This window comes from Tympanuchus pallidicinctus, unplaced genomic scaffold, assembly GCF_026119805.1.
Source record: "Tympanuchus pallidicinctus isolate F22 unplaced genomic scaffold, pur_lepc_1.0 scaffold11, whole genome shotgun sequence".
NCBI classification, from domain to species: Eukaryota; Metazoa; Chordata; class Aves; order Galliformes; family Phasianidae; genus Tympanuchus; species Tympanuchus pallidicinctus.
This window is the reverse complement of record NW_026294627.1, coordinates 11022223-11166401: the sequence shown is the minus strand read 5'-3', so window position 1 is coordinate 11166401 and position 144179 is coordinate 11022223. Positions and strand designations below refer to the sequence as shown.

Genomic DNA, 144179 nt, shown 5'->3' with positions numbered 1-144179 from the left:
GACATTTGTCAAGAATATTCTTCCTTTACTGCACTGAGTCTAAGCTGCAATTTCAGTCTAAAAAATGACTGTGTGAAAATGCTACTCGTATTTTGTGATATTTTCCTTATAAGGTGGTGAATGAAATTAAATCCACCTGGCAACCAGTCACAAGTGGTGCTCTCCAGGGGTCGGTATTGGGGCCCATCCTGTTTAATATCTTTATTGGTGCTTTAGATTAGGGAATTTAGTGCACCCTCAGTAAGTACGCAGACAACATCAAGTTGGGAGGAAGTGTCAATCTACCAGGGGGTAGAATGACCAGGGGGCAGGAAGTGTGATCTGGATGGACTGCATCAGTGGGCTGAGGCCAATGGGATGAAGTTCAGTGTGACCAGGGCTGAGGCCAATGGGATGAAGTTCAGTGTGACCAGGTGACGGATTCTGCACCTTGGCCACAACAACCCCAGGCAATCCTACAGGCTTGGAGCAGAGTGGCTGGAAAGCTGTTTGGAGGAAAACGATCTGAGGGTGTTAGCCGACAGCTGCCTGAACCAGAAGTGATCAAGAAGGCCAGTGGTATTCTGGCTTGTATCAGAAATAGTGCTGCCAGCAGAAGCAGTTAAGTGACATTGGTGGTAGGTAGATAGTTGGACTGGATGATCTCAGAATTTTTTTCCAACATGGATGACTCTATGATTCTGTATTTGTATTTCTAAAGACATGGATCAGGTACAGCCACAACGATGACTGGTGATGTGGAAAAAATAGGTTCTTAATTCACTGAGTTGCTTTTCTGCCATCCACCCCATGTTGAAAACTGCACTGGAGAGTCTGATGTAGAATTAAAAATAAAAGAGAAAGCAAAACAAAATAATAAGAGCATGTTACACTTTGCACTACAAAGATAATGTTTTTTAAAGAGCCATTCTCTTTTGAATTGGGCAGTCTTAAATGTAATAGCCTGAAAAGCCCTAATCTAACTGTGAATTCCTTACTGACATTTTAAGAAGGTAATTGGAAAGTAGTTTGATTTTTTAAAATTTAATTTGCTACATTCTCTAATTCCTGTTTCAATAAGATTTTGTCCAATGAAAAGTCAGGAAATAGGCCAGAAAAATCTGTGAACTTCATGAAAAGAGTAGAAGTGCTTTTTTTTTCTTACTAGCTCATGTATCACCTCCTCTGGAATGCCTTCTGCTGAAACTCTGGAAGTCTGTGACAGACCTGTAAGATCTATAGTGAGTACATTTCATTGTTGTTTAGAGTCATTAGGTTCATATTACAAATTTGACTATAAATTATCAGCCTTTTTCTTCTTTTCTATATTTTCCATTTTCAGCATTCATATAATTATAAAACGATCTTTAGGCTGAGTAAAGTTTTCTTCAGGAGCAACAGGGTTCTGGAGGGAGCTCATTAACTCCCAAGCAGATCAGGGCTAGCTCTGTCAAAAGACAAGAGGAGAAAACAGGTCAGTTACAGTCAGCTAATGTTTAGTAGGATAATGCTTTTCTAGATTTGAGGAACAGGAAGAATTATAACAGCTACTCTAAGCAAACAGTCAAACATGTGACACAGTATGTTGACCAATATAGGCATTGTCTTCTCCTTCTGCATCACTGGGCTTACAGTTAGCAATCATGGGATAAGCTGGCAAAGAAAAATATTTCTGACCTTAGGAGTTGTGTCATCAAATCCTGGAATGGGGGCAATACTTCCCCTAGAAGATATCTAAATAACACTGATTTTGAGTGCCAAAAACATGTTTATATCTAAATTAAAAGCTGGATTTTATTTCTTCATCTTCCAAGATATAAATTATATTAGAAATGTTACTTTGTAATAATATTAATCTCCTTCCAAGGCATAAATAATAAACATAACAAAATAAACTCATCGAATTTCATGTTTTATATATGAAAAAACTTGACAAAGCGGAAAAAAAATATTCTGACAAGAGCAGTCTTCAATTGAGTGTGCAAACGAACATTTACTCTTGTGTTACAGTATGAACATGTATGATGGGCATCACTGGTGTTTAGACAGTTAAGTCTGGGCAAAGTTTAGGAGTCTCTTTGTCATGCGGTGGGAAAAGCTTTCAGTGTAGTTACAACCAGCTCACGCAGCATGTTATATACATTTCAGGCCATCTTGGCAAATCTCCATTTATAAAATAAAAACTAAAATAGCATTCACGAGCTCCAAATTCCTTTACTTCCTATTGGGACGGAAGAATTCCCTGTGGGAATACAGTCTCATATAAGTGCAGTCAGCAAAATATTTTGCTGGACATGTTGAACATTGTTTCTCAGTGTTGAGAGGAAAGTTTTACTTCCAGGAAAGTAAGGAACTCAGCTTTCATGGGAACAAAATGAACATCCTAAAAAGTCTCTGGTGTAAAGAAACTGCATCTTCTGGATGATCAAGTAAAAGACCTGTTCTGCTTTTGGGTGTCGTCAAAGAATCTGAAACAATATAGATGTCAGAGTACGTTTCATTTGCCTAAACATCTGTGACAACTGCAATATCTTGTAGCTTGCCATTGCCATTCACTGGTGAGGCACGGTCTGTTATCAAATATGTTTTTCATCAAATATATCATCCTCATGAAGATGTCTCAGTGTATAGAAAACTGCTACTTGAGTTTGGGCAGCTGAATTGAATCATAGAATCATAGATTCATAAATGGCCTGGGTTGAAAAGGACCACAATGATTATTGAGTTTCAACCCCCCTGCTATGCACAGGGTTGCCAACCACTAGCTGCTGATAACTTAGTTATGAGTACTTTTGCTTCTCTACAGGAAATGCTTTGACTGATATGTTCTAGAATTGCATTTCTTCTGTCATGGTTATAAAGACTGGAGACCCTCCTTCACAGCAAGATTGGATTACACAATCAGATCTCTCTCTTACTTGTAAAATTCCATCTGAATTCCTCTGTTGCAGAGGAATTCACCTTTCTTAATTCTTATATTCATGATATGGATATTATAGAGGAACATTTTACCCAATTCTTAATACTCTCAGCTTGGAAGTATATGATTTTCCCACACTGGTATCCCGGACCTTTTATCTATTAACAACGTCATCCAATTCTTCTCAGGAAATCTAATTGTCACAGTTTTTATAAGAGAAAAATATTATTTTAAAATATTTTTTAATATTATATCAAGGCCATTCTTTGGGGTCTTACTTCATCAGCAGCAACTCCAACTGCTGTCTTTTGGTCTTCTATCTCTTCAGTAATAACAGAAAATGTCTTCTTTCCCCATTTTTCCCCCTGTTTACCTTCTATCAAATACCCCTCTGAAGTTCTGTGTAAATCAAAACCACAATGTTTCTTTATCTCTAGAAACATTTATCTAAACAAATATTGTGAGATTATTCCAGTTATGCTCTTCTAATAATATTATAATGTGCATGTACTAAATTTTACCATTTGGTAGCAATGCTTTATTTTAGGGTTTTTCCTTCCTGTCTCCACAAGTATTTCACAGAGCTATGTTACAGTAACAGTTCTTTTCCTACACTTTTCCCATTTTTCTCACATGTAGTCCAGACTGGATCTAGCTTTTAAATAGAACTGATTTCATTCTGCCCTTCTTGCTGATAGCTTGATTCATTTTGATACAACCATCCTGGTAGTTACAAAATCTCAGGGCAATTTCTCTATAGCAGGCTTACATCTCACATTCCAGGTAGGTCTCATAGCTCTTGAAATTGTTTCTTTGGTGATTTGAAGAGCCAAGGATGGTGTTTACTTTGTCTATGTCTAAGATGACACAGACAGATGACCAAGTGATTATTTTTAAACTAAATTTGTAAAGCAGAGCTATATACCTCTGGCTTAATACACTCGTTGACTTTAATGAGTATCTGTTAATATCAACAAGAAAAAAATTTATCTTCTACTTGTAGGTATTGAAACTGAAATGTATCTGCCCTTATTTTCATTCCAAGAGAACCTTTGCTGTTATCTTTCCGTCAAGCCAAGTAATTTCACATGCTTAATTAAAAGTAACATTCAGTTTCATAGTATTTAGACATTCTACAGTTGAGGGATGAACTGACAAACTTATTTTGTGTTAAAGATAATAAGAACTGTTCCGTTGGTTGTATAACTGAGTATGACATATCGAGGATGCCTAAATGAAAATGCTCACAAAATTAAAAAGATTTTTTCATGTGGATATGCTCTAGGATAGCAAGATGGCAACTTTCTAAAATATAAGAATATGTGCACCTGAGGGAAAACTTGGCTGAGTAGAAATGCACAGTTAGTCATAAAGAACTTTGGAAACAATTTATGAGAAATGTAAAGAACACCTCTCTCAATCTCATGCCAATAGATGACTAGTGTGTCAAAAAAATGGTGCAAAGAAATAAAGCAATAATGCTGAAATGGAAAGTGTATTTGTCCGACTAACCTTATTTCTGGCTGAGGAGTTCACAAATGCTGCCATTCTCAGCAGACAACATGTCAGAGGGTCTTTTTGATATCAAGGTGTTGGCTGAACTTGCAGAGAAAATAGACAAAATAAACAGTAGGTAATGACCAAGACTAGTTGCTATGTGTCCAAGAGATCTAGAAGAGTGTTAAAATGAAATATGAGGAATATTAACTATTAACTGCTAGGGTAAAGCAGTTTTGGTCTCATAACTCTAGAAAGTGGCTGATGATTCATAGCTGTCAATGGTTTACGTTTAAGAACACCCAAGGAAGCAATAAATAAAGAGCAGAATTAATGGACAAAAAATAGTAGAGTACGCTTTGGAAGAGGGAAATCAAAATTTGTAAGGAGACATAAGGACTCAGTTTTCTCTCAGACTTGTTTGGAGATAGGGACAAGAGAGGTTTATTTGACATTGTTTATTCCAAAAGGCAGTCAACAACAACACTCTCCAAAGGTTCTTCAAGATGACAGTTTTCTACAGGAAGAAAAGAGATGGGAGACACCATTCACATAGCATATGATGGATTCAAAGATTAAAATGCAGGATACAAAGAGAATCAGAAGTGCTTTCATTGAGCATGGAGATCTGCATCTATTAATAAATTATATGGAGAAGGAGGTTTAAGCTGAACAAGTCTGTTAGTTATACTCACTGAGTAAGAGAAAGAAAAGTGAGGACCAAGAGTGGAAGAACTTTGTAGTGGGAATTCTCAGAAGATATACAGGCATATGAAATTCAGTGCATATGAAGACAAAGTGATAAACATGAATGGAAATCGTCCTAACTTCACACCTGCAGTTCCAGATACTGAGTTAAATATTCTCACTCAAGAGTGAGGTTTTAAAATATGTACTCCCACAAAAACATAATTTCATAGCTCAACAATCAGTTATGCTGCAGCAGTAGCCAGAGCTTTTTGTTCTTACATGAAAGCAATATTTGAAAATGTAGTTTTCTTTGTTCTATTTTTTTTTCCTGTAGGCCTAACTTCATAACTGAAAAGTTTGTTTGTTTGTTTGTTTGTTTGTTACATTAGTCTGCCTTCTACAGCTTGTAGAATTTGACACATTTCACTCTATTTATTCTGGTTTGTCAGTATTTTTCTTGAACAGCATCTTGTAAACAATCTACAATGCAGACTTTTATAGATATTAGTAAAAATTTTGTTCATTAATGTATCCTGAGATCCATTACATGAAAAATACACTACTCATATTACAACCAAACTGAATTATTCTAGCCAGCAACTACTCTTGAGGTTTTTTGAAAAAAATATTTATTAATGCTGAACATGAAAACATGGTTTCTCACTAGAAGAGTTTAGACAGTAGATTATACCTAACTATACTCTCAATTGGCAAAACAACTAACCTGCTTTGATGTGATGGCTTCTTGCATGCATTTAGACTAAGAAAACAGCCTGCTTGTTTTCATATTCACAGCTATGATTCTTGACAAGTACTCTTTTCTGGTGGTGAAATGTTTATAACCAGTTCATGAACAGGAGAACTGTATAAATAAACCCTACCTGCGCTGCAAGGACATCTGTGGCAAATCACTTTGAACTGTGACATGATTTCCTTCACTTTACAATTTCATCGTTATTTTAATACTTTTGTTAAAAAGCACATTCAAACATATTTACAAGTGACAACTTTGCAGTTTCTTTTTGAAGGAGTCTTCCACTATTGAGTCATCTTTTGAGAAATCATTTCCAAACATATTAAGGACAAGAAGATAACTTGGAGTAGTCAGCATGGGTTTATGAAGGGGACATCATATTTTTTAACATAAGTCTTCTTTGATGATTATCTTGGTTACATGAGGTTTATGCACTCTTGATGTTTTCTGATGTATAAAAATGGGAAGGAGTAACTGACAAACTAGATGGGTGTGCTGGCAACCAGAGGGACCTTAAAAGCTTGAAAAAATGGGCCAACAGGAATCTCAGGAAGTTCAGCAAAGGGAAAGGCCAAGTTCTTCCTCAGGGAAGGAATGACCTCAGGAATAACCAGGACAAGCTAGGATCAACTGGCTGTAGTACTTTTCAGGAAGGACATGTGCATATCGGTGGGCGAAAAGTTGACCATGAGCCAGCAGTGTGTCCTTACTGCAAAGAAGGCCAGCATCCTCTCGGGCTGCATCAGGCAGAGCATTACCAGCAGACTGAGGGAGGTGATCTTCCTTCCCTTCTGCTCAGCCCTGGTGAGACTTGTCAGAGTTGCTGTGCTCAGTGTTGGGCTGCCCAGCACAAGACAGGCATGGACATACTGGAGTAAGCTCAGAGAAATGACAAGAAGATGATGAAGAGACTGGAGCATCTAATATGTAAGGAAAGGAGGAGAGGACTGCAGCAGAAAGCTCAGGAGTTTTGTATTGGTGTTTTTTGTTTGTTTGTTTGTTTGTTAATGGTTGATGTGGTCAAGCAATGAAACAAGTTGCCCACAGTGGCTGTGAAGTCTCCATCCTTGGAGACCTTCAAAGCTCAACTGGAGACAACACTGGGAAGCTTGCTGTAACTGACCTTTAGCTGAGCATAGGATGATGCCACATCTAGAGAAGTTTTCCAACCTCAGTCTGTGATTGTGAGATATTACAGTGGTGTGAAGTTTTGCAGTACAAGAGGAAGCACTTCAAAGAACTGCTAACGTACTGAATTTTTTAATGCTTAATCTAGTAAAGCCAGTCCATATACTTTAGCATCAAGTAATAAATGTACATTTAGAAAAGATGAAAATAAAGGATAAATATTTTGTTAACAAGTAGTAATTGCATTATGTTTTAATGTTTGCATGTTTCACATTTACCGGAATATTCATTACACACTCAAAAATTCCTTGCTGTCAACTTATATTGTTATATTGGAATTAGCTGAAATTCTAACTCAGATACCAAAGCACCTACTCTGAGAACAGAGCCCTTTTATTCTTTCATCAGCCTTTGATGAAGGGTGAAACACGTGAAATAGTTGTAGGCATGGGAGAAAAGGAAATAATACTTTTCTCAGTGTTTTGAGCCTAATCACCAGAGTCAGAAATGTTCAATTCTACGCTACCCAGATTGTTTGTAGTACAATATTTCTGGTTACCAATTTAGTAAGATTATATTCGTCCCATGATAGCCATTTCCATATGTTGAAATATTATTCCATCTGTATGATTTTAATATTTATGCACTTAAAAAGTAGTACATGATGTTAAAAAAATATTGAGAAATGTATCTAAGCTATCTAAGGTTTTCCACATTTCCATTATATTTTCAAGTATGTTATCTGATCTTGTATACTTATAAGAGTACACCAGTCTCTGGTGTAAGACCATCACTGTCTTTTCTTTTTTCTTTCTCTTGCACTTTTTATGGTGCAGATAATTACTATAACATCAATAGGAAGTTGATTGACTGAGCTTCCAGCATAATTGGTACAATTAGATAGTGGCTAATCTTCCTGAAGTAGTTAAAAGTCTCTAAGGAAAAGAACTTGTATAGAAAACCACAGCAAAGGAGCAGATAGTGACTGTGTCCAACAAAGTATGTAATTTGGATTCCAAGGTAAAGCACCAAGAATACGTGAAAGTTAAGACTGTATTTTCATTTACACAGGCTCGGGGTATGTAAAATCTTCAAGAAAGGTGTCTCTTGGGTGATCCATCCCTATTAATACTCAAATAAAAGAATTATTTGAACTCTTGTCATTGTTGAACTTTGCACTGTGATGCACCTTGGAGTAACAATTCCAGGCACGTGCTCTTGCTGGGTGTACCCAGCTGGAAAGCAGCTCTGAAGAAAGGGATCTGGGCGTTCTGATGGGCATCCACTTAAATGAGTCAGCAATGTGCTTGTGTCACAAGGAAGTCTGATGGTATTCTCGGTTGCATCCACAAGAAGGCTGATGATATTCTTGGCTGAATCAGGTAAAATATTGGTCAAGAGAGGACACCCTTCCCCTCTACTAAGTATTGGTGAGGCTGCATGTGGGGTGTTGGGTCCAGCACTGGCCCACCAGTACAAGAGAAACGTGGACATCTACTTGGACACTGTCTCACATGACATCCTGGTCGCCAAATTGGAGAAAAAAGAATTTGAGGGATGGACCATTCACTGGGTAAGGAATTGGCTGGATGGTTGCATCTCAGAGAGTTGTGGTCAATGGCTCAGTGTCCAAGTGGAGACTGGTGATGAGTGGCATTCCTCAGGGACCAGTGTTGGGTCTGGTGATGTTTAATATTTTTGTGGGTGACATGGACAGTGAGATCAAGTGCACTCTCAGTAAATTTGCAGATACACCAAGCTGATTAGTACAGTTGACACTTTAGAGGGAAGGGATGCTATTCAGAGAGACTTGAACAGGCTTGAGAGGTGGGCCCATGCCAACCTCGTGAAGTTCAACAAGGCCAAGAGCAAGGTCCTGCACCTGAGCTGGGGCTATCCCCAGCAAGATACAGATTGGTCAGCGAATGGCTTGAGAGCAGCTCTGAAGTGAAGGATTTGGGGATGTCAGTTAATGAAAGACACAGTGTGAGCTGGCAATGTGTGCTTGCAGCCCAGAAGGCCAACTGTATCCTGGATTGCATCAAGAGAAGTGTGACCAGCAGGCTGAAGGAGGTGATTCTTCCCCTCTGCTCTCATGAGACTCCATCTGGAGTACTGTGTCCAGTTCTGGGGCCCCCAACACAAGAAGGACGTGGAGTTGTTGGAGTAGGTCCAAAGTAGGTCCAAAGAAGATGATCAGGGGGCTGGAGCACCTCCCCTGTGACATCAGGCTGAGAGAGCAGGGACCCTTCAGTTTGGGGAAGAGAAGGCTCCAAGGGGACCTTATAGCAGCCTTCCAGTACCTGAAAGGAGCCTACAGGACAGCTGGGGAGGGACTTTTTATAAGGGCAGGTAGGGATGGGACAAGGGGAAATGGCTTTAAACTGGAAGAAGGTAGATTTAGACTAGATGTTAACAAGAAATTATTTACTGTGAAGATGGTGAGACACTGGAAAATGTTGCCCAGAGAAGTTGTGTATGCCCCCTCCCTGGAAGTATTCGAGGCCAGGCTGGATCTGGCTGTGAGGAACCTGATCTAGAGAGAGGTGTCCCTGCCTATAGCAGGGAGTTTGGATGTGATGTTGGTGATATTAAAGGTCCCTTCCAACCCAAACCATTCTATGATTCTATGACATACTGGAAAGAGTACACTAAGGAGCCACCAAGATACTGATGGGACTGGGGCACCTCTCCTACAAGGAGAAGCTGAGGGAGCTGGAAGTGCTCAGAGAAGAGGAGATTCAGGGGAATTTTCTCAAGTCCATGAGTAATTGAAGGGAAGATGCAATGAGGATATAGTCAGGCTCTTGTCAGTGATTCCCAGTGCCAGGACAAGAGGCAATAGGAGCAAATTGGAAATGAGGTTCTCAACACCAGGAGCACCTCTGTGCTGTGCACAGGCTCGCACAGGCTGCCCAGAGGCTGTGGGGTTTCCTCCTTGGAGACCTTCCAAAGGCACTTGGACGTGATCCTGGGCATCCTGCTTGGGTGTCCCTGCTGGAGCAGTGGTTGGTCCAGATGGACTCAGAGGTCCTTGTCAGCCACTGCAATGCTGTGATGCTGTGATATTTAATCTGACAATATTTAAAAAGCTTTAGATAAGATCTGATATTTTCAAGATAAAGAAAATGGCAGCCTATCCTGCAATTATCTTTTACTCAAAAGAACAATTTGTAACCTGAGAGATTATAGTATTATCCATTTTCAAGTAATGTAAATTGATGCATAACTCAAACGTAAAAGCACTATGATAAAAACAATTGAGGTTGCTAAGAGACAAATACACCATGAAACGGAAATCACTACTTTCATTTGTCTGTTTAGTCAAGCAATAAACTCGTGTGTGTTTTTGTATCGCTGTCTCACATACACATACCAAACTCAGATTACACCCCGAGAACTTACTGTTCAAGTGTGTTTATTCATAACAATAGCATTCCTTCGTATAACCATTTCACAGCTTGAAAAGAGGCGAAGGTTTTAATCATGGGAATTCATATTCATCATAGACCTCCAGAATACTTGCAATTATGCACTGAAATGACCGACACTTTAACTTTGGAGAGAAAGTTAATGGCTCTTTGTGCCTTAAGCCTGGGGCATAATTGTCAGTCATACAATACTTTTTTTTTTTCCCAAACAAGGAAAATTTTGCTTTTACTCTTGTAATGGTGCTATGGCAGTAAACCATATTTAGAAGACTAATAGAAACTAAGAATGAGTATAAGCAATTGAAGGATGAAACAATCTAACAGAAGTTATGGCTTCACATGCGTAATTAAAAATATTAAGTATCTAGGAGAAGAAAAGTGCCAAAGTATTCGCTCATTTATCTTCACTAAGTCAAATGAGCTGAAGCTCAGCATGCCTTTGCTCTCTTTTGAAGGCCCAAATCCTCATAGTCCCTGAGCACTTCACAGTGATTAGCGCTCTGATTCTCACCATGATGCTCTATCCCATGAGATGGGAAAATGCGAGGACTTTCATTCTTAACTGATGGGGACCTGAAGCTGGTGCAATCTAACACCCAGGTGCTTCCCTGCTGTACTGAAATCCCCCACACCTCTCTGTATGTTCTCATAAAGCGTCTGGAAAGAAGTAATGCCTCCAGCAGAGAGCAGCCTGAGCACGGAGCACTGATTGGGAGCCCACCCAGGGTCACCCAGGGAAGTGCTGAAAGTAGGATATAATCTTCATGTCACTGCTTCCCAGTGCTGAGTTGCTTCATGCAGTGTGGCAGATGAGTACTTCCTACCACTTTAGATACTCATCTCTGAACTTGCTTACATTCTTCTTTCTCTCTAAAGCAGAGCAAAACTGCTTCTTTGAACACTGAGTCTCCTGGATTGTGCCACTGTTCCTATGCAACATCTTAGCATTTATTCAGAATATGGCATCCTCATCTTTAATTCCCTCTTTTAACCAAGTAAATTCAGGTTTATTTTGTCCTTGCAAGCATCTTAATTTTATTTTGTTCTCAGGTTATGATGCTCACTGCTTCTCCAGGTCTGTGCTTGCTGGGCAGCAACAATTCCCACTTCAAGGTGGGTTTGGTTCTCTTTTCCACCCCACACAGTGGGGCACAAGGAATTGAGCTGCAGCTACTTTGTGGCTCTGTTCCTACATAATTAAATGGCAGAAAGAACAGGCCCTATAATTCCATAAACTGTAATTCACCCACACAGTTTCCCACCTTTGCTTTATCGCTAATTGCAGTCCTCCATGCACAATTATAGGCCATGATATTTTATCAAGGCAGCACAATTTTCCATGCGCAACGATCCACGTGCAACTGAGAACTGTAGTTCTGAGCACCTTTGTGGGGTGTTGCTCCATTAACAATATGGCATGCAACCTAACATTATGGAGTGCAGAAAAACTGAATAGGAAATTATTTTAAATCGTTAACTCGGATGCCTGTGCTGGGACCCTGGAGTCTCTTTGTAGGAATTGTGGCCAGTAGAGAAAAAAAGAGCAGCTACATTAGGAGCCCCCTCCACTGCTTTCAAAGCACACAGACTCCTGCCTAGGCACAAAGTTAAATGCCTGAAGTAAGGAGATTGAACATTGCTGTTTTCATTGGGTTTAGCAGAAATGACAAAAAGGCCAAATGATTACATGCTGATGCCCTAGCAACCTTTCGATGCAGTGTTTTTGTTGTAATGGCAGAGAATTTTGTCCCGTAAGATTATTCTCACTGTTTGCCAAGAGAAAGGTTGGAAGAAGATGAGTGTTAATATCCTGTGATAATAAAATCTTTAGGGTTTTATGTTGGATTACTACTCAGGTAGAAAAAGATTGCACAGAAGGCCTCAAGCTAAATGTTTTTAACTATTCATTTTGCCAGTGCAAATTTATCCCTTCATGAAGAGAGTATCCCAAGATCCAACCACACACTAAATGTGTATTTCTTGCCCTCAAGATGTGGCCTTGAAGCAGCAGCTTTGCTGCCTTTTAAGACAGAGTGCATGTTTCTGCGGTATTCAATAACTACTTATTCCCTTTATAAGGCAGAGTGCTAAACTTCTGCTCTCAGTATCATTCTCTGAATTTTAAATGCTTCAGTTTCCTTCTTTTGCAATGGCTGTAGACAAAGGAGTGCACAAGTAACTTCTAAATTTTGAAGTTCATAAAATCATGGAATCGTTAAGTTTGGAAAGACCAATAAAGCCATCCAGTCAAACCATCAACCCATGCCTGTGACCACTCCAGACTGTTCTACTCTGTGTCATATCTACCTTTTTCTTGAAAACCTCCAGGGATGGTGACTCCACCACCTCCTCCCCGAGCACCTTGTTCCAATACCTCACCACTCTTTCAAAGAAGATTTTTTATCTTCTTTGATAATATCCAAATATCCAACTTGCCCCCCCCTTTCTCTCTGCCCCCTCAGTACAACTTAATGTCATTATCTCTTGTCCTATCACTGTTACTTGGGAGGAGAGGTCGACTCCCACCTCACCACAACCTCCTTTCAGGGACTTGTAGAGAGTGATAAGTTCCTCCTTGAGTACCCTCTTCTCCAGACTGAACTGAATGTGAAACTGCATAGCTCTTTACCAAGGGTTTGGAATTTTTTTTTTGAAAGTTAGTTTATAATCATACTATATGGGAACTTGAGCTAATGCTGGATGTGTCTGTGAGATATTGAAAGCTGTTTGTCCATCCTGGAAGGGTACACTGGATTAAGCTCAGTGATTTCTTTTGGGAACAGAAATGGTTCAGATTAGCTCAACTGATGTGTAAATGATTTTCCTTTGTGAAGTAAGTGTCCCTGCTTGAGCAGGGGATTGGAGTAGATGACCTCCAGAGATCTTTCAACTGCAGCCATTCTTTGATTTTGTGTAGTTCAGATGGTACTTGTGATACTCATTCATGGTGTTCTCTTAAACCTGCACCCTTGTCTGCTGAATATAATAGGTTAGCTTCTCTCATGGAGATCAAATGCAGGCAGTAGTTAATAAGGATGGTTACTCTTCTTCACTTAGTGATTTTGTTATTTCTGTTTTGTTTCAGTTTGGCTTGGTTATGTTCAGTATAACTTCATTCCAATAGAATTGCCACTTAATGTTTTATTTAACTCATATTTGGATAATGCAAGCAAGTTCTGGCTGAGAAGAACCACATTGACATTCAGAATACAGGTGGCATCTGCATACAGCTCTTGAATGCTGAACAACAGAGTCATGTAGATATGCCATTTTTGTGTTGTAGGATGTGGTGACAAAACCCTCTGCAATACCCATAAATGTGAGCTCAAGATACTTATTTGCAAACTGCAAAAGCGACACGTATTGGTTTGCAGCAAAAAACACAGAAGTCTCTCTCAAGAAATCCCAGCTTTAATAAAGACATTTAGTTTTTAAAGTTAATTCTTTTGTGAAATGGAAGAGAAAAAATGACTGTTGATACAAATTTACATATGTAAAAGATATCTAAATTAGAAAATGCTTTCAATCTCAAAAAGTACTCAGGGAATTGTATCTAGCACTGTAAATCAGACAACGGAAAGGATGGAATGTAACTCTTCTACAACAAATTGCCAAAAATGCGAACCATTCTTTGTCAACTGGAATCTTTAAATCATCTTTAAATCTATTTGAAGACATACTTAATTTAAGCATGAAATGCTAAGGGTGGTGTGAGAATCATGGAGTGAAAGGCTGTGCCATGATTTATGCAGAAGATCGAACTAAATTTCCGTAGGATATGGCATTAACAATAACGATTTTGAAGTTGATGAAAAGTGAACAGCTCTAGTAGTTGACTTTAATGTTTTCTGTAGAAAATAAGGTCTTGGAAGGTTATATTATTGATGCACAAATCTTTGTAGGCAATTTTTTGCAAACATAAAAATGTGATGTACAATACATTACAGCTCATTTCTTATTTAAACAAGCATCTTAATTTCTGGTCTGTAGTAAAAATAAATATTTCCATTCTCATCAAAACCAAAATTTGCTATATTGCATTTTAGGCAGCTTAATTATTTTTGAGAAGAGGAATAAAGCAAAGAAATTACAGCTAAATCTAGATCTCTATATGAAAAACAATGTTTTGAATCTACTGACAGACTTTAAAAGATCTGACAACATTGGAAAATTTTTTTGTTTGTTTCTTCTTAGTGCTACTGTAAGGTTAGTAATGATCAGTATAATGGAATGAGTATGTTATTAGTGTAATATTAAACTGCTGTTTTGCAATTCAGGACTTCACCATTCATTCAAATGTAAAACAGCAACATTTAGCCAGCATAGTCAATATTGAAGAAAAGTATGATTTTTTGACCTATTACCAAACTATCATTAATGCATTCTGAGGTTGAAGTCGGAGTCAATTTATGGAGAGTTACATTGACTTTTCACCTGAGAATCATCTCAATAATTCTAGGTTTTCTTGCCATGTACTTGCTTTTCTTGGTAATTTTTCTTACTGCTAGACATTAATAGAACACAGGTATGTGTCCCCTAACAGAGAGCCAAGTGCAAAGTAACAACTGGGAGGCAAAAGGGCAAGCATGGCTCAGGAACACTGCAGGAAAGGAATGGAGGTGGGCATCAAGACAAGGGCATGTGGAGGCTTAACCCCTCCACAGAAATAAAAAAAAATAAAAATAAGAGGGAAGAGGAAGAAATGCAGGTACTTTTCAAGTGAGCCTAAGAATTAACTAGATCATCCCCATCCCTGGAGGTGTTTGTTCAAGATCACCTTGGATGGGGCCTTAGGCAGCCTGATCTCACAGGTGACAACTGGATGATATGTTTAGGTTTCTTTTTTTTAGAACCTGAGCCATTCTATGACTTTTTTTTCCTTTTTAAAGAAAATTCCTGAAAACAATAAAAATAACTAAAAATCTTTAGTAATTGTTTGAAAGGGAAATTAGGCTCTGTTGCATGATTTAGACTGTGATAGAAATCTAGACTTTATACTGTAGATAAACATTGGATTATTGACTCTTATGGACCTGTAACACTCATGTGTCTTGTCCTTCGTAGTGAGTTAACCTCATTTTTGTTCACATGTCTATGGCTCTCTCATCACTCCCCCCCTCAGCAGGATTATTTCTTACTTCAAGATAGGCACAGATTTGTAATAATTGCTCAGTTCCTCTAAACAATAATAATAACATGGCTTCTAATTCTTCTGAAGATCTTTATGGCCAACGAGCAGAGTTTCCAAGTATGCTTTGGTACTGGGGACAGTGTTGTACAGTGCTGGCTTTTCCCCAGAGAGGTTAATTTTCACTTTTCAAATGTTATTTCCATCTTGGCACTTCTGATTTTCACTGTTTTTAAGGAAAATTCTGTTCCTACAAATGGATGAGAACACAAAATCTTAATTGTATCATTACCTACCAGATCTACAAGGTCCACTGGAAGATATTGTCCTGCTCAGGCCTGAAGAAGTTAATTTCTTTGCATTTCATTAGCTCTTTTCCAAAATATTTTAATGAAATAATTCTATCAGAAAAGCCAGGGGCTCAAAGTGGGCACTCTCAGCTCTCTGAGCTCCCAGACCATCATCAGTCATTGTCCTGTGTGAGGTGTGATATGGCCGTATGTCTGGGGAATAGAATGACTATTCTGCATAAACTGAATATGAGTTAAGCATCTTTGAAAGAAAAAAAAACATTTACAGTTAATATAAAATTACAATTTTCAGAGCTTTTAAAATGCTAAATATTACCATTTTGGATCAAATTTTTTTCAGCTGCTCTATTTTGTCTTTGCTCATGAACTGATTTAGAGGTATTATGCATACGGCTGTACATTTTAAGTTACTTGTATATTTAACAGCACACATACCATCATGGATGATAAAGACTTCTGTCCCTAGTACTTTCTAAATATGGTTTCATATTGTGTTCATTAAATCCAAGCCAAGAAAAATAATCTTTCACTTATCTTCCATGACCAACACTTCAATTTATATAGAGTCTTAGAATCACCAAGGTTGGAAAAGATCTCCTAAGTCATCCAGTCCAATTGTGCGTCTACCACCAACATTTCCCACAAAATCATATTCCTCAGAATAACATTTAAATATTCCTTGAACGCCTCCTAGGACAGTGACTCCACCACCTCCTGGACAGCCCATTCCAACACCTAACTTCTCTATTGGAGAAGCTTTTCTGAAATCCTGGCAGTTGCTTTTGTTTTCCTTTACAGACAAAAACCTTTTTGAAGGGCTCCATTTCTTTTGCGCGTATTATGGCTGGCTCATTTCTACCCATGAGATGCATTTCAAACTGTCAGATGAAAAAGCATGATGTAGTAGAAATAAATTCAAATGTAATGGTGGTTCTGTCAGCTTGTGAAACATCTTCATTTGGAAATGTTTATAAGAGAAGGAAATATTGTGTTTGAATTTTCTAAAATGCCACATGATTAACTGATACAAAGTGTAGTCTGCTCCTCTTCCAAGGCATCATACAACCATAGAAAGAAGGAGAGGTCTGCCAGAGACATTCCTGCTTAATCATGGGTAAATCACAGCTCTTTGTTTTCTCCATTCTTGGTTATAGACTGGGATAATCTGGACTTGATGAACATTTACCATGCTTAGAAATATTTCCTTCTAATCCTTTCTTAAAAGTGGATATAGAATAAAGATCAAATAAAGCCAGATAATTACCTTACGTTATATTTTCATGTACTGCCAAACTTTTCAAAAACAAGCAAAAAAGAAACCATAAGCTTTTCCAAGATCTATTATTCTTTTTTAGAAATAACTCCGGTGTTGAACGTAAGAAAATTACTATAACTTTACCACAAAACATCAAAATCAAGTTTGGGTTAATTTTGTATCTGAAATGCTTTATAATGATCTATAAGTCTCACCTAATTTTTCAAGAAGCTTTACTTGTGTAAAATAATATAAATAACTGACAAATTGAGAAGATCAAACTTCTGGATCCTTTTTTTTTCTTTTTTCTTTCCCCAGTAAAATGTTTCAACAGCACAAAAAGTGTTCATCCTTCTAGCAGAACAATAAACATTTCAGGCCAGAAGCAGATCTGCAAAAACTGAAATAGAAATTATTCAAAAGTACTGAATGCTTCATCAAGTTAGAAAAATGAGCAGAGAGAAAGAAAAATGTACTAAATCAGACTTCTATGAAATATTGTCATCAGAAAAGTAAATTGTTGCATAAAATCAATGGAAAGAAATGCATTCTTATCACTAGTGTTTGAGCTGATTTTCTTATATAGAGGCATCATCCCCAGGTCTGCAAGCTAAAAAAAAATGGAGCTGAGTTTCTGCATTGGCCAAGTCATGAAGCTGTCTTCCCTCTTCCATAAAGACCATGCACAGTTGTGACCAGTGTAGTCCTTTCTGCCAGCGATGGAGCAGATGATAAGGAAGCATTAAGGTATATCACCCTAAAGGACAAATAAATATGTTTGGAAGTGGGATTTCACTTCTAAGAAGTAATTTCCATGCAAAGGAGGATATACAGATACACACCAATATCTGTGTGCGTCCCAAGTTCTGATGGTGACACCTTTCCAAACCCATAACATGAGGGGGCTTTGGGAAACCTGGTCTGGTGGAAGGTGTTCTGGTCCATGGCAGGGGCGTTGGAACCAAATGGTCTTAAAGTATTTTCCAACCCAAACCATTTCATTACTCCATAATGGCTGTCAAGACAGGAAACAGTTGCTGTTGGGTTGGGATCTTTTCATCCAAGCTAAGCTACCTGTTCTGTGCAAGTTATCTAGCCTCTATTTGGAGTAAGTCTTAGAGATACGTACTGCCAAGGGTACATCAAACTTGTCTACAGTCTACAAAAAAACAGCCTAGTAGCTTATGGTGGATACATGACATATATAAATATTTCATTACAAAATCATTTACATTCTATTACAATAATTTATATTAATTTTTTGTCCACCTGGGTATTATTCTAGAACAAAAAGGATTATAATGGATTTATTTCCTCCTGACGTAAAAAGTTTGCCAGAAAATCAATAAGCAGGCATTGTTTCAGGTATTTTCTAGCATCACCTACCAGCCTTTATGTGGGGCAGATGCTGGGCAGCTCCCCTGCAGCTTTCTGCTGCCAAAACCTTGCTACAGAACACCAATACAAAATGCAGAAATATCTGAACAGAGCAGGCAGATAACTCATGCAAAGACCAACAATGAACTCACCATTTTAATCAACATAATGGAGAAGTCCACATAGCATTATATCAACAAATATTTTTATGAATGTTATTACTGCTATGATCAGTACGACAGCTGATAATTAATATGACTATTAAGACTACTTACAATAAATGTATTGATTACAGTTTTTAAGAGTTTGAATTCCAGATAGAATCAGTCCCTACAGCCCAGAAATCACTGAATTTCTAGAAATGCATAGAAGATGGAGTTTCATTTAAATTAATGCCGGATGGTTTCCCTTTCCCCACTAGGGGCTTTGGTGATACTGTTCAACTGCACCAAGCCCCGCATGAGTGAGGAACAAGTTTCTCTTTATTAGCTGATCCAACCCTAGCTGAACCTTTTGGCATTTTGAATGTTGGTGTCTTACTGGAAATCTTTCAGAAGAACCCAAAAAATACATTACAAATAAGGAAATAGCTCCTCTCTGTTTTTCCTGTGACCCCAGTAGGGAAGTAGGAATGATGAATTCTCTCAAGGCTCATTGCAGATTAGTGATTTTGGAACATCCAGAGCCCTAGACCTGTGGTGGATTTGTATATATCTAGCAAGGTCAAAATGAAGCAAAGAGCAAAGAGCAACATGCTGGCTTATTCTCTGCTCCCTCTGCTTCAGATAATATTAATACTGTGAATTGCTTCACAGCAATCTGGGTATGGAATAAAGTGGAATGCGAACCTCTGAATCAGCTTTAGGACTTGACTATCTCAGCTGGATTAATTCTGAAGCTTTCATTTCAATAGGACATATATGGCCCTAAAATGGTCAGTCTCATTCTTCATGACCAGATTTATACTATTCCTCAGCGCTAAGCAGATGAAGAGATGCTGATGAATTGATTAGCAAACGAATTAATTTTGAATGACTTCGACTTCATCGTTTTGTTTCAAGAAAGTTTTTTGTTTTGAGTCTGAAAACAGATAGAATTTAATTACAAACCAGAGTAGATCTCCTGAATTGTACTGCGATAATTTTAAATAATTGTTCTCATCTAGATGATTTAAAGCAGATTGCCTGTCTGAAGGATTTAAATGCGTGTATGCAGACTACACTGTATTACACTAGGAGAGTGCTTGTGTGTAAGAACTTCCTTGGGTCCTAAATGATTGTAAAGGGGCAATTCTATATATATTTTTCAATTTTTTTTATTATTGTAATTAAGAATACATACTTTTTCTGTATGTACATAACATATCTATGTTTTTCATGGATTTCTTCTCTTTCTGATTTAGGGAAAATAGATTGGAAATTGACTGAATGCGTTTCTTATTTTAATTGGCATTGTTATATATGTGATTACAAGTATGTACTGTATATATGTGATTACAAGTATGCACTATTTGGAAACTTTCTGTGAGCATTGATTACTACACTGAAAAAGAAGCAGCTCTCAATGCCCTTCCACCCCACTATTTGTGCAAACTTCAGAGGGAGAGTGGAGGTGTATTCACATAAAAATAGCTGAGTATGGGCACAGAAATGATGTTGACACTTACAGAAACTCCAGATAACATCAATAAGGACTGAAAAATATAAAAGTCAAAAGGCTATTAAATAGGCATGAAGCGTAAGTTATCTCAAGACATGAAATCCAGATCTACATAGAATTAATAATAGCCTTAGAAAGTTATGCACGTTCACAATATGGCATGAATGTGTTGCCCTTGCATGTTTTCATTCATGTTCATTAAAAGTACATTTTGATTGTATATTTGGTTATCCTCACTCATCTGGCTAACGACTTTGGTGATGTATTTAGGATGTAAATGCTCTTTGCAGTCACTTTCACACTATTTTATGCTAGTGGAGTGGTGTGAAGGGCTCTTCATTTGAGAACTGCATATTTGTTAATATCTTGTTATGAATTAATCAAAAAGGATATTATCATGGGGGTGATGTTAATGTTTCTGAAAGGCCAGCAGGAAGGTACCTATGTATGGTTGGGGACTGCTGCCTCTGAGAGGCTTTTCCATCAAAGGCTCTTACGTTACAGGGAAGATTTTAATATTGCATAGACAAAATGGTAAGCTGTGAAATGGAAGGAACTGGGAAAGAGAAAGCATTCAAACAGAGCAAATGTATTTGTCTGAGCAACAAAGACAACCTGGAGACTTGATGCAGGCAGAATGCTTCTCCTCATTTTGCTCCTTTATTGCTATTGAAATTTAGCAAATCTAAATTCTCCATGTCTTCATTTATCCATAACTCATGTCTGTCTCCCTAAATTGCTTTGGAGATTCATTAATTGATGTTCACGTAGTGATTAAAGTATTTCATTGAAGTAATTTGTGTGCACTGTCTTGGACAATGTACAAACTGAGGGAGGAAGTTCGGTGATACTGCATTTTGCCAGATATCTCAACAAAGGGGGTGTGACAGTGGGCAGTTCTGTTATTCGGATTCTGTAAGAATGGAGCTGTGAAGTACAAACACAAGGGTACAAAATCAAGCAAGTAATTGTATGCAATAGAAGTTAAGTGTAATAGAATGCTGTTTTCCCCAGATTAGTCATTTAACACAGATGGTTTAATAATTTGGATTTAACAATATAAAACCACTCACAACAAAACTGAGTTTGTGTTGCCCAAGAAATACTAAGTTTGACCAGCCTGCTCTTATGATGCCTTAGTGGCAATTAAGAATAAAGGCTTTAATGTGACAGCTTGAACGTGTGTATGTAAACTGATCCAGCAGTAAGGCAGTGCCATGAAATGCTGGAACAGAATCATAAAACACTGAACAAGGAGCGCATAATAACTGCTTGATATTGTGATGAGATGAGATAGCTTCACAAATAGACTGTAACGATGAGCTGTTACTAAAGGATGATTAATCAGGAAGCTACATCCTCTTGTTTAAATACCACATAACATGTACTCATTTAATTGGAATTATATAGGTTCACAGTCTACTGTATATCTGAAGGAAATTCTGATTGCCTGATGAAAAATGAGTCAATATGTGTGGTAACTAGTACAATACCACGAAACACCAACATTTCTAGCATTCATCACAACTTCAGAACTGAGGCTTCTGCTTAAATGATACAATGAAGTAGCTAACAGTATTTAAAATTATTAAGGAATTTTACTCAGATAACTTTAGGTTCCTTTTTTTCTTTGGAAAAAACCCCTCACAACAGTTATCTTCTCCAGCTTGTGTTCTTGGCATGACTGAGAGTGTTATCTGTGTTGTACCAAGGGGGAATTTAAGCCACAGAGAAACAAATTGATTTAACATCACACAGCAGTTAATGACAGATTCAGGAATATCTCTCAAGTCAGGTCCTGATGGGTCCGGAGCCAGTGTTCAGCCCAGTAGCTGTTTTTCATCTGGTATCAAACTTCTCTTGTGAAGCCCAAATAAATGGGCTCTGAGGCACTGGAAATGAGGACAGGAATTGCTTCTGTAACTCTCCTGAATGAAGATCTTGTAATCCTTCTGTGGCTGTGGTGGTAAATGAAATCCTGTGCATCCCATGAAATAGAAGGATAAATGTGATAGCATGAGATCTACAGGCAGATCCCTTTGTACTGAGCCAATTACTGTACTTATACCTAAATCTTAATGTCGTAGAGAAGACCATTTTTGGATTCAGCCTGTCACTATCCTGTCATGGCTTGTCATTCCCAAGATGAGTGCATTACTTGCAGTCACAAGGCAAGAAGGTGTTGTTGTTCAGATGAATCATACAAAACCCAACACCACCACCAACATAGCTTGGGGAGCTGCCATACACCTGTTCAGCTCACCCTTTTCCTCATGAAGAACTGCTACAAGAGAATTTCCAGGTAGAAGTTTCAATTCAAAATTGAAATCTAGAAAATTCAATTCAAAATTTGATTTAAGGTAAAGTTTTCAAAAGCAGAAAGTTTCAAAAGGCACAGTTTCAGAAGCCAAGCAGCAAGACAAATTGAGTAAGCAGCCTGTTATTGGTAGCTGAATTGACTAGCTTACAGCTAATGCCTGCAGTCCTTCATTACTGTCACTGAGGAGATATCTGATCTGTAGATGTTCCTTAGAAAAGCACATGCCTTCATGCATTTGTCTGTACACTGGAGCTTATCCCACCTTCAATTTGAGTTATGCTCAACAGTGCACACAGCACGTTTGAAATTGCGTCTTGAATCTATGAGTCAGTTCATCATTTCTGAAAATCTGACCAAGGTCTACTTATCTGTTAGGAAGTCAGGATGCTAAGGGGAACTCCTGATGTGTGCCATCCAACACCATGAATTTCATATTGATTTTTATCACAAGGGACAAACTTTTCATTGACACAGAGCCTAGCAATGCATGAAATCTAAAATTGAAATGAGAAATGTAAATGAGGAGCAACAGGAGAAAACAGAAGGAATTGTAGCTAGAGTGGCTATAGGATCAGATTTAAAATACAGAGAAAACAAATCTGAAATATGACAACGGAACAGCTTGATAAAATGCATCTATACTGCAGCTGAGTTATGGGATCATATCAACTCATCTAGATTTAATCATGCTAACATAAGAGATGATGATAATGACAAAACAAGATAATGAGTTTTCTGATAGATATCACCAGAATATAGATGATGGCTACATTGCCCATAAGAGGCAGGACAGAGTGTACCTCCTTTGGTAAATGAGAAAGGGAAACTGCCTACAACAGGTATGGAAAAGGCTGAGATAATAAATGACTTTTTTTGCCACTGTCTTCACTAGCAGCCAGGATTCTTGTATTTCTCACATCCCTGAAGCTTGCATTCCTGGGCCACTAGGTGGGAACTGGGGGAGTAAATCCCCACCCCCCAATGTAAGGGCAGAGCAAGTCCGAGACTGCCTCGTGAGACTGAATATATACAAATCTATGGGGCTGGATGACATGGATCTCAGAGTCCTAAAGGAGCTGGCTGATGGGGTTGCTGAGTCACTCTCCATCATATCAGAAAAGTCATGGTTGTTGGGCAAAGTCCCCAGGGACTGGAATAAAGACAATGTCACTCTCATTTACGAGAAAGGAAGGAAAGAGGAACTAGGGAACTACAGGTCAGTGAGCTTCTCCTCTGTGCTTGGGGAGATCATGGAACAGATCCTCCTAGAAGACATGTTAAGAAATATGAGGGATGAGCAGGTGATCTGCAACAGCCAGTATGGCTTTGCCAAGGGAATGTTGTGCCTGACCAATCTGGTGGCCTTCTATGATGGAGTGATGATATTGGTAGACAAAGGGAAGGTGACTGATGCCATCTACCTGGACTTCTGCTAGACCTTTGACATGGTCCCCCACTACACCCTTATCTCTAAATTGGAGAGATACAGATTTTAGGGTGGACTATTTGGTAGATAAAGGAATTGGTTGGAAGGCCATAGGCAGAGGATTCTGTTGAATGGCCCTATGTCCAGGTGCAGGCCAGTGATGAGTAGTGTCTCCTAGGGGTCTGTCTTGGGACCTGTGTTCTTCAACATCTTCATCAATGACTGATGATGGGCTCGAGTGCCTCAGCAAGTTTGCTGATGACAGCAAGCTGAGTGGTGCACTTTAGAAAAAACAAATGCCATCCAGAAGGATCTCAACAAACTCAATAGGCAGGCTTGTGTGAACCTCATCAATATAGCAGTATGCAAGGTTTTGCACTTGGGTCAGAGTAATCACAGATAAGGATTCTCAAAGAGAAGAACTCTTTGAGAGCGGCTTTCTGGGGAAGAACTCAGGGGTCCTGGTGGACAAAAAATTGTACATGAGCCAGCAGTGTGCTCTTGCAGCTCAGAAGGCCAATGGTATCCTGGGCTCCATCAGAAGAGAGGTGGCCAGTGTCATGGTTTTACGATTTTTGTTATTGGTATTCCACATCATAACATCATGCAGTGCACTGGGAGTTAAAGAGTTAGTGCTCTAGATCTGTTGAAAGATTTTAAGCTAAAGAAGGGGAGGTTTAGATTGGATATCGGGGAAATTATGCACAGCAAGCGTGGTGAAGTGCTGGAACAGGCTGCCCAGAGAGGTTGTGGATGCCCCGTCCCTGGAGGTGTTCAAGACCAGGTTTGATGGGGCCCTGGGCAGCCTGGTCTAGTATTAAATGTGGAGGTTGATGGCTCTGCCTGTGGCAGTGGAGTTAAAACCTGATGATCCTTGGAGTCTATTCCAGCCCAAGCCATTCTATTAATCTGTGATTCTATGACATATGCTTTCATCCAAAGCCTATTCTAAAGCTTGAGTTGTTGCCTGGGCATTAAATCCCCATGATGTTTCCCCTAGTCACTGTGTAGATGGCTTTGAAAATCCATCTGGATGTACTGATACAAGATGCTCTCATCTTTTGTTTCTCTTTGGTCTCCAATTAGTAAACTTGTCATCTATTAGCTAAATGAACATCAATAGACATAGATATTTCTTGTATCTAATAACTGTAACGTGGGTAACAGATGGAATAATAATTATTTCCTTCGTATTGGGAAATGGCTAAGAAAAGAAAAAGATCAGTAAGTAAACAAGTCCTGGTAATGTGCAAGAATGAATAAGTACAACTGGAGCATCTTACATGCTGGACATCTGTCTGTGAAGATATTTTCTTAAAAAAAAAAAATCCACACAACACATTAATTATTCTCCATCTTTCCCTTATGAACTTCCTGCTGCACCTGCCTCTTGATGTTACAATTTTGGCATCTGGAGTTTACTCAGCTACATTTGATTCTTTAAAAAAGAAAACAAAACAACACCCAAACCTCATTTTACTGCAACAGTGTGGGCATATTGTGATTATGATTCAGTATTATAAAAATTTGTTACATAAGTTTGGAATATTTGTACAGTTTTCAAATTCCGTTTTTATTTTATGAGCCACTGTTCATATCCTTTTCCATCCAAAGGGTAGATCGGAAGTAGTTTTCTGCATCCAAAATCCAATCAGTGGATTTTCAAATCTTGTTTTCTTAAAAAAAAAAAATTTAATTTTTTTCGACAAAAAAAGTGAATGGAAGCAATCTTACACTATTTCTCACAACCCTTATTTCAAAGCGGAACTTGCGTTTGAGTCTCGCATACAAATTCATGTTTTTCACCCATTTGTTTTCTCCTGTTTTTGAGAAGTCAAGAAAGCTAATTTAGATCTGATTGGTAAAATCCTTTCTTTTTTACCAGAAAAACTTCCCAATCAACTGCACAACTAATTTTTAGCATTACATCTTGTGATCTCGGAGACAGCAAAATACAGAATGGAATGTGGTATGCACAGGCATGGTAGTGAGCAGTGCAAACCTACAGGAAATTGAAACTGGAAATACAATATGTTTCTAAATGAAGATCAAGAGTGTTGACAAGCACTTCTATGGTGGAACAGTGCCATGTGCTGAATCACCTAGAGAGGACTTTGATTACCTGACAAACCTAATCAATTTTAAGATATGAAAAAATCTCAATGAAAAAACTCCCTCAGCCTGTCCTCATAGGGGAGGTGCTCCAGCCCCCGATCATCTTAGTCGCCCTCCTCTGGACCCTTTCCAAGATCTCAATGTCTTTCTTGTACTGAGGGCTCCACACCTGGACACAGTACTCCAGATGGGGCCTCACAAGAGCCGAGTAGAGAGGGACAATCACCTCCCTCGCCCTGCTGACCACCCCTCTCCTGATGGAGCCCAGGATCCCATTTGCCTTTCGAGCTGCCAGAGCGCACTGCTGGAGTACTGCAGTAGTAAATTGTATTTACTACTGACAAACTGCAAAGATTTTCTAAATCTATTATGACTGAATGTCAGAAAACAACTTTAAAACTTTTGAGTTCTACAGGTGGAAATCCAGCTTTCCTAATTTCAATCCTAAAACCTGTCGTAACAGCAATGTAGGTCTTCTCAGTTACAAGCTGCTTTGAATAAATATTCTCACTTTGAACAGCAGCCTTTATAAGTGAGTGGAAATTAGTGCTTACTTTAGCCTACTTAAGGAAAAGAAAAAAAATAAAGAAAAAAATATGACCCTTTTCAGGAGTACTGTAGAAAGGGCTCAGAAAGGCTATTCTGTTGTAAAAGCAATGGATAAGAATTGAGTGGCACAGAGAACTTCCCACAGAAATTCTGCCTTCAGAATGGAGGACACTTTCCTTCTACTTCATTTTACTTCTTATAACTGGAATGCATTCCTACTCAGTTTGAAATCAAAATTAATTTTAACACTAAAAACTGAAAATTAATTTTTACATTAATCCATATGGACACAAATCTATACGGATTCATATTTTGATGTCTTTTTCTATCTTTGCAAGTCAGAGCATGAGAACCTTTTCTCAGTGAGAACTCACAATCCCAAGAGATAATAAGTGAAGAAAACAAACAGATTTTGTAAGATTCAAGACTCTTAATAGCAAGTTTTAGTATGCAACACTTTGCTCAGAGAGTTCTATCTGAGTATTTCATAAATCAATTAAGCTACCACAACGTATTGTCTCTTGTGAAAACAAACTGCTAAAGCAATCTGTTTCCTGAAAAATCCTCTCAGAAATATCACTGTGGTGTTGGCAACCCCAGAGCTTTTAGCAATCTTCATTGTTTCACTCAAAAACTGGGGTGGACAGAACCTACATCCAAACCCAAGGATTCGTCCTCACAGATTTCTCCTTCCCAACTCATGCGTCTTCCAATGGAAGAATAGACACTGAAATTAATGTATAGATATTTATCTACCATTTGTAGTCCAAAAAAGAAGCTGCAGAATTTCGGATATCCCTAGGTACAAATCTCATGCCATTAGGTACTCGGGAATATCCTGACTGAGTTTATGACTGATGTTTCTGAAAGCATCAATTGGACATTTATGATAGTACAGAAGACTACAAGCATTGCAAGCACAGATAATTAAACAATTTTCAATTTTCAATTTCAATTTTTTCAATTAAATTCCAATTTTCCAAGTAGTTTTCAACAATTCCCAGTAAGCAAGACCAAAACAATAACATTGAATCCCATTGGGCTGGATCGACACTGTGGGAGAGGCTTTGTTATTATTATGAAATATTAATAATGGAGGCATGCTGATCTAGCTGATTGAGTCAGCTGAGATTTGTTTAAAGCTTTCATCCCAATCCTGTCCATATGCAAGATAAACTCTTGGTTCTGTTGTTCAATGATCGCACAATTCCCACAGATTCCAGGGTGATCAGAATTCCTCCAGCATTCCAGCAGACTGCCTTCAGAAGCTGACAAATGTTCATCTGTTTCTTTATTGAAACTTTCCAAGTTAACAAGTTAGTCCCTGTCAAAAGATAAAAATGTTCAATCAGTTAATTGACTGAAAAAAATCACGTTTATTGGTTTATTTGAAGTAATTTACTTTGAGAGCATTTAAGGTACTTCATTCTGATTTTAAGCATACAAATATTACTAAAATTGCTAAATTACAAAAAGTGATATAAAATAATTACAAAAGAAAAATAAAAATCCAACCTAAATAAATCAGTGGCATACATTCTGAAATGATCAAGAATGTTTGTTTTTCAACTGGGAAGTTAATTGCTTTCCAGGAAAAGAAAATACCTTTAAGTTGAGCATTTTAGTGCCACTGGATCAGATTAAAATCATCAGGAAAACATTTTGTGTAAACAGCAGTGTCCAAAGAAGACAATTACCCTTTTATTTTTATTTTTATTTTTAATTGCAAATATATTCCATTTGGATCTCAGTATAATCTAATTCAGTAAAAAAAATCTCTGAAATAGGTTAACTGTACAGAACTGTGTTCCACATAACCGATACATGTATATATATATGAAAATTGTTTTCTTCAGTGTTGCAAGACCAGCAAGCTGTCAGGAATTGAGAACTGTGAAGCCTGGGAAAAGACATTTTGCAACTGAACTTGTCTTGCAACCTCAGCTTGGTGAAGAAAACACCAAGACCAAACAGTCACAGATTCGTTAACTTGCCCTGGAAATACTGACTGAAAAAATGTTCCTAGGTCCTCAGCAGATCCAGTTTACTCAAAATCTTTTTATTTTAACCATTTCTATCCCTGCCTTTTTATTTTAGGAGAATTGTGTACTGAACAAAACATTCTTTTTAACACGCAGCATACTCTGAATTTTTCAGTGCACACTTGCCTTTTTGCATACATACTTACCCATTCCCATTCCTCATTAATCTTACTTGTCAGGAATCAACACCCCAGATTCCTTTTATGGATTTCATGTAAATTGAAATTTCTCAGAATCTCATGACATGTACATCTGGTCTCAGGGGATAAAAGAAGATCCCTGTATATTTATTGAAAAGGAAATGAGCAGTACAATTCAGTGCATCCTTCTTCACAGTTTATTTCTTTGCTAGCATTACTCAAAAATACACCTACCACATGGTCATTTTGTGAAGCCTGAACAAAACATATTCAACTAGATTTTAATATTTCTGTTTTATTCACTGTCAATACCAAATGAAACAGATTTCTCACTAAGTAACAGTTGTCCGAATAGAATAATAAAATACCATTAGTAAATATATAAAATAGTTAAACAAAACCAAAACTATAAACAAAAAATCCTCACAAATGTCTAAAGAAGTACATTTTGTAGATTTTCTCCAATTCATAATGAAAATTTTAATCAGAAGAGAAAAATAGCGTTCCTTGCTATGTTTCTCTAGTTTAGCTAAACAAGTATGGCAGATTTTACCATATGAAACTGTTGAGACTCCTTCCTGGCTTTCCTAAATAAATGACTGAGGAACAGGTATTATTTTTCCTTCCTGTATGTACTTGAGTTTGCTGAGTTTTCTTTACTAAAAATCTTTGAGTTGATGTCTTTGAGGAAGTTCTCCAGTACATGAAGTGTCAATCCATTTTGTCACTAGTTGGGAAGGCTGATGGCGCGTCTCATAATGGAGTAAAGCCCCTGGTCTTCAGGTGGAGATGTTCAATGCGGCACGCTGCTGCATGCAACACAACACTCTTTCCCTAACTCACTTTTCCCCAGTTTCCAAAGAAATCTGATCAGGTCAATGATCTGCAGCGACACAGAAAGATGAAGGACTTTGAATTGGTGGGGCAGATCCAGAAGAGGGCCTCAAAGATGATCATAGGGCTGGAGTACCTCCCCATTCTGGAAAGTGGAATTACCTCAAAATATTTAAGGATTAAAACACTCTTTCTGCTCTGCTCCTTTAGTCACTGGGTAAGACAGTACAGCTAAGATGATCACAGCATCTACTTTTAGCGAAGAACAGGAAAATGAAGTAGAAATTCAGAGGGAATTATTTCTTAGCAAATTGCTAACAAGTGTTTTAGTGTAGAAACTGATTTATAGTAAAGGAACATACGCAATTCACAGAAAACATAAATAAGAGATCATTTGTTGTTAACTTAGGAAAGGTAGACGTCTTTGACAGATAAAGTGTTCTGAGTTATTATTTTTAATACTGCAGGATGAAATCAGTGAGATATCAAAGATTATAAATTCCATCCCAAAGGCAGCATTGCAACACCAATACTCATCATGTTAGACTCTCTAAATAGCTCACTGCTTTTACCAAGCTGAGAGAGCAGTGAGACATATTCAGGAGGCACTCATTACAGCTAGTTTGGTTTTATATATGTATATATATGTATATATATATATCTCAAACAAAACAACTGTTTTGTACTGACACACTTCTTTGCCAGAAAGGATTAAATGTTAGCAGACGTCCCTCTATTTATTCATCACTATTTATATTTGTCCTGGCATTGGGCACCACTGACCACCACATGCCTGCACCTTCCCCTCAGGTATTTATGGACACTGCTGAGATTCCCCAGACCCTCCTCTTCTCCAGACTGAGCAGTTCCAGCTCCCTCATACTCTCCCCACAGGACAGGTACTCCAGGTCCTTCAGCATCATCCTGGCTTTCTGCTGCACTCTTTCCAGTACGTTCAGCTCTCTTCCTGGATAGACAGAACTGGACCCAGCACTCCAGATGCAGCCTTACCAATCACAGAATCACAGAATCGCAGGGGTTGAAGGGATCTCAAGGGATCATCAAGTCCAATCCCCCTGATAAAGCAGACTCCTTCCAATGCTGAGTAGAAGGGAAGGATCAACTCCCTTGACCTGCTGTTGATACTTTGCCTGACGTGACCGAGAACACTGTCAGCCTTCTTGTGGAAAGGGCGTACTGCTGACTCATGTTCAACCAGGTACCTACCAGGACCCCCAGGTATTTTTCTGCAGAGCTACTTTCCAGTTTGGGTGCCCCCTCAATACACACTGGTGCTTGGGGATGTTCCTCCCCAGGTGCAGCACTCTGCACTTCTCTTGCTGAGATTTCTCTTGCATCTTTCTCTTCGTGAAATTCTTGTCAGCCACTTTCCCAGCCAACAGGTCTCTTTGGGTGGCAGCACAGCCCTCTGGTGAGTCAGCCGCTCCCCCCATCCAGTTCTGTAATATCTGCACATTTCTGCCAAGTTACTCCTGCTTTCACAGGAGTATACAAACTCTTGACCAACATTCCTTACCATTCCTGGTACTCTTCGTGGAATAATGCTTTAATACTTTTTCACTTTCTTGGAAATAGGAAGATATTTTCCACTTAATTCTATCTAGTTTTGACTTCAGCATCCTCCTACTCATTTACAATAGAGATCTTATTATCTCTAATGGTAATAGGAGTTTGATGACTAGCAGCATTCTTTATCTTTGAGCAGCATGCCTCAGACTACTGGGTAGGAAGCATAGTGCTTGTGCAAACCCCACAGAATTACATGTAATAAAACTGCAATAAATGTAATGACAATATTTCAGTTGCACTGACTTTTATGATGTAAAAGATGTTATACCAGAGGGTGTTAGTGAAAGCTTCAAATTTTTAAATATAATTGACAATAATTAATTACATCAAGTAAATCAAGGCAAATGTAGCATGACAGACCTTGTTTAAAAGCACATAGAGAAGAGCTGTACATTTCTGACAGCAAAACACAGGATGATGCCTGAGTGGAATCCTTTAAGTTATGCATATGTGATTCCATAAATATCTGTATATGTGACAGAGATAGGTGCAGATAAGCATGCTCTCAAGTATCTGTTTACACTCAAACTGAAGTGCTCACTATAATTGTACAAGTAGAAACAGACCTTTAGTAAATTCATTCTTTGTCATTCCCTTTTTTTTGCTTCCAGGAGATGCTCTCATTCACAGCTGTGACGCTTCTTAGCCATGGCACGATTACACTGAATCGCTGTGAACCCCTTTACAGGATATACAGACTTATCTGTGATAGTATTCCCAGTACGGAACAGAGGCAGCCAAGAAACTATCTGCTGTGTGCTGGACTACTCCTGTTCGTGCAGTCTAGCCAGATCACACAACCAGATTTCAGTTAAATACAAGCAAGTGTCATTCTATGAATCCTTAAAAACGCCCTGTTTGCAAGTATGGATTGATGTAACTTCTGTTCCTAAACAGGTTTAGATTAGTCTGCAAGAAAGTGATATAATTGCACCTAAATTTTGCTGTATGGAGATAACCTTTACGTGAATTTTTCAGCGAGGCTGAATCACGGTTCTATTCCACATGGGTTCTTTTGCAGCTTACATTGCCATGGTACCCAAGTGACGTCCTGTAGTGCAGCTAAGCAATGTGACTGTCACTAGTCAGGTGGATTCACTCCATCTCTCATCTTATCCCCTATGGAGGGGAATTGGAGCTTTCAGTTTCTGTTTTTCATCTTACTAAGTGAAATATCTCAGTCACTGTGCTTTATTGAGTGATTGATGAAGGAGTAGTTTGTAACACACCGTCTGTGATAAAATCAATCAATCCAGCTCTTAACTACACTTCCATTTCACACTACATAAATCAGAATCTTTTACCTGATCAATATATTTTGAAATTCCATAATAAAAATATAAACATAATTAAGTGGTGAAATATTGCATGTTTTGTGTGATTAATCAAAGTTATAGAATTTTATTGTAAAGGAACAAAAAGTTAATACGTGTTCAAGTCAGATAAAAACTCAGAATAAATGGATTTGTATTCATTGTGTTTTAAAATATATATCACGCTGAGAATGACTGCAGTGAAGGTCTGATAACTTTTTCTAGAAAATGTACAGCAATTTCATGGTAATTCAATTTGCAATTTGCTAAGGAACATAACTACAACATGACACATCACCTCTGGCCAGTGTTTCCATCATTTTGTGACTTTTATAACATCCACTGACCTCAGAATTTGTGCACTTATCTAACTTCAAGTAAAAATACTTGAAGTACTGTCCCATAGTGCTTCATGTTTTTGCTCTGTAAAAAGTTAATGTAGACATTTGTTACAGTAAAGTAAAAGACACCCTATTTTTGAATAGATCCATGAAGATTCAGAGTTTTTGTTTGGCTCAAAATCCTCTTCTCTTTCAATGGTGATCATTGATTGCTTTTGTGATTTGTTTTGGCCAACGTTTTTGAAAATCATGACCTATCACACAATTGTTTAACTTAGAATCATAAAATCATAGAATGGATTAGGTTGGACGGGACCTCAAGGACCATGTAGTTCCAAACCCCTGCTGTGAGCAGGGTTGCCTCCCACTAGATCAGGCTGCCCAGGATCCCATCCAACCTGGCCTTCAATGCCTCCAGAGATGGGGCATCCACAACCTCCCTGAGCAGCCAGTGCCTCACCACCCAACTTAGCTAGACTTTGACAAACTGAAATAAAACTGCACAATACTGAGGTGCTTTCCTAGAGGTGAAGAGCACATAGAGATGGAAGAATCGCTGTTCCCAAGACAATAGGTACTTTCCCTGTTGTAGGGAAAAAAAGAAAAGAAAAAAAAAAAAGAAAAGAAAAGAAAAGGGAAAAAAAAAGCATAGTCCAGGTGCTGTTAATCTAAAATAATCATAAAGCTTGTACTGAGATGACTAACAGCTGGAAGAGTTCAAAATGCTGAGCTATCAAAAATTCAGCAACTGTCTGTGGTTAACTGTCACTAAGCAGCCATAAAAAATTGATGGAGTGGTCCCTGCTGAAGTTGGTTAATTTTCTTACAAATTTTGGTTCTGCAGAATGCACACTGCATCACTTCCATGGGGTGATATGATCTGAAAGAAACCATGAAAGACATTAGTGCAACTCACAAGTGTGGCTTCAGAATTTGGGAAAGATCTAGAGAAAGATCTAAGAGTGCCTGGGTGATAACAGGGCTTGCAGGGCTGATATGAGAATGAAGACTGAGGAAAGCTTGGGATCTTGGGACCAACTGAGAAAACGAGAAACATGAGCTGGAGGCTGATAAGGGTGCAAAAGTATCATGAGGAGGATGAGAAGTAGTCCTAGGGGCAGTGAAACAGTAAGCAGAAGTTAGAAGGAAGCAGCAGAAGGAAACAGAAAATGGTTGAGTAGGCTCTGAAAAGAAAGGCTATGATAAGAAAAGCAACGAAACACATTGGAATCCCCCCATCAAAAAGCACTCTGTTACCGGCCAGCAATTTTCTTAGAGAAAAAAAATTTGAAGTACTATCAACAGCATAATTCTCAACTGCAGAGCCTACCCATACCTCTGTGATATCTCTTTTTACAGTAATATGAAATAAGAATCAGTATAAGGATTATAAAATACACATGGTAACATTGCTTAAACTTTCTACTTAAGGTATTCCTTATGGGGAAGGGAAGGGAAGGAAAGGAAATATATTTGGCAAAGGAATGAAGATTTGTAGAACTCATTAGGTCATGACTTCGAGTACAGTAGCTATGAGGAAAAAAACTTCAGAAACTTTGAGCAACTGCAGAATTACCTTTAACTGCAGGTATTTTGGAACCTGGTATAAAGACCATGGTAATGTCAGTTAGCTTTGGAGCTCTCTTTGCAACCCCTCTTGCAGCTCAGCAGGTGTGATGAGTGTCAGTGGCTCAGGCAGTGACCAAACCCACGATCTGATGAGGACGTTAGGCAGCATGAACAACGTCAGCCAGCCTGTGTGTTTTGTTAAGGATGGTGCTGGTTGGCTTCTCAGCCTTCCACCAAATTAGGGGAAGGTGCGTGCTCTGGAGCAGTACAGGGCTGTGATATCCAAATACAGATAGCAGCAATAGTTGTGAGATCAGAACACTGCCAGAAACGAAGGAAAAGTTTTATGTGAATACACTCATTTTATCTATGTGTTATAAACATTACCGAATGAAATGGTAAGCTTATTATGTTTGATAACTGAGAGGTGCCTGCAGATCAAACGTTGTTTCTTCACTACCTTTTTTAGAAAATTTTGTTTAGTATATTTCAACTCTTACAATTTTCATTAGTAAAATCAGAACATCAAAAAGACACAACTGAAAGAGGGTAAAGACGAGTGGCATGTTACAGCAGAACTCCTCTCTCCCTTTTCCTTTCTTTCCCCTTTCCTTCTTTTCCCCTTTTCTTCCTTTCCCCTTTTCCTTTCTTTCCCCTTTCTTCCTCCTCCCTTTTCCTTCCTTTTCCCTTTTCTTCTCTCTTTTCCTCCATCAGGAACCCACCGTCTCTCCCCCCGCCCCCTCCCCTCGGGCCGTCTGACGCGCAGCAAACTTTCCGTCCCCCGCGCCGCCTCCCGGGGCAGCGGTTGACATAGTAACCCCTCGCCGGTCTCGGCGGGGCTCTCCGTACCGCCCGCCCTCCGCCGGGGGACGCGGAGCCGTGAGGAGCGGGAAGGGCGGCGGGGCGGAGCCGGCGAGCGCTGAGGGAGCCGGCGGGAGCCCGCGGCCCCGGGCACAGCCGCGGGACACCATGAGCCAAACGCAGCCCTACGGCCCTCGGAACGGCGGCTCCCCCGCGGCCGGCGCCCGGCGGAACGACAGCCAGGACTACCTGCTGCTGGACGCCGAGCCGAGCGAGGACAGCGCGCTGCCGCCCTACGCCTTCTACCCCGTGTGAGTGCCGGGGGTCGCTGGGGGAGCGGGACCGCCGCTGAGCCGAGCGGGCTGCGATCGCGCCGCTCTGGTTCGCAGTTAGCGCTGCCTGATGGGGCTGGTACAGCGCGGAAATGTTAACTTCTGGGAGCGGTGTTCCCGCATCGCGGCCGCGTTCGCCAAGCCCTCGTCTCCTTAGAGCGTGTTGTCCGGTCGTTCAGCCCCGTGGGATGGGGCTTCCTAAGTTTTGCTGGGTAGCTGATCTCGTGTGAAGTCAGGCGCACGAGCATACGCAGTGAGGACTAAATGGAACACAAATAACGAAGGTTTCGGCAACGGCAGCTGTTAAAATCCGGGTCAGCTGGCATTCAACGTTCAGAGCCGCTCCGGTTCCGTGCTGTCCGGTGCCGCTGTGCCCGGCACCGCGCGGTTAACAAACAGTGAGGGTTCTCTGCTGTGCTGCTCCAAGTGTCTCTGAATCTGTGTGGTCATTAGCTATAATAGACTGTTACTGTACAGCGGGCTTAAATCCCACATCAGAATATATGAAAGCAGCTGATGAGTGGTTTCCTGAGAAAAACTGAATGGTGATTAATTAGTACAGGGTCTGACTAGATGGACTTCAGCTCTGAAGCGTTCTTTGGCTGTGTACTCATTCAGAATGGTTGTACAGCTGTGATACATCTTTAGCAGGGTCTGTTGTGATAGGACAACTGGAAATGGTTCCAAACTAAAAGAGGGGAGATTTAGACAGAATTTAAGGGGAAAAATGTTTTATGATAAGAGTAGTGAAGCAGTGGGACGGGTTGCCCACAGATGCGGTGGATGTCCCATCCCTGGAGATGTTGAAGGGCAGGCAGCAGCCTGCTCTAACTGTAAGTGTCCTTGTTCATTGCGGGGGACTTGGATTAAATGACCTTTAAAGGTCCCTTCCAACTAAAATGATTCTATGATTCTGCAGTGCTATGATTCTATGTTTCCACGATCTTGCTTAAATGTTTTAAATAGTGTCTTAAAACAAGATCTGCAAGAGGTGTGGGCTGCAGGCATTTTCACTTCGTCAGTATCAGCCCATGCCAGCAGCTCTTGGTCCAGCACACAGGTGTGGAGATCACTTCTCCTCATCTCTGAATGGCTTTGAGGGAAGCCAACGTCCTAATCAAGTTGCTCTGTCGAGCTTCAGTAGCACTAAATGCATGCATCTGTCTCAGGTTATGTCATGCCAAGGTCTTAGTGATTGACTGTGCTTTGCAGGTGGGTTTGGGACCCTGGTGTTTCTCCCTCTCAGAAGTGTTTCCATCAGTCTTTAAGACCAAACAGATGCTACCTTATCTAAGGGTGGATGTAACTTTGAGGACTGTGCCTCTTTCAAATTCATCTGTAGTTGTTACCAAGAAGAATCCTTGAGAGAACCTTGATGTTGCTACTCTTGTTTTTCAGTTGCACAGTAAGCATGGGGAAGCTGTGGTCTGTGGGCTTCTCATCTTCTAAGAAGACGCTTAGGGCAGCTGTAGACAATGTCTGCACAGGACCACAGGACCAAGGAGGACTTCTTAGGCTGGCAAGGATGAATACAATGATTATGGGCTCCTGTAGGACATAGCAATTACTAAGTGTAGGTTCTGAATTTTATACTGCCTAAAGTAACCACCTGTACTGAGTTGGACTCGATGATCCTTGTGGGTCCCTTTCAACTTCGGATATTCTAAGTTTTTCCCATACTGTTTTTTTTTTTCTTTTTTCTCTTTTTTTTTCTTTTCTTCTTCTCCCCCCCTTCCCCGTCATGATTAAATACTTTTTCCATATCTCTGTGTTGAGCCAGAACCAGAACCAATTAGTTTTACCAGTGGCCTTCACATGGCTGAGAACAAGATCAGATGGACTGTGTTTAGGATGTACGATTTATAACCTTTGTGATCTGCGTGCAATAAGAATACTTCTTTTTGCTTCCTTTTTTTGCTTCATTTTTCAAATGACTGGTATTTCATGATGTTGTTATGGTAAAGTATATTATATGTACCCTACCTTATATCCATAGAATCATAAGGTCTCTGGAGATCTTGAATGTACTACCAATGAAAAGACTGTATTACCCAGACAAATAGGGTATGTAAAATCAGTGCTTCACTTGCTGTGAGTTTAACTGGGCTCAATGTACATATCCTATTAAGTCTGGCCATACATAGGTGATTGGTGTTTATTCTTTAGCTACTTCTCCAGACCTGTGGTGGCCTAGGAATTGATCATGCTGTGAGGTGCCAGCTTTTTCTGTGAAAATGCTTGTAGGAATCTTTGGTGGTCATTGGGTTAGGTTTGGTGTAGTCTGTCCATTGAGACAGAGCTGTATGTCACCTGAACGTGGATATTATGTCTATGTTTAAAAGCGAGCACATGAAAATAACCCTTCAGATTACACCAGCTGGTGTTTTAAAATGTTTTAACTAAAGCTGCTTGCATTTCACTTCCATTATTTCTTGGTGCATCCAATCGCTAGGGATATTTTTTTCAAACTAACTGGAAAATGATGGGCATCATTTGCACATGTAAAAATGCCCAAGGAACATCTTGTATGATGGTGATTAATGCAGAGCAGGAATGCAGAGTACAGCTGAGGTCCAGAAGATCTGCAGTGTGCCTCCTCTCCATTGTTATGAGAGGGTAACACACGTAGTGGTATAACATGGCATGAGGTGGCTCCTACTTAAACTGTGGGCTGATACCAAGGAGGAGCTTCCTGCATAGTCATTTAGTGCTTATGCTGACTTAACTGCATGTGTTGTTTCTAGAACATGTTTTTCATGCATCTCTTTGACACTGCCTTGAATCCTGTAGTTTCTGGATTTTAAAATTAATATTTTAAGAGAACCATTTCTTGTATGTGCTGCTAAAGCCCTAATCCATCAATTACTACCACTTTAGTTCAGAGATGTTACTCCTGAGCCTTCATATACACGCCTTTTGTAAAAGGAAATGACTGCTTAATAAAACATCAAGTTTGCCTTTTTTTCTGTTGTTTGAGCAGATTTTTTAGATGGTTCATTAATTTTAAAATTGTGTAGTTATATTAAAATAGGAATAATTGCCTGTGATCAGCCTGATTGGCATGGTGGTGTATCAGCATAGATTTATTGTTTTTGTTTACATTTAGATTGAGACAGAGTAAATACTTTCACGTATTTGTGTGTATGTATACTTAAATACTTAGTAGTAAATGATTATTAATGTAATACTTAATCACTAAATTGCATGTAAATTGGAAAAATATTTGAAATGCTGTCCTGTCACTGTTAACTGACTCTGTGAGTAGCAAGAGACCTAACAGAATTACTTACATATTTGAGGCTTTCTCTGACTTTCTGTACTTTTACATAACATCATAGGTCGTATTGAATGAATAGGATCAGCACCACTCTTTCCAAAGAACAGCTTTACCATGTCTGGGTTGGGTACTACTTTCCTGTGTACAAGACTTCAGCAAGAGAGTCTAGTGGGAATTTGTGCTGAAATATCATGCTTTTCAGAGCCTTGCTAGGAAAGACACTTCTCAGGCAATTTGCAGAATGATTTCCAAAATATAACGTTACTTTCTTAGGAATGTAATAATTGTGTATTAAAAATGTTATGTAAGGAAACACTCTTTCTAGTAGACTTCTTCCATCTAGTTATTAAACCTGCTCTCCAATTGTTGAAAAATGCATTACCACATGTAAGTCAGAAGATCACCTGCTGAAGTACAAAAATGTGCATAAATTCTCCCTGTTTTGCAAATAGCTCATGGGTAAAAAAACCCAGTTTTGTACTTGAAAAAATGATGGCAAGTGCATTTTCAGCTCTTAGCCCAACTCTGAGCACTGATATGCAGCGGAATTTGAAAATAGACAGTATTTGTGTCAACTTTCCTTCTGGAAACGTGGTATTGAAGAATAAATTGCTGGCATACAGAGGTAGTCGGAATGCACTCATGCACTCAGACATCTGATTGTATTACTTATATATATTTTGAAATATTTTGTGTTGTGAAGAGAAATATATTTTCTCATACATGTGAAGAAGGACAATTAGGCATTAAAATGTTGGTTGTAAATTAAACAAGGCACACAAATTATTGAATGAAAGTAGGGAAGAAAAAGATTCTGATATTCATAACTGCCTTGAGGTGCAGATTATTTCTCAGCTTCCGTGGTTTTAAAATCAAATGTTTCTTGACATTGTTAAGGCCAGTGTATGCTCTAAACCACTTCCTCTGTTAAATAATACACTACGTAATTTCTTTTCTGCCTGCAGTATGAGGATTTCTGCTGTTGACAAAAATGATAGCTTCATTTTTGTCTGCAGCCTCAACTCTCTTACTTGAAATGACCTGTAAAATTATCTTCCAGACTCTTCATTAGACATAATTTCTTTGGGGAGCAGGGTGCAGTGTGGCAGCTGTGTTTCAGAACTAGTCCCTTTGCTGAGATCCTACATCCTTTCAAAATCTCTTTCAATAGTTTCATTGACAGTATGAAGATATGGATCTGTTGATAGTGGGTAATGCTGTAGCTTAACCATGCAGCTTAATCCATAAAGCGAACAAAGCTGGCCAGGGATGGGGAACAGGTTGGTTGTCTTCAAAATACTCTCTTCAAGTATGTCCCTAGAGCACTTTATTTCATAGATGGAGGTTTCTCTTGGGGTTGTTCTATGCTTTCAAGCTGCTAGAAATACAGTAAGCTTATGCTGAAAACTGGTACAAGGCCTGAGAATTGCTTCTCAAAGGTGAGCTGAGGCACATGTTCATTTTTTGGTGAAGACTTAAATATTTGTTGGGTTGAGTTGCTAGTTGCATATTCATGGTGTATGATCATTATGTAGCAGTGAATTTCTTTCCATCAACTGCAGTGCCAGAGCAATGACCATGACAAGACTTCTTCATCAGTTTTGCATGACCTGTGGTAATATTTCTGCAGGGTTATTCAGAATGCCAATTTGATGAGTAAGATCACCAGTCTCTGGTTTGCGCACCTCTCTTCAGCAATGTAAAAGGAAAAGAACTACTTTCGGATTTGTATAAGCGTTGTATAACTGCATTCCTGCACCATGACCTGTAACCAAGGCCATTTCCTGGGGTTCTGTTTGTAGAAGTCCTATATGGGTCTCGTCCCTTGTGGGTCTTGCTGGGTGGTTGCCCAAAAATCTGTGACAGTTCAGTGTATTCCTGTGAATCATCAACTCCTCTGATCCAAATCAGATTGTAAATAAATGAATAAATAATTCATGAATCAAGCATCTTGCATTTCAGTGAGATCCAACTCCATTTATTGAACTGAATCCAGGAGCAAGAAAGCTGTAGCCTCACAACAACCCTAGAGCTACAGACCCAGCACTCATTGAACACTTCTGTGAACATCAGAAACCTTTCACAGACTTTCTGAGGTCTGCTTTTGGCTTCTTTGGTGAGGAGTCTAGGAACTTTATGATCCATGGATTGGATGCTCTGTCCCTGGAAACACTAAAGGTCAGGCTGAAGGGGGCTCCGAGCACCTGACTGACCTGTTTGGAGCAGGATGCTGTTGTTGTATGGCAGATTCACACATGCAATTATTTCTGCCTCGCTCGAGTGCTTAAATGATGGGTTTATGGCAGTGCTGTTTGCTGGCTTGTATCATGGTGATGATGTAATGCCTAATGGTGATGACTGTTAGAAAAATAGCATTTTGTAGCTGAAATTTGCTATATCAAGTAGTGCTCTTGTGGGGCACCTACCACAAGTACAAATGGGAAGATAAACTTGAAACAAGGAACAAAATACTTGAACTAAACACCTTGCTTGTGATCAGCTGAAATTAGTTTAGGAAAGAACACCGCTAGTTCGTAATAGTCTCTGTTGTTTTGTTTTTACAGTACATTATTAGTCCCCTGTTAATTGCAGAGGAGTTGGGCTAGATGATCTCTAAAGGCCCCTTCCACCTCAAACAATTCTGTGATTCTCTGATACTCATCAGAAAGAAGGTAGGTTTGTGGGTCACTATGATGAAGTTACTGAAAAAGTAATAGTTACCTCCCCATGGGAACTAATTTTATGAAATTGGAGACTTTCCATTTCATCCATTTAATTCATTTCCTCCAAGTCACTCATTGGATTTGTGTGAGGAAGGTGGAGTAGTGGTAAAATAACATGTATGATGTGTACAACACATTTTCATTGCCAACACTAGTAACAAGTGTCCTCTTTGTGTAACATCCTCCAGCAGCATCTGCCACTGCAGGAGCTGTGGGTTATAGAAACTGGCTCCTGCAAGTGATCAGTATCCCCAAGTACCAGCAAATTTGCATGGTGAGTCTACCACATCAAGCCAAGTTGAGATGTTTGAGCTCAGCAAACATGGGCAAAAGAAAATTTTGGCAGTTAAACTATATTCATCACTTTCTATGGTTTCTTACATCAAACTGACACAGTATGTGGCAGTGACTTAGCAAAGGGCTGGAATTTGAAAGTGCGTAACATTAGACTGGTATACATGTTTGCATACATACATACTTGTGAGTGTAGACATGCGCATGACATCTGCTCAACAGGAGGCTTAAAGCATTTGGCTTGATAAGATGCATTTAAGTGGTAGTTTTCATACTGAAATGTGAACAAAAAACTTAGTGATAATTAAATTGCATTCAGTGTTCTGTTGGATAGATTTAAGGTTTTATCTTGCAGTAGAATAATTATTTGCTAAGCAGTGACAATTTAAATTCACAGTCAAATTATTTTTAGCAAAATAGAAGTCATGGAATATGATGTGAAGATAAATAATGCAAATTGGGGTTTATTTTCTGTATCCATTTCTCCACAACTACACTTTTTTGGTACTAGTTTCTTAAAAGTGACAGCACAGCTTTCTTATCTCACCAACGTGATATATGTAAATAGGCATTTGTCAATATTAAAAAAAAATAAGCTTTTTGAGATGTGAGGTTGGGTACAAAACCCACAAGCAAGTGGAACACCAATGCACATCAAGAATTGTCATCTTGGGTGCATTCTCCAAGTTCTGGGGGGAGGGGTGGGGGTGGGGCTGGTGTGGGTGGCTTGCTTTCTGTAGCACAGGAACTTCATTTTGGTAAAGAAATAAAAAATCAACTAATTTGAACAAAGCAACAGTGTTGTGGATGTGGATTTGCAGGGTGAAACCTTTCCTGTTGATGGCCTGCTTTCTTTTAATGTGGGATTGTAGTCATGAAATACAAGTGACAAATAGTAATAATAACAGTAGTTGTGAATCAGTGAGTAGATGTGATATCTGCCTTTGTTCAAACATTCCTTCAGTCATGCCATTAGTTAACATGCCACTGTTAACATCAACACATAATGAAATTTATTAAACCAGAACCAACCTGAGCTTGTCCGTAGCCAGCTAAGAAGAATGTGGCCTGCGTTATTCTTTTTTGCCCTTTGAAATTAAGTTATGGTTTTAATGTCAATGTTTGCCTTAGTGAAAAAATGAAAGAACTGGAGTTTTTAAATAATTTGTTATGTTGGCCTTTCTTGTGCAGGTGGAAGGAAGGATGATGAGCCAAAGGATAATGCTGTATGCAGATTGCGTGGAAAAAAAGACCAACAAGACAGAATACTGATTGCAAAGTTTGATGATGCAGCATTGTTAGTTTCAAAGAATATTCAGACTGAGAAATTATTATGAAACTCGTCTGCTGCTTTGGTACTAAATTTTGAATAAAGCAGTGCCTCTGATTTCACTGAAGGTAGTAGGAGTTTTGCTGGGTAGCCCAAATGTTTAGCAGGCTCATGTTGAGGATCAGCTGCTAGAACAGATTTACACTACTCTATAACCTCTGAGCTGCATGGGAGACTTCCTGATCAGGCTTTTGGTCGTTCCTTTAAAAAAGAGGATCCTTGCTTTAGCCATGGTCATGCAAGCAGACTTTTCAACTCACAGCTGGGAGCAAGGAGGCATTAAAAAGGCTACCAGCAGCCACAGACATCTTGACTCCTCTTTAATTTTTTTAATTTTTTTTTTCATATTGTGGTCAGCATAACTAGCAAGTAGGCATATGCGCAGCTAGCTGACAATCTGGACTGCAGTGCTGATCTGTTGCCTCTCGTCTCCTTTTGGTGCTACTTCACATGGAAGTTCAGTGGCTCTGATGGCTGATTTCCTCTAGGCCCATGCTGGATTTCACCACATTCTGGCTATTATAGCTGACTGCCTTAGAAGTCTTTCAGAATAGAAGATTCTCACATCTTTCAGAAGTGATTTATGTTCTTCTGTAAGATTTTTGTTTGTGGCATACATATTGCACATGTTCTATACGTGATTTTTCTCTCCTTTTTTAGAACAGGTAGCTGCATCAGATTGCTCAGCTTTGTTAGACCTACCCTCTGTACACATCTGCTTGCCAAGTGGTAGCAACTCATTGCTTGGCACTTCTTGTGAGGCTGCTTTGCCTGTTACAGACACAGTGCATGCAGTCCAGCTGTCAGAATGCCAAATGCTGGGCACTTGGCAGCTGGGTGAGATTCTTAGGGCAACAGCATTTTAAATCATGACAGTGTCAATTATTAACACTTCTGCAGCACCCATCCTATTGCAGGATCAAGTAACAGTGGTAATAGCCATGTGCGCATGTGAATGAGGTTGTAGAGCCTCCTTCTCTGGAAATGTTCAAAACCCATCTCGATACTTTCCCATATGACCTGCTGTAGAGAACCCGAGATTGGACTTGATGATGTCTAGAGGTCCCTTCCTATGCCTGTAAGTCTCTGGTTCTGTGTGATTCTGTGAAACCAGACAATAATTTTAACAGAGGTGCAGTTTGTAGAAGGATGCTTTGGAACCTGGCATCACAAAGCTCAGGAAGTCTGTGCTGCTGAAACTCTGCAAAATCTTTCCTCTGCTCATCACAAGGTGGGAAGGTGCCCTGCCTTCTGGTTCCCCCCTTAGCCCTTCACACCTCTGATTTTGCAGTGGGGAAGGTGCCCGACTGTCTGACCTGTTAGCATCTGTCCCACGTGTAGCAATACAAGCAGCTCTGAGAGCCAGCAAGAGCAGTTCTAACTCCCAAACCCTATCAGGTGTAGAACCTAGTGCCAATCATAAACAGTGGATTGCATTTTTTTTCTTAACCATTTGCAGTAGTGGCAATTCATGTGCCAATATTTACGATCAAATTCCATGAATTTCTAATCATGTTTAGTGGTTTATATAGGATCAGATCCATGGTACTGTTCTTTTCATGTTGATAATCATTTCCAAAAGCACAATGAACCTTGTTCACAATGGAAGTTGTTCTTAACCAGATGTTTTTCTTGTTCAAAGACCACAAATGAATTTTCCCTTCCATTTAGCAATGCCATAGTTGATTTTCTGTATTAGTTTAGTTCTGCTCTACTGATTTTTGTTTTTAAGCATTATTTCCTTAAGCTAATTTAAAATTGCTTTCAGTTTGAAAGTATTTTCTTAAGTTTATTAATGAAATGTCATAAGTACCATGACTTTGTTGTTGGTTATCTGTACTTGTGAGATTGGTTGGAACTGAAGACACACATGAGTTGAAGATACATTTTTATTCTTTTTTCCTGCTAGATTCATTGATCTGTAGTTAATTGCAGTAATTAACGATATTAACCAAATGTATTAAATAGAAAAAGACTTTGAAATTGTAATTTAAATTTGTGGAAATTTTATGACAGGCACAATGAAGGAGATAATATTTTTATAAATTTGCATAAACATCCAGTGTACTCGTTGCACTTATTTAAAGAAAATCCAGTGCACCAAGAATTCCTGAGCCTCTTTTTAGCTCTGAAATGGAGGGCAAATATATACGTTCATGGATGGTGATGAGCTGCTGGCACAGGCTGCCCAGAGAAACTGTGGGTGCCTCATCCCCAGAGGTATTCAAGCTCAGGTTGGAAGGGGCCCCTGGCAGTCTGACCTGGTAGGTGGCAGCCCTTCCCATGGCAGGAGGGTGGTAACTAGATAATCTTTGAGGTCTGTTCCAACCCAATCCATTCAGTGATTCCGCGATCTCTCACTGCATGCCCACTTCCTCTCTTTTGCATTCTTCACATAGGCTAGGATGTGTTCTAGCTCTGTATAGGACCAACTTGTACCAGGGAGGTGAAATTAAATCAATTCTAGTGCAGCAGGATATTTGAAGATACTTGCAGTAAAACTTTTAAAATTTCCACTGAGACATTTAAGTCCTGCTCCAACTAAGTTGTCTGACAGATCAGATGTGAAAAGCATGCTGCTGGTTGGCAGCAATTACTCTTCCTCTCTGTACCCCTCCTTTTCTTCTATCTCTTAGAACAAAATTTTCTATTAATTTATCAAAACTGCTTGGGAAGCCTGCCGTCTTCTTAGCTTTCTCGAGTGAACTTTGGAGTCTTATTTCTCCTTGCAATGTACTATTTAACTTTCCTTTCTGTCTCTGCATTAAAACCTGAATTAAAGAATGCAATGGCCATTAACAAAAATTGCATGTAAGTGTGGTAATGCTAATGAGAGTTAGTTAGTATACCTTCATTTTTAGGTAGATGGGATGAAATTTTCCCTGACATTTTATATAGCCTCACTTCAGTATTCTCACTTCAGAATCTTAAAAAACTGCACAACATCAAAGCCATTGGGAAGTTTGTCCACAGCCCATGTTACTGCTTTGAGGCACAGGAAGGCCAGCAAAGCTGTGAGAGTCTGTAACAGACTGACTGCCCAGGATAGATGAAGGAAGTACAGCAAGATGGAAGAAGGAAGAATAGCAAGGGTCTTGGACTGGCATCTCATAACAAAGAAAATTAGACTGGGAGAGAAATGTTAAGTGTCCGAAGGAAAGGTCTACATTACGTAAAACATTTTGGAGAGAGCTACTAACAAAAGAGACTGCAATAACTGAGCCAGGGTCTGCAGACAAAAGCTGGGGTCTCAGAATGAACACTCCTTGCTGTACGAAGCAGTAAAAGTGAATGTTTATGCTTTTCTTCAGAAAAGAATTTTAGAGGATAAGGTCAGAAAGTTACATAATCCATTAGCAGCATATGATAGATAAACAGAAATAGATGTGACAGTGAAATTTTGGCACTGCTTTTACGATAAAATAATAATGCTCTTACCTAACAGGTTGATATATAAAATATATGCTGGGATTTCTTACCCCGCAGCCACTTCCAGCCTAAAATCAGCAACAGAGTGGAAAAACAGGTCTTGAGGGGAAGGGAAGCTGAAAAAAGAATCTGTACAAAGATTAAAGGGACAGCAAGGCTAATGACTCTGATCTTACTAAACTGTCTGAGGATCTTTAATGACCTGAGGTTTCTGTGTTATTGATTTTTGCATCACATCAGAAAAGCAGCAGAAATCTCCATCTCTCAGTGGGAGCACTTGATAATACCTTATAGGGAGATTAACCAGGTTCAGCTTCTGCAAGATTTCTGACCTGCCTGCAGGAATTGATGGGGAAATCATTGGTGCAGGGATGGCTGCACTGTTGTGTGTACGTGCCTGTCACTGGACTTGGCTCCTACTACTGGCATGCAAACATCGGTACATTCAGAGGGTCAGAAGTTGCATGGATGTACATGAAGAAGAGGAGGGCTCACCAATAGGAAATATGGTGCAGTGCCTATCTGGATTTTGTTCTTATTGAAACTTGAAGAGAATGTTGGAGGGCTGGTGCATGTGCAGGTATTGCCCCAAGAACAATATATGTGCTTATATGAAGGTGCAGGACCTTACAAGCACTCCTGGAGCTAATAACATGGGAACAAATTCTGATTGCTTTGTGTTCCTGAGCTTTACCTCTTTTGGAAGCAGATTTCATGAGTTTTGAAATTCTAGATTAGTTTCTACATATTGCATATTGTGGATCAAACATAACATAATTAACAGAAATTCCACACTTATCTGTGGTTTGTTTTCAAATCCTACATCAGTTAGTAACAATGTCAGGAACACTAGCATTTCATTTTCTTTTGATTTCTACACGGAGTTTGTTGGAATGTGGAAATCCTGCTGGTACCTACTTTCATCTCTGTGGCAGTCTGATATTTTCTCTTAGTTTAAGACTGCTGCTTGGGTGACAGAAAGGCAGCAGATGGAGGAGAGGCTGAGGAGTTTGTCTGAGACTGAGCAGTCAGCTTCATTGTGTGAGCTCCTTCCACTCTGCACGGAAGAGACAGGCCCTTCCAGAGGATGGCTCGAGTCTGTGCCAGGATGGGGTGAATCACACTGGTGGCTAAAGTGTTGTAGAATGACTGCTGATGAATGGAGCATCTGTAAGTCACAACGTGCAGATGTACTGCTGCTGACTTGATGAGTTTTGTATGCCTGTGTGGAGAATATTATCCTTGGTTTCTGTTGTCTGTGAATGTGAATCTGTGAATTTAATCCTCTTTTTGTATGCTTTGTAGTGTAGCTCAGGGATGATAACTTAAATATGGAAGATGATGTAGATTTCAGAAATGATAAATAAATCATATGCAGTGAAAAAACTGCACATAATGCTTTGAGGCTAAACTGATATATATGTCTATGGACGGATTTTCTTGTTCTTGCCTACTGAACTATAGAACACTTTGACTTATTTTTGGAGGGAAAAGTAAGAATTACAAGGGATATTTTTCATATTAATTGCCTGCACTTCATTAGGGAACAGAGGCAGGAAGAACAGATACTAATAGCTTTATTCTTTCACAGCAGTACTTTTGCCTATAATTTTAAATTCAAATATGAGCCAAGTAATTAAGAGCTTGACCTTTCATTTTCATTAACTTCCAATATACAAACGTCTTAAATGTGATGAATTTTTAAAATATAATAACATAGTCAATCAACATCAGAGAAGATTTTGCAGAATTTCACCTGACTCTCCCCTTGGTCAGCATGGATGAAGGAGAAATGGTAGTAGTGACATAACTGTCTCAGAATAGAATTTCTTACAATTAAGGCTGTTTACCAGCATTCTGTGATGTCAGATCACATTCTCCCCTCTGAATTATACTCAAGGCTCACTGACATCACCTTTATTTAATTTAATGCTTCTGTAGTCAGCGTGCAGCCTCGCACAGGGTAAATTTGGGAATGTTCCTCAGTCGGAATGAGGATTTTTTTCTGCCATTTTTTTAGGTGATAAAATAGAAACTATACAAATTCACATAATGTTTACACAGGAGACAGGAACATTGACTAAGAAAAAAATGAAAATCTGAATTTTCAATGTCATGGTGATCTGAAAATTCATCCAAAATTATTGTCCTCCATCCAGAAATAATTTACATGAGTAGATATTTTTTTAATTCAAGTGGCTTGTGGGTGCCCTGGGAATTTAAGGAAGGATGCTGCCATGGTGCCCACTGTAGATTGCAGGAGAGCATGCTATTTTATCCTCAAGGCTGAAAGGCACCTGAGATAAATGTCTCTCTTACAGACATGAAGGCAGTTTTAGGGAGACAGAATTGCATGAGAGATGCAGCAGCAAATTATCTTTTTTGGTTGAGAAGTAACTTATAAATATTTATACGTTTTGGAGAGGAATAATTCTTTTTTAAATATATCAGTATTATACTGGAAGAGGGGAAATATTGTCCCAGGTAGGAATTTCTGGCCGGATAGCCCTGGGACAGCAGCACAATGTGGTTGGCTGCCTTTCCTCTTAAGAAAAATGGTGCAAGATTTGGAGCTCGGTATATATCTGAACATTCAGGTGTATCCTTCTCCTCGAGCGCTCAGGCTGGCTCAGCAGCAGGCTGCTGCCTCCTGAGTTGTAAGGAACGTAGCAATGACTTACTCTGAGGTGTGCTGTGGAGTGTCTGGATCTGGTCCTGAGTTAGTATTGCTCTACTAATGACTACTAATTACCTTACAAAAAAAGAAAAAAAAAAGGAAAAAAGGGTGCAAAAAATGGTGGAATTTGAAGGTATAAAGAAAATGAGGGATATAGAAAATAAGAAGAGTGACTTTTATTACAACCTGTCTACAATCATCAGTCAACATAATTCTAAAAATTCAAGGTAAATTTCAGAATGCAACAAAGCCAGCTGAGAGGATGCATCTTCTTCACCATGGAACTTTAGTTTGCCCAGGCACTTAACTTTGCACAGTGGAGAATAGGGACGGGGAAAGTATTTACATGATATTTCTTGTGCACAGCATCTAGATAAATGATATATTGAGTAGGCTTCTTTCATATTCAAGAGATAACTTCTACAAGGGAGTGACTCACTGTTCTCAACTCTTCCACACTGTTACTCTAGAGAGTAGGTTTACCACTCGCAAAAGGATCATGGGAAGAAAAAACGTGTAGGTAAACAAAAATTGCAAGTAAAACACTGCAAATTTTTTTTTTTTTTTCTCATTTGGGATTATCACCTTGTAGATTTGGCAAAACAGAAAAAAAATAATCATTTTTCCAGTACAGAATATGTATGACTTCTTGTTTTCCATTTTTCCGGGTCCTGTGTAAAAGTGAAAGCTACATAAGTCTGGGATTTCTATTCACTTCAGAAGTTATTATTTTCATATTTGCTTTCATACTAGATTAGTTATAAAGTTAAAAATTCCCTTTTTTTCTCCCCCCAAATACGCTAGAAAAATCTCTTCTCAGAAATGTTCACCATTTATTCTTTGATCAGATTGTTTCAAATGTCTGAAATAAAAATATTTGGTTTTGCTTTGTTGAAGGCACCTGCAAATCATGAGTTACTCAGTTCAATATTAATTGCTTTTGCTTCTTCCCCCATAGCAGATTGTAGAGTGGAAGGTTTCAGCCCTCCTGTAGCACATGTGTGGCTTGTCTCCCAGAATACGGCAGAATTCAGAGCATATCTGTGCTTGTGCATGGCGAGGGTTCCCTGGGGAGACCAGCCCCAATGAGATGGTGGTGGCTGAAGCTACAGTTTGATCTCCTTTCATCACTAAAATGCAGTCAAATGCTCTGTGAAAAAGGCCACTTTAATTCTCATTTCTGCTGGATTAGTTTTACCGTAACAAATATCTGTCCATGCCAAAAACCTGACGTCTTAGGATCTTAATTCTGCTACTATACATGGAATTTCACATACAAAATGAATGATTCAAACTCTTATTCTGGTTTGAATAATCAAACTCTCTGCATGTTCATGTTAAGTGATCAAGGTTAATGTTTCTGTGTAACTAAAAGGTTTTCATTATACTATGATTGTTGTATAGAGTATGTTGCAAAAATAGAAATAGAAATTCTCTTGATGAAAACAAGAAGTGGGCGAGAAATATGTGCAGTGGGTGTTTGCTGTTGTGCTACAGCGGTAGTTCTCCAAAACCTGTGTGTTAATGTGTCAATTCAAATAAATTCAAATAAATGCCTCTCTAGGACATTCATTATATATACCTTTTTTCAGCTTAGAGAATTATTCAGTGGTAGGGTGCATGATTGGAATGTCCAAGACTGAGTTGCAGGACCTGTTTCAACTGAGGCAGAACAGAAATTTCAATCCATTGGTGACTGAGTTGGCTCAGCAGAAGCTTCTTTAAATTTTACTGATCTTCAGAAAATATTCAGCTGTTATGAAGTTACAGGAACTGTTAAAGGTATCAATTTACACCATTTATATCTCAAATTAGGTTTCCTTATCACACTTCAGGTCTGAGAAGGGCAAACAACCTTCCCACACTGGAATTTCTTGCATGACTTGCTTCCAGTTCTGTTTTTACAAAGGTTAGGATAGCAAGTAAATTCTTTACATGTAGAAGGGAACAGTAAACATGATTATTATTTCCTTACTATTACAAAGTAATTTTTAAAATAGCAGTAATTACAATGATTATAAGTAAATCAAATACATTGCCTTTTTTCCCCACATTTTTTGCTTCTTATGTAAGCATGCATTGAAATGATTTATTTCACAATAAATCTTTATCCTGAAGCTGTACTATACTGTTTTCATAGTAGAATTCTCTCTTTTTTTTTCTTTTTTTTTTTTTCAAAAACATAAAATGTTTCTTCAACCTACTTTGCAGCAGATGATGGGTAACATCTACAGAAATAACTGTTCTATCTTTGTTTTCACAGAATTCAGTTGCCGACTATTTCTCTGTTCTTTCTGTTGGATATCACTTTGTTTTTTAAATATATACTGCCTTGCTTCTTACTTTAATTAACTACATGTCGCATTTGCATAATAAAAATGAATACTTCCTGGCACACATGCAGTGAAGTGCTCGTTCAGTTCATCATATTGTTTTCTCTAATACCTGCATTGGTACTGTAAGTGGAAATAACGGGGATCACTGTAGCCAACATAATGTTACCTGTTGTTATGGATAGAGACTAAAGTATGCATGCCTCACTCATAAGAAGATGAAGGCAGAAAGATATTTATTGATGTAAAATAGATATAATATTGCAATTTGAACATGATGACAGCAAATTAACAAGATTTGAAATGCTCAGATATCCTTGACTGTTTGCTATACGGAGTGTGGGGGGTGGCGTAATGAATCCAAGATCAAACCTTAGCAAAGTTGGTATAGCTTAAAATAATAAATCACTTGTCAGCATTCTGTCAGCAAGGAGTCACCACGTGAATCCAAGTGAATCTCTTTGTAGGTGTAAATTAACCTCTGGAAGTGTCCCTACTCAAGGAGAGATTCTAGTGTGCAGCCAGCTGTGTGCAAGAATGACTTGCAAAGGGGTTCTTAGGCTGCTTACTGTTTATAAAGATGATTGACTCACAGTCATACAACTTTGTTTGGATCTATTGAACTAAGTGTCATCAGTTCTCTGAGCACCCAGTTTCAGACAATATGGTAATCATTAAATGTCTTCCATGAAACCTGTACTGTTATTAGTCCCATGGACAAGGTCTTTTGCACCTCACTGTATGTACTAGGTATTGGGCATAGTGACCAGGCTGGGTGGGGGGACAAGGAGTGCACTCTCACACGTTTGTAATTCATACTTTGCCATTTTGTTTTATTGTCAGTTCTGTGCTGTAGAATGTGAGGATTATTATACCACAGAACCTAACTTTTATGCATACTTTCCTTAAAACATGTCCAGACTGGGAAAAGCAATAAAAAGATACTAACAGCTGATATTAATAGTTTTACAAAAAATAAGATGAAAGTATCTGCTTTAGTTTGCTTACCTTTCGCAGCCTGTTTCTGACCAAGGAAGGAGGACAGGAAGGAGCAAGTAAAAATACTGGACTTGTCATGTTTTTCCTCTCACGGGCTTCTCTTTTTAGGGTATTTTATGTTAGTCTTACCATGCTTTTTGTAATTCTCTCTAGCTTTTCCCTTGGAGACAGTTTTTCTGGTTCTTTGACCTTTTTGCTGATATCATACCCCATTGCCTGGGACTACACAACTCTGTTTAAAGTTGTGGTGAAAATTTGCTCTGATTCATGCCAGAAGTAATTCACATCTTTAGGAGACAGGAAAAAGGAAAATGAGACAATCTTGTCATTGTCTGAATTCTGTACCTGTGTTTAACCCTGTGCTCTTATCTTCCCATGCACTTACTGAGCTGTGCAACGGTTGGGTTTAGACACATTCAAAAACTGGTATGAACTCATTACACTATACTCTTGTGATGTGTTTGTTTTCATTTCATTTATAAATACATATAAACTCATATTTGCATACATGCTCAAAGACATTCCCATCCCCTACCCTCCCCCTGTTCTGAAAATGCATGGAATAAATGGAATTAAAAGGAATTACTCAGTTTCATTAGGCAACAAAGGCAGTGAAAGCTCAGCAGTCCTCTTGGCATCACCAGCCAGTGCTTGAGTTCTTCTGTCAACATAGTGTCATTTCCCTTCTTATCTGCCAGAGAAGTCTGGGTCTAGATTTTTGCTACTTTTACATAGATGTGGACGGTGGGATAAAAATCGGGAGCTGCTTTTCCCTCCCTGTCACATAATCTAATTGAGGAGAATTACAGATGTTGAATGTTACGGCATTTGTTATGGTATGGCTAAGTGCCACGCTCCAGTATCTGGAAAACAATTGCAAGCATCAACAGAGCAGTTGAGTCAGAGTATGGTGTTTTCAAACAGAACTGAATACACAAATATTTACTGCTTCAGCTTATGTCCGCTATCTGGAAAGGGAACAAGACTTTCTAGCATTGCTAGCCAGGCAAGGGAAGGGATTGTCCTATTGCCTGACCTTGAGCACTGTGTGCAAGTTTGGGCTCACAGTATAAGTACATAAAGCTATCAGCATCCAAAGGAAGGCTACAAAGATGCTGAAGAGTCTAGAGGACCAGGTGTGTGAGGAATGGCTGAGGCCCCTTGGTTTGTTCAGTCTAGAGTGTGAGGGAGGCCTCATGGCGGCCTGCAGCTCCTCACAGGGAGTGGGAAATAAACATACGCTGATGAGATTGACAGCTGAAGTATAAGGGGTGCAGCATGTGAAAGTTTTAAGGCAAATGTACTGTACTACAGTAATGAGGATGCAATCCAGCAGAATGCTACAAAATCCAGTTTGACAGAAGCAGCAGTATGTTTAATAACATAAATGTTAAAAACAGAGTACCACAGTTGGCCATCTGTCTTGGCTGTTTTCTGCCTTGTCACAGGTGCTAGCCAGAGGAGACAAAAACCCTGGGCTGGAACTCAGACCTGCAGGGCTAGAGCAGCTTCTGCCTCTTTTTGGCACAGGGATTCCTTACAGACAAGACATAGCTTCATGCATGACTAGAAAAATGTGAAAGGGTTGTTAGTAATTTAAAAACATGAGAGTATTACAATATACTTATTTTTTGAAACACTGATCTGGGGTTTAAGACAGCTATTCAATTCAGAAAACACTTGAGGAGGTGATTTAGTCTTAAGTGTTTTAATGGAGCTAAATTATATTCTTAAGTGAAAACCACAAAGCTCTTATACTCAACATGCTTTAAATACAGATGAAGAAATGAAAATAATCCATTCTGGTATTTTAATAATTTTATGCTCCTGCAAACACATCTTTTTTCCTAGTTTCACATCTAAGTGAAAAAAACATAAATGGTAGATCCTGTTTGACAAACTTGATTTTGTTCTATGAAAGATGACCTGGTTAGTGGATTATGGTAAGGCTGTTGATGTGGTCTACCTGGACTTCAGTAAAGTCTTTAACACTGTCCCCCACAACATTCTTGTGGAAAAGCTGGCTGCCCATGGTTTGGATGGGCGTATGCTCTGCTGGGTGAAACACTGGCTGGATGGCCAGACCCAAAGAGTTGTGGTCAGTGGAATTAAATCCAGGTGGCTGCCAGTCACGAGCAGTGTCCCCCAGGGCTCAGTACTCGTGCCACTTCTATTTAACATCTTTATTATGGATCTTGATGAGGGGATTGAGTGCACCCTCATTTAGTTTGCAGATGACACCAAGTTGGCAGGGAGTGTTGATCTCTTCTTCTCTTCTCTTCTCTTCTCTTCTCTTCTCTTCTCTTCTCTTCTCTTCTCTTCTCTTCTCTTCTCTTCTCTTCTCTTCTCTTCTCTTCTCTTCTCTTCTCTTCTCTTCTCTTCTCTTCTCTTCTCTTCTCTTCTCTTCTCTTCTCTTCTCTGCTCTGCTCTCCTCTCCTCTCCTCTCCTCTCCTCTCCTCTCCTCTCCTCTCCTCTCCTCTCCTCTCCTCTCCTCTCCTCTCCTCTCCTCTCCTCTCCTCTCCTCTCCTCTCCTCTCCTCTCCTCTCCTCTCCTCTCCTCTCCTCTCCTCTCCTCTCCTCTCCTCTCCTCTCCTCTCCCCTCCCCTCCCCTCCCCTCCCCTCCCCTCCCCTCCCCTCCCCTCCCCTCCCCTCCCCTCCCCTCCCCTCCCCTCCCCTCCCCTCCCCTCCCCTCCCCCCTTCTTTTTTCTTGTATGTCTGTGGATTCTGAGGAGTTCAAGGTTTTAAATTGATTTGAGAATCTTAAATAATGTCCTCAATTTTTATTCTTGGCATTGAGGTGTGGTGGAATCAGTACAGGTTAAGGGCTGACCTGCTGGAAAGGAACTTTGAAATATATCTTGTTATAATCCACTTCTTACTTATACTTATTTCCATTTTCATTTATTGTCAAGATTCTCAATTTTTCCAGTCAGACAATTTGTTCTGAAATACTTAAAATTAATTTCCTGTTGCTTTTCAGTTATTTTATGAACAACAAAAAATGACAGATGATTGAAATAAATTTATGATTGAAAAAAATAAGATACATTTCAGTCTGATACACACTTAGCAGAAGAGTTGCAAGACAGTCTCTTAAAATGGAATTTCATGTAGGTACAGGTGATTTAAAACATTATAAAAGTAATAGAATATATATATATATATATATATATATTTTTTTTTTCCCCAGGACTAACAGAAACTTTCACTTTCTAAAGGCAATCTTTCAGTTTCTATTTCAGCTTTTAATAGGTCTATCAAATAGGGATGATATTTCATACCTAATGAATAATAGATGTGCTAGGCATGTTTTAATAAAAAACGCAGTGGAAGTGTACACAAAGTTTTCAAAAAATTGTTGAAGGAAAAACTTAAACAACTTGAAACGCATTGCAGGCTAGCACAAGACTATGTGAATACGAAGGACGATTGACTTAATTTATCAGAATTCAATAAAGTATTTGATATAATGCCGCATGACCAATTATTTGTTAAATTGAAAAAGATTGATGTAATTGAATGAAGTGGTTTAGTGGAAGGCAATTGCCCGCTGAGATTTTGTTACCAAGTGTCTAACATTTACAGTTTTTCTTGATGAATCTTTTTCTTGCCTAGGGAATAGTTATTCTTTTCCTCTCAGATGCATTACCTATGTGAAAATATTTTTGTACATCAGAAGTCTTCCCAGAACTGAGAATTAACGGTTTGGTTCCTTCGATCTTTTCTCAAGAGCTCTTTTCTTGAACTGTAAATGACTTATTGCCACATTTGCCCATGACGATTTGATCCTTTTGAAAAAAAGAAAAAAAAAGAAAAAAGTTCTTTGCAAAAAAAAATTACCTCTCACAGTTCCTGGTTCTTATGTTTCAGTGTTTTCAAAACATACTAATCAGTTTATTTCCTTGGTGGAAATGTTTGGCTACCTCTATAATGGTAAACAAAAACCAAACAGTTCCTGGCAATGTTCCTTGGTACTGGAACACAGTAATCTAAATTATTACCTTGCTCATGGTGCCATCAATCATAGAACAGCATGGGTTAAGAGGGACCTGCAGAGGTCATTTAAGCCAAACTCGTGCTCAATTGCAAGTCTAACAAGTGCAAGTTGTTCATATCACAAGAATCACAAGAATCACAAGGTTGGAAATGACCTATAAGATCATTCAGTCCAACCGTCTCCTCTTCACCATTTCCACCACAAGCACTAAACCATATCACGCAGCTCCTCATCCAGATGCCTCTTGAACACTGCCAGGGATGGTGACTCCATCACCTCCCTGGGCAACCATTCCAGTGCCTGACCACTCTCTGAGAGAAAAAGTTCTTCCTTATGTCCAACCTGAACCTCCTCTGATACAACTTGTGGCCATTACCCCGTGTGCTGCTCGTTGCCTGGGAGAAGAGGCCAGATCCCTCTTCACCACAACCTCCCTTCAGGAGGTTGTACAGTGCAATGAGGTCTCCCCTGAGCCTCCTCTTCTCCAGACTGAACAATCCCAGCTCCCTCAGCTGCTCCTTATAAGGTTTGTGCTCCAGACCCCTCACCAGTTTTGTTGCCCTTCTCTGAACACGCTCCAGGATCTCAACATCTTTCCTGTAGTGAGGGGCCCAAAACTGAACACAATACTTGAGGTGCGGCCTCATGAGTGCTGAGTACAGGGGGATGATCACCTCCCTGCTCCTGCTGGCCACACTATTTCTGATGCAGGCCAGGATGCCGTTGGCCCTCTTGGCCACCTGAGCACACTGTCGGCTCATGTTCAGCTGAGCATTCATGGCATTATTAGGATGAATTTGAATGTATGCCAGCAGTGATGATTGCACAGATTCTCTGTCCAGCCTATGGAACAGTGAGGAGTACTTTCTTTATACTAAATCTGAATTTCCTCTGAGACAACTTCTGCCTGTTGCATCTTGTCTTTTCAGTGTGCGTTTCTGAGGTGAATTTGGCTCATTTGTCTTCATATTCTTTCAGTAAGTTGTGTAGAAAGCGAGAAGATCTTCCCCTCAAGCTTCTCTTCTCCAGACTGACCAAGCCCACTTTCTTGGTTTTCATTTCCTGTGCTCTTACGTATCTGCAGTGTCTATTGGGCTTGTCTCAGGACATACCTGTCTTTTTGTCCTAAGGAGTCAATAATTGGATACAGCACTTCAGATGTGCTCAGTAGGGTCTCATCAGTGCCCAGCAGAGGGGAAGGATCACTTTACTTGAACTGTTGGTAGCATTTCTATTGATGCAGTGTGTACATGGTTGGTTGCCTTTGCCACAAAGACACACTGAAGACTTCTCTTCAGCTTGAGGATATCCAGATCTTTCATGAAAGCTGCTTTCTATCCCGTTTGTCCCCAGCCTGTGGCATGGGATTAATCCATCCCAGATGCAAGCCTTTACAATTTACAATTTGTCCAATTTGTTCAGCCTACCCTATGGTGTATCAGATAATCCCACCATTTCTGTATCATCCAGGGACTTGTCAGAGCTGTGCTCTGTCTCATAGTCCATGTCATACATTAAACGCTGTAGATGTCAGTATTATTCCCTGATGGTAACCAGCAGCAGGTGGATTTTGTGGTGCTTGTAGCTAACCCAAAAGTCCTGTCAGTTTTCTGCTCACTTAATCATGTCCGTGGCCACACTACATCATGGCAATTTATCTATGAGATTATATTGAAAGCCTTCCTAAAATTAATGTAATTGGCAGCCATTGCTCTCCCTTCAGTGCAGTGAGCCCATTATCTTGTCACAGAATGCAATCAAATTGATCAGCATGATTTGCCTGTAGTAAATTGATGTGACTATTGCCAGTCACTTTCTCCTTTATGTACTGGAAAAGCCTTTCAGAAGAATTTGCTGTCTAACTTTCCCAGGAGCTGAGTTTGGGTTCATTGACCTACAATTCCACATATCCTACTTCTAGGGAGCCCTGCTTTGAAAAATGGATATTATATATTCTTCCTTTTTGTCATCAAGAATCAGGAACCTTTCCTAGTTTCCAAAATGTTTCAAGGACAACAGAGGACAACCTTTTGATAGTATTAGCAAGCTCCCTCATCAACTTTGGATGCATCTGATCAATTTGATTTGTATATCTGATTGACTTAAATATTGCCCAGCTTAATCTTGTAACGTAGATAATGCCTTACTCTCCCAGACTCATAGCTAGCTTTGGGTTCTGAGAGGCTATATGACAAACCTTACTTGTAAAGGTGGAGGGAAAGAAAGTGCTCAGTACCTCACTTATTCATGTCCTTGGTCACTAGTTTCCCTGTCCCACTGAGTAACAGACTTGACTGCTCCATTTTGCCACCAGTATACTTATAAAATCCTTTCCTGTTGCCTTTCGCAGCCTTTGCTAATTTCACACTTACCTGAACTTTGGTTTGCTGGACTCAATCCCTGACTGGTTGAGTATTGTCTTTGTATTGCACTCAATCTCTTCTACTATCCCTTTGCTTCCTTTTTGCACCTGTGGTCAGCCAGGATGTTGTTATTTATCCATGCCTTCCTTTTGCCATACTTGCTCAATGTTCTCCACATCACAAAGGACTGCTTTCTTACTGTTGAAGAGGGTTAACCTGAGATCAGCCATCTTTCATTGTCTTATTTGTCCTTTTACTGGATCCTGCCAAGCAAGTCTTTGAACAAGCTCTAATCTTTGCTGTAATCATGCTGTTTGCTTTCTTATCTTCTCTCAGTGTATTAACTGTATAACCTCATAGTCCCTGCAGACAAGACTGTTGCTGACTTTTGTATCTTCAACTGATTCTTTGCTTGTGAGTAACAAGTTGGAAAGTTCCCTGGCACGCTTTTTCCCTAAACCATCTAGAGTTTCCCAAACAATTCCCCTCACAGTTTGGGAATTAAGTGTTGTTGGATATGTTCCCAGCAGTTGGTTTTCATGCACCCATTGTTCTCAGCAATGAGTTTACTGGAATTGAGTATAGCAGCTGTGGCTGTAGGCCCTTACATGCCAGTAGGCACAAATGACCTGAAGCATGACAGGGCATTTTTACTAGGTGTAGGCTAGGTGCTGAGGAGCCATCTCACAGGCCTAAAATGTAAACTATTGCGTAAAACTGTGAAATATTCTGTACCAGTTAGTGCCAATGGAAACAGCTCATCTCCTTGTTCTTAAAAAAAAACCAAATCCCAACTTTTTTTTAGCTCTAAGAATAGGAGCAAAACAGCACAAATGATAGAGATTTGTTTATGTGCATATCTACATGTTCCCTCTGATTGCCCTCACCTGGGAACGTTGCAAATACAGAGTCCTTTGCTTGGAACAGACAAGTCGTCTGTCTGATTCCTCAGTACCTCACTGCACTGGTTTTCCTTGCTCCAAAAGTTTTCTGTTGAGCCTCAGTTTGCTCAGTGCTGATTCCAGAAGAAAAGCCTGAAGAAAATGGTGGACACTCTTTAATTGTGTCTAAAGTGATCAGTGAATGCTTCCAAAGTCCTGCTTCCTAGATCATGGTATTCAGTCTATGCCTTTCCTATCCCTCCTGCCTCCATTAGTTTTATAGAAAAGAAACTCTTATATGAAGTTTGGAAGGAACCATTAATCTCCTGAGTTTATTCAGTGCTGAATTTTGAGTTAGGCTTAATAAAGACATCTCTTCTGACAGTTTCATTTAGCTGTGTGTTATAGCCACAACACAACCATTAAAAAATCGTCTCTGACAATACACTGAAAGGGAATGTACTTATAGTTGTATGATAGAAGTGTAAATATGTTCTTGAATCCTTCTAATAAAATCAAGGTGTTTCATAGCAACGAAAAAGAGAAATTGGCCTGAGAAATGCTTCGGAACTTAGTGTATGATTGTATTTTATTGAAAAGTTATTTGCAGTGTTCGATGTAGAATATTTGTGGGTTTTTTGTGTTTTTTTTTTTTTTTTTTTGTTTGTTTGTTGACTGCAGAGTCTCTGGTAGATACTGTACTTCTGTTAACTCCTGTATAATATACTTCTTAAGCAGTACAAAGTACTCTTCAGTATGTTTCTTATGAAAATTTTTGCATGTCACAACCCTGATTATTTTATTACTGTTGTGTGGTATAAATATTCCCCTTGTTAAAAACAAGTATAACTGAAAATATTCTGATAGGGGATATCCAGACAGGTCACAGCTAACATCTGCAAATTTTAACAGAAGCAAGACTCATCAGTCTAAAGTTAGTTGATCCTACATAAATACAGGTGTGTCTTGGGGAGCCCTTTGAAAGCACCAAATTAAGTCAACTAAAACATAGAAGTTCCCCAGATCATTTAATCTGAAAAGTAAAGGATTTACAGCTATAACTATAACCAGAGAACTGTTGCAGTGAAAGTCATCAGCTTCCTTAATCAATGGCTTCCAATGTCACTACCAAAATTCGGACCAGTAACAGAAGCATAAAAGATGGAAAACATAGAACATAAATTGAAGCCTTTTCTCAAGAAAGTAAGTGAAGATAAATTCAAAAATAACAGTTTGTAATAACTAATAAGAGCTATAGAGCAGGCAAACAGTATTTTATGGAAGATCATAACGTTGTACCTCCAATGCAAGATTATATTCTTCTTGCACTCCTTTCAGAATTGTATCAAAGATAAAGAGGATGATCTCTATGATGAGGCTCATACATGGCTTTCATAGAATCATGGAGTGGGTTGGAAGGGCCCTCAAAGATCGTCAAGTTCCAATTCCCCTGCCACAGGCGGGGTTGCCTGCTGCTCGATCAGGTATGAGATCAGATTGCCCAGAGACCCATCCAAACTGGCCTTTAACACTTCCAGGGATGGGGCATCCACAGCCTCCCTGGGCAACCTGTTCTAGTACTTCTCCATTCTCTCGGTGAGAAACTTCCACCTGAAGTCTAACCTAAATCTCCCTTCCTTTAGTTTAAAACCATTCCTTCTTGTTCTATCACTATCAAGCTGTGTAAAAAGCTTATTTCTCTCATGTTTGTAAACTTATTTTAAATGTTGGAAGGCTGCAAGAATGTCTCCTTACAACCTCATTTCCAGGCTGAACAAGCCCAGCTCCCTCAGCCTGCCTTTGCAGGGGAGGTGCTCCAGCCCTTTGATCATCTTCATGACCCTCCTCTTGATATTCTCCAAAAGCTCTGCATCTTTCCTGTGTTGGGTGCCCCAGAGTTGGATGCAGTATTCTAGCTGGAGCTTCACAAGGGGCAGAGTTGAGGGGGAAAATCATCTCCCTGTCCCTGCTGGCTACCCCTCTTCTGATGGAACCCAGGATACCATTGGCCTTCCAGGTGCAAGCACACACTGCTGGCTCATATTCATTTTTTTATCAGCCAGGACTCCTAAGTCCTTCTCAGCAGGGCTACTCTCAAGCAGTTCTTCTCCCAGTTTGTATACATATCTGGGATTTCTTCGACTCAAGTCGAAACCTTTCATATTGCCATACTGTTTTATTCCTTTACTCTTCTTGATCTCATATGCCAGGTGCAGTGAGTTGCTGGAAACAGGTAAAATAACCAGATGTCTCTGGTATGCTGGGTTCTAAAGAGAAGGTTGGTATGCAAGTGCTTGCAATACAATTACATCATTAAGAAGATGCAGATTCCTCCCTCCTTTTGTCGAAAATAGGAGTTGAAGTAATTATTTTATGCTCAGAAAAAGACTTGTTATGTAAATTTGTAGAGAAAAAGAATGGCAGGTGCTTTCTGCTGCATGCTTCGTTGTTCTGGCTCTGCCACTGTCCAGACTGAGCACTCTTCTGTAGCATGCTATGTTTGCCTCCCAGCCAGCACAATCATTTTCTCTCTCTGGAAGCCTAAAGATGTTGGAGTAAAATTGCATTGTGTTTTTCTGGATCTTGTTCTGATGTGGAGCTGGTATCTCCATGGGATGAATATCTTGGAAGCTGGAAGAGCTCTTAGGCTGTGTGTATGCTAAAAAATGAAGTGTGCAACCAAAGTGGATTGGCTCTGAACAACCCATGAGCATTTATTAAAATTTCAATTATCAAAACAGAATGACAGCATGCTGACTACCTAACTGAAATTTTCTATGGCCTAGGTTAACTCTTAAGCACAAAATGGGAATATTTGGGAGTGTTAGTTGCTGAGTCCAAATACATGCCTGTGTCTATGATAACACATAAGCCATACAGACTGAGGACCACTACCCAGGAACATTCCCTGGTATTTACTCATTTATTAGTACAGAAAACCTAAGAATTCTTTTAACATAAGCCCTGTGTGTCATATGCTGTCTAGACACTTAAAAAAACATAGTACCTTTGTGATCAACAGGATTGCAAGGGAGACTTGAAAATAGAAATTTTGTTTTGATACCCAGTACCTATTAATTGTGTTTGCAGGTGTTTTGTGAAACTTCTGGGAACTTGCAGAAAGTTGAAAAAGGCACACTGGGTCCTGAAGAAAAAACGTGGAGAGAACAGATGTCCAAGAATAACCCTAATAAAGCTCCCGTGTTTCCAAAACAAATAATAAACCTTTCATATCCCAGGAAACAGGTCTAGCTGAATGACATTTTTTTTTTTTCCTCCATGTATTTCCAAAGACAAGCAATGAAACAGAACAAAGAGAAGGGAAGAATGCTCTGGTGTTACTGATGCATTTGAAAGGGAGACAAAAAAGCCTGAGGTCTCAAAGTCATTATGAGTGTATAATGTTCTTTGTTCTTTCTACAAGAAGTATTAGATACATTTTTTCCCAGTCTTCTTGAATTTTCTTTTAATCAATCCAGATTTACATTTATTAGGAAAAAGCTAACAATTTGATTTTTTCTGTACATGCTGTTTGTAATGCAAAAATATAAGTATTACTTTAAAATTAATGTTAATTTGTAACCTAGTAAAAAGAAGGCGTGACTGCACTAGTGTGTATGTGAAACATCTACAGTCTGTAAACAAGAGGGAATTTGAGAAATGGAAAATTGAAATACTTGGAAGAAGTTGAAACTTCAGTTAACAATGGTTTGTCTAGATAGAGTTCTTAAATTATATGTTAAGAAACATTATAGAAAATTAAACAGAAAGTGAGGAAGGCTTCATCCAAGAAGAAGCGCACAACAATTTAATCCCATTTGATGGGCCTTATCAAGGTCCTTTGGGTCTTTAAAATCCTCCTATGTAATTAATTTGCAGTCTTTTATCTGAAGCAGTGGAGTAAATGGAAAAATATTGTGATAATAAGAAAAAAACAACGCTTGGAAAATGTTCTTCTATATGAAATAAAAACAAGACTGTAAGGAAGGGAATTTTTTGATGGGGTCAAAATTCTGTAATCAGTATAAGGCATCACCTCTATGTCTTAATTATAATTGAGTGATGATAGAAGGAAAAAGGATCATATGCCTTTAATCACTGAGTTGTTAGCTAAAGTCGTCTTTGAAGTCACGGAGATTTTTCTGTTATTCATGCAGTAGAAACAGACACATCAAAATTCCTGGGCAGACACATTAATGGAAATAAAAAACAACACTGCAGCATCTGTGTAATCTTTGCCCGCAGGCATGCATTCATTCTGTTGAGTTTCTGAGCTGACCCAGTGCAAAGTTCCTGCTGCAGAGCTGAGCAATCACAATTAACGTTGAGTCTAAACCCTCAGCCTCCCAGCTGGGTTTGTAACCCAGCCACTGCACCATGCCAATGACAGCCACAAGCTAAGAGCATATACAGCATCTGCAGGCCAACCTCACATCAGCGTGGAAAGGACAAAACCACCCAGGAGTTCACTGTGGGAGAATAAGCCATCTATCTTGAGCATAAGAACTGTCTGATTTTGTAAACCACAACCAAAAGAAAAAGCATTGTCATAGTTATAGCTGATAGACCTGCAGAATTACAATGAGAATGCCAATTAATTTCTTATGAATACTGAGGAAGAGGCTGACAGTAATTTTGAAGTTAAATACTTGGAATTCCATGAAATGTAACATATTTAGCAAGACAAGGATCTTTCCTTCATTTTTTGATAGATTTGAATTTGTTATACAGATATTAAACATTTGATTGCAATTACACTCATTCTTATGCCAGCATAAAGCATTCTGTACTGGACATATTTGTTCAAATCCAGCCTTCTGTTACATCAGCTACTTACGGGAAAAATGATTCTTGAACAACTTTCTGACTAGACTTATGTCCTTTATACTTTTCTGCTTAAACTATTATTCTAAGTCAATCAAAAATATCTATGAACAAAAGAAAAAAAAAGTATGAGAGTATTTCATAAACTATTTGAAAACCTTTACTACGGGGCTTGGAAAAGGGTGTTAGGTGGCTTCTCATGTTGGTGGTGATAGAACAGTGATGGAATGTGATTATCGTATTGCTTCAAAAGATGTACAAAGTAATTGTTTCATTGAAAAAGTTTGTTCTCCTGCTAATTTGCATTAGTAATCTTTTTTTATCTTTTGCTTCAGGAATTCACTTTGAATTTATATGTTGTCTTTGTCTCCTCAGAAATCTAGTGAAATATATGCCAGGGAGGTGTTTTAAACCCATAAAACTGTTAAAGCTTGAATTCAGTACTGAAGTCAACCACTCATCTCTACTATAAAGGCAACATGTAGGATTTTTCTAAATTTATGCAAATGAATTTGTTTTGCATAGTGCAGCAAAGCAGAACGCATCTCTCTTGAGAGCTGTGATTTTGATAATTGCAAATCATACAGTGAATTCAATGGACTGAGCATCAAAACTTTCATTATCTTTGATGGAGTAAGAGTTTTTTGTCTTCATTTTGATGTTCTAATACAAAGTGCTAACTAAAGTAAGGTGACTGCTTATTTTGATAGCGATTCATCTCTTCCAAATAGAAGAGATCTCATCACAACACTTTTCAGTCCCTTTTTGACCATTAAAGGTCCAGAGCAGCTCCCACATGAGTCAGTAACACTTGGATCTGATCCAAAGAGATGTTTGGCTTTAACTAGCTTCTGCTGACATGGTACAAATGCAACTGCCTGGGGAATTTTCACAGCACTATTTGACCTTTTGCCAGAGCTTAGACCGAATGTCAGAAAACTATGTACTTAAGAGGGCATTTGTTCACATATAAACCTTTGGGATTCACGCTTTTAATCCGATTTCGCATACAACTTCAAGCATAGTTTTCAGTATCTTCCTTCATAAATGGATGTACAATTTCAAAAATGAATATTGAGATTTCAGAGGCAATTTTCCTGTATTCAGAGTGATTTAAGAACATTAGCAAGATAAAGTTTGTAGATAAAAAAGGGGTCTTTTTTGCACCAATTAATATGGACTGGAGTAGGAGCATGAAAAAGTCTGTAATCATTTAAGGTAACTTTAGTGGTGTAGATCTGATATCTGCATCTCAGCTAGGCATGCTTAGCTAATTTTATAACTGATGGAGGTAAATAAACTCTTTTAGTGTGCAATGCAATTTAAACACTTACTTAGGACATCAAACCTTACTGTGAAAGGGCATATTTGTGTCCATCAACTGGTGAAGGTTTGGGGTGCTTAGCACAGTGTCTGCATTGTGTATATCTATATTTAGTCAGATCAATCTCATCTGATTGTGTCACACAAAAGGGGTATGATTAGACATTATTTCATTTACCAAGTCAGCTCTGGTGTCAACATGAGTATATCTTCAGTCTTCAGTCCATTAAAAGCCAGATTATTTTCTCTGTGCTGATGTTTTTTGTTTTGTTTTCTTTTGTTAAGAAAACTACATCATACTAACATACATTGTATTTCTTATCAATGGATATTTTGTGCATCAAAATCAAAAAGTTATTGCCCAGTGTCTGGACTTCAGTGTAGGGGAAAATTGGCCTTCTATAAACTGAGCTGCAAATTGAGCTGCTTACTTGAGAAACAGACTGTAGGATATTATCATGGGAAAGCCTTTCAAAATGAAACCCATGGAAAGGTGAGATGATGGACGATCCTATAAAACCTCTATTTCCATATGCATTCTTTCTTAGTGTTGCAGCAAAATGAAGCAGAGTATTGGGGCACATCTAGAGAACCCTGTGACAGCTGGGATAGCTGGTGGAAGTGTTCAATTGCCAGTTTGTCTTCTTTAAAAAAATGTTCTCATGACAGATGGTGATCATAGAGATATAGATCAAGATTCCCCTGCAAGCTTTTCCGTGATGCTTCCTGGGTGTCTGCTGAGCAGTCAGCAGAGGAAGAATTAGGAGGCTTTACATGCTGCATAGATAAATAATGCATGAAGGGAAAATATTTCTCATGAAATGAGGGAAATTTATTTAGTTATATGTAGTATTTTCAAAAAACTTTTATTGTGTCATTGCATTCAGTGCATATGGAACCAATACAAGTTTTTATTCTGGAAAGGATTTATGCACACAAAGTTGAAACTGAGTGCAGCTGCTTTATGCAAAGAGCCATGGTTCCCCATCAGAAAGGTGATTTCAGAAACTATATTAATAAAGGAAGTAGAACACGAAAAAGGTTGTTTTACATAATATAAGAGACTTATTACTTCTTTGCCAAGTACAGCACTTGGTATGTGCTTTTTTTCTCTTGGCAAAACAGGCACTTTAGGAACATTGGACATTAATACCTTCTGACATTGTGTTCTACACAGAGCTGCCCTAGACACAGCAATGCCCACTGCCACATGAGCCACAAGGGATTACATGTTTTGCCTTATTTATTTATTTCACAATATTAATTATTCAGTCTGTAGTAGCGTTGCTTTTGCAAAGCCTGAAGAAAGACGTGCTGTTCCGCAGGGGTCTGGCGACACACTGTTTTCTGAAGTGAAAGCAGATAAAAATCAATTGGTGCCTCTCAGCGTGCCTGACATGGAGCGTGAGATGCTAACACAAGACTTATTTTTCCTTTTAAGGCACAAAAATGGCAATTTGGAAACCAGCTTCTGACTTTGAAGATGGGAATTTTAATGGTCCTTTTGACCCCAAGAAAACCATTTAAGGCTTTTTTAGACTTTGCACTTCTAGGCTTGCAGAGAATCCCAAAGTAGTGTTCTGGTTTTGCTCCTTACCTGCAGTCACTCAAACCCTTCAGTTCCTCACTGGTGAACTTCAGAAAAATAAACTGCTTCATCCTTTATCTTCACTTTCTTTGATCCCATCTGAAGTGTGTTTACAATGGGATTTTTTTTCATTTAGTGTCTGCAGATTTTGAATTTGAGTTACTGCTATTACAAGGGAAGCAGCATCATCTTAGCTTGTTACTGTTTTGAAACATAATTAGCTGACAGAAACATAATTAGCTGACAGATATAAATGATATAAATGAATAATGACAGATATAAACCCAAATGAATTATGGACATCCAGGTCAGTTCCAGCTAGTGATATTTGCAAGTTTCTTTCCTACTTATTTACCTCCTTATTTTGCTAAAGGACTAACTCATCTGGAAGGTCAGCCTGTGGGTTTTCAGTGCTTTTGTGGAAGTGCCAGTAGTTCTAAGAAGCTTTGCCTGCGTACAAGGTAACATGTAACATGGGAATCTAACAAAACATGTTCAGACTGTTTCCTATGCATTATAAATGTCACCCATGATTTCTTGGGAAAATAATTTTTTGTTATTTGCTATTTTCTCTGCTATTTTGTGCTACACAGAGTCCCAGAATGGCGTTGATCCAGCTGTGAGTGGAGCTGGCGCATTTCTATTATGCGAGAGGGAGGACAGAAGTTTCAGAAGGGGCTGTATGTTCACTCATTTTATTACATTCTGTTCACACAGAGGGATTGCTGCTTATCCTTTCATTACTCTAAAGAAGCACATTTAGACTACTTCCCAAAGATTTCCAGAAACAGAGACTGTAGAAGATAATTTTTTTCTTTGTAACGGAATCTGGTTGGTTGTACAGCATGAGAATTCACAGCACTTGGAGTGTGGAGATGTTAGGAGTTCAGGCAGGGTAATTTCTCTGGCATTTAAGTCCAGAAAAATGTTTTGTAGGGCACAAGAATTCTTAAAGTAGCACAAGAAACATAAAGTCTGAACAGAGTAGGCCATGATGTTTTTATTTCTATTTTTTTTTCTTTGTTGAAAAATGCTGATTCGGTGATGCAAAAGAAGAATGCAGACATGCAGCCAGAAAGGGCTAGACAGTGTTCTCCCCTGCAATGTGCATGACCCAAATTCAAGCTTTCTTTGATTCTGATGCATTTTAGTTTTGCAGAGAAACATCCAAGACCTTATAGTGCTTCAGGAAACTGAGTTTGTATTCTTGAATAATTTCCTGACCTGAGGTCCTGGTTGTTAACTTTTCACAGAATTTTCTCATGCTCTCCCCTATTTAGAGAACATTTTCCCCCTTTGACTTAACTTGTCATTTTTTAAGTGCCTTAAATAATCCAGGTGCCAGCATGAGAAGCTTGTTTATAAATCAGATTTCTGACATTATTTTCCTTCTTGTCAACAGTGCTTCCTGATACAGCTGTGGAATGATAACACAACCCCTTTAGGTCATCCAACTGATTTTTTTTTGTGGGCCATTTTGACAAGTCCTACTCAGAGGAATCAGGCTTCATTCAACATTTTTTTGTTTGTTTGTTTTTGTTTTCCCCCTAAGGAAGAGCCTCTAATCAAGACTTAAGTTGTTTCAGTTGTATATATTTTTATTATTTGCTATTGTTTATTTTGATAATTTACTTTACATTTTAACTAATTTAGAAATAATTTCTTCACTTATTTTAATGTTTTCCTCTTCCTTTTGAATTTTAATTTTTTTTTGAATTTTAATTGAAATATGATAATTCAAAATTTAAAAATTACAACCCATGGGCAGCAGAAATGTAAGGAGATATGTAGCCTCTGTCTTGGGATTGTTTTTCTTCTCTGTTATGTTTGGAGTGCACTTAACATCCTTTCAGCAAGTTCATTATTGCTATTTTCAGTCTGTCTTCATAGCTCTGGCAATTGCATTAAGCAACATTTTCAACACAGGTCCAGCATACACGTAACTCTGAAGAGTTAGGCCATGGTAGACTTTGTTATGAATGATGATGCAGAGAAAGGACATGTACTGTGCAAGGCTTGTTTTCAGCCTGTTGCAGTTAAAGTTGACACAGAAAATAAGCATAATTTCCTTACTAATGACCTGTCATTGAATGAAATAAACTCAAAATGAAAAAAATTGAAGTCTCTGGCCTGAAGTTCAGGTTTATAGGATTCGTGGTTAGAGACTGATGTAAAAAAGATGCATAGAAAGCAGGAACAAATAGTACAACTTGTTCATGAAGGCCTGAGAGCAATGTCCCTTTTGTATACATTTTGTATTTGTGATTAATTTTCCAGCGTTGTGCTGTTCTCCATACAAATATATCAATCAGGAGAAAGATAAAAATCATTAAGTTTTTTTTGAGGAATACTGAGCATTCATTTATATATGTCTATAACATTCACAATTTCAAGTGTATTTCATCTTTTCCTTTTCTTTGGTCTTGAACTTTTTTTTATGTTTGATTCTTTAACTGCTATTGGAAAATTTATCAGAATGGATAATAAAAGTCTCTTCTGCATGCTTCTTCTCAGACTCTCATAATGCCTGTTCTATATGTTTTCCCAGTCCTCTTTTCCATAATCACTTTGAGAAACAAAAAATGCAATATCCCAAAGCATGCAGACCCTATGAAAAGAGCTGTGTTTATAGAATCACAGAATTCTTTGAGTTGGAAGTGACCCTTAAAGCTCATCTAATCCAACTCTTCTGCAATGAACAGGGACGCCTACAGCTCAGCCAGTTTGCTCAGAGCCCTGCCCAGCCTGACCTGGAGTGCCTCCAAGGATGGGGCATCCGCCACATCTCTGGGCAACCTGTTCTGGTGCCTCACCAACCTTACTGTAAAAAGCTTCTTCTTTATATCTATATATCTGGTCTGGTATTAAATGTGGAGGTTGGTGGCCCTGTGTGTGACAGGGGGGTTGGAGATTCATGGTCTTTGAAGTCTCTTCCAACCCTGTGATTCTGTGATTCTGTGTGAAGAGTTGAAGAGTTTGTCTCCTTCCTTCTTATAGCTCCCCTTTAGATGCTGAGGGCTGCAATCAGATCTCCCCAGAGGCCTCTCTTCTCCAGGCTGAACAGCCCCAGCCTTCTCATTCTGGCCTCATAGGAATGGTGTTCCATCCCTTGGATCATTTCTATGGCCCTCCTCTGGTCTGCACCACACAGCTCAGCATTATCTTCAGACTTGATGAGGGCACACTTGATCCCATGGTTGATGTCATTGATTAAGGTGTTAAAGAGCACTGGTCCCAGTACTGACCCCTGAAGGACACTGCTTGTCACTTGATCACTACCTAGAGATTGAGCCGCCACTCTGTGAGTGCAATCTTGCAATCAGTTCCTCGTCCATTGAACAGTCCACCTATCAAATCTGTATCTTTCTAATTTGGAGAGAAGGGTGTTATAGGGGACCATGTCAAAGGCCTTACTGAAGTTCAGATCAATGACATCAATGGCTCTTTCCTTGTTCTCTGACAGTCACACCATCATAGAAAGCGACAAGGTTTATTTGTCAGGCAGGAACTGCCCGTGGTGAAGTCATGCTTGTTTTCCCACATCCCTTCTTTCACATGCATCCGAATAGCTTCCAGCATGATCTGTTCCAGGATCTTCCGCAGCACTGAGGTGATGCTGACATGCTGGTAGTTCCCTGGATCATCCTTTCTACCCTTCTTAAAAATGGGTGCTATATCATCTTTTTTCCAGTCACCAGGGACTTCACCTGACTACCATGACTTTTCAGATATTGGGAGTAGCTTAGTAATTTTATCAGCCAATTTCCTTAGCACTCTGGAATGCATCTCATTCAGACCCATATGAATATTCATATTCCTCAGATATCTGCAAACCTGATCTTTGCATGCAGTAGAAGGGGCAATGCTCCCCCAGTTCCATCCTTCCGAACTATCTAGCCGAGGGCTGTTTGTGGAACAGTCAGCAGTGAAGGCAAAAGCGTTGTTGAATACCTCAGCCATCTCCTTGTCTGTTGTTACCAACCTGCCTATGTTGCTCGCTAGGGAGGATACTTCCTTCTGGGCTTTCCACTCTTGGCTGATGTACCTGATATGCCTTTCTTATCCTTTACACCTCTTGCCAAGTTCAGTTCCATTTGGGCCTTGGCCTTCATGACCCCATGTCTGCACAGCCTAGCAGTATCCCTATACTCCTTCCAGGTTACCTGTTCCTGCTTGCACTGCCTGTGCATTTTCTTCTTGCTCTCCAGTTTGACCAGTGGATACTCATTCAGCCATGCTGGTCTCTTGCTTTCCTTTCCTGCCTTTTTATACCTGGGAATGGAGAGCTCTTGTGCCCTAAGAAAAGCTTCCTTAAAAATCTGCCCTCTCTGCTCTGCCCCCTTAGGACAGTTTCCCAGGGGCTTTTTTGTTGACCAACTCCCTGAAGAGCTGGAAGTTGGCTTTCCTGAAATTAAGTCTCCCGATTTTACTCTTTGCTTGTCCAGTAGCCCTCAAGAGTTTGAACTACAGTCATTGCATGGAGACTATAGCCCAGATGGTCTCCAATCCTGATGTCACCAACCAGTTTGCTTGCCCCGATGAGCAATGTCTCGAGCAGTGCATCCTCCCTGGTGGGACAGTCTGTTACCTTGCTTAGGGAATCATCTTTGATACATTCCAGGAGCCTCCTGCATTGCCTGCAACTCACTGTGCTACTTTTCCAACAGATGGGTGGTTCAACCTCAGGGTGGTTGAAGTCCCCCAGCAGGACAAGAGCCTGCCATCTTGATGATCCACATTATTCATCCATCTTGCTCACCTTGTTCATCCACCTTATTTTTCACTTCTGTTGGTGTTGGGAATTGCACATTTTTAAGGAGGCACAAAATGTGCTTAGGTAAGAAATTTATCTATTCTGAAACTAAGGGTACCATTACATGAATCTATTCACTGTTTTGGATAGCTGAATGAATTTTTGTACACTGAACTTGGCCCAGATGCTTCATATCACTATTACTTATTTATAGGTAAAATGTGAAGTGTTTTTAGAACACTTTAAAAGAAAAAGCTCATTCTTTGCTTACATGAGTTCTTTATTTAGGTCACATAAAAGGAAGGAAATGGCAATTTTATACAATATACATGAAATGCGGGTATGTGGTTCTGGCCCTGTTTCCAAAGATACGACTCCAGATTCAAGCTGCAGTGGCATTTGTAGCAAAGCAAGAAGAGGGTAACAGTTACACCAAAAGCTAGCTTCTTTTAACTAAGCTTATGTGGATTACTTTTACTACTTCCACAAATGAAGTCACTCTTGTATATGGAGATACCAGTCCTCTCCATATAATGGTTTTCTTTATTACTGAAACATAACAGGCTGTCTACTGTCCATTGATTTTTTAGTGTAAGGAAGTTAAACCAATGGAAGCCATAGCTCTGTGCTCAGCACATAGGGTTCTCTGGCTTTTGCTCCAGCCAGGAGGATGGGGCTGGACCTGTGTTGCTCTTCTTCTTAAGGGAAGGTTTCTAAATATTGAAGCCCCTGTTTCATTAAAGCTTTGGTGAGCATCATTACGTTACTTCATCTCAGTCTCTTATATTGATATGATGCAAGGTGATGGTCTTCACCAGGAGAGGTTCAGATTGGATATTAGGAAATGTTTCTTCTTAGAGTGCTGAAGTATTGGAACAGGCTACTCAGGGAGGTGGTGAAATCACCACCCCTGGAGGTCTTCAAGAACCATGTGAATGTAAAAGTGAGTGACACTGACATGATTCAGTGGGCATGGTGGGAATGGGTTGACAGTTGGACTTGATGATCTTATTGGTCTTTTCCAACCTTAATGATTATATGATTCTGTGATTATTTGCTCATTTGTGCATTTTTTTTCACCCTAACAGGCCCAAAGCATAAGTTCACATCCTTATTCCTGGGAGTTTGAAACTCATGTAAATTTTAGGTGAATTTATTATTTCTGTTTTGAGACAGATTTTTACTGTGCTACTGAATGAAATCTCCAGAAGCAGAACAGAGCTGAAGATACACAAGAATGGTTCAATCATTCTCAGTTTATCCTTGTCATAACATGTACATAACATGTAGCATGTACACGACGTGGAGTACATCATAAAGTATGTTCTTGGTGAAAGCTAAACTTTAGAAGATCCTAAAAGGGAACTATCATCTTCTTGGAAAGTTCAGGCACAAAAAAGCAGGAAAATTGAATGTTTTACAAGGAAAAGGAGCAGATGTATTTTATTTTATTTTTTTATAAATGTAACTAGTTCTGAGGAATATTTAATTACTTAAGATGATTAGTAAGCCTGATAAAAACTAATGACTGTGGTTCGTTTTTACCTCTTTTTACTCTGCACAGAAGATAATAATTATCTGGGCTAACTTTAGTATTATTACTCATGTTATTATGTAAAAAACAGGTTTTTTGTGCAAGAAGATTAATTCCTTTAGTGGATTTAGCACAACCTTCTATAAAATCAATGAATGTCTGTTCCTTCTATGTTACTCCCAGTTCCTATATTTCATGGCTATCTTTCATTCTGTTTCTGGTTTATTCAAAAGGAAAGAATGTGAAAAAGTAATTCTATGGTACTACATATATTATGTATAATTATAGTATTACAATTTGGTAAAGTATTTTTGTATGAGAACTCTGAGGTTTATGTGGTTTGAGGAATTGGAAAACCCCTGAAAATGATTTATCCATCAATGGCCAAAGGACTTTGAAAACAAAACAACAAGCCTGGTTAATTTTCTAAAGTCCTTTTTAAGTACCATAAAAATGTTGCATCAGTTAAGTGATATTCACTGGAGTATTTATACTTTCTAAAATCATTTGACAAGATTCTTTGCTGGAGATTGTAAACTGAAGTGGTGTCAAGTGAAAGATGAAGTAGGATACTGGCTAATTCCCAGGAACCAAAGAACAACCATAGATGGATCGTTGCATAATGGGAAGGGACTAAGAATGGAGTAATCCAGCAGCCTATTCATGCGAGAAGAGAAATTTATTATACTGCTGGCTTCTTGTCTTGTAGGTGAAAGACAGCCGGAAGAGCAGTAATACCACGGAAAGGAGAGGCAAATAGTCTCCAGCATCCTGAAAAAAAATCGTACCATATGTTCTGGGAATGCAAACATATCCTCTATATTCTAAGAATCAGAAACTGAAATGGTTGCTGATCTTGGTTTTTTTTTGTAAACCAAAAATTCAGTCTGGTTTGGATTATCCTCTCATTTTGGATAAATCCTCTACATTTCATTTTTATATTTAAAAGAGATTTTGAACCCGGATTACCTGGAAAGGTAGTTGTCTATCTGCCAGAATTTGGTGCACCTTCTTGCATTTTGTGTATCCTCTTCCCTGTACATATTCCACATGGAAGATCAAATGAGGCTGTCCTTGCAGTATGTTCTAACCCAGCTGTTTGTTATCAACATCCATCTTTTAAGCTCAGACTCTGTAAAGCGCAGCCAATTTCTGTCCGAGAATGCTTTTATTTTACAGATAGCAAACAGACAACCCAGAGGATTGGGAAGAATTATTGCATTATCTTTCATTTTCTATTCCAGTATTTAAATTTTATTGTATATGATTATTTCCGGGCATTTTATAAATATCTGCTGGCAAGTTTTCAGTACAGAGATAGTAGGCGACTGTTCTCTCTAAAGAGGGTTAATTTAAAAATTAATGAAGGAGAAGTTAAGAAGGTCCTTGGGGAGAAGCATTTCAAAAATGAGGTTAGTGATCACATATGTCAGTAAGCTGAGTTTTGTTCATTAGAAAAATCAAAGCAAATGGATACAAATGATGATAAAAGGTAAAGGTACCATCAAACTAAAGAGGAGCAATGTTAGCAAAAGTGTGAAGTTCCTTTGCTTTTAAAATATTTTCTTGAATGTGCCAGCTTTACAAGCTGTAGCAGAATTAATCTTAAAATGACAAATTCCACTGTTATCAGAAGACTGGTACCCCAGGACATTTCTTCATATCTGAGGCAAAACTTAAATACATTTTTCCCTGGCACTGCTTTAATTTTCTGTTCTTTCACCTTTCCATTTTTTGTTGATGATATTCAGCAAGGACTGTTTCTTGTCCCTCTGTGCAGTCTCCCCCAAATCTGCTTATTCTAGCAAGCAAACAGAAATACTACATGAAATGCTGTTACTAAAGGCTGGTAAGTAAAGTTTGTCCATCATTTCCCAAATTTGCTACCTGTAGTGTCCAGCTATGGTCATCTACTGTCATGTACCCTGCACTGGCATTTTGCTGGAGCTCATAGTTGCATAACTCAACTTCAGGAAACTCTTTCTTTTGCCCATCCTCTTTGTTTTAGGCATAGAGAATATGAAAAGGCCAATACTGATAGCATTGCTCCTCTTACTGCAGGCAGCCTGGAACTATAGGAAGGATTTGAGTTTTCCTACCTTTACTTCAAAGTCGACCAATCTCAGCAGTATTAAGACTTATAAGTTGTAAGAGCTATTCAAGAGGATTAAATGTACCTTATGTAGATGGATCTTGTAGATCTGTTTTGTTTCGTTAATGTCAAAATATGCTATGTAAAGTATGTTTGATACAATATTACACATGCAATTCAGAAGATGCCAACTAGTTTTAGAAAAAGTTTCTGAGCTATGACCCCTGATACTTTAAAGGACTTGAATTCCAATCTGGACTCCTTGGAGAGCACATTGGAAAATCTGCTTCAACAGTATTTCTTACTGTTAATGACTTTTATAGATACTATTACAGATCATCAGATCTATAATCATCAGTCTTATGTTAATGGTTTTCTCCAGGTATGGTTTTGCAAAGGCAAAAAGGGTTAGATGTGCAGAATGTCAGATGGCAAGAAAGTGAATCAGTATTGCTTTAGAGCTTATAGGCTGTTGCTGACACTCTAAGAGCTAATACCACTGAACTTTCACATTTATACTCTGGAATTTGCTAATGAAGAACACTGTGCTGCTACAGAGCTAATCAATTAGGGGCTGATCTCCCTGTCTCTCTGATACGTTTTATTCAGATGTTAATGTCTATTGAAGCTCCTGTTTAATTTCAGGCATTAGAAAGGAGTCTAAATCAAGATCAGCTGTATGAACACCATGGTCCTTCAAATTTTAAAGAAAAATTGCATCTCAGGCCAGCTACCAGTGCTTATAGTCATTTGTACTAATTTCTTCACTGTTCATTTCTTTTAGACATGAAATTGTTTTAGAAACATGAATATAATAAGTATAAATTGCCACTATACTAAATTTTATTCCATTTATCTATGATAGATTGTGGCTTTACATGGAAAAGCATTGCAAATATAATTTTGTCTCTAATATATATGCATACATTCAGTTGCCTAATTTAACATCTTTATCCATACGCAAGCCTTTAAAATATCCATTCAGAAAAGGTGTTTTATTAATTTATGCTGTTACAGCATGCACACATGTATGTGATACTTACAAATATTAAAATTAATGAGCTAAATCTCAAGCTATGCTAAATCCTGGTCAGAGAACAAGAAAAGAAACCGTCCCTTAAAGAGATCCTTGTGCCTTTCATGTCTGTGAGGCATCCAAATGAAAGTTGCTTACCTCTTAAGGTAAAGGATTCAAAAAACAGACTTTTTTGTTCTACCTGTGGTTCAAGAAAACCTTGTGAATCACTAATAATGATTATAAATATGTTCATATATATGTATATATACACATGCTGTTTATGTTACAGACCTCACTGTATCTTGTCTCCAACTGGGGCCAAAAGCACATGCCAAGGGAAGATGATGACAGTAGTAAGCACAACAAGACATATTTTCATCATTTCCTGCTGTTTACTCCTGAAAAGCTTCAGAAGCAGTATGCTTAATAACAGTGGTGGATTTCTGTTCTCTACATTTGCCCAGTTGCCCCTTGAGCCTATTGTAAACTTAGCACCTTCAGTTTTGTGTGGTGGGTTCCACATACTAACTGTACAATGTGAATCCTTTTGCTTGTTTTCAACCAGTTATCTGCTAATTTCACTTACTGCTCGATTTTCTTTAATTTACTTTGTAGGGGAGAGTCACAGTCTCAGCTTGTGCTTGGAAAATAAGTATGCAGTATAACTCGTCATCAGCTGTCTCTCCGGTGCTATTTAAAAACATGCCTACGGTGTGGTCAAAATAAAAACAGACATGACAGAAGGAAAATACATACTATGGAACTGCACTGTTGAGTTGCCAGAAGTTTAAATCTGTTTTTGTGTCAGTTCAACAGCATATGCTCTCTAGAGGGAAGGTTTGTCTAAAAATGGGGCTTTGCTCTTTCCAGTCTCCTGATCATTCTCGTGGATTCTCAGTAGCAGAGTTCTGTAGTTGCCTTAAGCTGAAGCAGGGATCTAAGCAAAAGCAGTCCTTAGGGTAGGAAATCAGCAAAGGGAATTGCTCATCATTCGCAGACTGTGGAAAGTAAGCTGATAGTGAATAACTTTCCACTGAGAAAAATCCTAGTCCTTCTGGATTTACTGATTTCAACCTGTTTTCTGCTACGTGAATCAGAACACTAAACTTGAGATATAATTCCTTTCAAGTTTCAGCACAGATTTAAAGAAGAGCAATATATCCAGGTTTGGTTTATGCAGCTGTGATGTGGGTGCTTGATAGAAAATATCCATAAGAGATTACATTATCTATTCTGCTTTTCATCTGTCTTCTAGGTAATTTTCTTTTCATTTCACTATCATCATAGATAGATCATCATTGATTAATGAATATAAAATATTGCTGCTTTTTTTTTTTTTTTTTTTTTTTTTGTATTGTGCTCATGTCAACAAATAGAGCACACAGTCTGAATGCAGTGCAAACCAAAACAGGCTATTGCAGTGAATTAAGCAATGTGACAGACAGTAGTTTTTGAGGTACAGATCAGTGTAAGTGTAGATCCTTTGCATTCATAGATTTCCATATATTGCAGCATGACTTTCATATAATCATAGAATGGCTTAGGTGGGAAGGGACCTTGAAGATCATCTAGCCCCTGCTGTGGGCTGGTTGCCCCCCACCAGATCAGGCAGCCCAGAGCCCCATCCAGCCTGACTTTGAACACTTCCGGGGGGGGGGGCATCACAGGTTCCCTGGGCAGCCTGGCCAGTGCCTCTGAGTAAGGAATTTTTCTTTACTATCCATCTTGAATCTTACCATCTAACCTAAATTTCTGCTCTTTTGGTTTAAAGCCATTCCTCCTTGCCCTGTCACTAACAGTCCAAGTAAAAGTCGGTTGTGCTCCTGCTTATAAGCTCCCTTCAAGGCAGCACAACTGGAAGGCTGCATAGAGGTCTCCCCAGAGACTTCTCTTCTCCAGATTGCGCAAGCCCAGCTCCCTCAGCCTGTCTTCATAAGAGTGGCCCTCCCATGGACCCAACTTTAACAAGCACTGTCACCAAAGGGATCAAGCCTCTCTCTCTGCTTGCTCTTCATCACTTATTCCTTGTCCTCCCACCACCTCTTACCATGGACCAACACAAGTGTTTCCATCTATATGATAAATTGGGTTGAGGAGCTGGTCTTAATGTAACCATTTTATTCAGAAATACCATCCTTTGGTTAAGCTCCTTGGTTCAGGTCAGCCTGGAGTTGTTCCAGCACTTACATCACCATAGCAAATGACATGGTACTGGAGCAGCAATGAGCAGAGGAGAGAGTGTTTCTGCAAGAATATGCATGAAGCAAAATCCTGACCTAATCCACTAGGCAGCAAAACTGCTGCATCAAGTAGATTATAATGGTGTAGGAATTAAGCTGTTTAATTGAATAGAGATCAGTTTTAACCTTTTAAAACAAACAAATAAATAAAACCGTTGTATTTGTCCCTTTGTCTTCATGGGATCAGTATCTAATGTTAACCAGGTTTCTGAAACACCTTGTCAGTAATTTATATTTTGAAAGTCGGTTTCCCTTTAAGAAATCTTCAAGGTTCCATCAGGGGCGTACCAAGATCAACTTGGTGTGTAAAATAGAAGTTTGCTTCATTTGTACCCAGTTTTAACATTGGTACGAGTATCCATGCTCTATTTTAAGTGCTTTTATTTATAACCAGTGGGACACAGATCTCAGGCTCGTATTCCTTGGTAGCACAACATTCCAGAGAGCTGTATGAGGGATATCTTGTTGATGTCTGCTGCTTCATTACTAATGTAATAATGTTTTGTTTATGGAGGCATGTTTGTCACAGAGAGCAGCTGTGTTTGTGTTACAGCCATTCTATTAATTGCCATCGTTCTAACTGGACAATGCTTAAGCTTCATTTTAAAAAGCAGCATGGACCATTACCATAAGTGAATTTAGTGCCTAAGTCTACAATTCATCAGGAATAATATTATGATAGCAATAATCAAATGATAGTAATAGGAAAAAATGACATTAGGGGAGTTTGGGGAATTTCAGTGCTGGACCTAATTAGTGAACTGATCAGTGGTCTCATATCTAGGTAAACAAATGGATCTTGAATAACCATCCCAGATGAAGTCAGATACTGGGCTTTTAGACTGCTAACTTCAGTAGCTTATTAACACAGGAATTCCAATGATATCTGGGGAGAAGAATAAGAAGCTTGCTTGAAGTGGCAAACCATGTTGCAGTTGTTATCTAAAATAGTCTTCTGCGATAACAGCTACTGATAGTCTACTCCTGATGAAGTGAGTAAGGAAAACTGATAATTCAACAGAGGCAGCACAACTGGCTGCTTCCCTACCTGTGTACTGTACAACAGTAGTAGTTCCATAAAATGCAAGTTTTGAGGTGGGCAGCAAGCTCGTGCCCAGGAGACCAAAGGATAAATTTCTCAAAGGATAAATAGCTTTTCAGCGCTTACACAGTGAGCCTCAGAAAGAACCATCAGCCTCAGTGACAAAGCTAGCCACCGCCTGGCTGACTGAGAGGAAACAACACAGGATGTTTACGAGCATACAAGCTCAGATAGACCTATGGAGATTGTTTAAGGCCCAACTCCTAAGGCATACAAGTACCTTTAGAATCACAGAGTCTCTTATTTACTCTGAGAATAGCCCTGGATAAGACTGTAAAAATAGATAAAGAATTTAAACTATCCCTTGAAATAAGTTTATATTGAGCTAGTTCTACAAAACACATGGCAGTGAAGTCTGTGAAACACCCATACCTTAGGTGTTTTATGTAAGAAACACAAACCAGGTAGCAATATAGCCAGTTGTGAAATTTATTTTAAAGTCATACTTTATATTTAATTGACTTTTAATGTTTTTTTCCAGTCTTTTAGCTAAAATACTAGTTTTAATTTGAATAATTATAACTATTTGATTGTAGTTTTACTGTTGTCTAGTATTGCTGAAACCAAAGAATTTTGGACTGACTCTCCCAAGGAGTAGGAGATATAAAAAAAAATATGTGGTGAAGCTTCAAAAGCTACTTCCAAGGAAACATATAAGGAAGTTGGTGCTGTGAAATTTTATTGGGAAGCTATGAATGTTGGGGACTGATGTTATCAAGTTCCAGGCTTAGTAAGGAGTTCCCTCTGGTGGGCACATACCCTCTGCAAGAAAGTCTTCTAAAAAAACTACTTCCTAGGAGCTGTCACAGTGATGCTAAGCAATTGCACTTAAAGTGCATTTTGAGGTTTGAATTCATTCTGCATTCTACAAAAATATTTCCGTAGAAATGTGTTAGTATAAAGGATGCAGTTTAGCAGAAATAAATACAATTCCGAGCAAGATCATCAAGTACTGGATGATAACAGTTCAGATTTTCAGCAGTGACCTTAAAATTAAACTTCAAATCTTATATGTAATGTCCAGTCTTATTGTTAAAAGTTTCCAGCAGCCAATATGAAAGTATTTGTGTCCTCAGGTACAACAGTATTTTCAGTCCTACAAAAGCAGTTCTGTGGCAGTCTTCTGAAGCTTAAAATTACACTAATCCCAAAATGAAAGAGTGATAAAAGGCACTCCACACTAAGCACTCTCAACTCCATTCTAGGTGTCATCTATTGTGTTATACCAGCTTACAGTGTTAATAATCTGTTGTTTTCTTTGCCTTCCGAGTATAGTATACAGCAGGTTCTGGGATGGTAAAGGACTTGTTTATCTCCTTTTCTTTGCTTAGGAAGGAATATGAATTCCATTTCTTCATTTGAAATCTACAGGAAGCAGAGTTCTTTAACCATTTATTTGTTGTTTCTGATAAATCTCCTTCAAGCAGATTCAGTTGCAGTTTTCCAGATTGCTTTTCCTCTTTGGACCATTTTTTCTGCAGACACTATTTTCTTACTTATCTCCTTAAACTTTTCTATTCGTTTGCCATTCTCTTTTCAGTGATGAGCAGCTGCTGCATTATTGAATAAGCCACCAGTTTTATTGGTGGAGAATGATAAATGAAATGAGGAGCCTAGGAAATGGTTCCTTGGCCTATGCTGTGTGCATTCTCTCCATCAGACAAATAAGTAGTCATTGAACTGCTTTCAAGGGGAGAGAGGAATATCTCCTGCTGTTCCCTGAAGAAAATGTTAGTCAGACCATTACCCTTCCAGCTTCACAGCAACAGCTGAACTTTTAACCACGCTGTGGACAGCAGAATCCTCTGCAGAATCAGATTGTTTTTAACTACTTCTGTGTAAAAGTATTTGTACGACATAATAAATCAGCTCAAGAAAACACTTTTCAGTTGTATTTAAGTAAAAACCTATGGCAGTGCAGGTCCCGAAATATCAGGGCAGTCCCAGAGGATGCATCAATTTCTACTGTAACTTCAGAAAACACTTCTAAAGGCAAAGGTGACGAGCTCATATTTGGTGTTGGTTGTGTATCTTCTGATTTTAAAAAAAGTTTGCCAAGACTTAGAAATAAATCTTATTTGTACCCTTCAAGTGCTGCAAAATAAAATATTTAAGGGATGATTGCTGTGAGCTTTTCCCACTTCTACTCATTTCTGCTGCAGTCACTGTCATTGGTTATTTGGAATATTTTCTGTAAGTCTCCACAGATAGTTTTGAATTGTTATTTACAGAGCACTTTAGCTCTACCCACTTATATTTTAGCACCTGCTTCTGAGGCATATGGGGGAACTTTGAATCTTTATATCAGTGTGGATGCATTACAAAATAACATATTATCTTACATAACAGATTTTTTATGTATGTTATATATATATATATAATTAAGAAATATTAAAGAATAGAATATCCAAGTAATCCTCTCCTCTATAAATAAGCTTGTTCCTTCTTACCAACAAGTTTTGGGGTCTTCAGGGCTGCAGGACACTTAGCAATCTTAGATCTGAATAGATATCCCATTCTTTTACACTATAATTTGAACATTATCTTCCTGCAGTCCTCTCTAGACCAAACAAAGCCTGCTCATCCTTCATTTTGCATCTTCCAGACTCTTGATCAGTTCTGTTGTCATCTGCTACACCACTTGGTTGTTTTTGAAGTGTAGGGCCTACTCATTACTACAAGATTGTGTAATTCCAATGTAATTTCATATCTGTTCCTTTCAGGCTAACCTAGGCCAATCCCATATTTTAGTGTACACTTGCTTATTCTTACTTAGGGATAAAAATTTTCACTTAATGTCAAATTGCATGGCATTATTTTAGACCATTTCTTTTCAGATACATTCATAACCCTAACCTTGCTTTCCTCCTGTTTTTGATTCCTCTCAGTATGAACATTTGAAATTTGAAGTTTATACTCTATCATACACAAAACTTAATGAAAATAACTAAATAGGATCTAAGATTTTCTGAGCAACTTGTCTTTATAACCTTGGATTGATAACTACAGTTTTCCAACTGTTCAGCTCCTTCTTCAAAGTTTCATTCAACCTCTTTCTTTAGTTTCCATTTAAAATGTTATGGGTGACAACAACAACAAAAGTCTTACTAAAGGCCTGCAGTGTATGTATGGATCTAGATTGATTCGAGTTTTCTGAAATCTTCCCCAGATAGGTGGATGGGAGTTGATTACTGTGTTTTGAACATTGTTTCAGCCAGGTGTTTGAGCTTCAACAAGCAGTGTGTACTATTCTCAGGTTTAGTAATTGGCCATTTTTCAAAATTCTTGAGCTTTAAGACATAGAGAAACCTGTGATTAAGCCAGAGTGACAAAATGCTGTACTGTCTCCTTTCTCTCTACTTTTAGAGTATTTATGATTTCAATATATCTCTTTAGGATGCTGCTGGCAGTTGTAACTCCTTTTATTCTTCAGACATGCTTCAAGGCTGTGTTACACAAGAACACTTTTATTTTCTCTTAATGAAAACTACAGCCATTATGTCTGCTTATGCATGAGTGTACTTATGTTAATGGCTTCACTACAGTCTCTCTTACTAAAGTTTAGTTATAAGACAAAAGCATAAAGGGATGATGACTCCACCACTTCCCTGGGCAGCCTGTTCCAGTGCCTTCCAACTCTTTTGGAGAAGAAATTTTTCCTAATTTTTCCTTAACCTCCCCTAGTGCAAATCAAAACCATTCCCTCTAGTCCTACCACTACTTATGCAGGAGAAGAGGCCAACCCCACCTCACCATAACTTCCCTTCAGGTAGTTGTAGAGAGCGATAAGGTTTCCCCTGAGCCTCATCTTCTCTAGGAGGAGACTAGGACTAAACAATCTCAGTTCCCTCCCCATAAGACTTGTGCTCCAGACCCCTCAGCAGCTCTATTACCCTTCCCTGTACATGCTCCAGGGCCTCAATATCTTTTCTTAATGAGGAACCCCAAACTGAACACAGCGCTTGAGTGCAGCCTCACCAGGGCTGAGTACAGAGGGATGATCATCTCCCCGCTCCTGCTGGCTGCACTTTTTCTGATATAAGTCAGGATATCATTGACCTTCTTGGCTACCTGGGCATGCTGCTGACTCATGTTTAGCTGAGTGATGAATCTAACACCTCCAGGTCCATGTCTTCCACACAGTCTTCCACCTACTCTGCCCCAAGGCTGTAGCATTGCCTGGGGTTGTTGTGGCCAAGGTGCAGAACTTGGCTTTCCTAAGAAGCTATGTACTATTTCTCCAGAGCTAATACACTTTTGAAAGTAAAGCCAAACCACAAGCTTAAATGAGTCAGCAGAGTACTCTTAAACAGCACCTAGTGCAAAAGAAAAGGAGGAGTCTAAACTCTCACCACTCACGCTCGTTCAGCCTTTATTTACTCTTACAGATTCTCCTAAAAACCTTTTTACTTTGGATTAGGGTGCTGGATGTGCTCAAAAGTTTTTCCATTCCCAAACTTTCCCATCTCCACAGCTCTTCATTGTGAAAGTCAGTGTCCTTGGACAGAGCTGAGGTTTGAAATAGGATCTTTCGACACAGTTCTTTCAGTTCATAAATCAGACTCTCACTTCCCAACAGCTGATTAAGGAAAACCTGCAAAGGCAGGAGACTTATCTCTGGCACCAGAAGAGTCATTAATGCCCAGGTGGTTTCTGGGATATAAATGCACCAATGAGATAATTAATGATGTACATTTTAACACAAAATGGTTGCTGATCGTTTTACTGTAAACACTGACAAATGGGGTTACTGTATAGTTTTGTTCTGTAGTAAGTGCAATGCATGGATGTAGTAGGAAGTGGGATTAGCTTGATTTAGCTAAACAAAATAAAGATTGAATGCATGCATGATTGCTATGAATTTGAGTGTTGCGAGTAAACATTGTCAGGTGAAATTGCTACTTAATTTGAAAGGCAATTCTGATTTACAAACTAAATCAGATAAATGTAAGGTGGCCAATTATTCAATTTAGATTGAAAATTAGATGAATATTTCTGAGAGAACAATCAAATTCTGTGTTAGTTTTTTATTGAGATTAGTGAGAGAAAAGAAAATCCCAGCAGTAAATTGACTTCTTTTAAGTCAGAGCCATTAAGTCAGAGTCATATTTACTGGAACCATTTGAGATGATATCTATGCTTGTAAGGGGCTTGCCTCTGTGATCCTTTGGTGCTCCATGTTTCTACTAAATTGAAGAAGACCTTAACTTAATCTAATCTAATTTTCTCTCTTTTTGTAGAGAATAAATCCACATGACTGATTTGTAGGAGTTGCTATGAAGTTAGAAGTTAGATGACTTGAATGTGATCCAGTATAATTCACAAAATCTACTTTATTGTGCTCTAAGTGGAAAATGCAATAGAGACTGTATGACCTCTGCTGCTCTCTTGTGTTTTATTTCTTATTTTGTGGAACTCCTTCCTGTAATGTGGTATCCAAAATGGTGCAAGTATTACAGTTTGGTCTTGCTGGCTCTTAGTAATATGTTAGTACAGTCATTTTGACTACATTGCTGCCAGAGTGCATTAATTATGTGTTGCAGCCAGCAGTTTGTAAAGGCTGAGATTTCATGCTACTTTAAGAATAATGTGGCTAATGGGTCATAACACAGGTAACTTTTTGTTTGCTTTCGATTGAATGAGAAGATGCCAGTAATGGTAAAATAAATATACTCTTCTGGATCAAGTTCCTCTCCTTGCCTTTGGAGGCAACCAAGTATTTTATACCTTTATTAACAAACTCCCCAATTAATATTTATGGTGTGTATCTAATTAAACAGAAATTCTGAAGTAGAATTATTTGCTTTGCCTGTTGCAAGTAAACATATTTATAGTGTTGTACTGCGAAAACCAGTTTTAATTATAGAGCCTTAATTTTAATTAACTGTAATTGCAAATGAGCAAAATGGGAATTTTGTTCCATATGTATAAAATATATTGGTTGAGGGAAAAACTACTGAAAATGTATTACACTGAAATTCTAGAGCTCAGCGTCAAAGATATGCTACAGCAAACAGTACAGTATTCTATTTCAGTCTGTAATAAGTCCTGTGCCAGAAGATGAGCTTCTCCCTAGGGAATATGTGTGCTAATTTTTCCATTTAAGCAGAGATTTTCTTATATATTTAGGCAAGGAAAGAGGAAATTATACTGGACAAAAAACCTAATTCTGAGTGTTTTTGATGGGCAGTGATTACTCTTTGTTTTGATAAATCATACTGACTACGTTGCTGGAATATAAATATAATCCGTTTCTATTATTTAAGAAATGAAAGGGAAAGTCAGCTAACAAACTATACTTTTTGCTGGTTAACTGAAGTTCAGTTAGCCAATCAAACAAACAAATTCTAGTTTTGTTGAATTCAAGGGTTTTTCTTTTGACTTTACACAGATCCAAAGTCATCAAAATCATTTTATTATATTGGATAAGTTTTACAGAGCAGGTAAAAATACGTGTTTTAAATTGTTATGGTGATTGTCATTTAGTTTAAGGAGATACTATACACTGAAGCCAATGGGGAGCTAAAAACTTGGGCACATCTGTTTCCCATGGAGAAAAATTTCCCTAGTAACTGTGCACAGTCATAGCTGACAGAGAACATGATAGTGGTGATGTCTGCCAGCTCTGGATGCAAGGTGTTAGGGCTGTGGATCCAGCTGGCTTATTTTAAGTCTAGGTCAATCTTCCTCGAGCATAGGAGTGCTTCACTTTGCATCTTGGTTTATGGATCCCTGAGGTCTGAGATCAGAACAGTGAAAAGTGGAGCAGAAAAAGCATCATCTACCTGCCTTACCCGTGATGTCCTCGGTCACTAGGTCCATCACCCCGTTGAACAGAGGCTCTACGTGAATTCTTCAGCTCTCCTTTTGCTGCAAGCTTATACTCAGAAACTGTTTGTGCTGCTTTTTCCGTACATGATATACTGTACTTCTATAATCTGTAAAGAGAAGTTTGTGTTCTGAATCCTTGTGTAATGGTGTCTTTTTGCCTTTATTGATTGTAGGAGCTGATTAGATTAGCGTCATTAAATTGAACTTAGTGTTTGTGAATGCTTCCCTTGATAGAGAATGGCACTGTGGGTTTTTGGAAGGTAGATTCATGTGTGCTTGCAACACATATGGAAAGAATGGGAAGAAAACTGATGGAGGAAGGATTGAGGAAGATATCGTGATATGATTTGGAGGAAAATAAATACTTACTAAAAGAGAGTTTGGATCTTCAAAATGAATTGAAGTAAAATAAGGTAAAGGAAATGTGATTGCGCTGGGAATTCGAAGGTGAGAGTTGTTGCAGTGTATCTGTCAGAAGATGGTCATCTCATCTTAGAGCCTGCAGAGGCCACGGAGAGAGAAATTGCAGCAGAGTTAGGGTAGGCACATACTGTATGCATAACAAAATGTGTAGTAGTTGATGTGCTAATTAAAATATGTCAATTTTTTTCCTTTTCTAAATGTGAGAAATAGATCAAAGTTGAGTACATGACACTTGTTACCTTACTCATTGCCCACTTCTGCTGCCTATTGAGTTGGGCAAAACTCATGCTGAGAAAACGCCTACAGTGGCTTTTACTGAACAAAGAAGTCCTCAAAGGGTTAAAATACTGCATAGTTTCAGAACTGATTAGAAAATTTTTATTTTAAATTCATTAACTGGATTAGAAACTCAAACTTCAGTAATACATAGTTCTATAAAAGTGCCTTGCTGTTGCATTTCAGTTGGAGTTTTGACTCCTTAGCAAACATTGTGAAGAAGTTACATTTGAGTAATCAAACTTTCATTTATTATTGTGAAAATATTTGCATTTGTCATCAAACAACTAAGTAGAAAGGAAACTGAGCAACTGATGAGTAAACTGTTTATTTAAGTCAAGAGCTAAATTGCCCAGTGATTTCTCAGATATAGATGGAAGTTTTCATTACTTGCTACCCTGTATCATTGAGAAAAGGCAAGGAGTTTTGTCAGAAAACGTCTCCCCCTGCACCCCTTTGCATTCCAGCTTGTATTCAGAGGGGCTGGAGGTGGCTGAGCTTGGCTTCTGCGTGATGTCCAATTCAGCATTATAATTCTAGTCTCATTCAAAATATGAACTATCACACAAAATATGAACTATAACAAATAGCATGCAGTTCATCTGTTTGTGTTCAAATTGGCTCTCACAACCACCCTTAAGAAATATGGCTATGCCCAATGAGAAATCTCATGGCTAGATTAGTGCAGTTTATTAAAGCAACAGATTGCAGATTCTTTTCAATTGCCTATGATAAATGTACTGCCTGCATAATATGTGAGGTTAACCAAGAGCTTCAGTAATATGGTCAAATGTGTTAAATGGTGGAATAACTCTACAGAGATTTCTAAGTTTCCTGGGGAAGAACTCAGTGTAGCTGTGTGTGTACCTCTTCCAATAGGTGTCCCTATGCAGGAGGAAGAGAGACTCAGCTTGTTGACTGGCCCCAGAAGCCAGTGGTGTCCTTCTGACTTGTCTGTACTTTCCCTAAAATTCCTTCTGTCTAAGGTCACTTTAATATTGTTATCTTAAACTGAGTGCAGCTTGGGTGACTATAGTCAAACATGCCTTTGTTTTGCAAAATTTACTCATAGAACATTTTTTTGACAGGAAGATGGAAAACTGCTATCTGAGAGTTGACTCTGGATAACAAGATAGTTGATCACTTCCAATAGTTTCATCAGTAAATAAAGTGACAGACTCTTCAGTAGGGGAAATTTTTTCTAACTAAAAGAGGGAAGGCTTAGATTGAATATAAGAAAAAAAAACTTGTGATAAGGGTAGCGAGGCACGGGTAATATGTTGCTCAGGGAGGTGGTGGAAGCCTCATCCTTGGAGACATTCAAGATCAAGCTGGGTGGGTCTCCGAGCACCCCTTATCTAGCTGCAGATATTCACTGCAGTGGAGCTGGAGTAGATGGCCTTCAACAGTTCTTTCCAATTCAGATGATTCTGTGATTTTATGATCAAGTCCCCATCCCTGAAGGATGATCATAGGGTTTGACTCTATGCTGCTTTTTTTTTGTTCCTAGTCAGCGTGGAAGTCTCCCATGGTGTTTGTAGACACCTAAGGTCGGATGTCGTGTAGCTTTCCTTGGAAGTTTACCTTCTCACAAGAGGTGGACCTTTCAGTAAGGGACCACCTGCCAATATTCCACATAATCTACCCTGAAACTATAGTCGCTCAAGCTTCACAATGTTTAGAAGGAGCTGGGGAGCTCACAAGCAGATGTCTCTGGGATTAGAGCTCTGAGGGCTCTTGAGCTGTTCACTATTTATGGGGTAAGATGATTGACTCACAGTCATAGTACTGAGCAAGACTGTATTACCAGTCCTGAGCAAGGTCTTAGGCGTAACAGCCAGGCCAAAGGAAATAGGAAAATGAAGTGTAAGTCAAATGAGTGATTGACTGCATAATATCAAAGCAATTTAAAAGAGCAATCACAGTTATAGCTACATGTAACTGTTAGATAATATGTTTAAATATTTGCTATTTTGTAATAAATTGCTTTTCCAACTTTTTTTTTTTTTTGACAGGACGGTATTTAATTCTATGTATAAATTAATTTTGAAAGCAAGCTCTTTTATTTTTAATATATATACAAGTATTATGTACTGTACAACTGTAGCTCAGGAAGAAGTTACATGCTCTTTATTTTTACATTTATCCTAATTTTCCCATCTTGAACTCTGTAAGCTTCCTATATTTTTCTAAACCAGTATTAAAGCTATTCCTGTTTAAAGTAATCACCTTGAACTTTTCTTTTTTTTTCTTTTTTCCTGTATTTCATTAAAGGTGCAGGTTTTGACCGAATAATGCTTTATTCTTTCTGCTCATTTAGGATTTCCTCCCATGATTTTAATAACTTCTTGCATTTATAAATCATTCAACTACAGAATAAAAAAAATGGCAAATCAGTATGTATCAGAAAATGTTCATTCATTAAAGTGCAGTAGAAGGAGAAAAGAATAATTCAAAAAAAGCATATAATATATCTTTCTGACAATAATCTGACACAACGATACTTGGTTTTCTAAATATCTCTTAAGAATGGCAATTCACAGTTCAGTGAACTGGCTTGGCATCACATTATAAAATGTCTTAACAGCAGTACAGCCACGGTTTTTGTATCTGCTTTTTGGAAATTTGTTTTCTTTCATTAGCAAAACTTACTTTTTATTAGTTAAATTCTAAAACCAACTGATGCTAAAGTAAATTTGGTGGAACCGTTTGTGTACAAGATACATAACTACACTCTGTATTGGTTTTCTTGTCTCTAGCTCCAGTTGATTTCACCACAAAAATGTATTTTTTTTCCAAGCATTGCACAGTTCTGATCATTTTATAAGAATTGACTATAATTGTCTTGTTCAAAATTTCATTATTATTTCACAAAGCCTTTTTTCCAGGAAGGTGCAAGACTCAAGAAGCATCAAGCCTGGTTAGAACCATCAACTATAACTCTACAGAGGGTACATGTGTTCTGGTGGACAACAGGTTGATTGTGAGCCAGCAGTGTGCCCTTGTGGCCAGCAGTGGTATCCTGGGGGTCATTAAAAAGTGTGGCCAGCATGTGGAGGAGGTGATCTTCCCCCTCTATTCTGCCTCTGCTGAGGACACATCTGGAATGCTGTGTTCAGTTCTGGGCTCCTCAGTTCAAGACGGGAAAACGTAGAGAGTCCAGGGAAGGGGCATAAAGGTGCCTAGAGGCCTGGAGCAGCTGTTCAGCCTGGGGAAAAGAAAGCTGAGAGGGGATCCTATAAATGCTTTTATACATTTCTAAAGGGTAGATGGATGTTCCATCCCTTAGATCATTTCTGTGGCCTGCCTTTGGAAGCTCTCCAACAGATCCACATATTTCCTGTACTGAGGACTCCACATCTGGATGCAGTACTCCAGGTGAAATCTCACCAATGCAGAGAAGAGGGGCAGGATCACTCCCCGACTCAGGACCTGGTGGCCACATATCTTTTCATGTAGCTGAGGATATGGTTGGCTTTATGGGCTGCAAAAGCACACTACTGGCTCCTATTGAGCTTACCATCCACCAGTACCCCCAGATCCTTTTTTGCAGGACTGTGCTGTGTCCTTTTTTTCCCCCAATTTGTACTGATTGCAAGGGGCTGCCACAATCACATTGCGCTTGGATTTGTTGAACCTCATGTGTTTCACCCAGGCTCACTGTTCAAGACTGCCTAGGTCTCTCTGAATGGCATTCTGTCCCTCGGGTGTTATCAACTGCACCACAGTGCTTGGTGTCATCCATAAACTTAGTGAGGGTGCACTTGATCCCACTATTTATGACCCCGCTATGTTCATGCAGTGCATGAACCTTAAACGTTATCAGATTTGCAGCCTCCCCCACCTCCCTTTTTTTTCCCCATTTTTTTCCCATAGTTGTCTTTTGTCTTTTCAGCCTACCAGCAGACTTTTATACTTCATGTTTGAACTTTTCAGGATCAGTCCTTTAGACCATACTTTCAAATCTGGGGATTCTCCTCCTAAAATGCTTGCAAGTAGGTAAAAAAAAACCCTGACTTCTATTTAATGAATTTCAGTTTTGGGCACCACTATTTTTGCCAATAACAATAACATTATCATCATTTAGTTTTTATGGTGGTTTTTTTTTGTTTTTTTTTTGTTTTTAATGAAACTTCTCCAGAGGAGGACTTATGAACACATATATATTTTATTTTAAGATTTCTGAAAATATGGATGGAAAATTTTATACCAACAATGTAACATATCCATCTGTAAGACATTAGCATATCTACCTATGGTTTCTTTTATGCTTTGAAACCACAGGAACTGAGACAGCCCTCAAGAGCAATCTCAAGGAGTAGAAGATGAGAAGAAGAAATGCATTTTTATTCTATATTGTGACTAAGGCTTTGGGACATTACAACCTTACCATTGTTGTACATTATTAGTACTGTCTGCATACTGAGCAATGTTATAGTTATCAATTTTGAGATATCCTACTTTCTATACCTCTAAATATCTTGCAAAGAATTGTCCTGCTCAGTTTAAGACATGGTCAATTTGAAGCATTTCCAGTGCTGCAGAGGACTGTATCTCTAAACAGAAAAGGCAAAAAGCAGGAAGGAAATTTGTAGGAAGGTTAAATATAAAACGTCTAGAAGATTTTTCTTAAAAGATATTTTGTATTGCTAATTTTTGTGAAGAAGTTTTGAGTCAGATTCAAATGATGATTTTACTTTGTTGTTTAAATACTCACATTCATATTAATTGGTACATATTTAACGAATAAAATATTGCTTGCAATTATTTTATGAGAAATAGTGAAAATGCTGAAGTGTATGTAAGCATATGTATATAAAGAATCATTAAGATACTATTCAAATATTCAAAAAGGAAAAAAGATGAAGTTGCAGTGAATATTGAGTAGATTAACAGAGTAATTTTAGGAGAGAAAATGATTTGCAGTTGAATTTCTGTTGAGGATTAGGAACTTAGTTGGCAGAGATAGTGTCGTGAATTAGATTTTCTTCTTGTTAGAGAGAATGTAGGATATTTTGCCCTGAAAAAAAAAACACAGCAGAGAATTCAGCATTCCTCAACAAGCTTAGTTTTGAAATGGTTCATTTTATGTTGTAATAATTAAATGCTTCATGAGTAAGACAAGTGAGGGATGGATTACATTTTCAGTAGTAGAACTACTTGCATTTCTGAGCTGTTGTAATGCTAGAATAATTCGGTGGCAAGCCACTAAATGAAGGAATTAATAGGAGGAGATCAACTTTCTGAACTGTAATAATGAAGAGGAGATGGGGAGGAACAGATGTCATACAGCACAGTAGGTGTGCTTTTATTATATAGAGTTCCAATTCATGAATGAGCAATTCTTTCTAGATATTAGAAAAGGATCAGCAAGTCAGAGGAGAAGCGTAAATGTAGGTTAGATAGTTGCTGGTGTAGTACCAGCAGTAAGGATAATAAAAGCAAGTGTAGTGTGCCTGCGTGCTTTTCTGAGGCAGATGGGGTTTTGGAAAATTGCTCACTCATCCTACTGTGATATGCAATCCCACATCCCATGGCTGCTGACCCCTTTCACACTGTGACTTAGCACAACAGACCCAGTAAAGAGCTATGAGTGAAACATTGCCTGAGGCCACGCAGGTTCATGTGGTGTCACTGGGGCTCCTGCCAGCCGAGTAGACATGGCCTATTCTCTTTATGCTCTGTTGTTATCATTTGTTTCTGGATTGAAGGCAGTCATTGCACCTAAATACTATTCTTCAGGTCATCTTTGTATTTAAAATATACATTTAAGCAATGAACTTGAGATCTGATGATAGCCAGCTGTTGCAGTGAAGTCCTTCAAAATATCTCTTCTAGAGCAAGAGTAGATGTCACAAAGTGGTGCATTCGTCCAGCAAAATGTAATTTTGCCCTTCTTGAAGCAATTCTCGTACTTAGCTGAATGTTTTCTTAGCTGAATATATTCTTCTAACCAGAGAGTGGAGTCAACGTGTACAAATGTTATTGAAATGAGTCTTTTTGAGTTTTTTTAAGATTGAAACAAAAAGCATGAAATTACTGTGCACATTGGAGAGAAGGGTGGAATATGAAGCAACAATGAGAAGATGAGAAGTTCAAATAGGTAGAGAAGTACTAGAAAAACAGAGGAGGGTTTCTGTGTCAACTTGAAAAAGAACCTTACCTTAAAAACTGTTACGCTACCTCTGTAATGTAAAGCAGAATTCAGCTTTGTCAGAAGTTGCAGAGATAAGAAAAGAAGTATAGTTTTAAATGATGATTGAATAGCATTTTTTCTTGTTCAAAGAAAGTGTGCTCACTACTGATTCCAGAGCTGTGTAGTGATAGTAGTTACAAAACGCATCAAAGTCAGGTTTTATAATCTCTATATTGCATTAAATATACACCACAGATAAATTATTACAAATATTTCATTTATTATTATTTGAGATCAACATGCCCTGTCATACAGCAGAATTAATACTTTCTCTGTTTCCACACAGCCGAGGCAATGAGAACAGACTCGCACTACGACGACAGACCATTCTCCGGGAGAAGGGGAGGAGACAGGCCAGTCGAGGGCCAGCATATATGTTTAATGACCACTCCACAAGTCTTTCTCTTGAGGAAGAGCGCTTCTTGGATGCAGCAGAATATGGAAACATCCCAGTGATTCGCAAAATGCTGGAAGAATGTCCCTCACTCAATGTAAATTGTGTGGACTACATGGGGCAGAATGCCTTGCAGTTAGCCGTTGCTAATGAGCACCTGGAGATCACAGAACTTCTGCTGAAAAAGGAGAACCTATCTCGGGTTGGGGATGCCTTGCTTTTGGCTATTAGCAAAGGTTATGTTCGGATAGTAGAAGCTATCCTAAACCATCCCGCATTTGCCGAAGGCAAGAGGCTTGCATTAAGTCCTAGCCAGTCAGAGCTTCAGCACGATGACTTCTATGCATACGATGAAGATGGAACACGGTTTTCTCATGATGTTACACCAATCATTCTGGCTGCTCATTGCCATGAGTATGAGATTGTCTACACTCTACTGAGAAAAGGGGCTCGGATTGATAGACCACATGACTATTTCTGCAAGTGCAGTGAATGCAACCAGAAACAAAAGCATGACTCTTTCAGCCATTCTAGGTCCAGAATCAATGCCTACAAAGGTCTGGCCAGCCCTGCTTATTTGTCCTTATCCAGTGAAGACCCCGTAATGACTGCCTTAGAGCTAAGCAATGAGCTGGCTGTGCTTGCCAACATTGAAAAAGAGTTTAAGGTGAGTAGAAGAAGACTTGATTTGACAGACACAGAATTACAAACTTCAATCAAAGATGTTTCTTCTGAACAGGAAAAGGTTGGAATCATCTTCATAAATCACTAGGATAATATAAAAGGTGGGATGTTTTGGTCACTTGTGCAAGCCAGATGAAATAGTTCTACTCATACACTCAATATTTTCTCATGGTTGGACTGAAAAATTTTGCTCACTTCTCACCATATTTTAGTTATTTACTAAAATGATTCTAAATATTGTCCTTTTTTAATATGCTGATTTTCTTTTTTGTTTCTATATATCTCTTAATCTTTTTTATTCAGTTATACTTATCATAGAATCATAAAATCATAGAATGGCTTGGGTTGGAATGGACCTTTCAGATCATCTACTTCCAGCCCCCCTGCTATAGGCAGGAACACCTCCCTTTGTGTCAGGTTGCTCAAAGCCCCATCCAGCCTGACCTTGAATGCTTCCAGGGAGAAGGCATCCACAGTCTAGATGAGCAACCTGTTCCAGTGTCTCACCACCATCACAATAAAGAATTTCTTCCTAGTATCTAGTCTAAATCCACCTTCTTCCAGTGGTTGTTTCACACTGATGCGCAACATTTAGTTGTATTTCAGACAGTAATAGTCTCACAAATATAAGCTTTTTGCTCTCAGTGGCTGAAAAGTCAGACCTTGTGCAAACACAGGCAGTATTAATGGTGGATTGCAGTTGTGGTTTAACCCTACAAACAGCCTAGCTTCTCACAGCTGCTCATTACCCCCCAGTGAGATGAGGGACAGAAATAGAAAAGGTGCAAGTATGAGAACTTGTGTGCTGATAAAAAGGCAGTTCATTACAAAGGCCCAGATTCTGATAAGAGCAAAATTAGTTCAGCTTAATTCAGAGAATGAAAGTCTGTCATGTGAAGTTTCTGGCAGAAATCCTTGAGATCTCAGTGGACTCATATTTCATCCAGTGCTTGCACTTACAGTTTAGAGAAGAGTATTTAAACCACATTCTCTTGTATCTTTCACTTCAGCAGCTGCTGGAGATGAGAACAAAAGGACTTGATTAACTTAAAAGGGAGTAAATTTAGAACAGAACAAATAAACATTTTTATACACCATAAGTGCAGCCTGCTAAGTGGCATGTCTGATTTGTAGGGACTGTATAGCTCATTTTACTGCACTTCGAGTGACACAAGTTGACTGATAGAGATAAATAACATCATCATCTCAAACTATCAGCAAGGATTGTTCTTTGAATGCTTGATGCACAAGGGAGCCAGAATTTGTCCCTGATGCTATTGGGGAAGGAAATAGAGCTCACAAGTGAAGAAAGATGGACTAGTTCAGTGAATGGCTTTGTGCAACCTGCTCTGTGTGACTGCTCAGCCCTGCATGACCTTTCTTTAGAGTTCTTCTTTTTGCCACAGTTGTCTTCTCTGAAATTAGAACTCTACTTCCAGGATAGTATTGTGAAAGAACTGCAAATTAGATTTTGAAGTAGTGTCACTCAGCAGAAGCAGGAGGCTGCAGAAGAGGCAGAGCTGTTGTACATCAGCCAGTCTCTGCTTGGGACATCCATATGCTTTAAGACAGGAACGTAAGTGGATAGGAGCAGTGAGGAGCAGGAGCACCAGTCAGTACTGGAGTTTAAGTCGCCATTAATTTAAGGTTTCACCAGAAGCAGACAGCTGGCAGCATAAGGTTTGGTATATTTTTGCAAGTACTGAAGCCACATGGTAATTCTGGATAAATATCAAAGACTAGAGAGAATATTTATATGTGCATTTATAAGTGGTAACATTTACACTATTAACAAGTGGTAACATTTACAGTATCAAGACAGGATGAGGGTTTAACTGAGGGCTACCAGACTTTGGTTCAGTGCAGACAGCACAAAGGTTATGTTTGCAGAGCTGCAGGAAATGGACACTGGCATCCTTATTGAGCCTGGACTTGTCTGGGTTCCTGCCAGCCTGTATCCCTGCTCATATCCCAGCAATTTTTATAATAAAACATCCCCTCATTTTATTTTAGGACTTCAGTGCAATTATCTCACTGGTGTAGACTCAGTGAAAAAATATGGATTTGGTTAAAATGTGCTACACTTGTTAGTGTAAAAATGTTAGTAGCAAAAATATTTAGTGTGCATAGTTTAGCTGGACATGATAAATCTTTAGCTCCACCTAGAGTTTACCTGAGCCATTTAAAGTATTCAAAAACTTGCCTAACTGAAACTAGAATTTACTGGTAATACATCATTGTAAAATTCACTTGTTTTACACTGCTTATGGAGTATTTTTTTAAGGTAAAATTGAACATGAATCTGTGCTATAAACAGCAAGAAGCAGAGCTCTCTGGCATAAATTCCTTTCTTTGGCAGTTTTATCTAGCACTATGTGCATGTTGTGTTTGGTTACAGGCATTGTTCTTTTAAGTGTTTTGCAGAATCATTCTTTATTAGGAGTAAATACAGAAAAAAAGTAGAGGACGACTTGTGAAGGAAGAGGGCTTGGACAGATGTGTGTAGTATTTGTGTATCAAGCGAGCAGTTAATTTAGGCTTCCTGTGTAATTTGGAAATTTGCAAGATTTTCTGAAAGCCATTTAATTTAGCTTTGGACAACATAGCCAAGCATGAAGCTTTAAAGCATACAGAACACTGGGGAATTGTTCTTGTATTTCTATTTTTTCTTTTTAATCTAAATTATTTGCTCACCCTCAAGCTAATATCTGTCTGTAAGGATGGAGATGATGTCTGATGAATGCTGTCCTGCAGAGACGTGGCCTGGAATTTTGAGAGGAACAGCTGTGGCCCAGTGCTGTTCAAAGTGGATAAGATTTGTATTTAGTGCAAAGTCCTCTGCAGCTCTAATGGCAACACACTGTTTTATTGTGTAATGAGATGGAGTGGAAAACTGCATCTTTATCAATAAATGTCTGCTGTAAAGTAATACCCCTAAAAAAGCCTTCTGAGTTTGTTTTTCTGATGAGAAACAAAATCCAAATTATGATCTCAAAGCCTGATTTTCTGTCTGTTTTCAATTTTACACACCAACAGAAATCAGGTTGCACTCTTCATCGTAGTCTCAGCTCTCTTAGGGAGAAGTTAACGGTACCTTTTAGAGATGAAGAACTGAGACATGGGAGGAATAAGGACTGTATTTGTAAGGGGAATAATGCATTTGTCTGCCTTTGTAAATGCCTGTCCCCTCAGCGTTTGGGTGCCAAAATTTGGCAAGAGAGATTTTTCTGAGCTGCTGAGGAGGCCTGAACAGCTATGTCACATTCACTGAATGAAACACACACCTCCCTGTTTGCAGAGCTAAGGGCTGATTCTTTTTAGTGACTCCAAATGTAAATTAATTGCAAACTGCCTTCTCAGTTCCTGAGGGCTGCTTTTTTAGTTGATTATGTTTAGAATTTGCTGTAGAAGAAAACTTGTGGAATTCTCTGTGTGCCGTTGGCCATTCTGAAAAAAATGAGTTAAATAGAACATTTTCCCTTGGCTCATATCAATGTCAAGAGACAGGAGAACTGGGAGACAGGCAGAAGTATCTGCATCTGTGACAGGGACGGTGAGATGGAGAGAAGCATGTGCTGCAGTTAACCATTTTGTCTGTTACCATGCATTTAAGTGGATGGAGAAAACAATAGGCCCAAGACAGTTATGAAATTGAACAGACTTGATTTGTTAGTGATGAAGTTCCCTGACTGGAGGTACCTTACCTGTGCTCAGCCCCTAACAAATCATCCTGCAGCAGTTTAAGATATGTAGGTTGCTCCAAAAAATAATGCCTTCTATTTCTTTTCATGGAAACTACAATTAATGCAAAGAGCACAATAACACTATTTGATAGAGAAAATTCTGAGCTACAAAACACCATTTTCCAGTGAAGCTGCCACCATTAGCTATGTGTTTTTGCTAGTGATGAACTCATAAAAATCTGCCCCAGCAGTGGTGACACATCGCAATTGTTGCCACTGCTAAAACACACTGCCTGTTCATCAGACTGCCCCTCTGCTCCACCTGTCACACAGCAACAAAATGTAATGGAATGCTGGTGAGAAGGTTCAGCCTCTACTGCCATACCACCAACGCATGCTTCTGATGAAGATAGCCAACATATTAAAATAGGAGGCATTAATTTCAGAGCAGCCCTCATCATCCCTCCTGTCCTCCATAACCTTCCCTAAAATAATAAGTTCTTCATAGGTGGATATATCTGAAGACAGCAAACTGTGAACTGGAGCAGGATCATACTAGCTTCAACTATACTTCAACTTAGCTTTCAGCTATACTTCGACTAGCTCTGCCGCGCAGTGGCCTTCCTGTACCATTGGAGGGACAGTGTGGATATACTGAGCATGGCCTCAATCCCAGGGCTCCTTTGTAACCCCACTGGGGAGATTTCAGCTCAGCAGTTGCTATTGATTGCAGCCATGGCAGTATTTCACAGAAGGGAATGCTGTTTTATCATGCTTGCAAATAAGAAAGTGATGGAGTTAGCTACAGTCTATTATGATGCTGTGTGCAGAGTGGAGATGGCGGTGGGCTAATTCTACAAAAGTGAATGGGGGTATCTGGCTATTAAAATGTTTTGTAACATTTTAATAAAAGGATTAAATTTAGAATTTAAAAAAAAAAAAATCACTAGAATAGGGTATCACATCTGAATTTTGTTTGGAGAATGCTGAAATGCATCGGAGACTACCATGGAGAAATTGTCTCCTCACATCCTGTTCTGAAGATCTATGCCATGTCTCAGACACTAGAGCAGGCAAGTATTGCTAATGAGCGTGTTAATGTGCATATAGGTACACATATTTAGATGACATATCACAAGATATGCCCATACCAGTATATTACAAAATAGTTACTTATGGCCAAATTGTTTTATTCATAACTTTGTAAATATTCCCTTTTTCCATTTGGTGTTCGTGTGTCAGATATCAGCCTAAATCTGCACATCATAGCTCGTGTGAAAGGGTACATCAGATGATTCTTTGAATCCCCTTCATCTAGGAATCTCAAAAGGCTGCTTTCCCTCTAACTTTCACTATTAACATAATTGAATACTAAATCTTATCTTAGATGCTGTTACAAAAATGAAAGCCAGAGAGAAGGTGATATGTTACTCACAAAAAATATCTTCCTGTACTGCTAAGAATTTAGGATTTTGGTTAATCTCTATAGTTATTCTTCTGAAGAAAGACAAATTAAATAATACAATAATAAAATACACAACTTGTCACAGAAAGATTCATTTTATTATTAAAGCTTCTTACTTCTGTGTAGATAAATGACATTAAAGTTCTCTTGTCTGATAGATCTGAGCTATCTGATTCACATTACTTTATTAAAAATATAAATCACATACATTATTAAAATTAAAAAAATTAATTAAAATTAATACTTTATTAAAAATACAAATCACACATAACTACATAAACATGTAGTTATACAGTGGTGTGCATAAGTACTTGTCTATGAATTTTTGCATCCATCTAAGGGAAATGAAATGTAAAATTCTGATGCAGTTCTTGAGTTTATCCAAGTAATTAACTGCTGTTGTTTTGTGGTTAGTAAAGGACAAACATGTATGAAGTACACGCTCAGCAAACAAATTAGGGTGTTCTGTGTTAAATAATGTTTTGTCTTTCTGGCTGTGCATTAGATAGCACTTGGTATGAAGAAGTAGTTAAAAAGAAAGGACTAAGCAGGCAGAAAGAAACAGAGAAGAGAGAATGTTATTAAGATCAAATCAGAAGAGGTAGAAATGTGTTCCTGTAATAACAGTATTCATAGAAATTTACTTTGAACATGAAATTAGAGAATGCATGACTGTATGGTAGTGTTTTGTTTTGTTATTACTTTTTTTTTTTTTTTTTTTTTTTTTTTGCATTCCCTCTTGGAAAAATTGTATTTTTAATACAATAATTACAGCTTTAAAAGAATTCCTAAAGTTAGTAAAAAGTAGTAAATTAAAAGTAGAAAAAATTAGTAAAAATTAAAATACTGGAAGTTTTGCATGTATGCATGAGTATTTCTCAAGGAAGTTGGGAAGCTGTTTAGTTGTGCTCTCTGTAGAATACTATTCTTATCCAATTTTGTTACCTACAGTGTAACTTTCCACATTTGAGCTAGTTATGTAGATTTCTGTGGTGAACAGAAAAATCATTTCCTCCATGCTATACAGTTCAACTAGAATAGTCATTAAAATAATGCCATATAATATTTCTAAAATTGTTTTCTACTTTGAATTAGGTCTAATGCACGTCTTGAGAAGTAACTGAGATAAAAATTGATGATACAGATATCCAGGTGACGAAGCTAAGATAAATATTACTCCTAAAGAAAATTCAGGGGAAGTAACAAAATACTGTTTAATTTCCAGAAGAAAAGTAAGATGCCAAAAAAAACCCTATTGGTTCTCTTAAACATGTTACTGGAATGCAAAAGCGTTCCTCTGCTGTTAGCTCTAAACATCAAGTCATCTTCTTTCTTCCTCTCTTTTCCAGAATGATTACAAGAAATTGTCTATGCAGTGCAAGGATTTTGTAGTTGGACTCCTTGATCTGTGCAGAAATACAGAAGAAGTGGAAGCTATTTTGAATGGTGATGTAGAGATGAGTCACAGCAATAATGAACACGGTCGCCCCAGCCTTAGCCGCTTAAAACTCGCAATCAAATATGAAGTGAAAAAAGTAAGCAATTGTTTGTGATCAAACATGTGTCATCATGATGATATTAAAATGTGGAATTACTAAGTGTTTATGTTTTGGAAGCTTTAGGACATTTAAATGAACATTTGAGCCTTTCTGTCCAGTGTATTTTACAAACACAGCCTGTAATAGAAAGAAGCAGGTATGAAGGATGGATGCTGGTCAAAGTGAGTATGAAATCTAATGGTTCTGAGAAAACGTCAAGCTATATGCAAAATGTTTAGATCTTTACTTGCTTTAACTTTCAGTCCAAAAGAAATAATAGTAAGAGAAAGAAATGTGCACTCATTTTGCAGCCTGGAAGTGTATACTCGGAGAGGTAAAAAAATTTATTGAAACTGTGTCACAGAAAATGTGTATTTTTCTCCATGGTGATCAAAGACATGATGTAAGAGAAACAGAACAGTGCAGTGGTTTTTGCTTCTGAAGAACACTGGGCTCCAGGCAGTGTCAAAAACACAAATTATAATATCTGCTTTGGCTTACTTTCTACTGCCAGTTTAAGACCGCGATCCGCACTTGAAATATGCTCCACAGCAGGATCTGGCTGAGTTAATGGCTGCACGAAGGCTCTAAAATTACCCAGGAGCTTCTTTTGGGTAATACAGGTTGTAAAGTTTCAGATGATGTTTATGTGAACCAGAAGTTATGTATATGTGATTCGTAGAAATGAGGAACACAAGGCTTTGACTCAGGAATGTACTTTGAAAGCAGGTTACCCTAAAGTAGGGCTGTCTTTTCTCAGAGCAGCAAGACCCTTGGTAACTTTTCCTACATAGTGAAATAGATCTGGTCAACACAGCAAAAATAAACTATTTCTTATTTAAAATAAGTAAATAAAAAGGGAATCAGCATGTGTGAAAATCTAGCATGGACTCAATTCACAGAACTAGTTTGTCTGGGAAGACTTGCAAATTTTCATCTGAAATTGAATTCATATCTCTGGGGCAAACATTGAACGTTTGTAGCAGTATTTACTGTGTTCATGAAAAGGAGAAGAACTCCATTTTAACCATAGAGCACCTCCTAGCAAATGAACGTGAACATACAAAACATTTGAAAAGGAAAACTCACTAAAAAGAGCTAAAGCAACTTGCAAAGGGCAGATGCAACACTGACCGGGTCCTTCATGATGTTTGAGTCTGTATCTTGCCTTCAGTGCAAGTTCTGTCTTCAGCTGGATACCTGCAGACACATTGTTTAGCCTGCTATGTATAAAGACAGTCCTTGCACCTTCAACCAGTCATACTTCAAATAATGGAATTTATTATAGAAGAAATACTGGATTGATTGAGTTAAACTTCTAACTGTATTTCCAAATTGAGACTTAAAATCTAATGTGCAGAAGAGCCTAACTTTACTACTACCTTTGTAAGACCCTTCTTACACTTTTTAGAAGTTTTAACAGAACAGAAGGTTACCAGTCAGACTTCTCAGTTTTGCAGTACTTGCCCAGAGGATTCCATAACCAAGCTACAAATAGCCTTTATGCAGTGTTCTACCGAAATGACACTTATATTCTTATACCAGCTAAAAAAGTGATGTCTTCCACCTTAGCAGGTGAAGATATGACACATTTGTTTCTTTTATGACCAAAGACTGTACCATTATTTGCAGAACAAAAGACTCTGTTCTGAAATTTCTGAAGTACCAACATGAAAGTTTTAACAAGTGGAGTTTGCACAGATAGATAATGGATAATTGCACTGAAGTGGAAATTAACAGCTTGTAATAGAACATAGTGTCAATAAAATTAAACTGTTTTAGGATTAATGCATCTATTCTTGCTGATAGCAATGTGCATGCATGCTGGAAGACTGTACTCATAAAAAACCTTTCTCTTGTAGCCTTGTTACTGCTCCTTTGCATATTTGTTGATTTTTTTTGCTATTCCCACAGTCTTAACGCATTTAATATAGCTGCTATTTTAATCAAAATCATTTTGATAATAATATAATTTTGCTGTGCTCCTTTTCTTTATTACAGTTTGTAGCACATCCAAACTGCCAGCAACAACTTCTCTCCATCTGGTATGAGAATCTGTCAGGTTTACGGCAGCAGACTATGGCAGTGAAGTTTCTGGTTGTTCTTGCCGTTGCAGTAGGACTGCCGTTCCTTTCAATAGCTTACTGGATTGCCCCTTGCAGTAAGGTCAGTTGGTAGAATCTTGTGAAGACCTTTTATTAATGTGTGTTATCATCCGCATGTAGATTCCTAACTGGCAATGTTGAAACATGGCTATAAGCTACTTTCATGCTCAAATAGCGCATGACAAATCTGTTATCTCAAAACTGAATTAGAATATAATGGCTTCAGGGTTGCATGTTCTGGCAATTGTAATTAAGTTAGGCAACCATGTGTGTTAAATACAATGTATGTTAAGTAAACATATTGGAGCAAGACATATGTCTTGTAAAAACTTTAGTTTATAAACAATGGGTCAAGATATTCTTCATTTAGTTGTTGTAGTAGTAGTCAAATACTGAGGATCTTCATTTTTCATTGACACAGAGCTAGACTAAGCTTAAGCTGTGGGTTGACTCATATTAACTCAAAGGCAATTTTATTTTTGATGATTAAAAATTAATAGGTAAAAGTCACCAAAACATTAATGTCCGAAATTATCATCACTGATTTTCTAGAAGTCAAAGTGAATGATGTTGGCTTTTCAAGATGATGCTAATACTCATTATATTCCATGAAGTTCTTAAAGCAGTTGCTCAGGCTCCCCTGTATCCCTTTATAACATGTTGTTTGGATTTGGATGCTACTACTATATTTGCTTGACTGATGCATACACTGTGGAAGGCCTTTCTGCTGGAACAGGTTACAGTCTATGACCTCTCTAGAACTTACTCTGAAACTCTACTTCAGTTAGTCACTATCCATTGCAAATGGACACTGACTGAAGTTTTCCTCTGAGAGCATATTAGAAGGAACAAATGGATCTTACAGGGCACAGTATGACATTCATCCATTATTTTAACAGGCCAGATGCAGTGTGCAGATGATTCCAGGGGAAAAGAAAGGTTGATTGAAGACTGAAGTATTTGCTTTTTTTATTTCCCCTCTCATTTTTCTATGATGGGAAAAAGTTTTTGTTTTGCCATGTTTTTCATTTCTTTCAGTCTGGACAATAAAAATCAGTAATGTCATTTTCACTTTCCTATATAGTAGGATTTTTTTGAGCTCTTTGGACTTAAAATTCACCTTGAAAGTCAACGTACTTTAGTAATTGTTTTTCAACCATAGCAGTGACTTATCTATTTGTCATTTCCCCTTTTCAGTGATTTATTGGATCTTCAAGCCATTTTGAACTATTGTACATTCTATAAAAGCTATTTCAGAGTAGCTTTTTGATATCTAGTTGCAAGGGACAACATTCTTTAAGTTTCACTTCATTTGTTGCTTTTTAATAATCTCCTGCTGTCATCTGTGTACATGTTCAATTGGTTTTGTTTCATTGTATTCTGCAAATGTAAAATGCAGAATACTTTTTTACCAGTTGTGATTTCTTTTCTTGTGCTTCACTCATACTTTAAAATTGTATTCTTTGGATTTTAGAAGACAAAAATGTTTGCTGTCTAAGTTCAGTATAGATTTGTTCCAATACAGAACATTATATCAACAGACTCCATTCTGTGCATGATCTGATGGAATTTAAAACTTCTTTTTCTCCTCCTGAGATAAATTGACCACTGTCTTTCATCATTTGGCCCTGTAGGGCACAGTGATAGGAGAGAAAGAAGACAGTGAAAATAACAGCTCGCATTGGAATTTTTCTGATATATTTCTTTAAGTTCTCATGCAGTGGCTCTGAGAAAGCCAAAAATAGGGTCAGCCTTTGTCTTTGTAACATTTGCATCTCAACCTGTTTATTGTACAGATAAACAATTTCCTGTTTAGGAAAAAAATTGACAATTTGAACTTGGGCCACAAATACTGAATTGAGAGTTTCACATCAGGAAGAAAAAATGTATTCAGAAAAATCTGTGGTCAGATTCCTGTTAATCTGGCAGAAATTCATGAGTGCCAGATCCTGGAAAGACTAAAGATTGTCGCTTAGTTGAGTTTCAGCTGGTGATCCACTTGGAGGCTCCTCAGAGTTTTTTGAACTATTTACTCTGCTTTTCCAGCTGGTAAATCAGTATAACTACAGAGATAATTAACCCAAAACTTCTCATACACTATTTAATAGCATGACATTTTGAAGGACTAAAAATTAGTTTCAGGTTTATCTGAGAATCTTTATAATGTCCAAGCTCTTCAGTTATAATTAATAATGCAATTTAGATTTTTAATGTTATGAATTAATGCATTCTTTCTTCAAGCCAAGATAGGGGATCTGAATTTGACATACAATCTTCTTTAACTATTTCCAGTCCTCGGGGTTGGGATTTCTGAAGTAGTAGCTTAATCAGTCCCTATTTATTTCTCAAAGTATGTTCTGAGAGTTATACCCATAATTCTTTTACGGTGTGGTAGGGCTAAAGAAATTGAATTTTAACGTCCATTACATGAGGAGCTGGGAAATTGTTCCACTTAAAAAGCATTTACATTATCCCATTTTGTTGCCAGTCCTCTTCTCCTTTGTGAAACATGTACTACCCAGAGTCCTATTTCATCTTCTCTATAATAATGCCATGCTCCATAATGCTGTGTTTATCATTGCTTCTTCAGATATAGGGGAGAAATAATGCGAATCACTGATTCCAGTCCTCAGCAATTTCAGGTTACCCCTATAGATGGAGTAGAAGGAACCACAATATAACAGTTACATATCTTGTCCTAGAATCATGGTATCTTAAAGTGTCCTGAGTTGGAAGAGACCCATGAGGAATACTGATGACAACTCCTGACTTCACACATGGCAACTGAAACCTGAACAGATGTATAGAGCACTCTCCAAAACAGAGATCATAGCACAAAGAATCAGAAACGTGCAAAACCACTTTGGTTACAGAACGAGACCATACCCTTGGTCTCTGCAATGGCAAACAATGTATTACGTCAAACCCTCACTGGAAGCGCGTTAAACAGGAAGTTTAGTTTATAGAAAAATCTCAGTATCCTGAAAGATTATGGTCTATCTTTATATTTGATTTTCTTTTTACCTAATTCCTATTTTCTGACTTTTTTTTTTTCTTTCTTCTCTGTCTATGACTCTTTCTGGCATCTGTCTCCTAACCTGTCTTCATTTGTAAACACAAATTTAATACATCTGAAAGGACACCGTCAAGGTACTTTATCATTTTCCAACTCTGCTTTATTCTTTGTTCACAGCTGTTCCTTGATAGCTTGAATTAGAATCTTTTCCCATGACAAACAATTTCTCTCCTTGTAGGCAACACAAAACAATTTGTTGTTGAAGATCATTTCATTAGGCTGAAGAAATATTTAATAAATCTAAAAAAAGATTTTTTTTTTTTTGAGCGAGAAACATCATGAAAGGAATGAATTTGCAAAATAACATATAAAGGAGAAATATAAAATTTTGTGCCTGCTAACACAGAATCACAGAATCACAGAATTGTAGGGGTTGGAAGGGACCTCCAGAGATCATCGAGTCCAACCCCCCTGCCAAAGCAGGTTCCCTACAGCAGGTCACACAGGTAGGCATCCAGGCAGGTCTTGAACATCTCCAGAGAAGGAGACTCCACCACCTCCCTGGGCAGCCTGTTCCAGTGCTCCGTCACCTCACCGTAAAGAAGTTCTTGCGCACATTTGTGCAGAACTTCCTGTGCTGCAGTTTCCAGCCGTTTCCCCTTGTCCTGTCTCCACTCACCACTGAAATTGCCTGGCCTCACCATTCTGCCCCCCACACCTTAGATATTTATAGACCTGGATCAGGTCCCCTCTCAGTCTTCTTTTCTCGAGGCTGAACAGACCCGGTTCACTCAGCCTTTCTTCATAAGAGAGATGCTCCAGGCCCTTCACCATCTTCGTGGCCCTCCGCTGGACTCTTTCCAAGAGATCCCTGTCTTTTTTGTACTGGGGAGCCCAGAACTGGACACAGTACTCCAGATGAGGCCTCACCAGGGCAGAGTAGAGGGGGAGGATCACCTCCCTCGACCTGCTGCTCTTTTTAATGCACCCCAGGATGCCATTGGCCCTCTTGGCCACAAGGGCACACTGATGGCTCATGGCCAACCTGTCGTCCACCTGGACACCCAGGTCCCTCTCTGCAGAGCTCCCCTCCAGCAGGTCATCCCCCAACCTGTACTGGTGCATGGAATTATTCCTCCCCAGATGCAAGGCTCTACACTTGCTTTTGTTAAACCTCATCCGTTTTTTTTCTGCCCAGCTCTCCAGCCTATCCAGGTCTTGCTGAATGACAGCACGGCCTTCAGGCGTGTCAGCCAATCCTCCCAACTTCGTATCATCAGCAAACTTGGTGAGGGTGGCCACTATCCCCTCATCAAGGTCATTGATGAAGATGTTGAACAAGACCGGACCCAGCACAGACCCCTGGGGGACACCACTGGTTACAGGTCTCCAGCCAGACTCTGCACCGCCAACGACGACCCTCTGTGCTCTGCCAGTCAGCCAGTTCTCAACCCACCTCACTGTCCACTCATCTATCCCACACTTGCTCAGCTTTGTTATAAGGATGTTGTGGGGGACAGTATCAAATGCCTTACTGAAATCAAGGTAGACTACATCCACTGCTCTCCCCCATCCACCCAGCCAGAGACAACATCATAGAAGGCTACCAGGTTGGTCAAGCACGACCTACCCTTGGTGAACCCGTGCTGACTACTCCTGATAACCTCCTTTTCTTCCAGTTGTCTGGAGATGACATCCAGCACCAGCTGTTCCATCACCTTTCCAGGGACAAAGGTGAGGCTGACTGGCCTATAATTGCCTGGATCTTCCTTCTTGCCCTTTTTGAAGACCGGAGTGACATTTGTTATTATCCTCCAGCCTTCAGGCACCTCCCCCATCCTCCAAGACCTCTCAAAGATGACAGAAAGCGGTTCAGCAATCACCTCTGCCAGCTCCCTCAGCTCTCGTGGATGAATCCCATCGGGTCCCATAGATTTGTGAACATTGGTGTTGCCTAGGCGCTCTCGGACCACCTCTTCCCTGACTGCAGGGAGGTCTTCCATTCCCCAGATCCTCTCACTAACCTCCAGGGTTTTAGATTCCCGAGGGGGAGCTTTTTCACTGAAGACAGAAGCAAAGAAGGCATTCAGTATCTCCGCCTTCTCAGCATCCCCCGTTACCAGAACACCCCCGTCACTTAGCAGGGGAGCCACATTCTCCCTAGTCTTCCTTTTACTGTTAACATACTTAAAAAGCCTTTTTTATTATCCTTTATCCCCTACACCAGATTTAATTCCAGGCAGGCTTTAGCCTTCCTTGTCGCATCTCTGCAGGCCCTGACAACATTCCTGTATTCTTCCCAAGTAGTCAGACCCTTTTTCCACATTTCATGGGCCTTCTTCTTTCCTTTGCGCACAAGCTCCTTGCTCATTCACACAGGTCTCCTGCCACCCTTTCTGATTTCTTGCTCACATGGACACACTGATCCTGAGCTTGGAAGAAGAGCTGCTTAAATGCTGACCAGCTCTCACAGGCCCCCATACCTTCCAACACCCTAGCCCACGTGATAGCTCCAAGTAGGTCCTGGAAGCGATCAAAGTTGGCTCTCCTAAAGTCCAGGGTAGCAATCCTACTTTTTGCTTTACTTCTTCCACTCAGGATCTTGAACTCCACCATCTCGTGGTCACTACAACCCAAGCTGCCCCCGACCTTTACTTCCCTGACAAGCTCTTCTCAATTAGTGAGAATAAGGTCCAGCAGTACCCCTCTCGTCGATTCCTCCACCACCTGCATCAGGAAGTTGTCTTCAACACATTGCAGGAACCGTCTGGACCGAGCATGCCTGGCCACATTGCTTTTCCAGCAAATATCTGGGTAATTGAAGTCCCCCATAAGCACCAGCGCCTGGGATTGTGATGCTGTTTCCAGTTTCTTGTGGAAGGCCTCATCAACCTCCTCCTCCTGATCAGGGGGCCTGTAGCACACTCCCACAGCAGGGTCAGCCATACCAGCCCGCCCCTTGATTCTTACCCACAAGCTCTCCACTGCTACACTGCTCTCCCCCAGGTGCAGTTCAATACATTCTAGCTGTTCTCTCACATAAAGAGCAACTCCGCCACCCCGCCTTGCTGGCCGATCTTTCCTAAAAAGCACATAGCCCTCCATGACAACATTCCAGTCATGCGAGCTGTCCCACCACGTCTCCGTGATCGCACCTTGACAGTGTTTCTTCAAGAGTATCTTCTTTATATGTATCTACTTTTTTAATGTGATTGAGACCTTACCATTGCATCCTTATTCTTTCTTTCTGTGAAAGCTGATTGTAAAGTCAAAAATATTCTGTTTTTGCTATTGAAAAAGTGTAGCAAAACTACTTAAGGTGACAATTTAACTTTCTGCCTTCTCCCTTGTTCTGACCACAGGTAGTAATATATTTTGTCTGGGATCCGTGATACTCAATTCTTACCATGAGATTTTTGTCAGAAGGCTAAAAAAGTATTTTCTTACTGTTGCCAGCTAAGTGAACTAGCTAAGACTTTTGATATTTATACAGGCACTTTCAAGATATCTTCTATAGTAAATAATGACTAAAAGTTCAGCCTTGCATAAGTTTGTATGGAACTTTTAGGTTTTTTAATGTTGCACTACACAGTTATGCAATAGTGCTTAGACATTGAGAGTCGAGAATGTTTCCATCAAAGGAGTCAGAAAGGAAATAAAGACACTACAGAACTATAAACATACCCTCTTGAGGCCTAGTGACATTTTTTAAAAGGGGGAGTAAGTTGAAAAAACTGCAAAATAACTGCCAAACTGTGCATCATGAAAGTTAGGAAACAGAATTCTTTAGTCATAATGTGCTCTTGGTGATATTTCAATGCCTTTAGTAAGTGTCAAAATCCCGGTTTCTTTGCTACCTCATAAATATCACTGGAATGTAAGTTTGAAATATATTTAACAACTATAATAAATACTTCTCTTGATTACCTATAATAGACATAAAGATGCCCCAAAAGAATTATAGAATTATTTCAAAACACTGCTATAGAAACATATATATGGTGAAGGTGAGTAATGAAATTATTCCTCTGGAGATAGCAAATAAGGAGAAAATTTTAAATGTGGTTGTCAGTGTAGCATTATAGTACAATTTATTTCCAAATCTTTGTTCCTTTGTGTTATTGAAACATATATTTGTCTGTGTTCTTGTTCTTTTTATTCATTTTTCTTATTTTGGAAGAAAGCAATGCAATGTCTTTTTGTTTTATAACCTCTGTTACAGCTGGGAAGGATTATGCGTGGACCATTTATGAAGTTTGTAGCCCATGCAGCTTCTTTCACCATTTTTCTTGGTCTGCTTGTCATGAATGCAGCTGACAGATTTGATGGCACCAAGCTCCGGCCCAATGAAACTACAGGCAATGTAAAACAGCTATTTAGAATGAAAACATCATGTTTCTCGTGGATGGAGATGTTAATTATTTCCTGGGTAATAGGTAAAGATTAATTATTCCTTAAATTTGTCTTGCTGTGATTTCACTGAAGCTAGACTCAAATTAATCCTGTGCTATTAGGGATTAATATAAAAAATTGAACAAAGTGAATTTAGTCAGAGGGTTGCATTCCAACATTGGCCTCATATTTCTTACTAGATGTCAGTAGGCCTTTACATGTGCCTTGTTAATCACAAATATTCAGGTAAAGGACTTATGCAAAAACTGCATCTCCGATATGAATAAATGCAGTTTTATGGATAGCTAAGGAAATCAGCTACTAGTTTTCTGTTTGCTTGGTTGGTTGGTTTTTTGGGTGGTTTTTTTTTTTTTTTTTTGTATCACATGTGTCAGCTTCCATGGAGAAAGATTTCCACATTTGTGGGCCAAAGTTGTTGTGTCCAATTCTCCATTTCTGCTAATATTCTGCTCATGTTGCAAGTATTTCCTCAGAATTAATACTACATAGAGCTTAATGCATTATTAACTAATGAGAATCATTAACTAATAGACTTCACAGTATCCAGAGGTAGATTTTTTCCGTCCAGCTTAGGAAAGAAGTGTATGCTGTGAAAAATATTCTGAGATAACCCGTTCACTTCTGTGACATGGTCCTATTTAACAGAAAAAGCTGAGCAGGGTGTCTAAAAAATATCTTAGCTGTCTAATTCAATTTATTTGATCAATCCCATTTATAAGAAAGGGAGGAAGGAGGACCCGGGGAGCTACAGGCTGATGAGCCTCACCTCTGTGTCTGGGAAGATGATGGAACTGTCATCCTGTAACAGATTTGAGGCACACAAGAGATGAGTACATAATCCATGACAGCCAGCATAGAGTCACCAAGGGAAGGTCATGCCTGACCAGCCTACTCTGTGGTAGAGTGATGGCATTGGTGGACAAAAGGAGGGCAACTGATATATTCTACCTGGATTTGTTCAAGGCCTTTGATATGGTCCCCCACCATATCATTATCTCTACATTAGAAAGATATGGATTTGAAGGGGGGACTATTTGGTGGATAAGGAATTGGTTAGAATATCACAGCCATAAGGCTATTATCAGTGACTTTGTGACCAGGTGGAGGCCAGTGACAAATCAGGTCTTGGACTGGTACTCTTTAACATCTTTATCAATGACATAGGTGATGGGATCAAGTACAACCTCAGCAACCTCCAACCCAAGCCATTCTATCATTCTATGATTCCAGTGAGGTTTAGTTGCACAGATGTTTTAAGGATCTAGGTTCTGGTTATTAATTAAGTGGGGGAGGGTTATTAAGTATGGGAGAGTTACTTTTAAGATGAACAAAATCTGCTTCCACTCATGAACTTAGACAGTTAAATGTTTGTGCCTTTATGAGCTCTATCCGTGATTGAAATTGGAGCTTTTTTTACATCAAATTCATATAACCTTAAAAGACATTGACAATTGTTAATTATTTCATCAGATAACTGTATAAATGAGTATAACTGTGTCTTACTGAGATAATATAACACTTATATTTCCAAAAATCCTGTAAATACAAATGTTTAAATTTGATAATTGGAGAATAAACAGTATTTTTCCAATTTGAATGTATAGTTTTTGAATTTAATCTATTTATTTTATTTCTGTCATGCAGAAGTAGGTGTAGACTTATGAAAAATTAATTCAGTGCATACAGACATAGCATTGAATTTATTTAATGTAATATTGAATTTATTTAATGTAATTAATATTATATGAAAAAGGAAATATGAAAAGTTTTGTTTTCTTATTTTCACTTTCAAGAATTCCAGAAATTTATTTCATGATCGAAAACTTTTTCTTGAAAAGAGGAAGGATTTGCTCAATAAAAGGGATGCTATAAAGGATGCTATATTCTCAGATTTAATTTTTTGAGTTATTATTTGATAATTAATATTAGGAATCAAACAGATACTTTCCCTGTTCACAAAGCATTAGGTAAGATTCTTAGCTGCATGCTCATTTGTCACACAGGGTCCTCTGCAAATGAGAATATGTGAGTTCTGCTACTAGTTCTGCTACGGTTGTACGATGCCAGAGCATTTCTGCGCTTTCAGTCTCTTTCTGTGTTCGTAACAGATGGACAACTCACTTCCCATTCTTTTATTTGAAAGCTTTTGGAGTAGAATAGGCAAAAGCATTATGAAAGATTAGTATTATTACGCACATTAGGAGGAAGTACTGACATGTATACGAGTGAGCAGGTTCAAAGATTTTAGTTTCTATTCAGGCTCCCTAAGATTAAAACGGTTTTGATATGACTGCAACAAAGGACATACCCTGTACATAATAAAATATCATATAAAATGAAGTTAAAAGAATACACTGCTTTTTCTGTTCTGTTTTACTAGGCATGATATGGTCTGAATGTAAAGAAATTTGGTCTCAAGGTCCAAAGGAATATCTTTTTGAATTATGGAATATGCTTGATTTTGGTATGTTAGCAATTTTTGCAGCATCATTCATAGCAAGGTTTATGGCATTTTGGCACGCGTCCAGAGCCCAGAACTTGGTTGATGCAAATATGAAAGATCTGTCAAGTCCAACACTGGAGCCCAACATAAAATACTACACCTTGGGTGAGTTGAATGCATTTGGTTAAAATTTATTGATAGATTTTCTGTTATTTAGTACATTACGGCAGAAATTGATATTGAGGTGTTAGTCAACAGCTGGCTGAACATGAACCAGCAGTGTTTTGAAGTGGCCAAGGCCAATGGTATTCTGGCTTGTAATAGGAATAGGGCAGCCAGTATGGGCAGGGAGGCAGTCACTCCTCTGTACTCGGCACTGCTGTAGCCCCATCTCAAGTGCTGAGTTCAGTTTAGGGACCATCGTTACAGGAAAGACATTGAGGCCCTGGAGCATGTCCAAAGAAGGGCAATGAAGCTGTGAAGAGTCTGGAACACAGATCTTATGGGAAGCTGCTCAAGGAACAGGGATTGTTCAATCTGGAGAAAAGGAGGCTTGAGGGAGACCTTATTGCTTTCTGCAACTACTGAAAGGAGGTTGTGGTGAGGTGGGGATGGGTCTCTTCTCCTACATGACTAGTGATTATACTAGATGAAATGGCCTCAAGTTGTGCCAGGGTTGGTTTGGATTGGATATTAGAAAAAAATTATTCTCTGAAAGAGTGATCAGCTGATGGAATGGGCTGCCCAGGGAGGTGATTGAGTCACTGTCCCTGAAGGTGTTCAAGAAACATGTATATGTGGCACTGAAGGACATGGTTTAGTGGGTATGGTGATGTTGGGTTGACGGTTGGACTGCATGATCTTAGAGGTCTTTTCCAACCTTGATGATTATATCATTCTATGATTTTATGATTAGTTCCACAATGTACCTGTTAAAGAAGTTCTGGACTTGTACTTCTTTTTCTCATCCCTACTGTACTCATACATTTTCTTGGGAACAATTCTAGACATCAAGCACTGAAATAATCTAAATTCAGAAATTTTACATTATTTTGATCCTGGTCATTTAATCTTTTCAGTTGCACAATGTTATCCTGCAAACATTTCTATTGGAACAACTGAGAATGAGATGTATGCAATTTAACAAAGGGGTAAAGCTAAGCAATGAGATGCACTTTTTTGCCAACATCAGTGATGTATCTTTAACTACAGTTGAATACTTTGCCCAGAGACTCTATTATATTATTTTAATATTTTTAATATCTCAATAATAAATGAACTTCTTAGTAAACTTGCTTGTCACATATGAGAAGTGGGTAGAAGCTATTTTGCACAATTCAGGAAAGATTAAGCCCTGTTTATTTGTGTTCACAATCAATAACACCACATCTCTCTTCCTTGTATTAGATATTCCTATCTGGATTTCAAATTACATCACTTTTTCACATTTCAATGTGCCCAGTATTTTTCCTGAAAAGCTTACATTTTTTCATCATCCAGATTGTGGAAAAAAAGAGTAATAATATTTATTTTGAAACCCAGTAAATTATAGTTTTCTAAATTTTTGCAGAGAAGTTACAAAATTTCACCTAAGTTACAAAGGCAACAAACAAAGTTACATTTTAATTCCATTTTAGATAACACCTACTTGAAGAACTTGCAAACATTATGTTTACAGCTTCTGGATATGACAAGCACAAGTCTTTATCTCATTTATGCTGTATGATATTTTACCACCCCTGGGAAGGCAGCTCCTGAAAAGAAGTTACAGCTTTATTTTCCACTTGAGCAGCACTGAGCAATTTTTTAAGTATATGTGTGTGCACTTAAGCCTGTTTGGAAAATACCTATGTGTGATAAAATTCTGTCTATGGTAATAATGGGTGTATGGTAACAGCGCATTATGAGACCTGGAAAACTACTAACCCAACATCTTCCATCTTTACTTTCAATTATTCACAAAAAATGAGGTAAAACTTACACAGCTATGTCTCTTTATAGAAAATGGGACAGTATTCTGTTATACAGATTAAAAATACAGATAATGCATAATACATCATGTTTATACAGATTTCTAGGCATTTACAGTGAATAGCTCAGTGAACAAAACAATCTGCACATACCCACAAGAAGCACACAGCAGCTAAGAAAGGGAATGATTGTACTGACTCTTGCTATGTCTAAAACCACCATCATTCATTTCATTGTCATGACGTGAATATGGGCATGGCAGTAAGTTCTTTGAAGAATAACATTTTTGGACGTACAAAGGGTGTTTTGAAGCATTGTTGCTCAGCGTCATTAAGAATGGATAAAATGTAAAGCTGTTTGAATAACTGACTTGTATTAAATAGTTATTAGTTAAAAGCTCAGAACAGTACTTTAGCAATAAGTCAGTGATTGTCTTCATTTCTATATAAATTATTTATTTTCTACAATGATTACACTCTGCTGGGATGTATGAAATCCATGCCAGGTTAACCTCTTCTCTTTCTCTGAAGCATAATTGTGAATTGAACTTAAAAAACTTTGAGTTTCTCATTCTGATGTTTTTCTACAAAGATTTATTTAAGTAGATTCAAACTTGAATGTTCCTTCACTTCAAATGAATGTGTTTCCTATCAAATGGCAATACCACATTCACTTGATCATAGAATTACAGCACCATGGCATCACAGAATCATGGAATCATAGAATGGCTTGGGTTGGAAAGGAGCTTAAAGATCAAATAATTCCAACCCTGTGTTGTGGGCAGGATTGTCACTCACTGATTTGGAGAACATTCAAGTAACTTACATACTGTTTAATTTGCTTGTCTTTCATTTATAATCAGTGGAGGTCTATTAAGTACAGTAAGTAGAGCCAGTATCCTACCTCTATTTCAATCTTAGTGAAGTATCTTCCTTTCTTACACTTTTATTTCTGGTGACATGTAAGGCATTCACTGAGCACTGTGAAGTAATGTACAACCACTACTAGCACTATTTGAGTAGTTATACATGGCACACTCAAGGCAGATGAATAGCTAAGTATTCACAGCTCTTGGTGATTTTGCTTACAGGAGGACATCGATTTTATATGTGGTTTTTAATTTCAAAAGGGTAAAAAATAACTGCTCCTTACTTTCAGTCAGCAAAGTTTCATACTTTTTTACTAATGAAAATAGCTGAAAATTCATGATGCAATGTACAGTAAAGGAAGAAACAAAATGTAGGTTGTATCTTTACCATTCAAGGCACTGCTCCATTGAATTCAGATCCAATTTGCAATGACTCTGGTTCACCATTATGCACCTAAAAACAGCACTTCAGTGAATATCCTAGGGTGAACTTCAAAATTCTAACAGAAATTCTCATCTTTCATTTCTAGCCAGAATCAACTGGGATCCGTCTGATCCACAAATCATATCTGAAGGCCTGTATGCAATTGCAGTAGTGCTGAGTTTCTCCAGAATAGCCTATATCTTACCAGCCAATGAAAGCTTTGGACCTCTGCAGATATCACTTGGCAGAACTGTGAAAGATATCTTCAAGTTCATGGTGATATTTATCATGGTGTTTGTAGCTTTCATGATAGGAATGTTTAATCTCTACTCCTACTATCTGGGAGCGAAGCAAAATGAAGCATTTACAACGTAAGTACAACTGATTAGACTTTAATGATTGTGGGCTGTTTTTAGAGGAAAGATGGTTGCTTGCATTGTATATATTACATTTACTAATTGTTGCATAAGATTATAATTGTTTTTAAAAATCACTCTGTGTTGTGTTAAGTAGTCATTTTCTCTCTTGTATGTTAGTGGATGAGCTCTTAATCCTGGGCCTGCAGGACAGATCGTGCTGTGAGGGCAGTCAGCATTACAACTTCAAAGCACAGCATGGTGGCTCCTTGCAGCATGTGGGAGCTGGTTCCTCAGTCAGCTGCCACTGTCCTCTCACTGAAGCAGGCTGATCACTACAGTGTGATACACACTATAAAATACTTATCATTTAATTCAGGCTGTTCTGTATATTCTTTTGGCCAAAGGTCTAAGCCACCTATCTCTCCATAGTTTCCTATGGCAACAGATTGTTCTCTCTTGGGAGGAAAAAGTATACTTTTGTTATTCCATTAGTCTTTTTTCTTTTCCACCATAAGAAATGAAGTTCTGAATTTACTCTTTCTGTCTCAGGACTTATTTGGTGTAAATTTGTTATGACATCTTATTTCTAACTGTGATTTTAAGATAAATCACTTGAATGAAAACTCATTCTTTTCTGTGCCCATTTTGCTTTGGGCTGTCATGGTATTCAAGCTGTAGCAATTACAAAGCATACGCAGCCAAGAAACAAACTTGACCAAGATGGAAATTTTTTTACTAATTTTCTTCTTACTATTAGTTCACACAATAGATGAAATACCTAAAACTTCAATTCTCAGATAGAGTGCTGATAGAATTTTATATACAGACAGGTAGATTCACAATTAAAAATTATGAATTTAATTTTTTTCCTTAAGGATAATGCAATAAAATCCAAAATGTGCTTTGCAATGCTTCTGCATTCAGGTTGCTGGAAAATAAGATTTATTCATCAAAGCAAGAGAAAATACATCTAGAGAGGGGTGCAGATAGGAAGAGATGCCCCAGATATTTGAATTTATGTCTATGTGTACATATAATATATACTTAATATATCATATATATTCCCTCTTTCTCTGTATGTATACACATACATATATATAAAGGAGGAATAGTAACCTGAAAAAAAAATAAATCAGAAAATCAGTCACCATGCCATGGCTTATGATCTTTACCATGCATCTCTGGGAATAGTAAAAGCTCAGCTTCAGGATTCCAGTGTAAAAGACACTTTTTTTGAAGAGTACTGCTTTGCAGTCAGAGAAGCTGAGGTCACAGTTTCAGAATACCATTCATATTAATGGTGTAATAATTAATACCAATTTTTGCCATTATGAACTGTTCATGCAATTATAATGAAGCATGTAAAGGTTAGTAATTCTTGTTATTTATGTTAACATTACAGGCAAGTATGTAGCATGTAGAATAAAGTTTATGGTGAATCACTGTAATATTCTTTTGAGACTGTGCATATAATTCCTAAACTGAATGAAATTTTTTATTGTCATTCTTAAATATTAGGAATGACATTACATTATAGAACAGCATATACATATAAAATTAGGTAGTCAACTTTTTCTGCTTAATGTTATGGTGGAGGAGTTGTACATTGTGTTAACAGAAAATTTTATACTCCGTATAAAAACAGTTGCTGGCAATTTGTACAGTAAGGCTCTACAGTTCTTCATTAATGTGAGTGTTTTCAATTTTTCCTTTTAGTGTTGAAGAAAGTTTCAAGACATTGTTCTGGGCTATATTTGGACTGTCAGAAGTTAAATCAGTTGTTATCAATTATAAACACAAGTTCATTGAAAATATTGGCTACGTTCTTTATGGAGTCTATAATGTTACCATGGTCATTGTCTTACTGAACATGCTTATTGCCATGATTAACAGCTCATTTCAGGAAATTGAGGTAAAAATTCCATTTGTTATGAAATAGTTTTACATCTGGTTGTCTACATCTCCTGGAAATGCTACCTACTTGTCATCTTTTATAAGAAAAATAACACATAGGATTTTGGAATGTATTATTCAAAAATATTAATTCCAACCTTCATTGCTCAGATGCTTGTGCTTGAAGTAAGAACTAGATTGGACCAAGGAACTGCTACTGAACTGTCTTAGGGTCCTAAAAAGGATAGTATGTTGTGAGTTAGTAAATCTTCCCTATACCTTGTTGTTGTTGTAGTTACTATTCAAGTAGTGAGTAGTGTCCTTGCTACAAGGATGTTTTCATTCTTATGCCTTGACCTTGCTAGTCTAGAACACACTGTTTCCTTCTTTACTGTAAAGAACCATTTCTTTTGTCCTCACAGGAACAAAACTTTTATTTATTTCTGCAGAATGGACTTGAGCTTTTCTCTTGAACTCTACAGAGAAATACCAGGGTGTTCTGGTAGTCCAGGGGTTGACCATAAGCTGACAGTGTGCCCTCATGGCCAAGGGGTGCGTGGGCAAAAACTGAAACAAGGAAAATTCCATCTGAACTTGAAAACTTTAGTACTTTGAGGGTGAGAGAAACTGACTGAAGAAGCATGGATTTATCTTTTCTGGAGATGTTTAAAACCAGCCCACGCACTTTTCTCTACAACCTGCTGTAGGGGACTGGCCTTAGCAGGGGGGTTCCACAGAGGTTCGCTTCCAACTCCTACCATTCTGTGATTTACACAAAGAAGAAAAATAAAGTGTTTTAACCATTATAAATGTTAAACATAAATTGTGGTGATGATAGATTTAATCACATTTTTAAGCAAGTGGAAGGAATTCAGGAAGAATCCCCTAACCTTTCATAAGCTCAGTTTAAAGTAGTAAAATTCTTAGCTAAAATTTTGAGACTATTTCTTCTTCACAAAGAAAATAATAGGTTAAAGAGGTGAAATAGGAAATCAGATCTCATGTTCTCATTGAGCGTTTTACATTTCTGTTAACATAGTAAATAAAAAAGAAAAATCGTAAGTACAACAGAGTCCCAAGCAAATGACTACTCAGTCAAGCCCAAGAGTATGAAGTTGAATGTTGCCATGTTTTTGTTAGGCATTGTGCTGTGTATTCTTAATTCTTATTACTCTCCTAGCGGGTGGGTAAAAAGTCTTTGTGATGCTGTAATGCAGAATATTAGCACTCATTCTGCATGAACCAATGTCTAAATCAAAGCTCCATAGATCTTCTGAAATTGCATTATTTTAAATGTATTGATAACAGTTAAATTCATTTGTATGTGATTTTCACATATTATAATCAAGCTCTTCATCTATTAGAAATTAAATTCAGCCAACTGCATTCAAAGCACACATTATCTAGAGCATCTTCAATACTAAAGATGCTATTAATACATATTAATAGTAATGTTTCTGTTTTTCAGGATGATGCTGATGTAGAATGGAAATTTGCAAGGGCTAAACTTTGGTTTTCTTACTTTGAAGAAGGGAGGACTCTGCCAGTACCCTTCAACTTAGTGCCAAGTCCAAAATCTTTGCTGTATCTCTTACTCAGACTCAAAAAATGGATCACTAAACCATTTATGTGCCAAAAGAAAAGCTTCCAGGAAGATGCAGAGATGAACAAGGTAATTTCATAGTACATACACTGACTACCAATTTCAAAAGATAAAACAATTTTAAGTTTTCATTATCAGCATTGATCATTTTTTTCTGATGAAAGTCCTGATCTTCTTCATCCAGATTGAAATCAGTCACCTGGATACAGGCTGAAATTCTTACTTTGTTTTTTAATATGAATATTTGTCTACTTCTATAATCAGTTAAGTTCCAAAATAACATTGTAAATGTACAGTTCTTCCTGTTTTCTGTCACAGAATCAGAAAATACTCAGCAGTGTCTGATCCAACTGCCTCCTCAGTTCTGAGGCCAGACCAGGCTGCTTAGGACTTCATCTGGTCCAGTCTTGAAAACCTCCAAGGACAGAGAGAGCACAACCTGTCTGGGCAGTGTTCTATCCAGGATGAAACTCTTGTTTCAGGCTGAACAAGCCCAGCTTCTTTAGCCTCTTCTGATAGGGAAAGTGATTTAGCCCCCACCATCTCTGTGGTCCTCTGCTAAGTCTGACTAGTGCACTCCAACACGTCCTGACACCTGGTCATTGGTAAAGATACTGGGAACCAGTAATGAGCGTTGTACCTCAAGGGTCCATACTTGTACCAATACCACATGATATCTTCGTTGATGACACAGATAGCAGGATCAAGCGCACCGTCAGCAAGTTTGCTGAGTGGTGCAGTTGAAATGCAAGAAGGAAGGAGTATCCTCCAGAGCGACCTGAGTAGGCTTGGAAAATGTGCACTCATTAAGTTCATAAAGCTCAAGTCCAAAGTCCTGCATCTGGGCCAGAGCAGTTTGCAGTGTCAGTACTATCAACAAAGAATAGATTGAGAACAGCCCTGCAGAGGACTTGAAAAATTTGGAAATGAGCTGACAGTATGTGCTTGCAGCCCAGATAGCCAACAGTATCTTGTGGTGCATCAAAAGAGCCATGGCTAAACCATCCTGTGATTTACAGATTCATAGATTCTGTGTTAAAAAGTGGAAGCCCCATGACAACAACCCTTACTGCTCTCTGATAAAAACTATCCAGCCAGAGTTTTGCCCACAACATCCTAATATTGGTAAAATATATTCTCGAGTACAGTGTTAAAATCACAGAATCAAAGAATCTTTAGAGTTGTAAGGGACCCTTAAAGGTCATCTAGTTCAAATCCCCTGTGATGAATAGGGACATCTACAGCTGGATCAAGTTGTTCAGAGATCAGCCTCACCTTAAGCGTTTCCAAATGTATCCAAAACCTTTCCGTTTCAGTGCCTTACCACCATTACTGTAAAAAACTTCTTGCTTGTATCCAATCTAAACCGCCTTATTTTACTTTGAAACCATTTCCCCTTCCTTCATTTCCCAACACATCCTGCTAAAGGGTCTGTCCCCTTCCTTCTTACGGCCTCCCTTTAGATGCTGAAAGGCCACTCTCAGATCTCCCCATACCTGTCTATTCTCCAGGCTGACCAGCCCCAGCTCTCTCAGCCTGTCCTCATAGGAGAGGTGTTCCATTCCTGGAATCGTTTTTGTGGTCCTCCTCTAGACGTGCTCCAACAGCTCCGTGTCTCTCCTGTACTGAGAAGTTCACATCTGGATGCAGTGCTCCAGGTGAGGCCTCACCAGTGCAGAACAGAGGGGCAGGATCACATCTTTTGTTGTACTGGCCACACTTCTTTCAATGCAGCCCTCTGAGTTGCAAGGGCACACTGCTGGCTCTTGTCCAGCTTGCCATCCCTTGTTATCCCAAGTCCTTTCTGGCAGGGCTGTGATCTATCCTTTTTGTCCCCCAGCATGTACTGACAGTGGGGGTGGCCACAAGCCAGGTGAAGGACGTTGCACTTGGAGTTGTTGAACTTCATGAGATTCACCTGAGCCCACTGCTCGAGCCTGTAACAACCTTGCTAAAGTAAAAATAGATTACATCCCCAGCTCTTCCTTCATCTGCAAATCCAGTCAGCTTATCACAGAGAGCCACCTGGAGTGTCGGGCAAATTTTAGCCTTCATAAACCCACACTTACTGTTCCCAGTAACAGTTCTCTGTGTACCCAGAAATGTTCTGCAAAATAACTCAATCCATTATTTTTCCAGTTATCAAAGGAGGCTGAGTGGCCTGTGGTTGCCAAGATCATCATTTTGGGTTCTTTGAAGATGAGTTTGACATTTGTCTTTGGAGACCTCTCCCAGTCTCCATGATCCTTTTGCCATCTTTACAAGGACTCCATCTGCTCTCAGCACCCGTGTTTGCAGCCCATCAGATCTAACAAACATGCCTAGGCCAAGCTCTCTCAACTTGCCCCTGATTCAACTCTCATTCTCAGCCTGCTCTTGGAACTCCTCATCAAAGCCCTTCTCTAAGCACAGTGTCCTAGTAGGCTAATGGTGAAGTCTGAAGGAGGGAAAGCACCAAATCCCTCAGCTCTGCTGTCACTAACCATCCTGCTCAACTGAGCCACAGACCCACTTTTTCCCTGTTCAGCCTTTTCCTGCTATTTCAGCAGTAGAAGCTCTTCTCATTGCCCTTGCAGATGTCAGTTTGAGGTGAGTTTTGGCTTTCCTAATGTCTCCCTTGTGCACTTGGGCAGTGTTTTGAATTCCCGTTTGCAGCCTGTCTCTAAGCCTGTCCGGCAAGAAAGCAGTTTGGTTTTATTCTAAAGCATTCTGATATTTGTTTTATACAAGTGTAGTAAAAAGCACTTGAGTTGATTCATAGCTGTATATAGCAGGCTTGTTTAAAGAGTTTATAGTCAGTCCATTTTTCTTGCAGTGGTTTGGGATAAATTAATTGCATCAGGGTTTTAGGCAGAGGTGGAAGTCTAAAGACTAACGCTGTTACAACGCACTGTGGAAAAAAACTTTATAACCAACAAATGAGACTTAATATGTGGAAAGATGAGCATATGGCAACAGTCACTTACAAAAAAAGTAAATAAGTTAAGAGTTTCTTATTTTGGTTGAATCAAATATATCCTTTACGTAACTTTTTAAAGTGGGTTAAAATAGGCAGCAGACTGAGCAGAGGCCTGTTCAAGGTCAGTAATTTTTGAGATGGTGGCTATAGTTTAGCAGAATGGAATCCAGTAAAGAAATTACATGCCTCTGTGGATTCTTAGCCAGTCTGACAAGCTTCTTTCATAACAGCTGAAAAGTAGAAGTGGAAAGAAATTCATTACAATCCTAGAAGGAAAGCGTGGAGCTACAGCTACTTTTGGCAAGCCCCTGCCTCTGGTTAAGTTCATAATGGCTTATAAAAGCAAACACAGATGTTACAAACACTGACGCCAAAGGCAGCCTTGTTTTTAATTTCAGATGTCTCATGTGCTACAGGTAAATCTTCCAGCGTTTCACAGATCTTATGGAATAGTCCGAGTTTGACAGGACCCACAAAGATCAGTGGAGTCCAACTCTTGGCTTCACGCAGCACCATCCAGAAGTCAAACCCTGTGTCTGAGAGCACCGTCCAAATACTCCTTGAGCTCCAAAAGCTTCAGGCCATGTTCACTGCCCTGGGGAACCTGTTCTGTCCCAACCACTTTCTGGCAGAGACTCTTTTCCCAGTCCTCTGGCAGACCCTCCCCTGACACAGCTCCATGACGTTCCCTCAACATTTGCTCAAGGTTTTAATGACTCAGCATTTTTAAAGCTTTTCATTAAGCTTGATGAAAATTGATTTCACCACTGCTTTGAATTTCAAGCAGTACTAGAGAAAGTTGACATGAGAAGCAAATTTAAACAAGAATGTTTTTTTTCTAAGAGCAATGGCATACACGCTACATTTCTTTCACACAACATACCTGGAGGGATGGATATTTATTTTTATTAGTTTTTATCATTGGTGTATTTAAATTATCTTCGCTTCAGTCTTCAGTTACTTTCGTGCAAATTTTTAATTGATATTTCCTTAAAAACATGTACTAGTTCATTCATTTATGTGACAAGCTGAGTTCATTACAGTAGTAGAATTTTTGGAGAGGAAAAAGCCACAGGCAGAACGCTTAACAATCAGCGTAAAAATGAGGTTACATGGAAATCTTGGCAGTTTCTGCCACCAAGTGGTCAGTCAGCAGAGTACAATCAATGCATAGTGTGTGAAGCACACAAATGTGCTTTTTGCAGGGGAAGCAAATTCTTCATTTTATTCTATTGCATTATTTCCAGAAATTGTTCATTAGGAAACCAGGAGCTGAAGAAGCAATAAGGTGTTTTTTTCTCTTTTATTCTAATAATAAAGGTGATGCTCAGAAGAATATGTATTAGTTTTCAAACTCTGAAAAACAGTGTTTATACAGTGATGTGCACACAGTAGCCAACGTTTTTGTTATAAATCACATCATTACAACATATTAGATAAACTTACGTTTTCCAATATATATTCAAAGCATTTAAGGTATCTTTATTCAAGCAAGAAATTGCAACATTAGCTTTTTATACATTTTTAATTCAGTTTCCATCTGAATTCAACTTAGTATGCTAGATATAAATAATAATTATTCACTATATCTCTCTCTATATATTGTACAATTGTTTTTGCTAATTTAAAATACACATAATCCAAAGAAATCTATCCTACAGCACATTCTCTCATAGGGCTTGTTTTAGCTCTTCTGATGGAGTTCTGCACAGGTATGAAGACTACCACAGTAGTTTCATACTCCCAGAACTGGGCTCTGCAGTTAATATTTTATCATACAATATCTGTGTGAGGTAATTTAACTTAATATTGTACTTATATTTATCTTGTCTTATAAGTAATGTTTCCATTTCAGCTTGGTCAAAGGAAGCAATCAAGTATAAGAAGCTCTGATGAAATCCACTTAAACAGTTTAAACAATCCTCCAAGACAATATCAGGTAAAAAGCACTTTATTTTTGTACCCAGTCAAGAAGTTGTGCAAATCAGACTGACATCATGAAGACAGTCTGAATTTATGCCAAGCAACATGAGTCCGAAACAAGTCCATAGACTTTGTGCAGGTCAGAAATAAATGCAATAATTTAGATACAGTAAAATGTAAAGGTTTTGTTTGTTTGTTTGTTTTGTTTTGTCTTTGTTGTCTGTCCTTATTGTGCAGTATTTTACAGTGTTTGAAAATATCTTTATTTTTAGACACAGGTTGAGTTTTCAACTCCCTCAACTGCACAGTACAAACTAAGAAAACCAAGAACACAATAGAGAATGGGAATTGGAATGGTTTTAAACTATGACAGGGGAAGTTTAGGTTAGATACTAGGAGGAAGTTTTTCACACAGAGTGGGATTGAAACTAGATGATCATTGTGGTCCTTTTCAACCTAGGCCATTCTATGATTCTCTGATTATAAAAGAAATGCAAGAAACTCCTGATCTGTTTGCTGAAGCAGCTAGGCTTATTATGTTGTGTTTCTATATTCTTATACCTCAAACAGGAAATATCTTTCAGCCTTTATGCTTTCATTAGTTTCTTTATTTTTTGTCTCCTCATAATCTTACTATCTATCACTGCATTATAATGATTCCGGTCATGACAAGGTGAGAGTTTTTCAAACAGTCTTATATAGATGCTGTATAGTAACAACAGTGGTGCAGTGCAAAGAAACCAAGTTTGTTTCTTCAACAAAGTATGAAATGCTGAAAGTAGTAAACACTGATACTTTTCTAACATAAGGCAAAAACAAGTTGCTTTCTTTGCTGCACCACTGCTGCTATTGTGCAGCATCTATATAAAAGACTGTTCCAAAGAAATCTGACAAGTCCTACACTGTGAAAAGTCTGAATGCAAGAAAAAATAGCATATTTTTAATAGCACAGATGTTGAAATTTTGTAGTGATATATAGAATCACAGAATTACAGAATCACCAAGGTTGGAAAGACCTACAAGATCACCCAGTCCAACATCCACCCATCACCAATAGTTCTCATGTCCCTCAACACAAAATCCATCATTCCTTGAACATCTCCAGAGCTGGTGACTCCACCACCTCCCTGGGCAGCCCATTCCAGTGCCTGACCACCCATTCAGACAAGTAGTATTTCCTAACGTCCAGCCTGAAAGAAAATAAGAAAACTCTTTTTAAATTTTCTTCTTTGCAGAAAATAATGAAGCGTCTGATTAAAAGATACGTACTGAAAGCTCAGATAGATAAGGAAAGTGATGAAGTCAATGAAGGTGAGTATGTTGATGAATTACTTGTTTACTTCCAATCAGAGAATCAAAACAAACTTCCATGTGAAGGATCATTAAGGTCTTGTGAACTGATCTGAACTCTCACGCTCCTGCCTTTGGATTTGTTTATTTCTTGAACTGCTTTTTTGTATTCCTGTCCATAACCCAACATTCATTCATCAGTGGCCTACAGAATACCCACGCACTTCCAGTTCAGTGAAGAAATCCAAAGAAAAGCCATGATGACTGAGAGGTGCATGGATATGTTATTCTGTCCTTTTCTTAATAGTATGACCTTCTAATGTCTGTTACAGGTGAACTGAAGGAGATTAAACAGGACATTTCAAGTCTCCGGTATGAACTGCTTGAGGAAAAATCTCAAAATTCAGAAGATTTGGCAGAACTTATAAGGAAACTTGGGGAAAAACTGTCAATCAACTCTAAAGAAGAAAGCAAGAGATAACCAAACATTTACGAAATGCAACAGAACATTAATCCACTCAAAGCCATATTTATGTTTTTGTCAAGTCTAGCTCACATTTCTATTATGGATTCAGAAATTACATCATTCCAGTTCTTTACTGCAGAAATCACATTGGCAAATCCTCTGTGGCCATGGTAAACGACTTGATATTTATTTATTCATTACCTGTTGAAGAGATAGTTTTAGAGCATTTTAATATTCAATTTACCTTTTTTAAAATGTGAGTAGAATTTTAATAAGCCCAAACATGACAGATTAAAAACATAAATCCAGACTTTTCCTACATTAACTGGTTGTTTTTCCAAATTTCATTTAATAAACAGTCATGCGTTTGTTTTAATGAAGCAGAAGAGGAACATTCTAGTCTTTTACATATTTACATCAAAATCTATTTAATTTTTCAAGCATTCCCAATTAGCAAAAAAAGGGGAAAAAAAATTAAAAAAAGGTAATTGCCTTTCTTAAATATGTCCAGGATATTGAAGTAATTTATTTGAGCACCTCATTGAAAGAGGTAGGTAGCAGAGTATTCAGAGGTCTTCTCTACTTACCTCTGTCACAGCTGGGGTGTCCTGAAAGATGCCTAGGTTCCAATGGGAGTTGGTGCATTAAGATGGAAATATTTTTCACCAAGCTTATTGAAGAGCTGTTGCTGAGGCCTGAAGGAAATTCCTTTAATCCAAAAAAATTAATCCTTAAACTTATAGTTTGTTCCAAAATTCCCAAGTTCTGCTTTTATGTCTTGATGTAAAACTCACGAACTGCAAGGAAATTTGAATAAGAGTTATTTAAGTTGGGAAATAGCAAAATATTAGGTGTGAACCGTTTGAATTCGGGGAATGTTATGCACTGGGGACCACAGTTCCTCACAGTTAAACTTGTTTAAATTGTTGAATTTTGTTCAGATGTATCCACAGCAAAAGAAAACATGCTGTTCCAAAGGCATGAAATCTCATGTTTGGATGTTTTCATCCCTTGTCCTTTTCTGTTTGTTTGTTTGTTTGTTTGTGCTGTGTTTCCTAGGACTTCATCAATGAAAAGTCTTGCATGTCATCATCAGTATCCACCAATGCTTCCACCTTGCCCACTGCAGTACTCCCCTGTCTCTGGCTGGAGGAGAGGTAGTGTAAGCTGGTCTGGTAGTCACTTCTGTGACTTGCCAGCTAATACCTTCATGCAGAATAGTTGGCTGTTTTCTGTTTCTCCAAGTGGATGTGGGCTAAATGCCATCTCATTTTCCCCTCAGTTAATACAGTCAATAGGGTTTCTCTCTTGTAACAATCAGCAGTTCTGGGATTGTTATTAGCACTTATTATGTTTCTCTTAAAGCTTGTTTAAAGAAATCAAAAGGGCTGGGAAATATTTTAACACAAACTTCAAGATGCATAACACACCTATAAAAACTTATGCTTAGGAAACAAGGTTAGGAAAGGCTTGACAGTAATTGCTTTTAAAGTAGCTTTGTGAAACTTATTTATTGTGGAATATATCGGATTGTTTCCATGTCTCTCTTTTAGACTGGAGGTATAAAAATGTTGTTTTTAATGTTGCAGATTAGTTTCCAGCTGAATTTACTGAGAGTCCTTTCTTGAAAAACATTGGTCAAATAACTGTGTATTTTTAGGGGAAAAAAAGACTGAATGAAAACTGGTTTTGCAACCACTTACAGATACGGGGAACTGAGGGGTTCTGCCCTGCCTCCTGTGGAGGTGGAGTGTGGTCAGAGTCGTGCAGGTTGGTCCTCCCAGCAGTATTAACCATGAGTTGGGGAACTTAGCCTTATGCTCAGCCCGTGAGGTTAGCCACTATCGGAGCATGTGGGACTCAGACACAGTGAACTCAGGGTTTAGAAGTTTTTAAGGTCTCTTCTTCTGAGGGAGGAGAAAGGAAACGAGATTTTCAAAATCTCATTGAACAGGCTGTATTACAAACGCTGTGTGTGACTGGAAAACTATGAGCTACAAAATAGTCAATTTAATAACTTGCCTTTGATAATTAAAAAGCATTACCTCATAACCTGTCGTATTTCCTGCAGTACTCCATAGGGAATGCTGCAGACTCTGAGATGACCATGCTGGTTGTACATCAGCAGAGATGCTCTGGTTTCTGTGTCAGCCACTTTACAGAAATGAAGGCAGTAGGAATGGTCTGTGGTTGGAAGTCAACATGAAGCTATCTATCTTCACAGTCTTTTGGCTTCTAGAAGGCTTCTGTCCATCTCCTTGAGTCAGGATTGGCTGCTGATTTTGAGTTCCCACCCCATATGAATATCTGTGGCCTGGTTTTCTGAAGCAGTGAGCACATTCTACAGCTGCAGTTAATGACCACATTAGAGACCCCACCGCACAAAGATTTTCCTCTTTTAAGAAATCTGTTGACCAGAACTCTGACCTGCAATTACAGTCAAAATTTGCTTTCACTAAGTATTTGGGTTCATTGCAATGCACAGTTTGGATCTGTGGCCCAGTTCTGAATGATGGTAAAAACTTCAGTCTCTATAAATGCAGTGTGAGGAAGTGGCACTTAAGGAAATGTGTAATCCTGGCACTTTTAAAGGGAAGATTTTTCTTACAGAGACAAAATGGACACTGTGAATTTGTTAAGCCCAAATTTTGACTTATCTTAAAACTATAGGATCATAATGTATATATTGTATTTCATGAAAAGAAAAACATGGATTTTTTTAATTCAATGAATATATTTTATATGTAGTTATTACTCATGGAACAATTTGTTAAATATATTTGAAGAAGTCTAATGCCAAATGTAGTGTGACAAACATTGTAGTATTTAAAATGAGCACAATACCAAATATCTATTTCTGATCAAAAATTAAACGTACCAGACTCAAAATACCTTTGTGTCGCATTGTATGATCACGTTGGTCCATCACTGCCTCATGCAAATACTTCAAATTGCTAGCAGTGCTACTACAATTACTACTACTGCAATTACTCTAACTACTACATTTTCTTGGAAGCTTCAAAGACCTTGTCCTATTTGATTAGATCCAATGTGAAATTAGCCTGCTCTGGCTAATTGTGACTGATGCTGGACATTTCTGAAGGACCCTGCATTAAGTAACAGGCAATCTTCATCCTACATGGTTCTACTTCAGGTTTCTAATGACAAAGGATTGACATAACTTCAGTGAGGAAGTGTTTCCAGATTTTTGGGGGTGAATTATTAGGATAACAAAGTAGTCTTGCTACCTACTTGTGTTCCTTTTAATTCCTTTAAATTCACAGCTCCTGCAGCAGCATTCACATCCAAAACAGACCCAGTGTGAAAAAGTACTGGCTTTTGACATTTTTTCCCATTAATATGTCTTAAATTAGAATTATGAGATGCAATAAGTAGAACTCATCATCTCTTAGACATTCTTCTCTTTGCTTATATGAACATTACGCTAAAAATATAGGAGGGCTTAAATTGTGAACAGAATAAATAAATAAATAAATAAATAAACACCATAAGTAAATAATTCTAAGTCAATTCCAAAATTAACACTGCTTTGCACTGGGGTTTCTCCAATGATTTGCTTGAAGCCAAATCATGCTGAGCTTATTTGTCAAGGTGGAACACAGATATTGCAGCGTGATGCTGTAATACAGGCTTCATGTATTCAAGTTTTTCAGAAATACGTCCTGAGTGAGAGATAAAGGATTTCATGCATAATTTCACATATTCCATGTTAAAATCTGCTGTATTTCATCCTATTTTAGAACACTGGGAGTCAAGCCAATGAATCCTAATGGTTTTAGAAGGGGGATGCATGGGGTCATCTGATATTCTGTGCCAACTATGAAGACTTTGCACCTGAGCTCATCCAGACTTTCTTTACATGCAATGTTCAATGGTGAGATTGTGCTCCATTTGAAGACAGGCGGGTATCCTAGATGAGCCATATGTTGGAAGTGGCCATTTCTCTCTCACTGTAAATAGGCCACTGTGTCTATTACTGATGTCTGCAACGAAGTGTGAGATGTCCCAGCTTACAGAAATTAGCACTGCAGTGCACTGCAGAGCTGTGAACCATCACAGATGATCACGTGCTTGAAGTGCTTGAATTGCTGAAGCCAGCCATCAAGAGGGGCAGGATCTCACCTGCCACCAGAAGAATCCAACCTATCCTCCAGGGATAATGTGTTAGTATGGTTCTTCTTTTCTCTGAGGCAATATTATGGTTTTTTTCCTTCTTCAATACAGTAACTGTGAGTAGGCATAAATGAAAATACCCATTAACTGCATCTACCCAGGACATTACAAAAACTGCAACTTTGTGTGCACTTGGTGACTAAATTCATGGTGGTAAACCAGAAACTTTACAAAAAAGAGAAGTTAATTTCCTATACTTCATTACATTGTGGTAAACATCTATTTTCAGTATTATCTCTTTAAAGTCAAGTTTGCAATGTACAGTTTGATCTTGGCAGTGCTTTGGCTACAGCAGCTGTATCTTATAATTCACTAAGAGCACATACCCATGGCTGCAGTGTCCCCAAATGAGGTTTAGTCCAATGAACTCTTGCATTTTCCTGTCATAGGTTTTCCTCAAGCCTGAAATCTGTAGCTGAACATTCTAACTAATACAATATAGAAAACATAATGTGCAACTGTACTCATTCACTGAACAGAATAATTCTTCTTTTTCATGTAAATCTTTAATGCTTTTTAAAAGTTCTTTAGAAAATTCCCGGTGTGAAGAATATTTCTTATTTCTGCACATTTGTGTTCCTCTTAAATTTTAATTTGGTCTGTGGAAGATAGAACTCATAAATCAGGAAGTTTCTCTTTGGAAAAATGAAAATGTACTTCTTAATCTCGTTTAGAAAGAGAAGTTAGGGGAGGCTCAGGACTGACTTTAAATTTCACACTCTGAGGAAGTTAGGGAATCCCGTAGGATACAATGCTCTTCCCTGGCATGTATAACCTCGAGTAGCTCAAAATATTGCAACTGTTTTATTTCTTCCATTGTCACAATCAGCGTCCTGTTCCTCTTTCTGTTTTTGTCACCATCCTTAATGTGACGTCACTGAGGTGGTCACTTCAGAGATCACATCAGAGGTCTTTCAGTGCTTTTTATGTCCAGGCAGCTATTGGAAAGGCACCTGATTTTGCTTTAACTTTTTCAAAATTCTGCAGTTAAACTCCTTGACATTCCTTCTTTGCTCCTTTAATCAGTAGATCTCCAATCCAAGTAATTGAAAAAGATCAGATTGCATTGTCTGCAAATACCGCTCAGGAGAGAAATCATTATCAGTGTGAATAGCAATGATTTTATACATCTATACGTATAAACACTTCTGTATCATATTGATATTTCATCATGCTTTAGAAACAACAAGGAGTATATTCTGGTAGGTTTCTGCAGTTTGACAAGAAGGGCGTAATTAAAAAAAAAACTTGTATTTTAATACCAAGGATAGTTCAGAATCACCACGCTCTCACCAGTCCCCCACCAAAAGGACAGTGTAATCCACTGCAGTAAAAAAAAACGACTCAAATGATTTTTTTTTTTTGGATTGATGCCTTCACAACAAGAGGCATTTCTCCCATGAGCAATCGTTCATGGGAGCTGCAATTCTAACAATGCCCATTAAAGTACACACAGTGCCTGTCCCATCTGCGGCCTCATCAGTCCTTCCCCATCTTCTCAGGGTAAGCTGGGGCTCTGCAGATGGGCCAAAGCAAATCTGCTTCTGAGCAGGGAAAAATAATGAACACAGTAAATTGTTTAAAATGCTGTGCATCGTGAGATGAGTTTTTATGGTGAACAGAACATAAGCACATTTCAGGTTGTTATCAAACTGTGTCACAGTAAAAGATTCAAGAGTACTGTGGATGGCTGTGCTGAACAAAGCACATGTGACCTGAGGTGGAAGTTTTGTTTTCTGATTGAAAATACTTGTTCCAGAAATGACCTTCTGCTCAAATTCATCAGCATCATTTAACAGTGTGGTGAGCTTCTTCCCTCTGGAGTGAACCTTACACATTGCTTTGTGCTTTAGCTGAGGAAACCATGATTCATGATGCAGCCACGTCCCTTCAGCAGAGACTTCTATGATTCTGCAGGAGGCCATAGCATAAAGCCAAGCCCAGCTGCACCGAGAAAAATTTATCAGCATACCAGTGAGAAGAAATAAAGAAATCACTCCTACAGAGCCAATGGTTATTTTAACAGCTGAAGACCTGTAACCACCTATGTATATTCCATGTGTCTGGGGATTTTGTCTCTTCTGTTTTAGATATTCATAATGTAGATAGCTCAGCAGCCTTTTAGGTTCCTCCTCTAATCTCCTAAAACGAAGAGAAAATTTCGGGGCACAATTTTAGATCTAAAATAGTCTAAAATATGCCATCAAAACACACTTTCAAAACAGCTCTTCCTACTGCTCAGGTAAGTCCCATCCTCTGTCACAAACCTTTAGTTGTGAACATCCATGCAGTGAGTACAGACCTTTGGCACCTTCTGCCGCATGGACTTGGCACAGACTTCTGTTGCCTGAATGACGCTTCAGAGGTAAGTGTTGGTTTAGGACAGGGGCTGGGCACTGGCTCAAACTGTTTGCAGCTCTTCGTTTTTAGAAAATGGGAGTGCCTTGGTGGGTGAGCAGTGAGGTCTACCAGGAAATAGTGGTCTTGACAAGAACTGATGGATGTTATACATGAAACTATTCTGAGAGATCTTCCGTGCAGGGGATTTCACATCTTCAAAAAGTGCACTTCAGCAAGACTCGACACATCTATATTTATTTATGCATGTAATTCACCTAAATATGATGAAGAATGAGGAGGAGGTAGGGTTTGTGCTGCATCCCCAGCAGCCTATCCCAACAATATCTCATGGTATTATGGCATGTATTAGTCCTCATGAGTTTCCTCACCAGCTCTATAGGAGTGAAATAGGATATGTCTCCAAAGGCTGATAATTATTTTTGGCAAATGCTCTTGTTGTCATGCTCACTTGGAATTCAAATACATGAGCTTCCTTTTACACAGAGAACAGTATCCAAGCCAGCAGGCTGCAGTTGGTCTCTGAAAGTATCTCTAGAGCAAATAATCCCTGAATCTATCAAAGAAAAAAATTGAAAATTGGAGGCAGTCTTGGTCAGTGCAAGGCTGACGTGTACATGTGTCTCCAGAAAGATGTTTCTGCTGCATACACCTCTTCCGTTATTCTAGTACTTCATTTAAATAATATATTGTTAAACATGCTCATTTAATCTTAGATTTATTGACTTACATATTTGGTTTAGGCAGGAATTCAACTCCAACAGAAATAAACATATTTCAAGTCAGCATTTTCAATGTCTATAAATTTTACAGTATTGGCATAACATAGCATCTATTAGCCAATGGTTTGTCATATCGAACTTTTCCCATGCACAGCACACAACTGCAGTTAGATAAAGCCCTCTGCATACCTGCAGATCACAGGATGTGTGCCAGAAGAACACAGATGGCAGTAACGATCCATCTTATTTAATGGCTGTAGCTAAGACAGCTCAGACTTTCTGGATGTAAATGATGTTTGAATTCATCAGGGTACAATGTAGCAGAGCTGCTACTCCAGACTTTACAGTCTGAATCAAATTCATCCATCCCAGTGGCAGTGGCATTATACAAAGAGTGCATCTGCCTTCCTGTGTACCCTGATGGGATAAACTGAGCATTAGAGTGACACTATTACCTTTACATACGCTGTTCTGTGCCATACCTACCTATGGCTGTTTGTCCAAAGTAAAGTCAGCCAGAGCAAAGGTAAAAACCACACTGAGAAGACAGTCTTCAAATAAAATCTCAGGTCTTTCCCAATTCAGGAGGCTTGGTGGGTAAGATAGAATGAGAGGAACAATTAAAATCAGGGCAGAGTTATGACAGAGTCTCTGTGGGACCATGGCGAGGCTTTTGCAGTCCAGCAAGGACGATTCTAGAATATCTACTGTCTTGGTTTGTGAACTATTGTAAATTCCTTTGGCAGTAAGTATGTGTGGATGACAGGCACAGAAACTGCTGACAGCTCCCTGTTGATTTAGCTGAGTCACAACAACACAACGGCATTTTTTTTTTCCTAACACTATCCAAAATAAATATAATTGCTGTCTGGATCAAAGACAGGATTTGATGTAACCAAGGAGCATATCATATTTGCTCCAATTTACAATAATTACAGTCTATTGTTAGACTCCTGAACATTTTCTATGTAAGTTCCACCGAAACCTGTAATCTGCTATGTTCATCCCTATAAATGTCTTAATTTTATATATATTTACATAAAATATCATTCTTTTTCTAATAAAGCAAGTATTTTGGCAATTTTACTTCCCAACTGCATTTCTATGGCCCTTCATTTACTCTTTTCCTCAGTAACAATAAGCTTGAAAACAATAATTTCCCGCAACAGTGCCATGTCCCTGCCAACATAAACTCATTATGCCACGGCCAGAGGCCTGAATTAACAACTCCAGCAAGGAAATACATGTATTGACTCAGTAACAATTATAATATAACCTGCTTATCCTCATGCAGTTCGTTTGTCAAGGTTGTGGCTAATTGCATTAAATGCATCAGCTTTCCAGAAATCTCCATATTAAAAAAAAAAAAAAAAGGATAATTAAAAAAAAAAAGGCTTGTCTGAGCAAACTCAATTCTGAAAACCAGAATGACTGTCCTCATTCTTATTTCTTTTTGATTACTGTGTAAAAGAAATTAAAAAATACAATCAGGCCCTAGAAAAATAGGGATAAATTACCCTTGGCACTACGAGAGGCTGTAAGCAGCTCTAACACACATAAATCCCTTCAGCAGGCTGCATCCCTACAGAAATCAAACTTTATAGCCTTGTTCATATTTTACTTTCATTCCCCGGCTGCAGCAGCAGTGATTGCAATGGGTGACCTGGCTGGGCATCAGTCTAAATCAAGTTGAGCAGCCTTGGATAGCCTGGGGTCTCTGTGTTCCTACATTTGTGAGCTCTGTTTCCCTGGAAGCATGAGTGCAACCTGCCAGCCAAGCAGGGACACCAGTTTAAATTAAACCTGAAACTTGGCTTTCTCTTACACCGTTTGGATGAAGGTAAGGTTAAGGTTTGGATGAAGGTTAAGGAAAAGCCAAGCACAGAGGCAGAGCCCACATACACTTTTGAAGTGAGTTCAAAGAGTTGTAGTGTTATTTGGATCCAGTGCAGGAATTCGAAGTTTAAGGTCACTGATCTAATGCTCACAGTACCTTCAGTTGACTCCATATATAAGGCTCATAAATTGACCTAAAATCCTGCTAATCAGGTACATTGAGGCCTTATCTGTTATACGGGTGTGAGAACTACTTCAGGACAGCAATGTCAGTGCAAACACTTTAGGTGATGCATGCTTATCATGCTATATTTCTTCCAGGCATGCAGCAACTGATGGAGCAAACCCTGGGAAGCCACAGGCACACACACTGCTCCCCAAAATCATTCCACAAAATCCACATCGTACTGTCCATATCCATCTGCCATTGTAGTGGATGACTTAAACACAGAGCAAAGTGCTGTTGGGGCTGCTTCCAACTACTCAGTAATGAAGCAAGCCTGTTTTCTGCAGACTGTTACAATGGAAACCAAGACCTCATGTGGATCCGTCTCAATGGGGCAAAGCTCTGGAGGCAAAAAGTGAGGAGAATGTCAGTGAACGAAAGCGTGCAAGGAGACGAGCCGCCACGCCGGGGCAGTGCGGCCCTGCTCTTGGCTGGCAGCGACATGCCCAGCTCTGCCCAATGCCTGCAGCAGCGCTCAGGCAGCCTTCCTCTGTCACACACACCTACATATGCATTATACGTACAGAAGATACACACGTTACATATGTACTCAGATATGCATATATATATTTTACGTAAGTACAAATTCTACACATAATCATGCCAAATATCCTTATTTTATTTTTTGTGGTCCTTTGGGCATTCAAATGCAATGTTTCCTATAAAACAGATGATCAAGCAAGGCTCTAACTTCACTGAAACCACTCAAAAGTCATAGCAGATATTTAAGGAAAACATTTCAGGCTTGTTGATCCTGCAGTTATTACACATCTCAGTCCCATACTGAGAACAAGGGGCAATGGACATAGTTTGCTGCAAGAAGCTCAGATTAGATGGTAGGAAATGTGTTTTCCCACTGGCTATTCTCATACACTGGCACAGACTGCTCACAGAGTTCTTAGTTTTGGAGATTTTCAAGAACTGATAGAACAAAGTCTTGAGCCACCTTTGCAGGGCTGGATCTGCATTGACCAGGCTACTGAGTTTCCTTCAAAACAAAAATTCTCTGATTCTCTCATTCTATTATGAATACCTTTATACACATAAAGACTTGATGATTGAAAGTATTATTTCTACTTATCCAAGACAACTATTAGTAATATCTGACCAGCTGTTTTGCATATTTGACTTAACCTAACTTAACCTCTTGTTTGAACTCCAGTAATTGGAGGGATGTAAGAAATCTTCTGAGATCTCCACACTGCATTTTTCCCTTGGTGAGTTTGGGACATATATCAATTATTATGCATGACATCCAGACCTATGATTAATCCTTTCCCTCTCATCTGAGCACAGCAATTTTTCAGTATTTATTTTGTTTTCCCAGCCAAGGAAAATAAACAAGGAACAAGCAGCCAAGCAAAAGCCCCAAGCAGACAAACCAACACAGGCAAACAAATGTGACCAATCCCTACTTGGGAATGCTGGAGAATGCAGAATGTAACCTTTTTATCTAGCAGGATATTATTCCAACCTGATGCAACAGAATTTAAACATTGCCTAGGAAATAATCTAACAATTCTTTAAAAAGAAATTGTATCAATTCTTCATTGTATCATCAAAATGAAACTCTATAGAGAAAGTAATTCCTTGAATAACATTCAGTATAAATATATTAAATCCCTGAACAGGGAAACTCTAAATACATAAGATACACCTGCTGTCATTCATAAGAATAACCCAACCAAGAACTGTGTTGTGCTCAGTCTACTCCAGCTATTTTCATCTCCTTGTATTTCTTTTCCTATACCTTTGTATCATTTCCTACTTTGCACCATTTCCTCCCCCCCCCCCCCCCCCCCCCCCCCAGTAAATACTTGTTCATCACAGTTTGGTGTGGATTTTGGAAGAGCTGGGTGAAGGCAGTGGACTGAAGAGCTCACTTGTGTGGCAGAAATCATGAGATTGGAGCAGAGAACCTGCTCTGGGTTTACAGCAGGAAGTCAAATGAATTGGACTTATTATGTTTTGATTGCTGTAGGTCAGCTTCAATGGGTTACAAGTAAGTATGAAATATGCCTTAATATTGATTCCTTCTTTCCTTTGTTCCTGGAGCTTCTCTACATTTATCCAAATTTTGTAATGAAAAGAGATGCCTCTGCGCTAATTTTCATCCACTGTTTCTTCATCAAGGAAAATATTATTTGGTTCCAGCAGCTGGTCAGTGTCTTCTGCTATATTTTTCTCACACAATAAGGAAGGAGCCAGAGGGTTCTGGTGGATTCTCTTGCATAGAAGCCCTTTATGGGTACACAACAGGGAAATGTTGAATGTGAGTGGGGAACTGGACCCAGCAGCCCTGACACCCACACCCAGGTCAGGGCTACAGCTCCACACCTGCTCAATGACTCTTTGCTGCCTTGGTTATAATCATGAAATCTCCTTTTAATATTTGTTGTCCTTGTGACTTACATTCATCAATCTCTGGTCTAGTTTCTTCCTGTGGGGCTGGCATGACTGCTATCCTGGTAGGGCCACCAGGGCTGAATGACTTCAGTTAGTGAGATTTATTCTGCAGAAAAGTGATTAGGTTACACAGCCTTGTATCTATTTTCTTCCTTCCCTTGCTCTTGAGTCTTCAGAGTCTAAGAAGTAATGCAAGTAAATTGACTGCAGGTTTTCTATGCCTCCTAGAAGATAAGCTGGAAATGCTAGTTTCTTGGGGAAAAAAAGTCATCATGCTTTATTGCTGTATTGTACTTTAACTCTTTTCCTCATAAATAATTTTCACCAAAGCCAATGCTAGAATCTTTACACACTGCAGTCTGGAAAAGAACAGCAACTTCTTATGGTTTTAGTGATAATTCTTGACCAAGTTTGGCCTTTTGGCAAACTGTGAGTTTTCCATTATATTGTAATTCCCTGAAGTTTAGTATATAGCTGCAAAAATGAAGGCTGTGAAATTATTTAAGATTCAAGAAGATCTTAATGAGGAGAATGAAGCAAATACATTTCTCTATTTGTGATTGGGAAATGTTTCTATTTTCACTGCTCATTTTTGTTTTATTTTCAGGAGGATAGCTGGGCAGTCATGTCTGAAAGGTCTGCAGAGATGCCTTCGAAGCCTTCACCAGGCTGAACACTGAACGAAGGGCCCACTGCCGTATGTTCTGCACAAAACTGGTGCTATACTGTCCTTTTAACCTAGAGACAGGGCTGGTTTGTGTGCATTTGGTGCCAGTGTTTTGTGGTGAGCAAAGTAAGAAGCCATGGAAGGCTTTCATTGTGGGGGCAGAAAATATATCTTTCTACTTTTAAATAAAATAGTAAGCTCTATCCTGTACCCAAGGTACAACATGACCATCAGCCTCCCCTGTCATTAGTGCTTGTGTCCTTCCGTCCTTCACCCCTCCAGGCCCCATGTGAGTCACAAACTGATTGACCTCTGCTTCCTGAGCACTGCAGCCCACACCCAGCCTGCTCCTCCTGGCAAACCCCAGGCCACCGGAGACAAGATCTTGCCCCATTCAGCCCAAAAAAATGGATCCTGATTCCCACCCTAGATCTAGATTTCCAGAGTATGAATACAAAATGTTTTATCGTTCTGCTCGGGATATGAGAGAAAAAATGTAATATTTTTTCAGATTTGGAGCACATCTCCTAAGGAAGAAAGGCTGAGGCAGTTTGGATTGTTCATCCTGGACAAGAGAAGGCTCCGGGGAGACCTCATTGCAGCCTTCCAATTATTAGTAATTATCTCCAGGGAGATTATAAACATAAGGGAAATCAACTTTTTGTACAGGTTGCTATTGATGTGACAAGGGGGAATGGTTTTAAACTTAAGGAAGGAAGATTTATATTAGATGCCAGGGAGAAATTTTTCACTGAGAGAGTAGTGAGGCCCTGGCGCAGCTGCCCAGAGAGCCGTGGTGCCCCATCCCTGAGGTGCTCAAAGCCAGGCTGGATGGGCCCTGGGCAGCTGAGCTGGTGGGGGGCAACCAGCCCATGGCAGAGGCTTGGAACATGGAGGGCTTGAGGTCCCTTCCAACCCAAACCATTCTATGATTCTACAACTCTACAGTTCTAGGATCCTATGAAGTAAACTATTTTATTCACTTATTGTTACTGGCTATATGGTGATTTACTGAACCTCTATACAAACTTCCTGGAGTCTGACCTCACAAAGAAAGCATTCAGATGACAAGGGAGGGATTGGAGTGGCAGTGTTCCAGAAGTATTCAGTGTGGTTTTAGTATGAAAATGGAGAAAGTAGGCTGAAATGGAAAGCTAAAGCATTCTTCTTTCTTCTTTTTTATTTTTTTAATAAGAAGAAAACATTTTTATCTTCAGACTAATACCATCTCCTACTGCTTCTGTACCTGAAATGAGAGAAATGTTACTTTCTTATAAGAAAGTTTATAACCACACTGGATCAAATTCCATATTGGAAAAAAAAATCCACTTTTTTTCAAACCTCCTATCTTAGTCTTTTTAGTTCTCACTTTGTTTATTAATTTAGAAAAGTGCACATTCAATAAATGTATGTTTAACTTATGTATATTCTCTGTATATATACATCTATAAAATGTATATCTGTATCTGAATATTAAAATAATACACAAAGTACATGCAAATTCATATAAACATACATACCTCCACTCATGCACATACAAACACCTGCTTCTAGTTTAATTGAATGTCAGTAATGCTTACAATATTAGGGCATAGCAATCTGACTAAAAGCACAGGACTTGCCTCAGTGGCTTCAATGCCAAACTAGCAGAATTTTCATGTCTTGGTCAATCCAGACCCAGAAAAAAAAATGCATTTTCCATTTTTAGTATGAACTAAAGGAACTATGAGTTCAGTCTCCTCTGAGTAAAGGGTTTGAAAAAATGATCTTTTAGACCTGAAATGTCACCAAGACATTTAGCTCACAGGATTCTGGCACACATAAACCAGAGCTACCATGCTTCACTGTGTTCATCCACAGTCACGGATTGCTAATACAGATTAAAACTCAGAAGCCTGAATTCCAACAATTTTTCTTTTCTTTTAAATCCATCACTATAATCACAAATCCAGAGCCAAACTAGAAGATAATGCCTCTGTCAAAAGACTTTTTTTCCTCATAATGTTATTAAAAGCGACCGAAACCCACAGGGTATAAAATGGTTGTCCAAAAACAACCTGCCATTAACTTTATAAAAACACAGCTTCTGTATTTTGGGCACTAAATAGGTTACATCTTGAGCACATTCTAAAATAACTTAGATATATTGCAATCCAAATACTGGAGGGGAGTATTTTATCCAATCTGAACCACAAACCATGTAATGTCTTAAAAAGTCTTTCCGATTGAGCTCCCAGTGAAGTCAACGGCATCGCTTTGCCATGCCTAAAGAAATTCTGTCAGTGACCCCTAAAGTTATGTATCTTATGTGGCTAAGACAAAAAACAGTCCTCTTCCAGTTCAAGATGGAAATGTGCTTATTGATTGAACTGCCAACAGTTGCTTTTATGGAAATGGCTTCCAAACTGTTTTCAAAAAGTCCATCTACTTGCCTGAAAACACGAGCAGGGTTTCACGTGCACAAAGGATTTGTTATTTCTGTGGCTGTTTCTTGTCCGTGCTGGAGAAACAAGAGCAGTTTGCTTCCCATTCCACTCCCGTCTCTTTGCGCTATAAACTTTTGAGTGAAGGATTTGCATTTCCCTGTGTCTGTCTAGAATCTTTACCAGATCTTTCTTCTGTCTTGATGAATAAAAGCATGATGTCAGTGTAAAATACGTAAGTTCCTGCATAGCTCACTGGGAATGTGATGATAAGAATCACTGAAATCTACTGAAAATCTGCTTCCATGTGGTCAGGCTCTCGCCCATTTGCTATGTACTATGTTTCTGGTCAGCTTTGCCTTAAAATAGTGCTTTCTGGCAGGAAAGGTCTTACAACTATATTAAAACATTTTCTCTATTGATGGCCAACAAAAGCAGCTGGGAGTCAGCCTGCTCTTTTAGAAACTCACAGACAAAAAGACCCAAAGTGGAGCTCAGAAGCCCATTTCTCATCCCGCCATGGGATCAGCTCTGTAGGAGCCTTTCCCTTGGTCTGTTTTTACATTTTTACACACCCAGGTGCAGGAGACTCCACAGCAGGCACAGCCCACACTCTGCACTCACTGCATGAAGATGTTTCTTTCTCCTTCTCTTGTGATCTGAAGTTTCCTTATTCTCTCGAGGCCTTCCCGCCCCAGCCCAGTGAAGTAGGGCAGATTGTTCTTTTCCTCTTCCACAGCCTGCTGTGAATTTGAGGACTATTGTCACTCCGGTCATTTCCTTCAGACTAAACACCAATTCTTTGAATTTTTTTCCTTAAAAATCACATTTTCTAGACTTCTCTAAAATCTTTTGATTTTTTTTATGTCCCTCCCTAGCAGTGACTGTCCAGCTGAGACCTTGCCAACACAAAGCAGAGCTGCAGTGTCTTTCCGTTACAAGCTGACCTTCAGCTTATACTGCTCTTTCTCTCGAGGGCATGTCACAGCTGACTTTCATTTAATCCCTGCTCTCACGTAACCCCTGGGATACCTTATTTTTGCAGAACTCCTGCATAGCCTGTTGCTTCCCAGAACAAAACAGCAGTTAATACAGATTTTTTGCTAATACTTTCGTTGAGGTATATTTTATTGAGAGTTTTCTCTCATCATTTCTTTAACTCCTCTCTCCCCATACAAGCCTAGTGCTTCTGCATTGCACAGGCCACTAGCAGCTCTTATTCCAGCATAGATGTGGGCAAAATATTTGGTAAAAAGTTAAGGCACAGCAACAGCTCACAGGAATGTATGTGATGATTTTGCACGGTTTTGGATGCTAACACTGGTCCTTGAGGTTTTCACAGCTTCTTCATTGTTTTACTCAGGACTTTTCTCTGCTCTTTTCTCTGTACTGGAGATGCACGCTGGTTCCTGGGGAGACGTCTCAAACTGGTTTATACAGGAATTCATCATAGATTTTGAATATTTTCAAGTCTGCTCTTTACGAAGTAGCTTGAGTACACATTTCCAGAAGCACAAACAATGTGGGAAGTTCATAAAATTTATCATCACTCACCAACTGATTCTTTATCATTTGTTAAACTATCTCATTCCATCCCCCTTCCTCAGAGGAATTTGCTCATCCAGAGAGCCATTAGTCCATCATGTTTTGTATTTTCTGTGCTCTTCATTCAACTTGAAGGAAACTAGCACAAGATACTTGTCTCACTTGCATAAATACTTTCTTATTGTGTTGCCCTTCTGTGCGCCATGAGCTGAGTCTTGAAGTCCTTTAAGTTGCTATATCTCCAGCATGTTTACCTCTTTCCAAATCCAAATCATTTACTTGCAAAATGGACTATGCAAGTA

At 38.7% G+C, this 144179-nt stretch overlaps 1 protein-coding gene across 2 annotated transcripts; it reads left to right on the top strand.

Annotated features, from left to right (window-relative positions):
* Positions 1-35237: 35237 nt before the first annotated feature.
* On the top strand, positions 35238-130598 carry TRPC6 (transient receptor potential cation channel subfamily C member 6). Of its 2 annotated transcripts, XR_008203469.1 has the most exons (13): positions 35238-35480; positions 94290-95064; positions 101579-101764; positions 103769-103933; positions 111111-111324; positions 113682-113909; positions 117114-117378; positions 119083-119278; positions 120728-120931; positions 125677-125760; positions 126980-127055; positions 127367-127670; positions 128560-130598. XR_008203469.1 is itself a non-coding variant. In XM_052670910.1 (12 exons), the coding sequence occupies exons 1-12, from the start codon at positions 35338-35340 to the stop codon at positions 127513-127515; spliced, it is 2685 nt and encodes an 894-aa protein (XP_052526870.1). In that variant the 5' UTR covers positions 35238-35337; the 3' UTR covers positions 127516-130598. The 2 variants fall into 2 exon arrangements, 1 of the variants encoding a protein (XP_052526870.1); XM_052670910.1 differs by having other exon boundaries at positions 127367-130598.
* Positions 130599-144179: the final 13581 nt, after the last annotated feature.

Coding starts and splice junctions, on each gene's coding strand:
- TRPC6 (XM_052670910.1), top strand. CDS start 35,338: ATGAGCCAAACGCAGCCCTACGGCCCTCGGAACGGCGGCTCCCCCGCG. Junction 103,934..111,110: donor GGATTGCCCCTTGCAGTAAG/GTCAGTTGGTAG, acceptor CCTCTGTTACAG/CTGGGAAGGATTATGCGTGG. Junction 119,279..120,727: donor GCTCATTTCAGGAAATTGAG/GTAAAAATTCCA, acceptor TCTGTTTTTCAG/GATGATGCTGATGTAGAATG.